The sequence below is a fragment of the Durio zibethinus genome, chromosome 27 (genome assembly GCF_047325235.1).
Source record: "Durio zibethinus cultivar Kanyao isolate XHJ-2024 chromosome 27, ASM4732523v1, whole genome shotgun sequence".
In the NCBI taxonomy this organism is placed as follows: Eukaryota; Viridiplantae; Streptophyta; class Magnoliopsida; order Malvales; family Malvaceae; genus Durio; species Durio zibethinus.
In genome coordinates this window covers 17,062,262-17,206,440 of record NC_143188.1, presented here as the reverse complement: position 1 = coordinate 17,206,440, position 144,179 = coordinate 17,062,262, and the positions used below count along the sequence as shown (strand labels likewise).

General features: G+C 29.2%; 13 protein-coding genes across 24 annotated transcripts; 7 read left to right on the top strand and 6 right to left on the bottom strand.

The window, feature by feature from the left end:
- The first annotated feature begins 1,003 nt into the window (after window positions 1–1,003).
- On the top strand, window positions 1,004–29,093 carry LOC111279940 (F-box protein PP2-B11-like). Of its 9 annotated transcripts, none has more exons than XM_089756274.1 (4): window positions 1,004–1,373; window positions 1,645–1,763; window positions 2,068–2,465; window positions 28,590–29,093. In XM_089756274.1, the coding sequence occupies exons 1-4, from the start codon at window positions 1,083–1,085 to the stop codon at window positions 28,652–28,654; spliced, it is 873 nt and encodes a 290-aa protein (XP_089612400.1). In that variant the 5' UTR covers window positions 1,004–1,082; the 3' UTR covers window positions 28,655–29,093. The 9 variants fall into 9 exon arrangements, with proteins under 9 accessions (XP_089612400.1, XP_089612398.1, XP_089612397.1 ...); XM_089756272.1 differs by lacking the exon at window positions 28,590–29,093 and adding an exon at window positions 28,004–28,131; XM_089756271.1 differs by lacking the exon at window positions 28,590–29,093 and adding an exon at window positions 27,995–28,131.
- Window positions 26,077–27,881, top strand: LOC111280175 (putative F-box protein PP2-B12). Its single transcript, XM_022867361.2, has 3 exons — window positions 26,077–26,425; window positions 26,693–26,811; window positions 27,112–27,881. The coding sequence occupies exons 1-3, from the start codon at window positions 26,135–26,137 to the stop codon at window positions 27,671–27,673; spliced, it is 972 nt and encodes a 323-aa protein (XP_022723096.2). The 5' UTR covers window positions 26,077–26,134; the 3' UTR covers window positions 27,674–27,881.
- Window positions 29,094–34,999: 5,906 nt separating the features above from the next.
- On the bottom strand, window positions 35,000–36,608 carry LOC111279552 (uncharacterized). The gene is made up of 4 exons (XM_089756390.1): window positions 36,062–36,608; window positions 35,675–36,016; window positions 35,095–35,600; window positions 35,000–35,005 (listed from the first exon to the last, which is right to left on the bottom strand). Exons 1-4 carry the CDS (start codon window positions 36,606–36,608, stop codon window positions 35,000–35,002), a joined length of 1,401 nt encoding a protein of 466 aa, XP_089612516.1.
- A 6,916-nt stretch (window positions 36,609–43,524) lies between these two features.
- Window positions 43,525–45,770, top strand: LOC111279934 (2-methylpropanoate--CoA ligase CCL4-like). The gene has a single exon (XM_022867005.2). It carries the CDS (start codon window positions 43,975–43,977, stop codon window positions 45,655–45,657), a length of 1,683 nt encoding a protein of 560 aa, XP_022722740.2. The 5' UTR covers window positions 43,525–43,974; the 3' UTR covers window positions 45,658–45,770.
- Window positions 45,771–51,070: 5,300 nt separating this feature from the next.
- LOC111279933 (S15/NS1, RNA-binding protein) lies at window positions 51,071–56,989 on the bottom strand. 2 transcript variants are annotated; one of them, XM_022867004.2, is made up of 5 exons: window positions 55,950–56,986; window positions 54,814–54,896; window positions 54,111–54,222; window positions 52,867–52,919; window positions 51,071–51,388 (listed from the first exon to the last, which is right to left on the bottom strand). In XM_022867004.2, the coding sequence occupies exons 1-5, from the start codon at window positions 56,899–56,901 to the stop codon at window positions 51,245–51,247; spliced, it is 1,344 nt and encodes a 447-aa protein (XP_022722739.2). In that variant the 5' UTR covers window positions 56,902–56,986; the 3' UTR covers window positions 51,071–51,244. The 2 variants fall into 2 exon arrangements, with proteins under 2 accessions (XP_022722739.2, XP_089612573.1); XM_089756447.1 differs by lacking the exon at window positions 51,071–51,388 and adding an exon at window positions 52,062–52,243 and having other exon boundaries at window positions 55,950–56,989.
- A 2,626-nt stretch (window positions 56,990–59,615) lies between these two features.
- LOC111280127 (putative F-box protein PP2-B12) lies at window positions 59,616–62,028 on the top strand. The gene is made up of 3 exons (XM_022867300.2): window positions 59,616–59,999; window positions 61,266–61,384; window positions 61,514–62,028. The coding sequence occupies exons 1-3, from the start codon at window positions 59,721–59,723 to the stop codon at window positions 61,914–61,916; spliced, it is 801 nt and encodes a 266-aa protein (XP_022723035.1). The 5' UTR covers window positions 59,616–59,720; the 3' UTR covers window positions 61,917–62,028.
- Window positions 62,029–66,254: 4,226 nt separating this feature from the next.
- LOC111280095 (RNA-binding protein) lies at window positions 66,255–69,028 on the top strand. Its single transcript, XM_022867259.2, has 5 exons — window positions 66,255–66,541; window positions 66,663–66,777; window positions 66,901–67,135; window positions 68,062–68,187; window positions 68,358–69,028. Exons 1-5 carry the CDS (start codon window positions 66,462–66,464, stop codon window positions 68,480–68,482), a joined length of 681 nt encoding a protein of 226 aa, XP_022722994.2. The 5' UTR covers window positions 66,255–66,461; the 3' UTR covers window positions 68,483–69,028.
- A 5,871-nt stretch (window positions 69,029–74,899) lies between these two features.
- Window positions 74,900–84,893, top strand: LOC111279931 (uncharacterized). Of its 2 annotated transcripts, XM_022867001.2 has the most exons (18): window positions 74,900–75,405; window positions 76,206–76,316; window positions 76,438–76,494; window positions 76,650–76,726; window positions 76,810–76,909; window positions 77,401–77,474; window positions 78,330–78,430; window positions 78,514–78,617; window positions 78,779–78,832; window positions 78,929–78,984; window positions 79,067–79,105; window positions 80,453–80,594; window positions 80,836–81,020; window positions 81,432–81,499; window positions 81,687–81,759; window positions 82,323–82,384; window positions 82,553–83,816; window positions 84,393–84,893. In XM_022867001.2, exons 1-18 carry the CDS (start codon window positions 75,325–75,327, stop codon window positions 84,652–84,654), a joined length of 2,910 nt encoding a protein of 969 aa, XP_022722736.2. In that variant the 5' UTR covers window positions 74,900–75,324; the 3' UTR covers window positions 84,655–84,893. The 2 variants fall into 2 exon arrangements, with proteins under 2 accessions (XP_022722736.2, XP_022722738.2); XM_022867003.2 differs by lacking the exon at window positions 79,067–79,105.
- Window positions 84,894–86,788: 1,895 nt separating this feature from the next.
- Window positions 86,789–96,943, top strand: LOC111279929 (glutathione reductase, chloroplastic-like). The gene is made up of 17 exons (XM_022867000.2): window positions 86,789–86,901; window positions 86,983–87,162; window positions 87,742–87,806; window positions 87,902–87,971; window positions 88,651–88,722; window positions 88,816–89,019; window positions 89,797–89,870; window positions 89,960–90,043; window positions 92,464–92,551; window positions 92,650–92,731; window positions 93,529–93,602; window positions 94,178–94,285; window positions 94,434–94,498; window positions 94,814–94,927; window positions 95,658–95,757; window positions 95,944–95,997; window positions 96,559–96,943. The coding sequence occupies exons 2-17, from the start codon at window positions 87,022–87,024 to the stop codon at window positions 96,652–96,654; spliced, it is 1,491 nt and encodes a 496-aa protein (XP_022722735.2). The 5' UTR covers window positions 86,789–86,901; window positions 86,983–87,021; the 3' UTR covers window positions 96,655–96,943.
- A 1,555-nt stretch (window positions 96,944–98,498) lies between these two features.
- PMP (putative type 1 membrane protein) lies at window positions 98,499–102,853 on the bottom strand. Of its 2 annotated transcripts, XM_022866998.2 has the most exons (11): window positions 102,730–102,853; window positions 102,544–102,627; window positions 101,982–102,077; window positions 101,807–101,882; window positions 101,615–101,710; window positions 101,421–101,494; window positions 101,210–101,317; window positions 100,936–101,073; window positions 100,258–100,363; window positions 99,753–99,961; window positions 98,499–99,030 (listed from the first exon to the last, which is right to left on the bottom strand). In XM_022866998.2, exons 1-11 carry the CDS (start codon window positions 102,781–102,783, stop codon window positions 98,962–98,964), a joined length of 1,110 nt encoding a protein of 369 aa, XP_022722733.1. In that variant the 5' UTR covers window positions 102,784–102,853; the 3' UTR covers window positions 98,499–98,961. The 2 variants fall into 2 exon arrangements, with proteins under 2 accessions (XP_022722733.1, XP_022722734.1); XM_022866999.2 differs by lacking the exon at window positions 100,936–101,073.
- A 1,289-nt stretch (window positions 102,854–104,142) lies between these two features.
- On the bottom strand, window positions 104,143–106,958 carry LOC111279551 (uncharacterized). Its single transcript, XM_089756553.1, has 3 exons — window positions 106,675–106,958; window positions 104,982–105,866; window positions 104,143–104,468 (listed from the first exon to the last, which is right to left on the bottom strand). Exons 1-3 carry the CDS (start codon window positions 106,739–106,741, stop codon window positions 104,437–104,439), a joined length of 984 nt encoding a protein of 327 aa, XP_089612679.1. The 5' UTR covers window positions 106,742–106,958; the 3' UTR covers window positions 104,143–104,436.
- Window positions 106,959–122,608: 15,650 nt separating this feature from the next.
- Window positions 122,609–124,290, bottom strand: LOC149511075 (uncharacterized). Its single transcript, XM_089756555.1, has one exon. It carries the CDS (start codon window positions 123,822–123,824, stop codon window positions 122,925–122,927), a length of 900 nt encoding a protein of 299 aa, XP_089612681.1. The 5' UTR covers window positions 123,825–124,290; the 3' UTR covers window positions 122,609–122,924.
- A 437-nt stretch (window positions 124,291–124,727) lies between these two features.
- Window positions 124,728–127,802, bottom strand: LOC111279550 (putative polygalacturonase At3g15720). Its single transcript, XM_089756389.1, has 9 exons — window positions 127,786–127,802; window positions 127,510–127,663; window positions 127,289–127,432; window positions 126,689–126,853; window positions 126,014–126,221; window positions 125,848–125,929; window positions 125,641–125,746; window positions 125,419–125,538; window positions 124,728–125,341 (listed from the first exon to the last, which is right to left on the bottom strand). Exons 1-9 carry the CDS (start codon window positions 127,800–127,802, stop codon window positions 125,111–125,113), a joined length of 1,227 nt encoding a protein of 408 aa, XP_089612515.1. The 3' UTR covers window positions 124,728–125,110.
- Window positions 127,803–144,179: the final 16,377 nt, after the last annotated feature.

Here is a 144,179-nt window from a genome sequence, read left to right as displayed (position 1 = left end):
TATAGTATTTAATAAATTAAAAATAATAATTAAAAATTATATATTTAAGATGATTTTAACAAAAAATTATTAATTGGATTCAAATTTAAGATCTAAAATGATTACATCTAAGTGAATTATCCTTAACAATTAAGTTAATTTCTTGTTAGTTTTTGCAAAATAATTTTTAAAGATATGATAAGAATTTTTTTAAATAAATTATTTGTGAAATTTTATGAAAATAATAGTTAGACGAAAAATTGAGAATAAACAAGAAAATAAGAAGAGAGAAAAATGATAGAAACATGAGGGAAGGGAAAATTTTGAAGAGGAATGGATTATTAAAAGAGGCTCATTGATTTTTCTAATTTGTTGAGCAAATTAGATAGGGTTTAAATGTTAAGTGGCTTTGTTTAATTGGATGAAAGAACTAATAGAGATAAGGTTAACAAGAAATTATAAGTTATAGAATATTCAAAGTAATTTACAAAATCATTATTTATATTTAGATGAGTTTCAAAAAAAAAAAAGAAAATGAGTATACATATTTCTTCCGTTTATTAATTAAATTTTTAAAAAATGCATTTATCAAATATTTAACAGAGAAAACAATTAAGTTAAAAGATAAAAAAAAAATCATCAAATAAAAATTTAATAATCACCCAAAATTTTATTATTTTATTATAATTAATTAAATTTTTAAATATTTATTTTTATCAATTAAATTTTTATTAAACAAAAAGTGATTAATCATTAATATTTATTTTTATTTAATTGAGGATTCCAATTGAAATAAAAATAAATGTTTAAGTTTAATTCATCTAAAATAAAAAAATTATAAGTTATTTAATTATAATAAAATATAAATAATTTAAATAATTATTAAATTCTAGTAGTCAACGAAACTTAACGGCAAAGGATTTAAGTGAAAATTTTGTGAACCAAACCTAGACACGTCGTCTCCAGCACACGACCGACCTGTAATAATAAAAAAAATAACAAAAAAATCTCCAGCAGACAACCGTCCTGTAATACTATAAAAAAATTAAGTGATTACGAGGAAGTGAAGAGAGAACCGGGGAAAACCCATTTTTCCTTATTTCATGTCTGATCCAAAATTTAGAAGAACAATGGATTTTACAGAGTTGTTGCCTGAAGAGTGCGTGTGTCTGATCATATCATTGACTTCGCCTCGAGACGCATGTCGATCGGCCCTGGTTTCTTCTGCCTTGAGACAAGTTGCAGACTCTGATGATGTGTGGGAGAGGTTTCTGCCTTGTGATTATCAGGAAATCATTTCAAGATACTCATCTACGTCATTGCTTTCACGGGCAAAGAAGGATCTTTATTTTCATCTCTCCTTTCATCCCATTCTGATTGAAAATGGTACCATGGTAAGTTCAAATTTGACCCTGTATCCACTTTCCAACTTTGTGCTACAAGAACATCTGTTTAAGGGATGTTTTAAATTTAATTTTTAGAATAATTTTAATTATGTATAGCATTTTTAAGGGATGTTTGATAATGGACCAGAAGGAATCATGGCTAAGTTGATCAATTTCTTCAAAGCTAAACATGCACAATTTGTACTATATGGTTTAAAGTATGTGTTGTTTTGCTCCATTTGGTGCATTTTTCTGAAAAATTAAGGTTGCGTGTAAATAGAGCTTTCAATTGGAGAAAGAGACTGGGAAAAGATGCTATATGCTAGGGGCAAGAGCACTGTCAATTATATGGGGAGAGACACCTCAGTATTGGACATGGACATCTCTCCCAGAATCTAGGTTTGTTCTCTTCTTCTTTTTGGTTTTTATTTGTTCAATGATATTCACATCTTAAGATCTTAATTGGCCATGACTCAATACTGCTGCTTAGGAAAAACAATGTCCTTTTTCTTATATTTGTGGCTGTCAGGGTTTGATCCCTGATTTAGTACTTTATCAACAGATTAAGCGACTGTGTTGGCTAGGAAAAACAATATCAATTGCCAAGAAAAAAACTATGCTTATCTGCGTAAATCTACAACTTACAGAATGACATTGTTGATGAGCTCAAGTTATTGTGGTTCTGTCTCCAACATATTGACAGGTTCTCTGAAGTTGCTGAGCTCAGAGTAGTGTGGTGGCTGGAAGTGAAGGGAAGGATTGAGACCCGAAATTTATCTCCCAGAACAAACTATGCAGCATACCTTGTGTTTAAGCTTAATAGGAGAAGCTATGGGTTTAGAGATAGCACTGTAGGTGTGCATGTGAATGTGGAAGGAACCACAACAGGGGAAGTGAGGAGTGTGTTTCTAGACTATCCACAAAATGTTCCCCAACAAGCTCAAGAAAGAAGAGATGGGTGGATGGAGATTGAAATGGGTGAGTTTTTGAATGAATATGGAGATGATGGGACAGTGGAGTTTTCCCTTCGGGAGATCAACTGTAATTACTCTAAGCGTGGCCTCATTATTGAAGGAATTGAGGTGAGGCCTAAAAATATTGGTAGGTAATATAATCTTCTCCTTTCTATTTGGTTCAACATTCCTTTGCAGGATTTAAATATTTAATGTTTTTTATTTGAGGAGAAAAAGTTATGGCATGCACATTCCAATAATGTTTAAATATTTTGCCCCGCAGGCAGATTGTGTTGAAAGTAATATATTTGTAAAGTTTAATATTGTGGAAACATTTTGCCCCTAAGGCAGATGTGCCAATTAACATATCGGTTATTGAGAATGGTTTGGTTGGTTTCAACCTTTTTAATAGAGTCGGTTAATTCGGTTATTAATTTTTCAGTTCGATCACCAAATCGACCGGCTGTAAAATCCATTACCTGTCTACTGCATGCCCAAGTGGTGATGCGGGCATAAAGATGGAATTTGTTAAGATATGATATGAGCCGGGAGTAAGTGAAATAGTAACGATCGTCTGCTTGCTGTGCGTAGATCCAAAATTTTGTTTTGGAACCTTGGCTTAGAAGAAACACAAGAAATTAACAAGTAGCATCTACAATTTCGGCAATAAGCATGTTCTTGTTGTCTGTTTTTGACCTTGTGTTTGGCCTTTGGATAGGAAAAATATGTTAGTTACCTAGTCACTGAACTTTGATCATAATTTCATCAACATCACTTTAATTTATCCCATTAAAATATTTTTTTTTGTATGTAAAAATTTAGGGTAAATAGGTTATTCAATCTCTTAAATCAGAGTAAAATGTATTGATAGCTTAAAACATGTGATTGTAGATATATTTATCTTATTCTTTGTTTTTCTTGTTTTTTTTATTAGGATAGTGTTCTATGAGCAACCATGAATTTTTTTCGATTTCATGTTTTCAACCGCTTAATGAAACACCTTGTTTGTACATGGCAAGGGATTACTCTTTCTCTTGTAGAAATCACCTCAGTAGACAAATTTTCAAGATAGAACAAATCTGAAAATGTTGTTTGTTCTTTATTTTCACTCAATTTTTGCAAAAGTAAGGATTTTCTTAGGTGTTTTTGATGTTTTAACGATTGAAATAGAGGGAAATTGATGGAGGAAAGGATTTCTAGGTTTGATTCTAGTGTTGGTAGAGGCGAAATAGAGTTTTAGAGGGGAGGAGCAATTGGGTTTCGGATTAGATCTAGACTAATCCAACTCTTTTTGTAAGAATCCAACACGAAGAAGGAAAAGAATAGATTGAAAGGAGTTTGAAAATGAAATTTGGTGATGAATGGGCGTCGGCGAGTGGCGGAAGACAACGAACAGAATGGTGGAGTACGAGGGACGGTAACTGTATGGTGGTGGCTAGGTTTTTTATTTTTATGAGAAGGTAGTGAGAAAGTAGAAACTAAAATAAAAAAATCAAAATGATTTTTTTTTTGTTTTTCCAAATGTTTTTTTTCCTTTTTCTTTAGGTTGTTTAAATTTAAGATAAAACTAGTTTAAAAGCAAAAAACATTAGATGAGATAAGCTAGCTTACTATCTCTTTTATTTTGTATATATACAAACTATTAATCATTAATGCATATAATTTTTTACTTTAAATTCTATTTTAGATCTTTTCTTGCTTGCAAAGATTTAGGACCATTTAGCAAACTGCTAGAAAATATCTTAAAGAAAATTATTTAAAGATGTATTTTATTTTTCTTGTTTTCAAAAAAAATATATTGTTTAACAATTTATTTATATATAAAAAAACATCATTCATAATTTAAATAAAATTATTTATTTATTTGTTTTTTTCATAATATTATAAATCAGTAAATTTTATTTTTATTTGTATATTAATTTCATCCATAAATATATATTTTTCATGAATATAAATATAATAAGATATATCTAATAAAATATAATATGCAGGGGATGGAATTTCAAAATTCATTTAATCTAGAATTTCATAAGGACATTATATTTTATATACGATATGATAATATAATATAAAATTAATATGAAAAAAATCGTATATAAATTTAATATAATTGTATTTCGTATTTTAATCATGTCAATATGATTAAAATATGACATTATTCATATTGTATTTATGTTAGACAATAATGATACATTTAAGATACAATATTATTTATAATTTTTAATTTATTTAAAAAATAAATTAATAATTATATTTATCATATTCTTTTAGTGTTTAAATAAATTAAAAATATTTAATTTTTGAATTTTTTAATTTAAATACTATTTAAATCATTTTTTTGTTTAAATAAATGATTAATTGTGTCTGATTATGTTATTTATATATAATCGTTTTAATTGTATTGTGTTATGTCACGCGATATTATTTAAATAATTAATCGTATTTAATCGTATTATTCATATATAATCATGTTAATTTTATTATATCGTATCATGTTAGTTGAATATTAATTAATTTTAACTATATTAATTATATTGTGTCACATATAATATTTCTGATAAACGTCTCATACCTTGCTTTTGACTTAAACAGCCAACGATTATGATCAAAATCCCCCTCTGGCTCCTTAACAACATGGACTTGTTATTTGCTGACTTCATTACTGAAATCCTTCTATGTACTTTAGCCCCCATTCCATGCTCATTCACACCACCTTCCTCTTCCCCTCCTCGACTTCTCATACGTTGCGAGTCTGAGGTGAACCGAGATGTCCCATATGTGCCTTGTTGCCCCTCAGATTTAGAGTCTGAAGAGGGCTCTGAGCCTGGTTGGTTATCAGGTGTTGGTGGCATAAGAACTGTGTAATTGATATAGTCATTTTGGTTTGATAGGTCACCAGAGATGTCTACGTTATCGTCCCTGGATAAGCTCATAACTCTACCGCTTGATGTCCTTCGGGCAAATTTTACTGCCTGAGGTGGTCGGGCAGCGTTGGATGAAGATTTTTTTGAGATTGATGTTGCCATTGTTGATATTGCTTTAGCTTGGTTGAACCGGTTAAACCATGCGTGCTCTATTTAACATGCAAAATCCACGTTTTTTTAATCATTTTCATGACAGAATCAAGATTGGGAATACTGAAAAATAATGTAATTGTTTGATTGTTTTGAAGAAAGGGGGAACAAATTCGGTTACCAAGTTGAATGGTTTACGATATAGTTTTTTTTTTTTTTTAGTAAATGATGTAATGATTTTTAGTGACTGGTGCGCCGATTTTTACACCTTCGCTTTAAGTTTAGCCTTTTAATTTGATTTTTTATTTAAATTCAATCCTTTTTATTAATAAATTTCATACGAATTTATATTCAATATATTATTAATATATAAATTTAATACATTATCAGTGAAATTAAATGATATTATTTAATTAACGAATAAATTTTTAAAAAAATATTATTTTTATATATTTATTTTAAAGAGCAATATTTATTTTTAATGAGGTGATTTTATCTTCACAGGTAATGTAAAATTTATACATTGATATTCTATTAAATATAAACTCATTCTTTATTTTTTGACAAGCTAACCGGCAAATAAAAACAAAAACAAAGAAGAAAAGAAAGAAAAAATTCGAAAAGATTGAAAAAAATTCGTAGTTTTTTAGGAAAAAAATGTAATTCCATTTTGTTTGACATTACAATTCGACTATTCCGAGTAAGCTTTTGCTTAAACTTTTAGATGGTGATCTTGTTTTTGCTTCTTTTTTTTTTTTTTTGTGGTTGCTTTCTTGTGTGTTATTCTCGTGGATGGTTTTGCAGTTGCTGATCATGATGTTAATGGTGATGACAAGAGTTTGCATCATCGTTCATTTTTCCTCAAGGACAATAAGGAGACTGGAGGTCTTTAATACTTAAACTTGGACAACTTGCCCTTCGTGCTTTACAAAATTGAAGAGGTGTTGGTGGGGGTTTAGGCGGCCTCGGTACTGCTGGAGGCGTGGGAGGTGGTGGTGGAGGCCTAGGAGGTGGAGCAGGAAGCTGATTAAAAAGTGATGGTATTCTTGGTGGAGCAAGAGGTAGTGGTGGAGGTGGAGCAGTTGGAGGGGGCTTGGTGGTAATAATGGTGGAAGTGGAAGTATTGTGGCTGCTGGTGGCGAAGAGGAGCATGAGGTGGTGGAAATGGTAAAGCTAGGGTTGCTGGAGGTGGAATAAGAGGAGGAAGACTTGATAAAAGTACTAATGGCTTTTATAATATAGCTAATTAAACTTTGTTATAGTTTTATCTTGCTTTAGTCTCTCTTCTACATTTTCAAATTGAAAACAAGTTGTAATAAGAAATATCAGTTCTTAACCTTCTGCTCTCAAATTTTAATCTCATCGGAAAATTTTTTTTTATTTACCTCAATTTAATTACATTTTTGGATTATATACATATTATTTATTTTAGAAATGAGATAATTTTTTATAAGATATTATGAAATTAAATTTTTTAATCTATTTTAAAAACATAATTTTTTATTTTAAAAACACAATCTCTGTTTTAAATATATTAAATTAAAAAATTTTAAGAATTTTATAGCTTTAACAAAGATAACGTTTTTAAAATTAAAAATACAGTTTTTTATTGAAAATGTATTACAAAAAAATTTTAAGATTAAAAAATTTATACACTCCTAACAAATAAAAAAAAATTTGGGAAAAAAACAATGTTTTATTGCCAAAAAAAAGTTATATTTTAATCTTTACTACGTTTTCTTATTTCAGAATATCAATTATAAAAATGTTCGATTGTTAATATTTATGATCATTATCTGACATTAATGTTAATGAATCCCTTTCATTTTGAAAATATAAAACTTGAAAGTAAAAAACTCAAAATCATTTGATATCTTACATTCAATAAACTATCTTTAGGAATGATTCATATTTTTTTTTTATATTTTTAGTTAAAAAAAAGGTGAATTTATATTCCATAACATAACATTCTTTTATCAATTTTTTTTAGTAATTTTCAACAACTACAAGTTTTACTATATAGTTTTATTAAAAGTATATTGGAAATTTATTTTTATATTTTTATTTACAAATTTTGTAATATATGAGAAGGTGTTTATTAAGAGGAAACCATTGTCATTTTATTTTTTTTTAAATAAATAAATTAAAAATATTTGAAATATTTAATTAAATTTATAAATAATTTATAATTAAAAATCCTATAAAAAATTAAATAAATAAGTTATTTTTTGTTTTTACTCATATATTATCAAAAATAATATAGTAAAATATTTTATTAAATAATTTTTAGCTAAACACTAAAATTTTATATTTTTTAAACTTAATAACCCTGAAAAATTACCTATTTCCCTTTAATATCAATTTTTTATATATTTTTAAATCTAAAAATCCGTACACCTAAAATTGGATATAAACCAACCATTTAAGATATTGCATTAAATGCAGGTTACGTTAATAAACCAGTCGAAGCACAAAGACAAAAAAAAATTACTTCGTCTTTAAGCTTTATTGGACAACTCCAAATTTCTATTGACCGACTCACTCCGTAAGTAACAATGGAAACAAAGTACTGAATAATAGAGTTTGAGTTGATATAATATGTAGACATTAAATTTATTCAAATTTTAATTAATAGTTTTTGGGCTTTAGAGTCACGACTCGATTTTAATTCAATTGAGTTTCAGGCTCGATTTCAATTTAATTGGATTTAAATTTTGATTTCGATTGAGCCTGAAGCTTATTTTGTTCTTTAGGTCTAACCTGCTTTTTATTTTATTTTTGTTAAATTAAACAAAATACACAAAAAATAAGAAAAATGAAAAGAAAAAAAAAACAAAAAAATATTAAAGAAAAAAACAAAGAAGAGGAAGCTGGTGCCTGGTATCGTGCACGGCACCACTGGCACCACCTGCCCATGCTAGGCCTTATGTCACCTGCTCAGGTACATGGCAAAGACTAGACAATACAAAAGAATAATGGGACAAAGAAGGGGCTGATGCTGTGGCACCCCCTTTTGCTAAGCCCTATGCCATTCACCCAGGCACAAGGCATGGCCGAAGCTTTATAAATAGAGCTCTGTGCCAGACTAAAAAAGGGAAGAAAGAGGAGACCCTGCAAAAAAGAGAGAGAGAGAGAGAGAAAAACATTCTGTGAAAAAAAACACAAAAAAAAATAACAAACTCAGTCATCAGGAATAGGAAACCCAGCGCTAAGAGCTCCTGCAAAAAAAGAAGCAAAGTCAATTAAAAGAAAAAGTCAGAATACAAAAAAAAAAAGAGTTCAGCCAAATGTTAGAAGGTAGATCTAGGGGATTTGGGACTTTTTTTTTGTTAAATGGGGTTGGATTTAGGTTTAGGAAGTCGATGGGAGTGCTTTGGGACTTTTTAAGATTTTTCGGTAGTCGACTACGGTGGCCGACGACCGACGATTGACCAACAAAGGTGATAGACAGTGACCGACCGATTGGCTAAATAGAGAAGGTCTGAGAAAGGGAGGAGTTAGAGAGAGAGGGAGAAGAGAAAAAATGAGATAAAGAAAAAAATTTTGGGTTTTATAGAAAGCTCATAGCCTAAAACAACGTCGTTTCATTAAAAGGCTAAAATGACGTCGTTTTGACTATAAGAGGATTCGTGCATCAGCCTAACCCAACTTAGAATCCGTGCACTTGACCCGTGACCTGCCTCTGTCCTAGACCCAGACCGGTCCAGTTGAACTGACTTGGACTAAACTAGACCGGCTCTAAACCACCGAACCACCTAGACCGAACCAGACTAACGTTGATCGGACTGTTGACTGGTCCAATTTAGGTAAAAAAAAATTTTTTTTGAATTTTTCTTATATTATATATATATTGTTTTTATAATATTTATGCATATTAAAATATTTAAATTTGTTAGAATAAATTTTTATGTAGTTAAAATTTTTATAATTTTGTTAATTTTAAGATAAACTTTGAAAATAATAATAATAATAATAATAATAAACTTATTAATAGTATAAAATTGAATAAAATGTAAGAAAAGGAAATTTTTATCCGATGATGAGATTCATAGGTACTTTGAGTAGTGATACCTATGAAATCTCTAGGTGAAAAGATTTTTTTAAATACTACAAGTGTATTAGAGTATTTATAAAAAAATTTCAATACAATAAACTTTTTTTTTTGTTATAAAATAAAAAAACTAATAAATTAAGAAAAAGTAATAAAAAATGAGAAAAAATATTTATCCGATGATGGGATTCTAAAAGTATTCCAAGTAGAGATGTTTTAAGAAATCTCTAAGTGAGAATATATTTTTTAAATATTACTAGTGTATTGAAATATTTATAGAAAATCTTCAATATAATAGAAATTCCTCTTTTTTTCAATTTTTAAAATGAAAATATTAATAAAAATTAATAAAATTTCTAAACAAAAAATAAAATGTGTACATTAACATATTATCACTTGCATTGCATGCATGGCATAATTTTTTTGTAAAAAATAAATTTGAGCCTCCGATAATGAGATTCTAAAGTATTTCGAGAAGCGATGCCTAAGAAATCTCTAACTGAGAAAAAGTTCTTCTAATGTTACCAACGTACTGAAATATCTTAAGAATTATTTCAATAAAAAGGTTCTAATTTATTTTTCTCGAATAAAATTTAAGCACTAAATTAATAATAAAAAAATGATTTCCAATAAATTAAAAAATCAATAAATTTTTTTAAAACACCGAAAATGAGACTATTTTTTTATCAAAATCAAAGGATAACGCGTAGTTAATTAGTACCATTTTTAAATAGGCGCTGTGGGGTGCTAATTCTTTCTTACACGTAATCGACTCTCAAATCCAGATTGTTTTGCAGACCCTAATTTTTTTTTAATAAATTTTATTAAAAGGATAGATTTTAATAGGTGGCCAATCGTACTTAGCCAAAAAAGATTGGTGGCAACACCATTTTTTTTGTTTTCATTTCCAAATTCGTGTGGCAGCTCCAAAACCGTTATGACAGCTAATGGTGACTTCGCTAGGGATGCCATTTGTTTTCCAGAGTCAGGCTAAAATTAACTACGTGTTATCCTTAAATTTTGATTTAAACAATCTTAGTCGATTTTTAGTTTTTAATTCTTTTTACTTTCAATTAAAAAAAAAGGCCAAACAAACCAAAAACAAACCAAAAAACGAAAATAAAAAATTTTCATACACATTTCTTTTATTGTTTTTTCGTATCTATTATTCTAAATAAATTAGGAAATATGTGCACACACAATGAACGATGCATCTCATTCATAAGCTCTATACCCGAGCTCTGTCCCTTATAGGAGAAAGTAAAGTATATATGCCATTGTGAGGTGATAACCTCTGCAATAGCAAGCAAAATAATTCTACTCAAATTGAACCCTTTCCATTTGTAACCTATGATGGGTGAGGATAGGGCTACCTTATTAGTCCAGTGTGGACAACAGTAAAGAATAATTTGAGAACCTTTAGATGCATGTTAACCTAAACCCAGCATGTGATAAGTCTAAAAAGCTAACATTAGGTAGAGCCTTGTCCATCCCTTTGTAGAAAATACCTAAGTCCAAAAGTTGTAGGTAATGCAAAACAAAACAAAACAAAACCAAAAACCTCAAAACACAAAAAAAATATTTTCTCTCAAACCACATTTTCACACTAACTCAATTTTGTTTTGTTTTCTTTTTCTTTTTTCATTAATCATATCATACAGTTCTGCATCAAGGTATTTACTCTAGGACATATTTCTCTCGAAAAGTCTTCATGGATCTCGTAGAACTACATATTTGCTCATCCTTAGTTAGTGTCCCATGTGAGCCATATAATGAAGTACATGTTTGGTCGAAAGAAGTCCAACAAAAGAATAAAGATTGCTTACCTACCGACTATGTGTCTACATTGCCCGACAAGGTGCACTTGGATCTTACACAGAATGATTTAGAAGACTTAACCATTATCTGAGGTCAGTTAAATGAAGAGAAAAAAAAAACTTTTTGCAAGAAGTATAGGTAGATCGTATCCCTTATTTCGACAATGATGGATAAACAGTTGATTATGACAGTTATACAGTTTCGAGATCCGTCCTATAGACGTTTCACTTTTAATCAAGAAGATTTGATGCCAACTATTGAAGAGTACTCAGTTTTACTTAGGATAGAACTATAATGTCCAAATAAAGTGTTTACCTGAAAGCTGGAATCAGGTTACCGTAAAAGGTTGGCTAAGCTTATGGGGGTTAAAGTAGAAACCATTAATTCTTTCGCGAAGCCTAAAGGTGAACATCTTGACATCCGTTGAGACTTTTTTTGAAACTTTATTCAAAGGCATTTCAATAATGATCAAGGCATGGCTGTGTTCGCTCTAACATTGTATGGCATGATAATTTTTTCGAAGACTTTGGGTTACATTAAGATAACTGTGGTAGATTTTTTTGAGCAAATTAAAACTGAAGTAATTAATCTCACGCCAGTAGTCTTAGCAGAAACCATCCAATCATTGAATTTCTGTCGATAAAGTGGAAAGGGACGGTTCATAGGATATGCATCGCTATTGTATGTATGGGTTAGAAGTCATTTTAAGTGTGGAAAGAGTGTTTTTTCAAAGCCGTATCTTCAAAATAAGGCACCAATTGAAAAGTTCTATAGAAGTCAATGGTCGACATTGAAGACCAATAAAAAGTGAGTTTTATTCTTACGAAGGCTTTCCGAGGATAAAATTGAATAGATGATGCATTGGACGCCTCGGGTGCCCTTGTTATATTATGAAGGAAACGAGTCGTGGATACCACTGTTAGGCTATAAGGTGTTATAAGTTATGTTCCGTTAATGGTACTTAGAAACAGTTTGTTCCTATCACTCATGCCCTAATCTAAGTAGAATTCATTTATGAGGAACCGAATCCATTAAGAACCTCAGAGCAGTTAATCCTAGCCTGAAAAAAAAATGAAGAATGAGGTTAGGGCCTTTCATCGATAAAGTTACCCTTGATTATTAAATTTGGAAAGCAAAGTGGCTTAGAAACATAATACTCCATCCTGATGATAGCTCATATCAATCGGTTAATTTTTTGAAAGAGGTACAATTATCAAAAGTTAAGCTTGTCAAGAAAGAATTAGAAACTGAAAAAAAAATAACAAGAAAAAATTTGAGACTTCATGAGAATGTAAGACAATTAAAATATAGAGCATATTAGAAAAAGTCATAAAACAAAGGGTTGTGGCCAATAGTGATTTGAAAGATCTATACCAGAAAAATAAAAGGTTACAAGTCTAATTCAAAACCAAGAAAGTCACCAAGTTTTACCTTAGTCGGTAAAGCGAAATGGATGAGCTCCAAGAGGAAATGAATCAATGGAAGGGCAAAGCTCAAGAAAAGTAAGAAGAGGCCACCAAAATTTTTCAAGAATACCAGAATTGGAAGGGGCTATACTTTACAGCTTTAGCAAGATTGGTGGAATGCCAAAAACAAAAGGAAAAATTGAAAGCCATACTTGCAAAAGAGAGAAGAAAGCACTTTGAAGTACTAAATGAAAAAAAATCACTTTGCAAAAGTGATCCAAGGGTTGGAGCTATAATTGCAAGACCATAAGCACCATATTTCGACAATAATAGATGAATGGCATAGAAGGGAAAAAGAATGGATCTTCGCATGTGATTCAAAAAAAGATACCCGTATGAGATGGAAAACAAAAAGTTTATGAAGGTAACAGTACATAGAGCACATAACCAGTCAAGTTTGCAAGGCAGTAAAAAAAGCATGAGAGATGATTGAAAAGGTAAAAACATTAAAAAGAAAAGTCAATCCTATAGGAGAATATGGACAACATCTAGTAGACTTTCTAGATGAAGTCAAGGATTATTATAAATAAGTTAAATGCTTTTATGGATATAATTCTAGGATGATAAATCTCATGTAACAAAATTGTATGAAATTAATGAAAATTTCTAGTGTTAAAATTTGTCTAAGAGCAAATATCTTTCACTTGCATTCATGCATCACGTACATCATTTTTATTTTTTTTCAAAAAAATAAAATTTTCAACACATGGCATTTTGATTTTTTTTTTTTAATTTTTGTTGTAATAAAAGTTCAAAAATAGCTCGCCTATCAAAAATTTTGACTCAACCTACTCGTCACTCATACAACACAAGAGCTCAAACAAGAATCATGAAATAAGTGTAGGCCAATCAATTTGAAAAGATTAAAAAAGCTCAAGAAAAACTAAAAGAGGATCTTAATAGGATAATGGATATGCTCAAGAATCTGGATAAAAGAAAAGCAGTGGAAGAAAATCCTAGCCTCCAAAAGCAATCACCAGACATAACGGATCTTATATACCCTCTAGGGTTTAAGCTGCGGCTAACCTAACCTTTTCAAGGAATTAGAATTCAAATTCCTACTCCTAGAGGATATTCCAATCCTTATCCAAAAATGACATCAACACCTACCCTCGGATAGGTCCAAAATTTTTTTAATCCTATTATGATGAAAAAACCACTTGAGTCAATCTTGGTTCCTGACTTGGATGATTCTAAAGAGAGAGAAAAACTAAGGATAAAGATACTTGAGAAAGTAAAAGATATTAGTACCCAAGAGAAGATGAAGTTATTGGAAGAAAGGTTTAGGGCCGTAGAGGGAATAAATTTTTATGGCTCCACAGATGCAATCGAGCTTTGTTTGGTCCTAGATGTGGTCATTCCGTCTAAATTTAAGGTCTTTGAATTTGAAAAATATAATGGTATGAAATGTCCAATTACTCATATCGTCATGTATTATCGTAAGATGACAGCGCATGCTCATGACGAGAAGTTGTTTATGTATGTATTTCAAGATAACCTTACGAGATCTACAGTCAGATGGTATGTTTAACTAGATAAGACTCGTATTCATTCCTGGTAAAAGCTTCAAGGCCATTCCTTACATAATATCAGCATGTCATGGATTTTGCTCCAAATCATCTATCTCTATAGAGTATGAAAAAAAAGTAACTGAGAGCTTTAAAGAATATGCACAGAGATAGAGAGATGTGGTTGCATAAGTCCAACCTTCTCTCATCGAGAAAGAGACAACTATCTTATTTGTGAACACTCTAAAAGTATCATACTACGAGAGATTGATAGGTAATACAATCAAGAACTTTACAGATATAGTGATATCAAATGAGATTATTGAAATTACCATAAAGAATGACAAACTTGATGTAAGAGAGACAAATGGTGCAAAGAAAGGTGCAGCACCGAAAAAGAAATCAAATGGAACTCAAGCGATGAATTACATGGGGCAACAGTTTAAAGGTTTCACTCCATACCCACTCCAGTGTACCAAACCCATTACCCTCTCATAAATAATATTACATTTGTTTCTCATCCATATAAGTCATACCAGCCATTACCACAACTAGCTTATCCACCTCAGTTTCAGCTATCCTTTCAAACACCCATCTATTCCTATAATCATCCTGCTGCAACTACAAGACCAGAATGAAGACTAGTCCAAATAATGGTTCAAGACCCCCAAGAAATACCTAGAAAAAATCTACTTTTGACCCCATTCCCATGACATACACAGATTGGTATCCTCAACTTATTGAGAAACATTTACTCGCTCTTGTTATTGTTGAACCCTTAAAACCTTCATTTTTCAAATGGTATGACCCCAATGCGTATTATGATTATCATTATGGAAACCCAGATAATTTCACTGAGAATTGTACTGCTTTGAAGCATAAAGTGCAAGAGTTAATCAATAAAAGGGTGTTAAATTTTGAAACTAGCCAATGAAGAACTTTAAATGTTAATAGGAACCCTCTATTGAACCACACTAAATCATCAATAAATGTTTTGATTGATGAGCAAGCAAGCTATGTGAAAAGAAGAATAAAAGAAGTCAAAACTCTAATGGCTAAGGTGTTTGAAATCTTAGTTAAAGCTGACATGTTAAGATCAATAGAGCATTAAAATTACTTTGAAAAGGTTAATTCTATTGAGAGATGATACTATCACAAAGGTGCTTTGGGGCACTCTATCGAAAGTTGTGACCAATTCTGTTAAGAGGTGCAGAAGTTGATAGATATGGGTCAGATAGAGTTTTATAAAGAAAAAAAAGAGTTGGTGAAAGCTAAAATGTCTACTATTGATTCAAAAAATAAGTTTGTACGTAAACCAGTAATAATTTATTATGATGAGAAATCAACACTGAGGCTAGAAGAGCCCATTTCTCGATCAGTAGTGACAATTAAAGTTCTTAGCCCTTTTTTATACTAGAATGATAAAGTAGTACTATAAAAGTATGATTATGATATTATAGTTAATTCAGATACTACAAACATAACGTGCATAAGAGGTATAACTCGAAATGAAAGGTGTTATACTCCAGAAGCTTTAGAGAAAGCTAAAAAAAAAAAGCAATGGTAAAAGAAGAAGAGAGAAATTAGAATAATCTTGTCACAGTCCCAGATAAAGAATGTCAAAAGTCGATCTCTGAAAGTGAAGCTTATGAAATTTTAAAGCTAATAAAATATAACGAGTATAGTGTGGTAGAACAGTTGAACAAGATACCAACTAAAATTTTGCTATTGTCATCATTGTTAAGCTCAAAGTCACACCGTAATACTGTATTGAAAGTGCTCAATCAAGCATATGTGTCTCATAATGTATCTATTAAGTACACAGAATAGCTTATTGATAATTTGATAATTTCATACTATATTTCTTTCAGTGATGAAGAGATTTCTCCTAAAAGTTGAGAAAGTACCAAAGCTCTCCACATTATTGTAAAATACAAAAGTCATATAATGGCTAATGTTTTGATTGATAATTGCTCATCCATCAATGTTATGCCTATGATTACTTTGGCAAAATTACCTGTGGATGAATCTTACATAAAATCTAGTCATATAATAGTTCAAGCCATTGATGAGACCCACAGAGTGGTGCTGAAAGATATAGAAATGTCTTTACAGATTGGTCTGTGTACTTTCAACGTAAAATTTCAAGTTATGGATATCTCTTTCACATATAGTTGCTTGTTGGATAAGCCATGGATTCATATGGCAGGTGCTGTTCCATCATCATTGCATCAAAAAGTTAAATTCATTATTGATGAAAAATTGACATATGTGGTAGGAGAAAAAATTTACTGATAACTCAACCAATAAATACTCTTTATGTGAAAGCAACAAATGAAGCCTTGAAGTGCTCTTATAGATCTTTCGAGATTGCTAACGTAACCTATATGGCTGAAAGATCTAAATTATATTCACCACACCTGTCTATGACTACTAAAATGGTCATTAAGCAACTCACTGAAATAAGATGGCAATCTAAAACTGACTAGAAAAGAACCTACAAGGAATCATAGAGCCACCAGCAGTATATGACAAGAAAAATAGATTCGGCTTAAGATATAAACCAACAAGAGGGGACAAAATATAGATGGTGAATAAAAAGAAAGATAAAAGAATGGTTAATCTTAAGGAATATGAGTTGAAGTCAGAGCCTATAGTCATTCCATACCTCTATGATTTTTTTCATTCGGGAAGATATATTTACTCAAATTTGCCTGGAACCTTAAGTGTAAGATTCGTGAAAGAGTTTTTCAAGCTGGCCATTCAAATGGTGAATGATGAAGAAAAGAAGAGGCTAGATAAAGAGCTATTCGTGCACCTTTATCCTTCAAGTTTTGAGCTAAATAACTAGAGAGTCAAAGAGCTGCCTATTGTCTTTAAAACTTCTAAAAAGTAATGTATTGTAGAACTTTAAATCCTTAATTGCTTGTCATGAGCATTAGGTGATCTTTTATGGTGTCTTTATGTTTGTCGTTTTAATAAAAGACTTAGAAGATGCAGCCGTATTTTTTCTATTATTTTCATTTTCATTTGGCTTTTTATTTTCTCTTTTCATCATTTTCTTGCCATTTCATTTTTGTGTGCCAATAGTCTATTCATCTTACCTTTTTTAGGGTCTCAAATAATTAACATAAAGATAATCATAACAATAATCTCGGATTTAATTTTAAAAACTTAATTCATGTTGACAAACTTGATAATGAAAAAGATTCAGATAATTACACATTACCTCCTGATTTCTTAAAATTAATAGAACAAGAAGATAAATCAATTGAACCCTATCAGAAAATTATCGAGTTAGTAAATTTGAGGGATAATGAAAATAGAAGAGAAGTCAAAGTTGAAACATCTTTTTTACCAGCTGAAAGGTAAAAGCTAGAAGAGCTGCTTCGAGAATATGTGAATGTGTTCCGTGGTCTTACCAGGATATGTTAGGACTCAACACTGATATTATAGAGCACAAATTGCCTTTGAAACTAGAATGTAAGTCAGTGTAGCAAAAGCTAAGGTACATGACACTAGAGATGCTGCTAAAAATTAAAGAAAAAGTGAAAAAGCAATTTGATATAAGATTTTTGAAGGTGACAAAATATCCTGAATGGGTAGCTAACATAGTGCCAGTTTTTAAAAAAGATGAAAAAGTGAGAATGTGTGTTGATTATCGAGATCTGAAAAGGGAGAGTCTTAAAGATATTTTTTTTTACCTCACATCGATACTCTAGTGGATAATATTGCTAGGCATTCGACCTTTTCCTTTATGGATGGCTTTTCAGGCTACAATTAGATCAAGATGGCCCAAGATGATATGAAAAAAACCACATTTGTGACCATATGAAAGGACGTTCTGTTACAAAGTCATGTCGTTTGGGTTAAAAAATGCTGGTGCTACTTATCAAAGAGCAATGGTGACTCTCTTTCATGACATGATGTATAAAGAGATAAAAATATATGTGGATGATATTATTGTAAAATCTCGTGAAAGAGAGGATCATGTAATCAATCTCAAAAAGCTGTTTGATAGGTTGAGAATATTTTAGCTAAAGTTGAATCTTGCTAAATGTACATTTAGTGCTAAATCAAAAAAAGTATTGAGCTTTGTGGTAGTAAAAGAAGAATCAAAGTTGATCCAAATAAGATACAAGCCATCCAAAACTTATCCCCTCCTTATACCCCGAAAGAGGTACGAGGCTTTATGAGAAGATTAAATTATATTACTTGTTTCATCTCTTAACTCACCTATAAATGCGATCTCATTTTTAAGTTTCTTAGAAAATATGATCCAGAAGAGTGGAATGATGAATGTTAAGAAGCTTTTGATAAAATCAAAAAATATTTATCAAATCTACCTGTGTTAGTGCCATCAGTTCTTGAAAAGCCCTTGATTTTGTACTTAACGGTACATAAAAATTTAATGGGATGTGTGTTGGGGCAAAGAGATAAAACTAACAAGAAAGAACAAGCAATTTACTATTTGAGCAATAAATTCACTAATTACGAGTCCAAGTATTCACCATTAAAGAAGATGTGTTGTGCATTAGCTTGGACAGCTCGAAGGCTTCGACAATACATGCTTTATCATACCACTTGGCTTATAGCAAAGTTGGATCCTATTAGTATATCTTCGAGAAGCCCTCATTGATGGAAAGAATAGCACGGTGGTAATTTATGCTTTTAGAATATGATATTATTTATGTGACTCAAAAGGCTATAAAAGGAAGTGTAATAGCTAAGTTTTTTTATTGATCGTGCTGTCGAAAATTATAAAACCAATGAACCTAGATTTTTCTGATGAAGATGTGATGGCCATTGAAAAAAATGAACCTATTGAAAAGTCTTGGAGAATGTATTTTGATTGAGCCATAAATGCTTTAGGCCATGGTATTGGGGCAATTTTAATATCTCTCGACAGGCATTATTATCCCATCACGGCCAGGTTGAATTTCAATTACATAAATAATGTGACTGAATACGAAGCCTGTGTTATGGGTTTGCAAGTAGCAATTGAAAAGAAAATCAAAGTGTTAGATGTGTTTGGAGATTCAGCTCTGGTTTTTTATAAGTTACAAGAAAAATAGGAGACAAGAGATTCTAATTTATAAGAAAATTCACCCTCGTTGCTTTAGGGAAGGAGACTTAGTGCTGAAAAGGATCCTTCCAAATCAACATGACAATCGAAAAAAATAGACACCAAATTGAAAGGGGTCATACATGGTGAAAAAGGCTTTTTCTGATGAGGCATTGATTTTGGTAGAAATGGACGAGAGTGATTTACCTACTCTGATAAATTCAGATGCCGTGAAAAAATATTTTGCTTGAAAAAAAATCAAAATATTGAAAAATAATGACTCATCTAAGTTGAAAACTTGAAAATATGGCTTAGATTTACTTACAATACAGAAGGTAAAAGTAGTTTGACAAACTCTGAAGAAGCAAGAAAAGTCATTTGATTTTGTTTTAGAAAAAAAATCTAAAAATATTTTGTTCATGATTATCTTGTGATCATTGCTTGGGCACCTTTGTTTCGACTCAAACACTTTTGTTGTCATGTACCTATTATCAGTCTAATGAAATATGATAGCTTTTCTTTGGAAATAATGCTTGTCCATTCTTTTACCTCATTTGATATCTTGATATCTTTGTTCACCTTACAAATGAATGAGAGAAATGTGTGATTGTATTTTTGCTTGTCTTGACTTAAAATGATGAAAAAACAAAGACGAAAGATCTTAGCATTACTTTTTTAAAAAAAATTGACAAAGGCAAATGAAAAAATATGAGAAAAGCATGACAAAAATTTAATGTTCTAGATTCTTGGAAAAGAAAATATTGTTGAGAAAGAATGCAGCAGTCATATGTTAAGAACAAATTGGTCATATGACGATTGCTAAGATTTAAAAAAAAAAAAAAGAGGTAAGAAGGTGAGAAATTTCAGGAATCTTTTTTCCACAATTGGAAATAAACAATGTTGATTGCATCACATGCATTGCATCTAAAGCACTTAATGCACGTATCCATGAACAGTTATAACAAGGACAAAGACTTTTCATTCCTTAATGAAAAAAACAAAATTTTGGTCTCCAGATGAGGATAATGATCAAAGACTCCAAAAAAAAAAGAAAAAGAGAGAAGTTTGCTTTTTCAAAAAATGGCATTTCATTTTCAAAATAGAATTCCTTTAAAGTTGTTAAGCTTCTGTTGAGATGAGCTTTTTTCAAAATGAAAACTTCTTAAAAGTCGTTGAGCCTCTACTGAGAGAAACTTTTTTAAGATAGAATTTTAAAGTTGTTGAACCTCTACTGAGAGGAGCTTTTTTCAAGATGAGAACTTTTTTAAAACTATTGAGCCTCTGCTTAGGGAAGCCTTTTTCAAGATAAGATTTTAAAGTTATTGAGCCTCTGCTGAGAAGAGCTTTTTCAAGATAAAATTTTAAAGTTGTTGAGCCTCTACTGGTTGTTGAGCCTTTACTGATAAGAGCTTTTTTTAAGATGAGAATTTTAAAATTGTTGAGCCTCTACTAAGAGGAATTTTTTCAAGATATAATTTTAAAGTTGTTAAGCCTCTGCTGATATGAGCATTTTTTAGATTTTAAAATTTTAAAAGTTGTCGAGCCTCAAGTGAGGGGAGGGGAGCATTTTCGATTTGATGAGAAAAGCTTTATGATTAGTTTAAGTTCAAAAAAAAAATCTTTTTGGATTTTGGACAAAATTGTTGTCTTTGTCTTTGCTCTATTCTTGACTCTCAGTAATGTGTAAAGAGGGGCAACTGTAGACACAAAATTTGTTCGAATTTTAATAGTTCTTGGGCTCTCGAGCCGAGACACGATTTCAATTCAATTGGGCTTCAGGCCCAATTTCAATTCAATTGGGCTTCAGGCCCAATTTCAATTCAACAGGGCCTAAAGTTTTATTTTAATTGGGCCCGAAGCCCATTTTGTTGTTTAGGCCCAACTTGCCTTTTATTTTATTTTTTTATTTTATTTTTGTTAAATTAAACAAAATACATAAAAAATGAAAAAAAAACAAACAAAAGAATACAAGAGAAGAAAAAATCAAAAGAGAGGGAGCTGGTGCCTGGTGTCATGCACGACACCATTGGCACCACTCGCCCATGCTAGGCCCTGTGCCACCTGCTCAGGTAAAGGGACAAGACTAGACAATACAAAAGAATAATGAGGTAGAGAGGGGGCTACCTCTGGTAAGCCCTGTGCCACTCATCCAAGCACAAGGCATTGCCGAAGCTCTATAAATAAAGCTCTGTGTTAGACCAAAAAGGGGAGAAAAAAAAAACCCCTGCTAAAAAAAATTCTACCAAACAAAAATAATAATAAAAAATACAGTCCCCTGGAATGGAGAACCCAGCGCCGAGAGCCCCCATGAAAAGAAAAAAATAAAATCAGTCTAAACAAAAAAGCAAGCAAGTTAGAATAACCAAAACAAAGGAAAAGGGTTTGGCCAAAAGTTAGAAGGCAGGTCTAAGGAATTTTAAACCCTTTTTAGAGAAAAGAAGATTGAATTTGTACTTAGGGGGTTGAGAGGAGTTTGTGGGTAAGTTTTGAGATTTTTAGGTGACTGGCGCAGTGGTCGACAACCTCTAACGGCGGTCAACGACCAATTAGGGAGAGAGGTAGAAAGAGTAGGGAGAGAGTTTTTTTTTTTTTTAGAGGAAGAAATAATCTGAAAAAAAAAATGTAAGCTTTTATAGAAATTACCAAAAGCCAAAATGACGCCGTTTCAATAAGCATCAAAACAACGTCATTTTGAAACTCAAGGATCTGCGCATTAACCCATGACCCAACCCCGGGGTCCGCACACCCGACCCGACGACCTATTTCCCCTTTAGCCTCTGATCGGTCCAGTTGAATCGACACAGACCGAACCGAATCAACCCCAAATCGCTGAATCGAAGCCAAACCGCTAAACCAACCAAACTAGATCGAACCGATTGGACCTACGTTGACGAAATCGTTGACAGGTCCAATTCAGGTAAAAAAAAATTTTGAATTTTTTTTATTTTTTTATATATAATATTTTTATAATATTTATGCATATTAAAATATTTATATTTGTTAGAATAAATTTTGTTAAAGTAAATAAAAACAAATGATAAAATATGTAGTTAAAATTTTTATAATTTCGTTAATTTTAAAAATAGACTTTAAAAAAATAATAAAATAATAAAAGTGAACTTTCCAATAATATAAATTAATAAAAAATGTAAGAAAAGAAAATTTTTTATTCAACGATGAGATTCGTAGGTACTTTAAGTAGTGATACTTACAAAATTTTTAGGTGAAAATTTTTTTTTAAATACTACCAGTGTATTGTAGTATTTATAAAAAGTTTTTAATACAATAAAAAAAAATTTTTTCTTGTTAAAAAATTAAAAAATAAAAATTAACTAATAAATTAAGAATAAGCGATCAAAAAATGAATGGAAAAAAGGAAATTTTATCCAATAACGGGATTCTAAAAATATTTCGAGTAGAGATACTTTAAGAAATACCTAAGTGAGAAGATTTTTTTAAAATATTATCAGTGTATTGAAATATTTATGAAAAATCTTCAATATAATAAAAATTTCCTTTTTCTCCAAAATTTTAAATAATAAAAATCAATAAATCAATAACATTTTAAAAAAAGGGATTAATAAGATGTGTGCATTAACTTAGTATCATGTGTATTGCATGTATGACATAGTTTTTATGAAAGATAAATTCGAACCTCTGAAGATGAGATTCTAAGGTATTTCGAGAAGCAAAACCTAAGAAATCTTTAGGTGAGAAAGAGTTCTTCTAATGTTACCAAAGTATTAGAATATTTTAAAAATTATTTCAATAAAAGGGTTTCAATTTATTTTTCTCGAATAAAATTTGAACAATAAATAATAAAAAGATAATATAATATAAATTTAAAAAAATTAATTTCCAATAAATGATAAAAATCAAAAAAATTATTTTTCAAACATCGAAAATGAGATTGTTTTTATCAAAATTAAAGGATAACACTTAGTTAAGTGGTACCATTTTTAAATAGGCGCTATGAGACTACTAATATTTCTTCACGCATAATCGACTTCTGGATCTAAACTGTTTCGCAGACTATAAAATTATTTTTTTAATAAATTTTAACTAATTTTAAAATCTTATTAAAATGATAAATTTTAATAGGTGGCCAATTGCACCTAGCCAAAAAAAATTGGTGACGACTCCTTTTTTCGTTCTTTTGTTTTCATTTCTAAATTCGTCGGGCAGCTCCAAAATCATTACGACACAATATCAAGTTTAAACTCAAATTTAATTTAAAATTTAAGATTTAAAACTTAATTCAAACTCGGTAAATTTTATATTTTTAGTTTGAATTCGACTCAAGATAAAAATTAAATTATTCGAGCTCATTTGATTAGGTTTAATTAATATGTAAAAATAAATTTTATTCTTATATTCAATAAAAGCTTGATTATTTATACTCGAGCTTTAGTTCAAGATATTTTATTAATTAAAATAATTAAAATATATTAAAATATAAAAATTCGATTAGGTTCATGAGTTACTTGATCTAAGTATAAGAATGTTTGAACTTGACTCGATTGATAAGTCGAGCTACTTGAGCTTAAGTTCAACTCAATAATAATTGAACCAAATTCGAATTTTATTCGAATTTTATTCGCATTTTATTCGAATTGAACCTGTATAACTTATTAATATTAGTATATGATTTACATTTCTAGTCTTAATACTGATAGATAAAAAGAAAAATAAAGGGAAAGATTGAGAACTTATCATTAATTGAAAAAAAAACTACAAAATTTACTTTTCACAAAACATTTTTTTAACAAAATTTCATGATAAATAAATTGTTTAGTTTTTAAATTAAAATAAAATATATCATATTCGATAAATTAAAAATAATGACTAAAAATCGTGTATTAAAGATAACTTTAACAAAAAAATCATTAATATGACTCAAATTTAAGATCCAAAACTTTTATGTCAAAGTGAACGATCTTTAACAATTGATTTAATCATGTTGGATTTTGCAAAACATTTTTTAAGGATATGATAGAAATTTTTTTAAAAAATTTGTTTGTGACATTTTACGAAAATAGTCGTTAGACGGGAAATTAAGAATAAACAGGGAATTAGGAAGACAGAAAAATGATAGAAACATAGGGGTAAGGAAAATTTTGAAGAGGAATGGATTATTAAAATAGGCACATTGATTTTTCTAATTTGCTGAGCAAATTAAATAGGGTTTAAATGTTAATTGGCTTTGTTTAATTGGATGAAAGTACCAATAGATATAAGGTTAACAATAAATTATAATTTATAGTATATTTAAAGTAATTTACAAAATCATTATTTATATTTAGATGAGTTTTAAAAAAAAATAAAAAGAAAATGAGTTTTGTGAATTATTAAGAGTATTATAGAGATTTAAAAATAAAAGAAATTACAGAATCTATTTTTAAATATGTGACACCTATCTCAGAAGCTATAAGATTTACAAAATTCTGCTAAAATTATAAATTTTATAAAAAAATTAAATTAAAAGAAATATTCAACTAACTTATATTCTTTTAAATAAAAGAAAAATGATTAGCCATTAAATTTTATTTTCATTTAATTGAGGATTCAAATTAAAAAAACATTTAAGATTTTATTCACATAAAATAAAAAATTTATAATTTAATTAATTATAATACAATATAAAAAATGAAATAATTATTGAATTCTAGTAGTCAACGAAACTTAACAATGAAGGACTTAAGTGAATATTTTGTCAACCAAACCTAGATAAGTCGTCTACAGCAGACGACCGATTTGTAATAATAAAAAAAAATTAAGTGATAAAAAATCATGTATTCATATGATTGTTCAGCTTCACAAATTAAAATAAAATATATCATATTTAATAAATTAAAAATTATATATTCAAGATGATTTTAACAAAAAAATTTTAATTGGATTCAAATTTAAAATAAAAAATTTTTACATCCAAGTGAATGATCCTTAACAATTAAGTTAATTTCTTGTTAGTTTTTACAAAATATTTTTTAAAGATATGATAAGAATTTTTTTAAATAAATTATTTGTGAAATTTTATGAAAATAATAGTTAGACGAAAAATTGAGAATAAACAAGGAAATAAAAAGAAAGAAAATTGATAGAAACATGAGGGAAGGGAAAATTTTGAAGAGGAATGGATTATTAAAAGAGGCTCATTGATTTTTCTAATTTGTTGAGCAAATTAGATAGGGTTTAAATGTTAAGTGGCTTTGTTTAATTGGATGAAAGTACTAATACAGATAAGGTTAACAAGAAATTATAAGTTATAGAATATTCAAAGTAATTTACAAAATCATTATTTATATTTAGATGAGTTAAAAAAAAAAAAGAAAATGAGTATACATATTTCTTCCGTTTATTAATTAAATTTTTAAAAAATGCATTTATCAAATATTTAACAGAAAAAACAATTATGTTAAAAGATAAAAAAAATCATCAAATAAAAATTTAATAATCACCCAAAATTTTATTATTTTATTATAATTAATTAAATGTTTAAATATTTATTTTTATCAATTAAATTTTTATTAAACAAAAAGTGATTAATCATTAATATTTATTTTTATTTAATTGAGAATTCCAATCGAAATAAAAATAATTATTTAAGTTTAATTCATCTAAAATAAAAAATTTATAAGTTATTTAATTATAATAAAATATAAATAATTTAAATAATTATTAAATTCTAGTAGTCAACGAAACTTAACGGCGAAGGATTTAAGTGAATATTTTGTGAACCAAACCTAGACACGTCGTCTCCAGCAGACGACCGACCTGTAATAATAAAAAAAATAACAAAAAAACCTCCAGCAGACGACCGACCTGTAATACTATAAAAGAAGTGATTACAAGATAGTGAAGAGAGAACAGGTGAAATCCCATTTTTCCTTATATAATGTCTGATCCAAAATTTAGAAGAACAATGGATTTTACAAAGTTGTTGCCCGAAGAGTGCATGTGTCTGATCATATCATTGACTTCGCCTCGAGACGCATGTCGATCGGCCCTGGTTTCTCCTGCCTTGAGATCAGTTGCAGACTCTGATGATGTGTGGGAGAGGTTTCTGCCTTGTGATTATCAGGAAATCATTTCAAGATACTCATCTACGTTATTGCTTTCATGGGCAAAGAAGCATATTTATTTTCATCTCTCCTTTCATCCCATTCTGATTGAAAATGGTACCATGGTAAGTTCAAATTTGACCCTGTATCCACTTTTCCAACTTTGTGCTACAAGAACATCTGTTTAGGGGATGTTTTAAATTTAATTTTTAGAATAATTTTAATCATATATAGCATTTTTAAGGGATGTTTGATAATGGACCAGAAGGAATCATGGCTAAGTTGATCAATTTCTTCAAAGCCTCAATTTGTACTATATGGTTTAAATATGTGTTGTTTTGCTCCATTTGGTCCATTTATCTGAAAAATTAAGGTTGCTGGTGTCTAAATAGAGCTTTCAATTGGAGAAAGAGACTGGGAAAAAATGCTATATGCTAGGGGCAAGAGCACTGTCAATTGTATGGGGAGATACACCTCAGTATTGGACATGGACATCTCTCCCAGAATCTAGGTTTGTTCTTGTCGTTTTTTTTTTTTTTTGTTCAATGATATTCTCATCTTAAGATCTTAATTGGCCATGACTCAATACTGCTGCTTGGGAAAAACAATGTCTTTTTTCTTATATTTGTGACTGTCAGGGTTTGATCCCTGATTTAGTACTTATCAACAGATTACGCGACTTTGTTGGCTAGGGAAAACAATATCAATTGCCAAGAAAAGAACTATGCTTATCTGCATAAATCTACAACTTATAGAATGACATTTTTTATGAGCTCAAGTTATTGTGGTTCTGTCTCCAACATATTGACAGGTTCTCTGAAGTTGCTGAGCTCAGGATAGTGTGGTGGCTGGATGTGAAGGGAAGGATTGAGACCATAAATTTATCTCCCGGAACAAACTATGCGGCATACCTTGTGTTTAAGCTTAATGGGAGTAGATATGGGTTTAGAGAGAGAACAGTAGGTTTGCATGTGAACGTGGGAGAAACCGCATCAGGGGAAGTGAGGAGTGTGTTTCTAGACCATCCACAGAATGATCCCCAACAAGCTCAAGAGAGAGGAGATGGGTGGATGGAGATTGAAACGGGTGAGTTTTTCAATGAATGTGGAGGAGATGGGTGGATGGAGATTGAAACGGGTGAGTTTTTCAATGAATGTGGAGATGATGGGTTTCTAGACCATCCACAGAATGATCCCCAACAAGCTCAAAAGAGAGGAGATGGGTGGATGGAGATTGAAATGGGTGAGTTTTTCAATGAATGTGGAGATGATGGGACAGTGGAGTTTTGCCTTCGGGAGATCGACTGTGATTACGATAAGCGTGGCCTCATTATTGAAGGAATTGAGGTGAGGCCTAAAAATATTGGAAGGTAATATCATCTTCTTCTTTCTATTTGGTTCAACATTCCTTTGCAGGATTTGAATATTTAATGTTTTGTATTTGAGAAGAAAAAGTTATGGCATGCACTTTCCAATAACTTTTAAATATTTTACCCCAAAGGCAGATTGTGTTGTAAGTACTATATTTGTAAAGTTTAATATTGTGTAAACATCCCCAAAGGCACATGAGCCAATTACCATATCGGTTATTGAGAATGGTTTGGTTGGTTTTGATTATTTTTTTTAATATGAGAATGGTTTGGTTGGTTTTGATTTTTTTTTTTTTTTTAATAAGGTCGGTTAATTTGGTTATAGATTTTTCAGATCGATCGACCAAATCGACCGGCTGTAAAAAATCCATTACCTGTCTACTACATGCCCAAGTGGTGATGCGGGAATAAAGATGGAATTTGTTAAGATATTATATGAGACGGGAGTAATTGAAATAGTAATGATCGTCTGCTTGCTGTGCGTAGATCCAAAATTTTGTTTTGGAACCTTGGCTTAGAAGAAACACAAGAAATTAACAAGTAGCATGTACAATATCAGCGATAAGTAATGATCTTGTTGTCTGTTTTTAACCTTGTGTTTGGCTTTTTGATAAGAAAAGTATGTTATTTACCTAGTCACTGAACTTTGATCATAGTTTCATCTGCATCACTCAACTTTAATTTATCCCATTAAAATCATTTTTTTTGTACTAAAATATTCATGATAAATAAGTTGCTCAATTTTCAAATTAGGATAAGATATGTTGAAACTAATAACTTAAAATAGATGGTTACAGATTTATCTTATTCTTTCGTTTCACTTGCTTTTTTTATTAGGATAGTGTTCTAAGAGCAACCATGAATTTTTCTTGGTTTCATGTTTCCAACCGCTTAATGAGCACCTTGTTTGTACATGGCAGGGGATTACTCTTTGTCTAGTAGAAATCACCTCAGTAGACAAATTTTCAAGATAAAACAAATCTGAAAATGTTGTTTGTTATTTATTTTCACTCAATTTTTGCAAATTTAAGGAATTTCTTAGGTGTTTTTTGATGTTTTAACGATTGAAACAGAGGGAAATTGATCGAGGAAAGGATTTCTAGGTTTGATTTTATTGTTGGTAGAGGTGAAATAGAGTTTTAGAGGGAAGGAGCAATTGGGTTTCGGATTAGATCTAGACTAATCTAACTCTTTTTATAAGAATCCAACATGAAGAAGGGAAAGAATAGATCGAAAGGAGTTTGAAAATGAAATTTGGTGATTAATTGGCGTCGGCAAGCGGCAGAAGACAACGAACAGAATGGTGGAGGACGATGGCCGGTGACCGTACGATGGCGGCTAGATTTTCTTCCAAGAGAGGGTAGTGAGAAAGTAGAAACTAAAATAAAAAAATCAAATTAATTTTTTTTTCTGTTTTTTCCAAATGTTTTTTTTTTTTTTGTTTAAATTTAAGATAAACTAATTTTAAACACATAGATACACAAAAATATATTCATATATCAAAAAATCTTATATAAATATAAATTTTTATAAATGATAATATAATTTATGAAGTTTAAGAATAATTCATAACTTATATAATCATTTTTATTTAAATTTATAGATTTTAATATAATAAAATTAATTAATTACATATTAAATATACGTATGTAATTATCATCAATTTTAAAGAAAACTGAAACTATAATTTATTGAATTCAAATAACTTTTAAACAAAAGATAATAATATTTTCGATTTCAAAAAATTAAAAATTTCGTCTTTAAAATCAATATTATATATAAGCTTTTTTCATGAGAGATGTTTTCATAAGTTGTTAAAGTAAAGATGCAACAATTGATACTCCATTATTTTTTGTTATCTTTGAAGTAAGTATTATTTTACTTGATGAGTCAATAGATTTTACAAATAGATGTGAAGAGATAGATAAAACAACAATTTATAATTTGATAATAGTTTGAGTTATAAACTAAATTATATAATTTTATAAAAAATATAATATTATAATAAGCTTATACATATCTCTTCCAATAATTTTTGACATTCAAGCTTAGGATCAAAAGTATAGACGTTATTTACTGTAAATTTAATATTACTTATTTCAAGATTATACTTGATTGCCCTCGTTTCGAACTCACAAATTTTATCCTTAAAATCTTTGAATATCTATTGGATTTTATAATCTTCATTTTTCTAAATCATAAGTATAAATATATTATTCAATTAATTTAAATACTAAATAATATTAAAACAACTTTTAACTCAAACTTTAACAGATATTTCATAAAGATTGTCAATATCTCTATTAATTAAATTTTTAATTTTTATATTGAACAGTACGAACATCACTCTTCTAGAATTATCATATGCCTTGATATTCAACTTATATCTATAAAAAATACAAAATTTTATAATTATGAATATAATATAATAATTTAAAATACTTTTATTATTATCATGAAATAATAATTTTTTAATGTATCAAATATAAAAAATATAAATACTAATTATTTTGGAGTTAGATTAGAAACATCAACATTATAGGAATAACATTGAAATTTTTCATCAACTTCAAATAACTTCTTGTTACACTTACATGATATATAATACAAATCAAAAGAGATGTCAACTTTCATGATAGTTGCTCTACTGATGAAAAATTTTTCCTATATATATCCAATTTTAAAATAATCAATAAAAATTATATACATGTAACATCAATCATTTTTAAAGTTATGTTGCTCCATAAGAAATAAAGTTATTCAAATACCTTGCACATTGGCTTTGTGATTATTGCTTTAATATCTGACAAAAGCTTTCTATTTCTAAATATTAAAACTTCATTTGAAGGTACTCTTTTATGCAATGTGCGATTAAGTTTTATACCGAAATCTTCCTCAGGCAAACTAAATATCAAAAAGAGTAAAATAAAATATTAATTTGTCATAAAAACATTAAATTAAAAAGAAATTGTATAAGTTATTATACCTTTGTAAAATTATTGAGACTTCAGAAATATCTAAATTGATGTAAATCTTTGTTTCACTAGTTGAAGATAAATTACAAATATCTACAAAATTGAAAAAAAGTTATAAATATTTATGGATTTAATAAAAAATATAAAATAATTTCAAAACAATTTTGAAAGTACCTTTGAATTTTTTTGATTGAATTAGAAGTAACAATCAACACTATGGAATGTTGCATTGTGTTGAAAACATTATCATTAATCTGATTAATAATGTCACCCCAAAGAGCTATCTCTAATGTTTGACCACTAATAAAATAATATTATTAATATCTTATTTAACTTAAAAGGATAAAGTAATATAAATAATTAATATATATGAACATAAGAAATTGATAATATAATGATATTGAAAATTAAAAAAACAAACCTTTCATCTTGAAGCTCTATTATTCTTTTCTTTTGCCTGGATTTATCAAAAGCTTGATCATTAACTGGAGTTATGCTTTTTAATCTTCTAACAGCATCTGAAAAAAAAATATATTATTTTTATTTACTTATATCAAATTATTATGGCCTTGTATAAGATGCATAAATGATTAAAATAAATATAAAAGATATCAAATAATAAATTTTAATTACCCAACAAATATTTTTTATCTCCAGGTTGTTTTGAAATGTCACTGAACTTAACAAACTCGAATTAGTGTTTCCCAATTGTATGATCTTCTTGAGTGATCTCTTCAACAACAGTCAAGACTGAAAAAACAAACATGAAATCTTCTCGCACAACCTTATATGTTTCCTGTATAAGAACGAACTTGTACATTTCTAATAGAATAAATAGATCCTTCCTTCAAAAGAGGTTTGAATTTGGAAACCAAATTTCTGAATACCATAGCATGCATGTGATCACCCTGCCATGAGTAAATTAAATAGAAAAAAAAAGCAGTAATAGTCTTTGAAACATATTGAGTCCAAAGCATGTTTGCCATTTTTTCAACTCTTTTTTCATTTGTGTTCTTCTGTAGCAAACATACAGAAGTATTCAAGGAGATGCAGAAGTATTTTGGGTTCTGAATTTGTATGGGATCTCATCAATACAGTGTCATACCCGTGCATCAATGAAAGAAAATATATCTTTAATATAGAAACAGTGGACTGGTTATTGTTGACCTTTATCCTACATAAAGTTTCTCTTTTTTTACCTCTTTCCTACTCAAGCTATAACAACAAACATTTAAATGTATGATACAGCAAACATGCAGAAGGTTTCTTGACCTCTTTCCTAGATTTACTTTATATCAGTGTTCGGTAACTGTCAAAACAGGTTCTCTTTCCATATGTGTGGACTTGTTAATCCACTCTAATGACTCAAGAACGAATATTACGTGAAGTCACAATAATCAAAGCACTCAAGGTTATTTAAAAAGTTATTTAAATTTTTTCTCAATTGAAACAGAAGAAAAAGGAAGGCAAGAAGAGCAACAAAACTTTATGTATAAGGTTGATTAGAATATCCTGCTGGTCTTAAATCTAATAGTTAAAAATTCAAGCAAAAGAAAGGCTGTTTAGTCACATGTCAGAAGCAAGTAACAGTGAGAAGGAATTGATGAAAGCATGCACAGATCCAGAGCAGTTGCTGCAATTATCAGCAAGGCGAAGATCATAGCTGTTGGTTTTAGTCAATTGAAACAGAAGCAAAAGAAAGGCAAGAAAGCCAAAAAAACTGTATATATAAGGTTGATTAGAATATCCTGCAGGCCTTAAATCTAATAGTTGAAAATTCAAGCAAAAGACAGCAAACAAAACTCAATATCCTATTGGTCCTAGAATAGAACTGTATACTATATAAAACTTTATATATGTTTTTCAATAGAAACATACTGAAAAATCATGTCAAGCAAGATTCTAAATATGGAATATAGATAAACATGTTAATATTAATTTAAAATAGAATAGAAAGAAAGAGTACAGAACTTTTTAATATTGATAATAGTCTTAAAGTTAGAGATAAAACCTGTTCATCTAAAATAACCATTCCTAAACCGATCAAGGTTCCAGTCTTGGAGTTGATAGCATCCCATATCCTTGTAATTCTAACCTTCAACCTCCATTGATCTCTGATTGGAGATATTTGTCTCAGGTAATGGTGTCCGTGCATCATTAATCTAGAATACGATTTTTTATAAAAAGAAGTTAGATATTTGAAGTTAGGTATACTATATTTTTTGTGTACCCTTGATGTTCTTTTTCAGATACTTGGACTAATATCTTCAAGCCTTAGCGAGAAGTAACCCTTGAGACAGCCACACACAATTGACCATGACTGAACACTGGTTTTGGTAGATAAACACCAACATGTTTAAAAGTCTGACCTTCACTTTTATTGATAGTCATTGCAAAGCACAATTTCAATGGGAATTGCCTACGCATCAGAGTAAAAGGCCATTTTGTGTCAGTAGGGGACATGATTATACGGTGGATAAAAACTCGTTTACCAATATTGCTTCCAGTCACAACTTCAGCTTCAATGATCCTTGTTCCCAACTTTGTAATTATCAATCTTGTGCCATTGCATAGGCCTTCACAATGGTTTATATTTCGCAACAGAATAACAGGAACACCCACTTTCAACTCTAACTCATGATTAGGAATTCCAGGAAATTTTAAGGTGTTAAAAAATTCAGTTGGAAATAGAATAGACTGTTCATCAACGGAGCCTGAATCAGGACATAATTTATCAAAACTCAAGTACTTTTTGGACTCTCCATGAAGTTTCGATAGAATGTAATCATTAACCTTATCAACATCTTCATTGGTGGGAAACAAAATGGCTCTATCTTTCAAATAAGTAGGATCATTGTAGTTTACCATAAAGTCTGGATATGTCCATGAAACAATCTGGCAAATTGCATCTCTGCTTGGCTGCATAAAAAGATCTTCTGGAATTTTTATCCAACTTGGCTCTGCATCACAATTAAATGTCTGGCAGGGTAATTTCCCATCTCCAAGGTCCAAAACCCATTTACTAAATTCGTGTATTTACTGAATAGCATTAGAATCCATTGTAGGGTCTCGAAGTCGCATGTTGATTGTGAGTTTGTAAACCTTACATTGATGCCATAAAGTTGAGTCACTAATCGAAGTAGCAACTATATCTTCCCTACCCCCTTGAGGAACAACCGGTAATATCTGTCTAAAATCACCACCTAATGCCACTGTTTTACCTCCAAATGGTTTGTTTGTGGAATTTGGCACATGGAAGCCTAAAATATCTTGCAAGCTACCATCAAGTGCTTCAAAAGCATTACGATGAGCCATAGGAGCTTCATCCCATATAATAAGACTCGATTTGCATACTAGTTCTGCCAACTGAGTCCCTTGGTTAATATCACAACATGAGCTTTCATGAAGCTTAAGCAGAAGCTTAAATCTAGAATGTGCAGTTCTACCCTCAGGCAACAAAAGCGCTGCAATTCCAGAAGATGCCACAGCTAATACAATTTTACCTTCAGAACGCAATCGAGCAATAACGGTTCCCCACAAAAAAGTCTTCCCTGTACCCCCACTACCATAAACAAAAAAGAACCTGCCATTATCAGAATAAACTGCTTCCAATATTGCAGTGTACACGACCTTTTGCTCTATATTGAGACCCGAATACAAATAAAGGTGTTCATTTTTGAGAGATTCTCGATCATATCTCAACTCATCCATAATCAATGTATTTCTACACATATTGATCAAGCTTATATCAGGAAAAGGAAGTGACTTGAACTCCCGCAGTGATCGACCATTCTTATTCATAATTTTTTGTATCTCATACAGGGCATGATTTTGCAATTGGTATGAAGATAAAAGAAGCTCTGAGTTACCAAGGGGGCACCTCTCTTAATATAAAATATCTTCTGACAAAATTTCCCAGTTTCTAATCCACAATGTGAAATGGTCTGTAACCTCACAAAATAGTATTAGTGTGACAAACAACTGTCTAAGTTGATGTCCAGAAGCCCACTGTGATGCTTCTTTTATAGCTTCATGCCATTCATCATCATTGTCTAGTAACCCCATTACAGCACTCGCTTCTTTGAAAGTTGGGTACAGAATCCCATCAATGTTTCTTATATCTTCAAAGCTTGTTGGTCCTCTAACAATGTTAAGTAGTAGTCGAAGATAATACCTTTCTCCTGAAGCGGGATGTGCATAGTAAATCCTTCTAATGCATCTATCATTTCCTCTTCTTTTCCATTATTTCAAATCTTTCTTCCATGTCTATTTCATCGGAAACTCCGCATATGTTAAATGCCTTGCATCTTGAAATAATTGGTTAGCTCGCATCCATTCAGTGAATATAGTTTTCTCTACACCTGCTCGATTAACGATATCAACCAATGAATCATTATCACCAAAAATAACATTATGCTCACCAAAAAGATGGAAAGAAAATCTTTCTCACCGCAGGATCACGATATTGGATATCAAATTTAAATATCCTCCAACATGCTTCTGATGCTGAAACATAGCGACAATCCAAATATCTTTTTATCTCATCAACTTCGGTCAATGATGGCACACCCGTTTCATTATTGGTTGATGCATTTTCCTCAATTGTGAACGTCGCTCTATCATGACCCTTGTTAATATACTTGAATAAATACTTGATTGAACGACCTTGGTTGCAATGCTCAACATTAATATGAGCATCATATTTAACTACCAAGTCAACATTGTGCGGCACTACCCATCTATTGTCTACCTCTACACCATTTTTCAAAGCAGTTTGCCTGTCATCTCTTGTCTTATATATAGGAAATCCATCTTCATTTACAATTGTTTGAGATCGAAAACTCTTGGGATAGTGCTTAGTACATTTGTCTTTGTCCATACATGGAGAATTCTTGTTGTAAGCACCGTATGGACCATGGACCATGTACTGGACGACTGCATTATATCCAGCATGTACTGCATTATATATGCTGTAGTATTAAATCAATTTAGATATTAAAAATGATAAAGTAAAATGTAAGATCTCATACCAGCAGTGTCATCTCCAAAGTGTTTTCCTTTACGTAAGTCATTTATCAATTCATCCAATTTGATTTTGAAAACCATAGCAGCAATATCTGGCCTATCCTCCATCTTTTGTCCAGGGATGAGATCCAAGAATTTTTTAATCTCTTTCCATTTAGGATTGCAAGTGAATGTCAAAAAGATGTCTGGCGTTCCAGTCCACCTGCAGATAGCCATGGCATCTTGGTAATATGGCACCATATATCTTGGACTACCAGTAAAGCTTGATGGTAGTATGAATCGTCGCCCAAGTGAGGCTGGTGTGGTGTCTCCTCTAACCACTGCACCCTTCAAACCATTATACAATTCTGCTCAAAGTTGTGGTTGATTTCCCATTACCCATCTTATCCTACCGTCTTCCATCAATGTGAATCCATCAACAGAAAATTGCTGAAATAGACGTCCACCACGAATCAAAGTTTCACCTTCTTCATGTCTTTGTTGTAATCCAAAAGCAAGAGTGTCTCGAAAAGTAACAAACTTTCGCTTCATGGAAATTGTTTCATCTGCATCAACATACTCAATATCTGTTCGATAAAAATCCTCTCCATAGGGAAACAATATTGGATATTGCATTGCCATAAAACTCGGATGTATTTCTTTTATCTTTCTTAAACCAACTCCATATTCTTCAACAACAATATCTCTATCTCCAGATGATTGGCTTCGATCACCAACAATAAGTGCTGCAACTTCAGAAGCAGATGGAAGATTATATTGTGTACTATCTCCTTTACGCTTTCCGAGTAACCTTATTTTTACTAGATGAAAATCAGTTTCCTTAAATCTATCTCTGGCCATTCGAAAAACTTTCACCAAAGGGTTGTGTTCATGCAACATATCAAGAAGTCCATTTACTCCCTCAATATCAAGGTCACTTTGAAAATTACTAGAAGACATGACACATGATCTGTTGGAGATCTCATTTTCCGTGTCATATATGTAAAGTTGAGCAAATTTAGGTGCTTGGCCTTCTCTAGGCAACAAAGATCCAATTTTATGGCGGTTTTGGCCATTGATACGATAGACATAAGGTCCATTTCCATTATTAACTTTATTGTCTACAATGCCTCCAGTTGAAGTGAAAACAAATATAGAGTTATATGCTTGAATATTCTCTCTAAATTTATTTGAATGTTGACTTCCATTGTAGTCCAACAATTCCTTTAATTATTATATTAGTTCAACAATTTCTATTAATCATTTCTATTAGTAAATGAAAATCTACTGAGTTGGGTTCGATCTTGAGAATGGTCACTTGTATTGATTATATTGCTTTGCAGGTAAGGATTATAATTTGGGTGAATGTTCTCTGTCAAGAGGATAGAATTGTTGCCTAAAATGTTTTTAGTATTTTATGTTGCTCAAGTATTTCTTAATTGATATTTAGAACAATTTTCTACACCCATGATAGAATATGATCTTGAAAATCTATTTTCAAGTGTACGTGACAAAATATGTTGTGAACATTGCTTTTGTGTTAAAATTTGCCCTTCTCCTTTGTCTATTTAACTTTGTGTCTATACTACATATATATACTTAATTTAGTATCAACAAACTACAAATAATTTATTAAATAAATCATATAAATCCAGCAAAAACTAATAATATTTATATATATATATAGATCAAATAAAATCAATTATAATTTTGCAAGAAAGGCAAAATGATAGTTAAGAAACAACAAAAAAATTTAAAAAAAAAAAAACAATTATCATAGTTCAAGAAATATAAATATAAATATAAAAAAAAATAACTTTTAAACAGTACAGATAAAAAAATAATGCAATGTGATCTCAAAGAACATTGTAAAAAAAAAAAGATACAAAGTGATAAAAGTAATCATTCAAATTAAAACTGTAAAAAAATTGTAACCATTCAAATTAAGTTTTCATTTTCATTACATGATAAAGTTAAAAAATAAAAACTAATCAAAGCACTCTTAATTTGAAATATAAATTATTAAAAAAATACTAAGTGAAATGGGTGCGTGGAGCTTTACCTAGATGCAAAGTCAATGAAATTGGAGAATAGCCTCTCGTGTACTTTATCATATCATGATACCCTATCTATAATAGATTTTTTTTTTTTTTGGTTGAACATAATTAATAGAAAAGCTTTATATAAGTTTTAATTGCAAATTTATTTAGGCATAACTTACATAAAAAATGTTTTGGTGTAAGTTATGCAAACCAATTATAATGAGTTCTTTTTGAAAAAAATATCAACTTGTTTATACTTTTGTTTTGGAAAGTCCATACTTCATGCTTCATAAGTCAAGATTTGAAACTTTAACCATATGAAAAAAATATTAACTATTAATGAGCTTTTTTTTTTATTATTATTATTATTATTCAAGGCATTTTTTATGAAAAATACTTTCAATAATCCCATTAAAATTTATAAGGTGATTAATGAAAACATTTTTTACCATAAACGCCTTCAATAATTCATTAAAAAAATTTTATTATTATTCAAGATGTTTTTAATAAAAAACACATTGAGTAATCACATCATAAAAATTTATGAGGAGATTATTGAAGGCGTTTTTTTGTAAAAAATGCCTTCAATAACCACATTAAAAAAAATTTTCGGATTATTCAAGGCATTTTTGACGAAAAACGCCTTGAATAATCATATCATAAAAATTTTTGAGAAGATTATTAAAAGCATTTTTGGCCAAAACGCCTTCAATAACCTCATTAAAAAAAAAAATTAGATTATTCAAGGTATTTTTTTAAAAATGCATTGAGTAATCACATCATAAAAAGTTATAAAATGATTATTGAATGTGTTTTAAGCCATAAATATATTCAAAAAACTCATTAAATTTTTTTTTTTAGGATTATCAAAGGTGTTTTTTGGTAAAAAAAGCCTTTAATAACCCCAATAAAAAATTTTTCATGATTATTCAAGATATTTTTATCTAAAAATACCTTGAATAATCACGTCATAAAAATTTATAAGGAAATCATTGAAGGTATTTTTTGTCAGAAATGCCTTCAATAACCCAATTAAAAAAAAATTTGGATTATTCAAGACGTGTTTGTCCAAAAATGCCTTAAGTAATCGCATCATAAAAAGTTATGAGAGGATTATTGAAGTCATTTTTTGCCATAAATGCCTTTAATAACCCCATTAAAATTTTTGTTAAAGATTATTCAAAGTGTTTTTGTCAAAAAATGCCTTGAGTAATCGTGTCATAAAAATTTATGAATCAATTATTAAAGGTGTTTTTAGTGAAAAATGACTTGAATAATCATGTCATAAAAATTTTTTAAGGGATTATTGAAAGCATTTTTTTTTCAGAAATGCTGTCAATAACCCCATTAAAAAAATTTCAGGATTATTCAAAATATTTTTAGCCAAAAACACCTTGAGTAATAACCACATTAAAAAAAATTTTGAGATTATTCAAGGTATTTTTGTCCTAAAAAGCCTTGAGTAATCACGTCATAAAATTTTATGAAAGAATTATTGAAGGTATTTTTTGTCAGAAACGCCTTCATTAACCTTATTAAAAATTTTTTGAGGGATTATTCTCCAAAAATGCTTTTAATAATTTCCTTCATTTTCATACATGCTTTTTAAAATGGTAATGGCTATTTCAAATGTTTTTATTTAAGTCAAATTTGAAAATAACGCTACTTCTCCCCCTCGGAATCTTAGAATACCACAGGGAGAAGTAAGTTTTTTATTCTAAGACTTTGGGTACTGTTGAAAATATGTCAAATTTTTTCGGATTCAAATGGCCATGAACCAAACATTGAAATCAAATATCCAATAGTAAGATTCTGAGAGAAAATGTGTGGATTCTCGTTAACCAAACACCTCATAAAAAACTAACATGTCCATAAGATCATAAATACCAATTAGAAGATATGGAAAAATATTAACCATTAATGAGCTTTCTTCTTAAATTTTAATTTTTTGTATTAATGATCAAATTAATCATAATTCACTCATAGAATGCAAGAATATTAGATCTTCAAAACAAATAAATATAATTAATTTAATTAAAATAAATTATTTTTAAATTAAAAATGTATTAAATTAAATCAAATGCATTAATCAATGAACTTATGGTTTTAACATAGACTATCCACATGTCAAAAAAGTAGATTATTCACATAAGATTTTTTTTCATTTTTGTCAAAAGCTTTGATTTTTATATATTTATATGAAGTTTATTTTAAATTCAAAAAAACATTAGATGAGATAAGCTAGCTTAATATCTCTTTTATTTTTTATATATACAAACTATTAATCATTAATGCATATAATTTTTTTACTTTTAATTCTACTTTAGATCGTCTCTTGCTTGCAAAGATTTAGGACCATTTTGTAAAATGTTAGAAAACATCTTAGATAAAACTATTTAAAGATGTATTTTATTTTTCTTGTTTTGAAAAAAAAATATTGTTTAACAATTTATTTATATAAAAAATCAGTTATAATTTTAAATAAAATTATTTATTTAATTTTTTTTGTTTTATAATATTTATAAATCAATAAATTTATTATTTTGTAAATTTATTTTTATTTGTATATTACTTTCATCTATAAATATATATTTTTCATGAATATAAATATAATAAGATATATCTAATAAAATATAAGGTCAAGTATAATATTATTTGGTCTCTTAAAATCTAATGTCAGATCTGTCGATGCAAAGAATGACTTCAAAATTTATTTAATCTACAATTTCACAAGGTCTTGATCTGACAGTTTTATACACGATATGATAATATAACATAAAATTAACATGAAAAAAATTATATATAAATTTAGTATAATCATATTTCATATTTTAATCATGTTGATATGATTAAAATGTGATATTATTTATGTTGAGTTTATGTTAAACAGTAATTATATGTTTAAGATACGATATTATTTATAAATTTTAATTTATTTAAAAAAAAATTAATAATCATATTTATCATATCATTTTGGTGTTTAAATAAATTATAAATTTTAAAAATTTTTTAAAATATTAATTTAAATGATATTTTTTGTTTAAATAAATAGATTGATTGTGTCTAATCGTGTTATTTATATATAATCATGTTAATCGTGTCGTATCGTGTTATGTTATTTGGGTAATTAATTATATCTAATTGTATTATTTATCTATAATTATATTAATTGTATTGTATCATATCGTGTTAGTTAAATATTAATTAATTTTAATTATATTAATTATCTCGTGTCATATATAATATTTATGATTTACATATTATATTTATATTTAAAGTATTCATATATTTATACCATTTTATATTAAAATTATTTATATTATATCTAAAATTTTATTTAATATAAAATATAATAGGATGACATAAATTATAATACGACGACACAAATTATTGACTAATAGCAAACCAAGACAATAACTTATTGCAATTGCATATCTTGAATCATATCCCTTTCCTTTTTTTTTTTTTTTTAATAACTATCAATTGCAAGACTCGTCATCATACTATGGCAAACAAAAGGCAACCAACTTTGCGGGTCGCCATGATTTTGTCTAGACAAAGTCCTGATCCTATCTTGAGTCGTATCTTTGAATGCCTCCATTAGACCCTACAACCCAGCAATTTAAGGAATCTATTATTTTTTTCGTGAATTTATAATTGAAGGAAAAATTACAACTATAAATCATTACTTGCATCTTATGCAAAAAATCAATGAATTAGATCAATTAAATAAATTAAATTTTAATTTTAATTTTAATTTAATTAATTTATATAATTATTTTTTAAAAATAATATTTAATAATTTTAAATTTTAATACTTATAATATTTTTATTTCTTATATCACGACTTTTATATAAAAAATCAAACAAATAAATTAACTAATTAATAAACTAACTTATAATTTGATAATTTGAATATAAAATTAAATCAAACTTAGGTATGACAGAACTTAAACCTAACTAATGTCTTTGTAAAACTTAAATTATTAGCAAAATCAAGCTTCAACACCCCATGTTTATAACAATCACAGCTACGTATTAGTCCTTTCCATGAAAAAGGCATCTACATGTATGATACGTACTATGCTTTTCTGCAATTGTTAGGATGTAAATGTTTGTATTTTGTTTTCGGAGTATGATAGGACTAGTCAGAATTGGCCCCATACGCCACCAAAGTTAATATATTGCGAGGCTGACTTAGGCATGATTGGGATTCAATCGTGTCCATCGTTTGCTGAGATGAAGCCTCCTTTTGATGTAAACGTGTCGCAGATTTTTGTTTTTTTTGTTTGGGTAACACAGTTACGGCACGACTGTGCTGGCATGGCACCGGTAAAAGCCTAATTGTCTACTAGTGAGAAAGAGATGTGGTGAGCCATCGCATCTTTTTTTTACTCTTTTGTCCTCTTAATATTCTTTTATTACCATTTTATCAAAAAAGTTGATAATTTAATTATACATATTTAAAAAATCATTTGATATATTATTATCATTTTTATTAATTTTTAATTATTTATTAAAATTTTATTATTTGAAATAAATATAATTTGAATATTTTTAAATTATTTTCATAAATGTCAAATAATTAAAATTTTTTATTATATATAAATTTTAATCTAATATATTTAATAATCATTTATATATAAATTTTAATCTAATATTTTTAATAATTATTTTTTTCATCACAATTTATCTCATCCTCATCGTTATATTTGCATCTAAATGCATATTTTTATCATTGATTTTAATCTCACCATTACAATAACAAATTTTATAGTTATAATAATTATTTTTTTTTTTTTTTTAATTTTATCAAAATCAATCTCACCATTTATAAAAATGAACCCTTAGTCATTGGAGGGTCAAGCCTCTTTAGCCATTGGTCTTATTTTCTAATTTGGAGACACGTTAAAAATGAACTACTATGTATCTTGTGTATTCCTTTTTATTTTTTGGCATTTATTTTATTATCATTTTTTAAAAGTAAAATTTTAATTTAACAATCAAGTATTAGGTTACGATTAAAAGTGATGGCTGGTGAAGAAAATTCATCATATGAAATCCTAAAATTTGATGATAAAGACATCGCTTTTTGAATAATACAAATCGAGAAATATTGATATGATAAAAAGTTATATCTATCTCTTTTGAGTACAAAACTGAAAGAATATCAAACAACAATTGAAATTTTCTTGATCGATAAATGTTAAAAGTCATTCGGCTAACACTACTAAAAAACTTGGCTTACAGAGTGACAAAGAAGAAATCAATTGCGGGTCTGATGAAGGTACTATCTAATATGTATGAAAAACCATCTATGAATAACAAAATTTTTCTCATAAAGAAAGAAATTGCTTAGGTTGAAGTGGAAAAAGAGGCTCTAATGACAACGCATCTTAATGAGTTTAACATGATTGTCAATCAAATTGTCTTCTATTGAAATTGATTTTAACGAGGTTTAACCCTAATTCTTTTGTGGATCTTGGAAGGGCATGAAAGTAGTGACTCGTAATTCTATGGGCAATGCGAAGCTAAATTTCAATGAAACCAAGAATTGAATTTTTGTTGAGGAAGTTCGTAAAATTTATTCGCGAAACATCGATGTCGAGTTTTACTTTAAATCTTGTAAAAATTTTAATCGAAACAATGATAAATCAAAGTCGAGAAACGAAAGAAACAAATCTAAATTTAGGTGAAAACTATAAAATTTTTGTCTAAATCCAGACTGGAACTAGATTAACACGTGAACAAATCTATCCATTCACGATAATACTAAAGCCTAAAACTTTAAATTTTTACAAATTCCTTATTAGGATAGCTAAATTTGGCAATGGTCCTATGTCTAAATTTTTATGATGTGAATTAACGGCTGCTTCCAGTGACCCTATTCATCTATTCTCTCTCTTTCCAATTTTTCTTTTCTTCTAAATTTGTAATAATAAGTCAAATGATAATCATAAGTTCTTACTTACCATTTTTTTTCAACTATTTTTATCCAAAATATTATTTTTTTTAATAATGATCTTAATTTAATGAGCCAAATCTTAATTTTTTTTTTCTTTTGGGCATTGACTCCTCTAAGTCTTCTCTTCAAATCAATATCTAATGGAAGGGGGAGACGCCCAGCATTCACTTGCATTTGTTTCTTCCTTTATATTTTACTTTTAAATGAATAATTCACTTTCATTTTTTTCTATTTCTACTTTATAAATCTGGTCGTTACAAAGTATCATTGAAAAGATAAACCAAAATCTTAACCAACAACGTTTCAAGGAGAGGCAAAAATGGAAGGGCTTAAGCCAAGGCCCGCAAGTTCTTCCCCTCTCACCCCGTTAGGCTTCTTAGAAAGAGCAGCCACCGTGTACGGTGATTGCACTTCCATCATATACAATAACACTTCCTACACGTGGTCACAAACTCACCGGCGATGTCTCCAGCTAGCTTCTTCTCTCTCATCCATCGGCATAAAAGTGGGCCATGTCGTCTCCGTTTTAGCCCCCAACATCCCGGCCATGTACGAGCTTCATTTTGCTGTTCCCATGTCTGGTGCTGTTCTCAACAGCATCAACTCCCGTCTTGACGCCCGTACTGTCTCCATACTCCTACACCACTGCGAATCAAAGCTCCTCTTTGTTGATTGCCTTTCTCAGTCTCTAGCCTTGGAAGCCATCTCTTTGTTTCCTCCTAACGAAAACCCCCCACTTCTTGTCCTAATCAAAGATGATTATGATGATGCTGAGAGTTCCAATTTGTCATCATCCACCGTTGATTCTCGCTTCTGTTGCACATACGAGAGCCTGATGGAGAAAGGTGATCCTGATTTCAAGTGGGTTAGGCCTCAAAGTGAGTGGAATCCGATTGTTTTGAACTATACATCAGGTACGACCTCATCTCCTAAGGGAGTAGTTCATAGCCACAGGGGAATTTTCATGATCACACTTGACTCTTTAATCGATTGGGAAGTTCCAAAACAACCTGTCTACTTGTGGACACTCCCAATGTTTCATGCTAATGGGTGGAGTTTCACTTGGGGCATGGCCGCTGTTGGTGGAACCAATGTTTGTGTACGAAAATTCGACGCCCCTACCATCTATGGTTTGATCAAGAAACATGGTGTCAGTCACATGTGTGGAGCGCCTGTCGTGCTTAACATGTTATCAAATTCTCCTGACATTAAACCACTCCAAAGTCCTGTTCAAATCCTCACAGCTGGAGCTCCACCGCCGGCCCCTGTGCTTTTCAGGACCGAGTCACTCGGTTTCATAGTGAGTCACGGCTATGGATTAACCGAAACAGGAGGGCTGGTTGTGTCTTGTGCTTGGAAAAGGGAATGGAACAAGTTGCCAGCGACAGAGAGAGCGAGGCTGAAAGCAAGACAAGGAGTGAGATCTCTGGGTATGACAGAAGCCGACATAGTGGATCCTGAGTCAGGACTCGTTGTAAAACGAGACGGATCAACTCTGGGGGAGATAGTTTTGAGAGGTGCCTGTATCATGTTGGGGTATCTAAAAGACCCAAATGGAACAAACAAATGCATGAAAGAAAATGGTTGGTTTTACACTGGAGATGTTGGGGTGATGCATCCTGATGGATATATGGAAATCAAAGATCGTTCAAAGGATGTTATAATCAGCGGTGGAGAGAATCTAAGCAGTGTTGAAGTCGAGTCAATATTGTATTCTCACCCAGCAATCAATGAAGCAGCGGTCGTGGCCAGGCCAGATGATTATTGGGGAGAGACTCCCTGTGCTTTTGTGAGTTTGAAAGCTGAGTTAACTCAGAAACCAAGTGAGATGGAGATAATAGAGTATTGCAGAGCTAAGATGCCACACTACATGGTTCCCAAAACGGTGGTGTTTAAGGAAGAATTGCCCAAGACTTCCACTGGGAAGATTCAGAAGTTTGTACTGAGAGATATTGCAACGGGTCTGGGTTCATCATCTTCCTCACGGGTGAGTAGAATGTGAGCTGGGTTGAATCGAGTTATGTTGTCATTGTCGTTTTGCATTAGTCTCGATCAGCAAGTTAACCATTGGATTGTCGTTTTATGAAATACTAGTGCTTTTACATTTCGAAGAAAGTGGCGCACTGAACAAAAAAGTCATGGGAAGAGGAGGATTATCTTAGCTTATCTTCTGGAAAGAGCAGAAATGTTTTAGGATTACTTGATAGACGGTGAGGCTTATTATTTATTAAAAATTTATTAATATTAAAAAAATAGTGATATTTTAATAATTATATTTAATATAAAAATATTATATTAATACTAAACACTTAAAACAAAATCATTTATTACTATTTATTTTATTATTTTAAAATATTTAAAATTGTATTCTTATTATTCTTAAAATATTTAAATAATAATATTTTATTGTTTTAGTAATTATTATATTATTAAAATATTCATATTACTAACATAATAATAATTAAAATATTATTATATTAAATAATATTATATATGAAAATACTATTATTATATTAATTTTAAAATAATAAAAATATTATTTTACTATATTAATATTATTTTTTTTATTATTTATTATTAAAATTACAATATAATACTATTTATTATTGACTGTTGAAAATATTTATATTTAATAATATAGAAACTACACAATACAAATATTTAAAATTAAAATATTAGAATAATTTTAAAATTAATATTTAATATTTTCAAATGTTTTATTAAAATTAAATAAATATATTTTTATTAATACAATAATATTTTTAGTTAGATCAAATTAATCTAAGCTTAAACAATTATGTTCAAAGTTCAACTTAAGTAAAATTATAAAAATATTTAAAATTAAAATAATATAATACTTTTAATATTAATTTTTAAAGATTTTAATTAAAATTAATTAAAATATTATTATCAATATAATAATTTTGTAATTAAGATCAAATTAAGCATAAACTTAAAAAATTATGATCAAAATTCGACTTAAATAAAATTATACTCCTTACCCAATAATAAAATTTTTTCAAAAATTATCTTTTGTTTTCAAAAAAAAATTATTTTTAAAAAATCTTATTTTTCATTAGCCAATAAATTTTCTTACCAAACAAACATAAAAAAAAAAAAAATCTAAAATTATTTTCGTTTAAACTTTACCACTCCAACACTAAAAAAGAGGAAAATGGTCTCTTTCAGGCGTTTTATTATTGTATGATTTTATTCCCATAACAGATAAGGTCTGCCCCTTTCCTATTCTATTATCCATCCCCTTAGCGTTATCCGCATCCACTTTCTGACAACAACTACCAAACTATCACGCAACACGTGGTACGGTGTCGGATTGGGTCCACACCAGACATTCACGCATTAATTTTATTCATAGCACGCATTTGGTGCGAGAAGCGAAAGTCTTTTTTAACGCTTTTGATTTCAAAATTTTATATCAATAAATATATAATACATAAAAAATATATATATTTGTGCCGCGCTGACGATGAATGATAAAAATCCTACAAATAAAAAAAATTTTAGTCAATACAATGATTGTGATATATTATTTCAACGTTCAAATCAAAAATTATATAAAAAATAAAAAATAAAATAAAAGTTAGAAATTATCAGTTTTAATTAGTTTAAAAATACTTAAAAACGGTTATTTATAATTGTATAACGTAAATTTTATTCGTCTCGAATTCGATTTAATTTAAAATTTTTTTTATTTTTATATATTGAATTTGATTTGATTAAATATTATATAATTTATATTTGATTCAATTCGATTAAAATTAATAAAATATTATTTTTTAAAATATAAAATATTTTTTAAAATATAAATATATAATTAAAAAATTAAAAAATATTTTTTTATATAATATCAGATCGAATCGAATTTATCTAAAACTCAATTTAATTCAACTCAAAATTTGATTTAAAAATATATATATATCTTATAAGATCAAATTGAATCAAAATTCATCGATTATAATTTAGACTGCAAACCTTAGATTTTACACCTAATTTAGCCAAAGGCCGGCATAAGTGATTAGAGTTGATCTCATAAACAAACTGACAATTAATTATCCACTTAAATAACAATAATTCAACACCTATATGTGTTAATAAATAAGTTATTGAGATGATCGAATTAATATAAATCACGAGATTTTATGTTGATTTGATACATCAATTTAGTTAAAATAATTAAAATATTCTTACTTTTCTAAACCTTAAAGTAACGCTAACAATATAAATATATAAATAATAAAATATATGTATATACCTATAAATGTAACATGGTCAATTCAAAGGTTTGTCAGTAATAACATTAGAAATAAAATTTGTGTTAATATAAATAAGAAAAAAATATGTTTTACTATATTAAAAAAATATTGAAAAAACTTCGTGCAATATTTTATTGGTAACGAAATTGACAATCAACCAAAGGGCTAAGCAGCATCTCCTTGATGCTAGAGATGTTGGTGGCGAATTAAGAAATTTCAATCGACATAAGATTTGATTGTCCGTCTTTTGTCTTAATTTTTATTTTTATTTAAATTTTAAAATAGATAAATTTTTTAATTTTTTAAATTAAAATAAGATATATCGTATTTGATAATTTAAAATAAATAATTATAAATAATATATTCGATATATCTCTAACAAACGATCATCGATAATATTCAAACTTAAAATTATTCTACGAAAAAAAAAAATTTTTACTAATTTGATCAACCATTTGTTGGTAACCTTTTGTCTTAATTACTCGTTGTATGATTATATATATATTTATAAACGAAATTAAAAATTAATAAATATATTTTTATTATATAAATTTTTTATTTTTTTAATATATCCAAAGATGTATATGTTACCTTTCTAATTTTGATAGTGAAATTTAAACTCTAAGGATAGTGGATGCAAAAATAATCTTCAAAATTTAAATAAAAATTTTAAGTTTGATTTTATAGTCTTTTTAGTGGGGTCATATTTCAATTTTCTTTATACAAAAATGATATTATATATATTATATTATGAAAAAAAATATGTTAAATCTTAAAGTTTTTCATTATGATTGGTGTGAAGGATAAAAAATAAAAAGAGTGAAAAACGAAACGGGTAAAATTATAAATAAATTTATTAAATTAAGTTGAAGAAATATTTTTTCTCACATTTTAGATTTGTAGAGAAAAAATTGTACAAATTCACTAATTTTTCTTCATTCATCCCATTTTCCTTTTATTAAATGAAAAAAAATAAAAAATAATTTTCTTTTTCACACTCCTTCCTTCCAATCAAATACTGTAAAATTTTATCACAAAACAAACAAAATTTGTATATAAAAATTTGTTTTGGTTCTCTCTTGAACAAACTACATTGTTTAGCAATCCATTATATTTTTATTAAAAAATTAAAGCTCTGAAAGTTTATGTGTGGATAATGTAGATGGTTTCAAGGAGTGATTATAAATAAAATTTTATTATTTGTGAATTCATGTCACATTTCGGATTAAATACATAAGATATTGATATTTTAATCAAAATTAAAATTTGAATTAAAATTTAGAACCGAAAACCTTCAATCTCGATTTCTCTCTTCATATAAAGAATTAGAAAATAATCTTTATATGGATTTAATTCTCTTTGAAAGAGAAACAAAATTCCTTAATCAATTTCGAAAAATAAAGATTAAAATTTAAGATTTATTGACAACTTAATTTTACCCTAAATAAGCAATTCATCCAAAAATAAATTAATTAACTTGATTTTAGAGCCCTAATGTCACATAATCTGAATCTAATACCACATGTAATGTCTAACCCAAGATTATTGTGTCAAAATTAGAACATCATAATTAATTAATGAGACTTGGCATAAGTATTTGGGTAGTTACGATGAATTCATAAAAGTAAAATGATCATTGAAGTGGTTAGGCATTCCTCGTTGCTCTTCTCTTATCAGCGATACTCAATAGATAGTTATTGTAACTTGTAGAAATGAAAAGGAGAGCTTACCCTAATTAATTAAACAACTCTAGAAACCTCTTCATCAAAAGCTTATTGAGTCGAAGGCATATACAACCGTTAAATCACACTAATTCAGTAAAATGTGTCAAACACATATTTAAATGATCATATTAAATTATTTGAACTCTCATGTTTATCTCGTATTATGATTAAATTTATCATTCAATTTTATTATTGGGTTTATATTTAATACACTATTAATTTATAAATTTTATATATTATCAATAAATCAAATAATATCAACTCATTAATAAATTATTTTAAAGATTGATATTCACTCATTAATAAAATGACATAATGCGATTCATTAACAGTATATAAAATTTATACATTAATAATACATCAAATATAAATTTTTATTAAATTATTAAAAATTATCATTTAATAATAACCCATTAAAAAAATTCTAATAATAAACCCATTAATCACTTTGGACAACACTAGTTTTGAAAAAAATAAGATCGATTGAATCAAAATTGATGGACTGTTTGATCAAAAGATATGTATTAAACTGTTTATCAATGGAACCAATCAATGTCCAATTGAACCGAAAATGGATGACTGCTACAGGTTATAACTTAATCAAGAGAGCTTATTCCTCTCATCACATTCCACTTGATTTAATTTTGAATTAATCGAAGTTTAAAATAACTACTAAACACCGAGAGATTTCAGACAAAAAAAAATAATATTTTTTTTATAAATAATAAGAATTAATTTTTATAAATTATAAGTAAAATAGAAATTACAATTATAATTAAATATTATATAATTGAATAATCAAACAAACAAACTAATCAATGTTAACTAGAAAATTTTAATATAAAATTAAATCAAACCCATACATAATAAAATTTAAATTTAAGATCTCAAGATTCTAAATAGACTATTCTTAATGAAGAGAATGGAACTGAAAACACATCCAAAAAATTTCCAATATATCCATAATATTATTTTGTTTTTCTATCTGAGAAAAAGACTGCAGTAACTGTAGTAGTAGGTTAACAAAATTCAACTGCAAGAGTAATAGGCTTATTGAAATAGGATTTATTAATGGAAACACATGAACATTTTTCTCCAACAGTTACCCTAAATATTTTTGTTAATTCAAAATTAGACCAGGTAATTTGATACATGATACGAGATTCGATACAAAAATAATACAAATAAAAAACACGAATATAACATGACTTAAAATTTTAAAAAAATCATAAATAAATTTAATAAAATCAAAAAATTATATTTTATGTTTTCGTATCAACACGAACTGTAACATTTGATTTTCATATAAAATACGATACGAATACAATATTTTACACGATCCAGTGACATGAACTGCCAGGATTATTCAAAACTCAAACAACCCTACAATCATTTCCTATAGGGACTCAAAACTGAATGATGGAAAATAAAAAAGTTCAATTAAAATTTTCCGTTTTCCTCTATCTCCCTGAATTGATACAAAATGTTATCGATCAACCTCATTATAAAAATTTCATGAAAGAGCTTACACTGAAGTACTCTCTTTGGTTCTGAAAGATTTCTACAATAGTTCATTTGCTAATTAGTCAGTCTAGTTCTTGTAATCCGGATTATCCCTGAGACCAAGCTTTGAGAGAACAAGACAATAGGAATCCCAGTCAGTTCTTCGGAGATACTTCAACAACTTCTTCCTCCTCTGCACCATTGCTAGAAGACCTTTCCTTGAGTGCTTATCCTAATCAGTAATGATTAAAAATAAAATATATCAAATGCATTTTATTAATAAATAAATTTCCATTAAAAAAGAGCACCACTCATGTTACCAACCAGGATATACTTCACTGCTTCTAATGACAACGAAATGCCATTTAGACCATGTCGGGTATACAAGATTTTGATAAGATAAGATATGATGATATTATGAACAAGATTAAATTAAATAATGTTATCTTATTTTGTGTTAGATATATGCAACGATTAGGATGAGATAATTTATTTTTTTGTCAAAATTATCCTTCTTCTAAGTTTATACAATTTAAATTATTGATGTAATTTTCAAGGGTATAATTGCACATACAAGTTTAATCCCATAAATTAAAAATAATCCAGTCCACTTAGAGAGGATTAAATAATCCTATGCCAAAGGGACATTAATTCTCCTTGTAATCCTTATCTCTCGTTTTAGATATAAATCAAACATGAAATAGGATGATTATCATCCTATCTTATTAATAATCCTATGCATCAAATATAACCTTAGTATTACAAACCCAGATCACATACAGTCATATCCTAAATGACAGAACTGGCAAAATGGAGTGAACTCCAGTTCCATCAAAGCTGCTGCTCCTACAACAAACAATTGCAGTTTTTTGCCATGCTGATCTAGCTCCGGGTATAAATATGATTGCTACAGCCAGTTAAAACCTTAAGACATTCAATTACATCAGCTCTTTTGTTCCCTCCACACCAAATCTTATTATAGTGACATCTCATATTACACTGTTGATCGGCTACTTTGACATTAACAAAAGTTCTGAGGTAATTAAGACAAATTTCCTGCTTTAACAATGATCCAAGATTTGATGGCCTATGGTTAATGAAAGAAAAAGCAAAACAAATAAAGAGCTAGTGAATAAAGATCATTGCACAGTGTCAGATCTCTAACATTTTAAACCACGTATCTGGTATCCTCCAAACACATGAACGCAAAAAAATTGACAAAGCATTGGACAATTTATTATTTCAAGAATATGGTAATATTTATGGAAAACATTGATAGAAATGTATTTGTGTTTCTCTTTTTTCTTCGTTTAGCAGGAAAAGAAAGGTACACTAAAAGTAATGGAAGGACACAAGGGATATTGATAAAGGATAATCAGAAAAATGCTTTTACAGGATAAACCCATCAATAGCAAAGGATAGAAGTAGGGCTCTTTGGAGAAAGAGATATCAAAGTTATTTAGATCAATGTAAACACATCTATTACGTATCCCTAAGAGATCAAGGTTCTTTCCCTTTTTTTTTAACATAAGCTACAAGGCTGTACATGCTGATCACTCAACATTTGCATGAGAATAGCCACTATCACTTCCAAAAGCCATCTTGTAATCCATTCTTATTTCAACCAAGAAGGTGAAGTAAAATAGGAAATGACATAATATTGCATTAAAAGCAACTAAAATATAATGAGAATCTCAGTTTTAATGTTACCTTTTTATGCAGAACCGATGACAGATGTTTGATCTTGGTAGTGAGTTGTGCCACTGCAGAAAACCACCAAAAGGCATCAATGGCCCGAGAATAAAAAGATCATTAATGATGAAAAACAGTACATGTGATCAAAAAACTTCCAGACTACAGCAATAATATCAAAATCTTTAAGTAATCGTCAACTCTGAGAAAAATTTCATACTTTCATCCTTCTATGATCCAATTGGTGAAATACGAGATAGAATAGCAAACTAATCTAACTAATCTAACAGTCAAATCTCTATTACTTATGAGTTTAGTACCAAAAATAAGAAAACAAGTAACATACAAGTATTACCAAGGATCTGTAAACATGCGACTTAAGACTAAACTTGAATCGTATAATGCTTAGCAACTCCTCTAAGCATCATAGTCTTAATCAAAGGCTGGTAAATATTTAAGAGAAATACAAAAGGCTTTCAGCTGGATGGATATTTACTTTTCCCATGTGACTTTCTCACAATCAGAACTCCAAGCATGCACTGGATAGCCTTTACCAGTCCATTATTTTCAAGGCTGTTAAGGCTCCAAAGGATCAAAACAGGGACTTCATTTTTTAAAAAAATAAAAATAAAAATAAAAATTCCCCTAACTAATACGCATTTCTTATCTCCCAAATTTTAGAAAGACCTCAAAAGTTAATCTTACAGCTATGTATCTGACAAAATGCTACTTTGATCCCTTTAATCAGATATAAAAATACTTAATTATCATAATTTTGCATTCTTTATCTATACAAAAATCAATTATCCAATAAATAAATGTTAATTAAACATGTAAAAAACCATAATAGCACAAAAAGCTTTTTCTAGAGAGAATACAAAATGGTACTTACTCACCAAACATAAACATTTAAAAAGTTCTCTATCTTCTCAGCAATCACAGTCTGCACTACCATTCCAAAAAGAACACCCTTTTGGAATGTTGGATTCAGCATACCAGATGATAACATCTTTTTGCATAGTATATCCATGCTAAGTTTATTTTCAATTTTATCTTCTTACCCATTATTTAATAGTACAAAGCGACGATTTGATTTACAATAAACGAAAGCTTTTCTAATTTAACATTTGCAAAAAGGTAATTAGAGCATGGAAGGCTTTTATACCGTTCAACTAAAAAATCTGAGGAAAATTCAAATAAAGTAGCTACAAGCATGCATGTGAAAAATTAAGGTTATAGTCTACGGCACAATAACACTTCACCTTGAACACGTGCAGATCCACAATCTGACTCTGACGTCTTAAATTCATCTCTAACTTTTGCAAGCTCAATTTTTAGTTTTTCAGCAGAAGACATGTTATCTGGATGGAAATACTGCAAAAGCATTGTAAGAGTATTAGGTTTAAATATTGATGATTTTAGTAAATAAAACTACCAAAATAATTCAATCATAGTAACCTAGGGATAGGTTGCTTGATTAACACAAGGATACCAGCACCGACCTTTAGGTCAACAAATTTTGTCCAAAACAGTCTTACTAGAGGTCAGTCACTTCAATCATCTAAAAGATTAAAAAAATAAAAGATAGAAAGTACAAGAAGAAATTAAGCACCTTAAACTTTTTCAAGAGTATCCACTGAAAAATTTTTGTATAAAAAACAAAGCAAGCATCAAATAATAATGAATTTCTTTTCATATTTCCAATTCTATTAACAAGAAAATGTGCACCGGAAGAAAGAATATGAAATAGGATGTATGGGAAAGCCAGCTCCTGATTAATATAAGAATATGTGAAGTATGAGTTATGCACAGGAAGAAAGAATATGAAATAGGATGAATACGAAAGCTCCTGATTAACATAAGAATATGTGCAGTAGGAGTTAGTATGACGGTTAACCACACAGACTCAACTTCAACTATCAATTAGTAAAGGACACAAGAAGAAAAGGGGAAAAATAAACTTGCCTTTTCAACTAAATACTCCTTTGGAGGCTGCAACATAAAATTTGGAGTTCTACCCAAGTGGTCCAATATATCAATTCTCTGGACTGAAACAAGAAGAGATCAATATATTATATGATATTAGACATGTCAACTTTCAGTGCTTAGAGGATGTCACACATGATCCCTCAGTACAAGCAACATTCAATCAAATAAAATCTCAGATTCCACAGCCCACAAAAAAGAAAATCTTTAGACAACTAGATAACATTTACAGTAATTTTTCCTTCAGAAAGAAACCAGTAAACTTAAGACAATGGACACTTGAACCGATCTCCCTACTTAGATTTCTGACCCAAAAAACTAACCGAGAGTAGAATAGTTCAACTGATTGAGTCATATAAAAGATTTGATTTACCATGATGGATTTTAGTTTTGAACCCCCAAAGAAATACAAGAATTTGAAAGAAATTCGAAATACTGTTCTCAAAGTTTTTAGCTGCAAGCAGTGTGTTATATATCAGCTACAATGAAACTGTTGCCGCAGCCATCTGGTTTTAAAAAACAAACAATAAACTTTAGGTGAAACACCAAAAATCAACAACAAAACCCTTCCTATAGATTGACTAGTAAAAGCAGAAAGGTTTTAGTTTGAGCCTTTATCCTTGAAAAAAAAAAAAAAGAAAGAAAACAGAAAAGCTATATTTTCTATCAACCTCAATAGATTGTTCATAGCTAAAAATCAACAACAAAACCCTTCCTATAGATTGACTAGTAAAAGCAGAAAGGTTTTAGTTTGAGTCTTTATCCTCGAAAAAAAAAAAACAGAAAAGCTATATTTTCTATCAACCTCAATAAATTGTTCATAGCTAAAATCACCAAGAATCTTCTTTGAGTCCTCCGCACTCAGAACTTTGATTCAAGAAGAGGCCTTTACCACTTATGCTCTTTTTTTAATTCCCATTTCATAACAAATCACAGACTTCCAGTTTATTACATTCATTCACATCATTGAGAATCAAACTTAGTGATTTCCCCTTTTCATCTATTGACATTGAATGCAAAATTTAAGATTTTCTACCATCAATCCTATGAAACAACGCAAAATACGTTATGCTAACTGATGTAAGACATAAGAAATTCATAAGTAGAAATCTTACGGGACGTTTTTTTCTGTTTCTCGTCCTCAGACATCTTTAGCTTAGACAAGCTCTCCCTCAAATCCTTAAACAAAACCCCACCAATCCGCGACTCAGTCTCCTTCTCCTCCATCTCCCTCAACTTCATCAACCTTTCATTCAACTCCCGCAAGGAAAACCACCCTTCCCCTCCCTTTGCCTTTGGCCGCAACTCCTTCAACTTCAGCCCCAACTCTGTATAACCATACATCTTAACAAAATCTGTCTTCATCGCAGCCTGTCTTCCCTTGGTCATCTCCTTCATCTCCCTCCCAAAAACTGAGGTTGGCAGCTCGCTCGACGACCCTCCAATCACCGGGCGGACCACATTGTCATCCGAAGGCTTCGACTTTAAACTATCCTTAAATTCAGACAAAGACAAAAACGACCCCGGTTTTCTTTCCACATTATTCGCCTCAGAATTCGATCTCATTTGCCGTAGACTATTCCTTATAGCATCAAACGACAATTTCCCACCAGGACTGGAACTGTCAGGGCTTTCATTGGACACCCCCTGTTTTGCTAAGACGTTCCGTTTGTATAACTCTTGGAATGAAATACGGGACTGTGATTGTGAAGGTGTTGGAGAGGACTCAGTGGGAGGCGGCACGGCGGATCGTCGGCGGAACTCGGAGAGATTCTTGCGGATTTCCTGTAACGAAGCGCTCATGGACATGGGTTTGGAAGATGGAGTTGAAGGATAAGTGGGGTTTCTGGGTCTCTCTTGCTTTTGTTGTTGTTGTTGTTGTTTAAGGCTGGCTTTGACATCGCTGAAGTAAGAAGAGACTGAAGGGGGATTATTGCTGGAGTAGTTGTCGTTGGCGGTGGCTTTTTCGTTGTTTGGGTCATTTGAGGAAGTGGAGAAACGGTGGAGGAGAGAAGGGTTGGTGAGGGATCTGCGTTGGGATCTGGCCAGATGGAGAGCCATAGACATGTAGGGATTGGAAGAGAGCTGTTGTTAGGGTTTTAGGGAGAGGTGGAGCGAGTGAAAGGAACCGGCTCTCTTTTAAATGATATATTATAAATTTTAAAATTATAATTTATTATTTAGAGACGGTTCTTGGGTTTGATTTGCATTGAATTGAAGCAGGTCCTTTTTTTTTTTTAATACAAATATATTGACAAAAAAAATTAACAAATTATTTTTGTAAATATTAAGAAAACAGATTCTTCGTTCGTTTTATGGTTCTCTTTTTTTTTATATATATAGTTTTTTATTTTTTTAATATTAAAAAAAGGTAATTATTCTTTAATTTAACAAAAAAAAATAGATGAAAAGTTTCTACCATAAAAAGTTAATTAGTGTATTAAAAAATATTTGAGAAATTACAAAGTCAAAATTTAATAAATTTTTAAAAAATAATTATCATAAATAAATTTAATAATTTATATTATCGTATCGTATAAATATTATATTAATATCTTATTTTACATAAAAATTATATATTATAATTTATATAAATATGAAGATATAAAATAAATTTTTTTAATTTTATTAAATTTATTTATATTTTTAAAAATTTAAATTATATTATTTTAATATTTTTATTTATATATTTATATATTTTATATTTTAAATTAACAAATCTAATCGAAAATTATACTCAAGCAACGACAGTTATATTTGCAATACTACATTTTAAGAAATAAGGTCATTGAATTAAGACATAAAAAACAAAATGGTCAAAAAAAAAAAAAAACAAAGGTAAAATTAAAAACACCAAACTGGTAATGAAGTGAGAAATTCAAAACCCAAAAGATGAAACCACATATTACCATCATATTACGGAAGAGTGTATTTCTTATGTACTTTCTTTTACATCCCCAACCGATGTTTGCAGATCAAAATTTGTCTCTCCTGTCTTCAGATCAACGTCTGATTCAGATAGTATTTGGGGCGAAATTCTGCCGTTCGATTGTTATGATATCGCTTTCAATTCATCATCATCGTCCAATCAGTTGATTGCTTAGGAAAAAGGTCAAAAAAAAAAAAGAGTTGAGATTTTAAGATGCTTTCCGATGTTCAAATCAGTAACTATATGCGAGAAAAAAGGAAAATAAAGGGAAACTGGAGAGTTGCAGAGAATGAGAATGAAGGTTCTAGGTTTTCGGATCTTTTTTCCAATTTTTACATGTTGCTCGTTAGAGATGAAACAAAATTAAGAAATCAAAAAATCTATTCAAAAATCATAAATATTCTATTCATTTCGGATCAATTTTTTTTATTCTATTCGAATTAAATTTAAATATTAAATATGTATATTAAATTTGAATTACATTTTAAATTAAAAAATAAAAAATAAAAAAATTTTAACTTAATTATATATATTTTTAAATATATATATTTTAAATTTTTATAAAATGATAATAATAATTTTATATTAAAGTATTAAATATATTAAAATTTTATATTAAAATAGTATTTAAAAATTTTAAAAATTAAAAATCAATAAATTAAACTAATAAAATTATGTTTGATTCAAATAAAATAAATATTTAATTTAAATTTAGATCAAATTTTTAATTTTCATAATATTATATAATATTTAAAAAAATAAACCGAATCTAATTTAAACTAAATTGTTATCACTCTTATTGCTCACCAAATGTAATTCATATATCATATGGAGTCGATTATGTATAATGCTTGGAATAGGTGGTAGTTTGATCTTCCTATTACGATATCTCATGAGCTTAATTTATTATGTTAAATATTCAATTGACGAATCTAATTTAAATATAAAATTATAAAAAAAATTAATATTTAATATAATTAAGATAATATTATTTTAATAAATCTAATTGCACGTAAGTGGAGACAAAATTTACCATGCAACAAACTTGAAATGGATAATAAGCAACAACAACAAATAAGAAAAATAAAAAATATCTGAATTATGGTATTATGTTAAGTTCTAAATAAAAATGTTAGCACGAATATAAATTAATAAGAGAAAAATTAAGAAGATAATAATACAAAGAAATATGGGATTCGACCATGGCGACTTACATGCACAAGAGAAATACTTAAAATAATTAATATTATCACTTATATAAAAGAGTATACAAACCCCTATTTATATTGGTGGTATAAATAATATATAAAAATTAATAATGAGAGAAATATAAAATATTAGAATTAATTATAATTCATTATATATTTTTTTAAAATATTTATATTTGATGTATTATAAATATATAAATTTTATAAATTGTTAGTGAATAAAATGATATCACACATTAATAACGTGAATCAAATGATATTATTTTATTAATGAGTAAATTTTTAAAAAAAATATTAAATTTTACATTTATTCATTAATATGATAATATGATCTAATTTTTTGATAATTTATAAAATTTATATATTGATAATACATCAAATATAAATCTTTATTTTAAATCAACAATTAATTATAATTACTTTCTTATTATTAAATAATCTCATAATTATCTTAAAAAAAATTTTAAGAAATTCAATGCTTTTCAATATGCTATTCAAGTCAACATATTAAAAAATATTAAAGTCAAGATTCAATAATTTTTTTTCGAAAAACGATCTTCATAAATCATAGTCGTTGAATAAAGTAACGTACTTACATACTTGCAATACAAAAAGCTTCGAGTACTTTTTAAGAAATAAAGCCATTGAGTCAAGACATTAAAAATGAAACGGTCAAAAGGAAAGAAAATTTTAATGTAAAAACTAGAAACACCAAACTGGAAATGAAGTGAGAAATCGAAGGCCAAACAATGAAACCGGATATTACCAACAAATTACCAGAAGAGTGTATTTCTTACATACTTTCTTTTACATCCCCAATCGATGTTTGTAGATCAAAGCTTGTCTCTCCTGTCTTCAGATCAGCCGCTGATTCGGATACCATTTGGGGCAAATTTCTGCCGCCTGATTGTTATGATATCATTTCCAATTCATCATCATCTTCCAACCAGTTGGTTGCTTCCATGTCCAAGACCCAGCTGTATTTCCATCTTTGCAATAACCCTGTTGTTATTGACAACGGTACCATGGTAAACGTATATATATTTTTTAATTTTTATGTTAATTTTTGTCTTTAATTTGGTCAGTTTTGTAATAAAATGGGCTTCCTAAGATTTGGGTATTTTTTATTTAGATGAAAATAAAGTGGAATTAATCTATTGATTGGGTATTTATTTAGCATGGTAATTGAGTTGTTTGGCTTTGGAGAATTTAGCTTTAGAGTTGTTCCTGTGTCGATGGATTAGATGGTTATAATTATTTGATAAAACCCCAATTGTTTAGGCTGACACACTTTTGACCATTTTGAAACCGGGGAATTTCCTGGAAAATGTATAAGTCAATGGTTTGGAAGTCAAGCTTTGTCAAATGATTTCGTGTGGTGAGTAGTAGCAAAACTTTTTAGGCAGTCCATATGAAAGTTTGGATGATTGAAAATGTTGAATCAATCAGGAAGGGGAGCTATGAGAAATGACAATGTTTCATGGTCCTAGAGAGGAGCCATGAATCTAATATTCACTGTGAACTAGAGTTAGTCTTGGGATATAAATGCTCATACCACCTTTACCTTATGTCTTTTGTGGGACAAAACCGTGGAGCTTAGTAGGGTCAAAGCAGATGATGCCTCACAAGTTGCTGTGGATCGTGACAAGAAGCCTGCTAAGACTAATGACATATAGTTAATTTAGATAGTTAGATTGATGCCTCAATTTATTTGTACTAATATCCACCTTGTGATTTGTTGGCATAGCAGAAAATCTAGTTTTCTGCCCACCATAATTTGTGAAAAAGTTCTGAGGTCCCCCCTGGTGGGCAGTTCACCCTAATATTTGTGCGAGTTTGTCCATGGTTTATATTTTACAAATTCTGTAATGTTTGTCCTTTCTTTTTGGGGTTCGATATGTTACAATTTCTACATTAATCATAAGTTCTTGGGAAATTGTATTATGTGCATTTCTAGAATTGATCAATTGCATATGATGCCTAGATCCTATTTTTGAGTGACTTTGCCATCCAATAATGAGAGATTTATGTCGTGGAATCCTAATTTTGGAACTACTGTGACTTTGTTACTTATGCTATAAAATCTGGTATACAACATAGCTTTTCTCCTTTTCAATATATTATTATTCTGGGATTCTGGTTGGATTTTAATGGCTAAAATGTAAAGGAGACTAACTTCTTGAGTTGTGGACCCAAACCAGTAGAATTGTATGTTATACCCGGTTTAATGCTTTCCTATTTGACGCATATGTTAAGAACATTAGTATGTTTACCACCTTGATTTTTCTATACAGAGCTTTGGTCTGGATAAAGCGACTGGGAAAAAATGTTACATGTTGGCGGCTCGAAGGCTTTCAATTGCTTGGTCAAACACGCCTAACTACTGGAGATGGAGACATCTGCCTGAGTCTAGGTGTGTCTGCTCTTGAATCCTCTTCTTATTTGCTTGAAAAGTTAATAATTATGTTGCTATATTGTACTGTCTTAGGGATCAAAATTTCATTTCTATAAATAATTCATATATGACTGACTGCATTTTTAGGTTCTCTGAAGTGGCTGAGCTCAGACAGGTGTGGTGGCTGGATGTGAAGGGAACAATAGAGACTAAAATTTTGTCTCCTAAGACAACTTATGTAGCTTACCTTGTATATAAATTTGCAACACCTAGATATGGATTTGAGAAAAAACCTGTAGACCTGCATGTTGAGTTAGAACAAAGTGATGCCGGGCGAACTTTTCGTGTATTCCTAGATCCTTCAGAAAATATTCCTCAATTTTCTCGTGAGAGAGGAGATGGGTGGATGGAGGTTAAGTTGGGTGAGTTCTTCAATGAACACGGTGATGATGGGAAAGCTATTTGTAGTTTGCGGGAGGTTGATAACTATATCCCTAAGAAGGGCCTCATTGTTGAAGGAATTGATATTAGGCCTAAAGATATCAGATAGAAAAGAGTTTCATAGTATGCCGTGATAAACATTATTGTTTGTGACATATATACAACATTTTTAGTGGGAACATTTGCTAGTGTGGTATACTATAGTTGTAGAAGTGACGTCCAATCGGCCTTTCCTGTTCAAGTACTGCTAATTTGGATTGTGAAATCTTTTCTTGATTATAGGTGAGAAACCAAACCTTTCAATTTGTTTACTTAGATATGCCGTCTTAGCAAACCAGTAGAAACAAAGAAGTAGATCTGCTAGAGTGCAAAGCCTGTTACTTTTTGCTATATTCAACTACTACATGATAGGATAGATGGTTAAAATTTTTATGTTTAGCTGTGTCGTGCTGAATGTTGATCTCTCAAGTCTTAGACTCTTAGTACTGATCTTTTCAATGAAAGACTAGTGTGGTCCTTAAGTCTGTTATCAAATCACATGCATCTGTGCCATGTATGTCACTTTAGGCCTAATCCACCAGCAACCATTCTCACTTTTGTTCATAGAAGAAATCTGCCAGCTCTATTTCCATCTGTCCACTCAATTCTTATCTTGAGATAATTACAACCTATTCAATAATTGAAAGCATTTTTTTATATGAGATTAGGCTTAAAGATGGCGGATGGTCAGAATTTCTTCGTATTTTATGATAACTCGATCATTTTTAGTATTTTATGCTTCTCTTAACGACAGTTGCAGCAGTAGTGCCTTGATCAATCCTTTGCTGTTTTTTAAAGTAAACTGAGATCCTCAAATCAAGTATTGAGTATTTGAGTCAAATAACAAATCTTCCATTTTATCTTATGTTTGATAGAAAAGCCACTTTGCTGCTACCTTTCTTGTCAATTATGTTGCTCTGAATTCTGAATGTTGGGTATGACTCAATGCAAATCTTCTACATAAGAGACTGTTGGAGTCTTCAGCCTTTAATCTGATAGTGATAATATCAATTTTACATGCATCCCTGCTATTAGACCTGACGACTCATTTATTCGTATTGTGTAAAATATTAAAATTCATGTATTCGTATCATATTTTACACGAAAATTATGTCATAATTCGTGTCAACACGAAAACATATAATACATTTTTTCAGATTTGTTAAACCCATATATAATGATTGCTAAAATTTTAAATTGTGTCACTTTTGTATCCATTTTTCATATTGTATTCATGATATGTGACCATGTCATGTTTTAGATTGTTAGGTCGATTTGCTATTTGCTCACTTATAAGCCAAAATCTCATTTCTCTAAGGTTATCATCAACGTCTCACATTGTACATCGTAATACTTTTGTGATCATACTGTTTGTAACAATTTGATTTGCATCCAATTCCCCGTCTTGAGTTAGGGATTTGGTGATATATGCGTGTGCGCGCATGCACGTGTTGTTTTGATGATTCAGGTATGTTCCATATTGATGGCATATGGCATTGAATTTACCATCATGAATTTCTTGTTGACGCTAATCTCAAATGCATGTGTTTTTTGTGATATAAACCATATATTTTTATTTGGGGCTGCAGATTAAGTAATCTATTTACTATTGAATTTCTGTTCACAAAATTGTTAATAAAAAGAATAGAATAAATTGAATTTTTAATGTTTTCTTGATGTCTTAACCTTTTGAATGTTGAGAAAAAATTAAGGACTCACATGAAAGAAATTGTAAATTTAAGGACTGAAAAAGAATCCAAATAAAATGTTCGGGACTGTGGAATAAATTACCCGGATAAATTCTTGCCCGTTCCCTTGGTTCCCAAACAAAACAAGTTTTGAAAAGTGAATACTTCAAAAAAAAAAAAATTGGCGCCGGAGCACGGTAAAAAGCCATCAAAATCTAAAAAATCGAAGGAAAAAAAAACACTTTTGTCCTCGAAAAAGTGAAGAAAAATAAAATAAAATAAAAAGAATTCAAAGCAAGCACCGGCAAGGGCTTCCGGGCAGCACTCTATTGCTTCATCATTCCTCTCTTAATTCGTAAGCAAACCCAACCCAATTCCTTTTACCCTATTTTCTCTCTCTCTCTCTCTCTCTCTCGAATTTTTTTGGATTTTTCGCTGATTTTTTTTCTTTATTCTTTTTTGTGTAAAAATGTGAATGCAATTAGTTCTAAGGAAGTAAAAGAAGGATTCCGTAACAAAGATTCAAAGAAGCTTACATCATTATCAGATTTTCTAAACCGAAAGCTATTGGATTTGCATCCAATGCCCATCTTATGATGGGTATTTGGTGATATGTGTGTGCGTGCACGCGTCGTTTATACGATTTAAGTTAGTCTCATTTGATTGCACATGACATTCAGTTTATTATTGTGAATTTTTGTTGGTGCTAATTATATAATTTTATGATACGATAATATGATATAAAAGTATTATATATATGTTTTAAAAAAATGTATTTTATATTTATTTATATCAACATAAATTTTGATATAACATATTTTGTGTCATATATATGTTGATTTATTTAAATATGTAACATAATACGAATAATATATTTAATTTAATATTATTATACGAGTACATGTTTAATATATTTTTTATATTTATTTTAATTTAATATAAATATTATTTTAATTTTTAATTATGATATTTAATTAACTATTTAATATCATATAAATTTTATTTTAAATATTTAATTATGATACTCATTTAATAATTATTATAAAATTATTTTATATTTTAATAATATAAATATTAATATTAATCCTATACATTATTATCTTATTACTTAATCTTTAATAATTTATCATTTTGAATTTAATCTACTAAAAATTAATATAGTTATATAATATAAATTAAAATATATATTAAATACATATTAAATGAGTATTAAAATTTTTTTATTTTTTAATCTGTAAATACTTTTTTATATTATTAATATGTTAAATTTATTAAATTGTAAATTATGGATAGTTTATAGTTATTTATTATTTTAGTCATATTTTTGTATATATTTATGTTAATCATATCTATTTGTATATATTCATATTAATCGTGTTTATTCACGTATATCTGTATTATTTGTGTTTATTCGTATCGCGTTTAAATGAATTTATGATTTGTATTAATTATATTATGTTGCATATAATACATATATTAAACATATTGTATTTGTATTTATTATTTAAACACGTTTTATAACTCGTATCGTGTTCATGTTTTAATAATTCATATTATTACACATATAAAAAAATATATCAAAACATTAATTGCCATGTCTAATGCAAATTTTGAATGCATGTCTTTTATGAGATATAAAACATGTGGTACTATTTTAGACTATAGATTAAGTAATCAATTTGCTATTGAATTTCTATTCACAAAGATGTTAATAAAAAGAATAGAATAAATTAAATTTATAATGATTTTGTTTAGATACGATAATTCATATATTTGAGTCATATAAAATATTAAAATTTATGTATTTATGTCATATTTTATATAAAAAATTACATATCAAATTTGTGTTGACATAAAAATAAAAATATTTTTTTTATTTCATTAAACTAGCATATAATTATTATTAAAATTTTAAAACATCTCATATTTGTATTTTTTTATATTATTTTTTACTGTATCATCATGTTGTATTTAAAATTATAATGTCTATTATTGTTGATATGTTAACCTTTTTAATATTGAAAAAAAAAAAAAGATTTTGATCAGAGTAGAATATTTTTGTACCATAAAATTAAAGTTGAGCTTAACATTTAGCTTAGCTGTCAATTATTTGGTAAAATTTCAGTTAAGGTGTCATTGGTCATTGTTGTTTGAAGCTTACATTAGCATTGTGATTGGGTTCCAAAACGTAATTTTGGATCCAAACGTACTGCTAAATATATTATAGTTTGTATTAAAATATTTTTAAATATTTAAAAAATGAGTCAACCGTAAAAGCATATAAGGAAGAGATGCAGTTGCAGTTTAGATTTATGATTTGGGGTAAAATGATCAAATATTTATTCAATTATTTATTATTGACAAAGCTAACCTCAATTAATAAATATTTTTTTGTATATTTTCAGATTAAATTTCAGAACAATTTATATTAATTATTTCAAAAGTATTTCAAATTTATTTTATTATATCTTAATATTAATTTCCTTGAATAATATTAAAACAATCTATTTTTTACTTTTCAACATCATTTTTTTTAGATATTTTAATATTTCATAATAATTTTTTGTAACACTTTTCAAACAATTTTCTTTTAATTCGAACATTTTTTAACCACAACAGTAATATTAAATTAGACTCTGCAGATTTGTATTCCCCAAATTCCAAAAGGTTCAATTAAGGACTCACATGAAATAAATTGGAAGTTTAAGGACTAAAAACAATCAAATAAATTGTTTGGGGATTGTGGAATAAATTACCCGGATAAATTCTTGCCAGTTACCCTTTGTTTAAAAACAAAACAAGTTTTGAAAAGTGAAAACTTCAAAAAAAAATTGGCGCCGAAGCACAGAAAAAAATTTCATCAAAATCTTAAAAATCGAAGCCAAAAAAAAAAAAGCCTTTGTCTTCGAAGAACTGAATAAAAAAAAATGAATTCAAAGCAAACTCCAACAAGGGCTTTCGGGCAGTACTCTATTGCTTCGTCATTCCTCTCTCGTTCTTCCAATTCGTAAGCAAACCGAACCCAATTCCTCTTACCCTCTTTTCTCTCTCTCTATCCTTTTTTTTTGGATTTTTGGCTGATTTTTTCTTCTTTTTTTTTTTTGTTAAAATTTGTGAATGAAATTTAGTTCTAAGGAAATAAAAGAAGATTTGCGTAACGAAGATTCGAAGAAGCTTACGTCTTTATCAGATTATCTAAACCGAAAGCTACCCAGAAGTTCTGGTATTCCCAAAATTGTACAGGTAATATTTTTTTCTTTTTTTTTTCTTTATTTTTAGTCTCTGTTTTGTTGCAGATAAAATGGATTTTTTTAAAAATTTTGCAGCTTCCTTTGTTAAAATTTGTAATAACCCAAATCTTGATAGGAGAAACCAAGGCCATTTTCATTGCTTTTGCGTCCAAATGAAGGGGAATCCATTGATAAGCAGAAGGAGAGAAAGAAAGAAGAGGAAAAAGAGAAAAATGAACTTCTTGATAAAGTTGTTTTTGAGCAGTTCAAGCAAGATAGCACTGAGAAAGTAGATTCTATAATGAGTTTAGGTGGTGTTGGTGAAGAAGAAAAGGAAGAAAATTCAAGAAAAAGACAGAATCCATTTCGAGGTATTAAATGTTGCTTTTTTTTTTTCTAGGCCTGCTTTATCCTTGGAATATGCTTTTTAATGTCTTGGTTCTAGATGACTGAAATGTTAAATATATATGTATGGTCAAGCAATTTGTCTTCATATGTCAATTTCATGTATGAGAAATAATTGAATGAAACGGTTACTCCACGTTGGTATATGTTATTTCCTTTCAAATCATTATATATTATTGAAAAAAATCAACCATTTAATTATCACATGATGTATGATAAATAGTTAGATTTTTTACAATAATGTGATCAAGTAGGATTTGAATGAAAGGAATGTGGAGCAACGGTTTCATAGTCCTTTTTCTGTCAGGTATATTGTCTGAGAAGGACAGACAAAGCTTGTAAGTGAACAATGAACATGAAAGAATCTGGAAGTAGAAGCTAGAAGAAACAGAAAGGATGGATTAATTAGCTCAAGATGTCAATTATTAGTCAGTGTGTTACATATTTGATCATTTTCTTGCTCAAATATGGTATAATGAGTTTGCACCCTTTTTAGATCTTTGTTAGATATGGCAATTTCAAATATAACACAATGACATAATATGAAAACGATATGAATAAAAAAAAAGAAAATAAATTATTGAAATTTTAGCGAAAATCATAAATATATTTAACAAAACAAAAAATATATATTTCATATTTTCGTATGGACACAAATTGTGACATGTAACTTTCGTGTAAAACATAACACAAATGCATAAATTTTTAGTATATTATATGATATGAATGCACGAATTGTCGGGTTGAATCTCTGTTCTGGTTTGGTTGTAACATCTCTTACAGCTAAATATGAATGTTGATGAATTTGACTTCAAATCTATATTCTTCAGTTTTGTGGGATGTTTTACATTAGAGGTTATAGAATTTGGCTTGAAATTGTGTGGATTAGCAGATTTAGATGAAGAACGCAGAACACGAAAGCCTTTTCTAGTTCTGGCAGATGATCCACAAAACCTGAAGAAAAGAAGAAGGGATTGTTCTATAAGCAACAAGAAACCAAAACCCCTTTATAATCACTGTAAGCATGATATCATTTCTTAAATTTTCTTCTAGAATTAATCATATGATATATTATCTGGTGAAGTCCTATGAATCCTTTGTTCTCTTTGGTTTTCCTTCTTTTCTTTTCAAGTTCTTGATTGTTTGTGAAGATGTTAAGATTTTTTATCCTTTGTTCTCTGCTGACAGATGCAAATGGCTGTGGCTGGTGGGACTGTGACATGGAAGGTGTTGACAGTGAGGAAGTAGGCTTTGGTGAAGTATGGGAAGGGGTGGGTTCTACAACATTTGGAGGAATAGTAGACTGGCATTGATCTGATTCTGATCAGTGTTTCAGTATGTTTAAAACTGAAGCAATGCCAAATGCCAAGAGATGGTTATCAAGTTCTTTGTTTTAGGTAATGATGAACAGAATCTCAGTCTATCCTCTGCTTTGTATCAATACACTATGATTCCATATCTTATCATTTCAACAAAGTAAAACATAGAGTAAAATGTGAAGAATGAAAAGAGAAGAAACCATGGAAAATTGATATTTTGTTGGCTGAATCATACATGAGATGAGACTTAGCTTCTTAACAGTAAAAACTACCATTTACAGTTCTCTACCACATTGGATTCAATGATTGGGTGTAGCATTCTGCTAGAACAAATTTGTATAACCTGTCCATATTAGCAGGATCTTAATATCTGATACCAGGCAGGCTATTTTTAGTTCAGATGTGGTGGTGGAAGGTTTTAAAATATTTGGTTTCAACTTGTGAAATCTTCTTTTTCTCTCATGTGTACTGAGAAGCAAATGTAGTTAAGTTGTACATAATATGACCTAATTGTCTACCAACGATGGGTTAAGCTGATGTAATTCCTTAAGTTTCATCAATGCAAAGTTCAAGGTTTCAAGGTCCAATACAATCAAGGTGTTTTATCTGCTCTTACAAAGCCATATTTCGACCATGAGTTGAGCAAAAATTAAAAAAAATAAAAATAAAATGGGGTGACAAAGGCTAGGACTCTCAATCTCAATATAATTTAGAAGTAAGAGTGTGATCGAGTCAATATAAGAAAATGTTTGAATTTAATATGAAATTTATTATTGAAAATTTAATTTATAAAAATTGAGTATTTGAATTTGTTTCATTTTCTTCGTTTAATAAAAATGAGTTTGATTTTTATGTTTAATTTTAAATTTAATTATGTATTTGAATTGATATATAAAAATAAAATAATAATTTAAAAACTTTATTAGATTTATAAATTATTTGAATATTAAGATGATTCAATTTGATTTATTGAATAAATTAAATTATTCCAGTTAAAGCTTAATTCAATAATAATTATGAATGATAAATAATTAAATCAAGATAAATTTTTATTTATTTCGAATCTAATTTTATATTTATAATATTTAAATTCGATTTAATGATTTTTTTTTTAATATTCAAAATTAATTCGATTTGATATTATATAAAATCGTATTTGATTTAATTTAAAATTAATATTTTTAATATAAATTTTTTTAATATAAATATAAAATTAAAATAAATAAAAATATAAAATCAAATAAATAATTAAAAAAATATATAATCTGATCAAAATAAATTTTTTTAAAATCGGACTAAAATCTGATTTAAAAAAAAAATTAAAAGATCATCAGATCGGATGAAATGGAAAAGAGATTAACCTATCATCCCTAATAACGACGGAATGAACTGAATGATCTGCAAGTATTGACAAAACATTTACATTCTTGCTGAGAAGCTACGAGAGCTACGCGCTGGCCAACTGCGCCGCCACCCCGTGACCACCGTAGGCTTCCTATTTTATTCTGACAAGTAAAAAAAAATCAAACCACTACGCCACAATTTTCTTCACTAGCCTAGCATTGGTAGACGTTTATTTTCCTCTCCTTTCTTAGTGGACCTTAGAAAATTATTCGACAGACTTCTAGAATTCCTTACCTTTCCTTTCTAACTTTTGTATTTTCTTTTCTTCCCCATGGACAAGGTCAAGCATGTTAGGCGATAGCAATATGTCAACAAGTTTGTTGAATACATGTTCATTCGTTCGAATAGTTAAAGAATTTGATTCTTTTTTTAAATAAAATTTTGATTTTAAATTTTGTAAATAATAAAATAAACACTTAAAAATTTTATTTTTTTATAAAATTAGATATAATTTGACTTTAAATTCATTAAAATTTAAAAATAATTAAAATTTTAGATAAAAAAATACATATTCAATTACCCAAAATTATAAATATATTTTTTTTTAATTTTTGGTGTATTTGTCTGTATAATATTTGAATATTAGCCTTCATTTTAAAATTCTTGAGGACAAATTGGCTCAACCCTTTTTATTTGGCATTTAATCATGTCAAAAATAACCAATTTAAATGGATAGTCTTCCCCCCATGATTTGTAAGAACTAAAATTATAATAAAATATTTTTTGGTTGAGATAGATTTAAAGATTTATGTATTTGTGTCTTATAAAATTATAAAATTTTTATATTTATAATATGTTTTGTAAGGAAATTATATATTACAATTCATGTCATATAAAAATATAAAATATATTTTTTAAATTTTATTAAATTAAAAAATAATTATTATGAAAATTTTAAATTATAAAATTTTTTTTATTATATTTATATTGTATTATTGAATTGTATTTTAAATTATTAAATTTAAATTAAAAAAAATTAAAAATATCAAGAGAATCGAATTCCAATTCCCATGTCTTAACACATGGAAATTTAGAATTGTGACCAAGAGTCATCTATATGTCATAGTCAATTGTAATTTGATTCTTTTAGAATTATATATATATATATATAAAAGATGGATTCTTTTATTCAGAATTTTTACTAAAAAATTTGTACTCCACATTCTTCCCATTTTCGTTGATGCCAACAATTGTTCTCGTTGAGTGGAGTCCCATCGATCCATTGAAAAAGTTTCTTTGCCTTACTCTCTTTGATGGAAAGACCAAACTATTCTTAGCTTTCTAGAAAATAATCTTTGGATTTTTTAAAAGAATTTTCTTCCCTTTCCAATTTTTATTATTCTTTTTATTTATTTAAAGAAATACTCTTTATACCAACCAAAGATGAATTTAAATGCAAATGATCTTGAATTTGAAGTATATTGGTGGCTTTTGTTGACATTTCCAATCTTGAATAGATGATTTCCATGAGACTTCCACTTCCCCCGTATCTTGTCTTGGATTAATTTTAATTTTGTAATTTTTTATATATAGTGGAATTATAGCTTGTGGAAAAAATAATATTATGACAACAGAAAATGTAAAAGGAAAAGTCTTAAGTAGGTTTGATAATTTGAAACACGATACGATATAAAAATAATATTAATAAAAGATATAAAAATAATACGATTTAAAATTAAAAAAAAATCATAAATATATTTAATAAAATAAAAAAATTTATATTTTATATTTTCGTATCAACAAAAATTATAATATATAATTTTTATATAAAATACGATATGAATATAATATTTCACACGATATGATAATACGAATTATCAAATTTAATCTTAAAACAAAGAGCTTTAAAGAATAACTACAATAATCAATAATTTAAGACAATTATTGTCCCTAATCTATTTGTTCATGTGACGAAAAACAGTGGCAGAAAAATCATGATCTGTAAGGCAAATTTATTCCATGCAAGCGAGTGACAGCCATTGGCAAAAGGATATCCTTATAATTATTCCTATTCATTTTCTTTGTTACAAAGAAAAATCAAAATTCTCAAAAAAAAAAAAAAAACATTTCATTCATTTGCAAAAATTAAAAAGAATAGAGCTTACATGTTTTGAATATTAAAAAAATATAGTTAAAATAATAAAAAAATTTAACTTTTATTACTTTATTTAGATAAGTTTTATATTTTTATTATACAAAAATAAAATTTTAAATTTTAATTTGTATTCGAATAAATTTTTAATTTGTAATTTGTCTATAAATAAAATTTTAATATAAATCGATTTTTCGTTTGAAATAAAAAATTATTTAATATAAATTAAAATATAAAAATTTATTTAGATATAATAAAAATATAAAAATTTATTTAAAAATATAATTCAAAGACTTTTCAGTATTTTAACAAAAAATAATATATATTTTTTAATTTTTTAAAAACAATAAATTATTTTTGTTAGAATACTAAAAATAATTATTTATTATTAAATTATAATATGATTAGATAAAATAAAAATAAGATGGTGAGGCCATACTTTCACTTACTGGCATATGATTAATATCCAAGAATATTTGGTGAGTCATATTGGGAGGAAATGAAAAGGAAATTATTGGTTTTTATGTGATATAGTAATATGATATAGAAAAAAATAAAAAATAAAAAATTATATTGTTTAAAATTTTAATAAAAAAATATACTGATTTAATAAAAATTAAAATTATTTTTGTATTTAATATTTACATACAAATTATAATTTTATATTTAATATAAAATAAATATGATATATACGTACGAATTATTAAATTTACTCAAAATCATTCAAATCCAAAATTGATTGAATTAAAACTCATAAAAACTCAAATTTAATATTAAAATTAAAATTATTAATTTTATTTTAACTTGAACTTAGATCTAATTTCAACTTAATATAATTTTACCTGATTACCACATCAATTAATAATGACTCAAAAATAAAATAATTCGAATTTGATGTAACTGAAACTAAGACTCCAAGTGAGTCCAAAGACGGTTTAAATTAAGTTTCAAAGGTTTGTTTGTTATGCAGTGCTTACAAAATTGTCGTTGGAAGTGAGTCTGTTTCTGGTCCCACGCCATCTTTCTCTTGACGTTTCTCGTTTGATCGGCGTCCCGTTGAAGAGCCCAAGTGGAATGGCTGGCACTGTTGCAGTGGGACATATTGACGGAGATGTGGATTTTATCCCATTTTTTAGTACGAGATAGTTTGAATTTACATTATTAATTAAATTTAAATATTAATTTTAATAAAATTAAGAATGATAATTTAACTTTTATTTGATGGATTTTGATGTGATTTGATTTTTTAGTATCAAATTTTTTTAAATCAAATTTTATATCAAGTTAGGTCGAATGGTTAAAAAATAAAATCAGATTAGATCGAAATCAGATTTTAGATAAATTTATCTCGATTTAATTTGATACATATAAAAATTTTTTTAATTATATATTTTATTTAATTTTATATTTATATTAAAAATAATATTTTATTAATTTTGAATTGAATCGAATCGAATATAATTTTATATAATTTTAGATCAAATCGAATTCATGTATATAAAAAAAAAATCAGATCAAATTTAGATATTATAGGTATAAAGTTGAATTGGATTCGATACGAGCAAAAACCAAACTTATTCTATCTTGATTAAGGATAACAACGGGTTGGGTCAAGGTAAGTTTTTGTTCCCCTTGAATCAGACCCGATTTATAACTACAAAATTCGAATTTGATCCGAACCTGACATTGAATAAATCGTATCGAACTGACTCTGAAATTAATAAAATATTATTTTTTAAAATATAAAATATTATTTTTTAAATATAAATATATAAAAATATATAAATTAAAAATTAAAAAATAATTTTTTATATAATATCGGGTCGGATTGAGTTTTAAACAAACTCGACCTAACCCGACTTCGATTTTTCTTTAATAATATCCGACCCAAAATTCGATTTTAAAAAACAAAAAAATTGATCATATGGGATCGGATCGGGTCGAAACTCGTCGGTTCCAAGTTTGGCTACCAACCATAATCCTGATTCGATGTGATCCCTAAATAAGATTAATTCAACATAATATTTTTTGTAAAATTTTTTTAATTGAAATTATGGTAATTATTATTATTATTATTTTTAATTTTATTAAAACTAATATTATCATCTATGCAAATAAATTTTTAAATGATAAATTAATAAAATTTAATTTGAATTAAATCGATTAAAAAAGAAATTAAAATTAAAATTAAAATTTTATAATAATATATATAATAAAAAACCCAAATCAAATGCAAACGCCATCTAACATTATTACTATTATTTTTCTTTAATTTATTACTAAAATAAGAACAAGTCAATCCAAGTGTATCTAGTTATTTCTATGATAGAAAGGTTGGAAGTGAAAAACCAAAATATCTACCGACTGCATTTGATCCGACAACCGCATCCATTTTCTAATTTTCTCGCTGCGTCATGATGCACTCCCCATTCCCGAATCCGCACCGCCAACAAAAATAAATAAATAACCCAAAATTAAATTAATTCATTAAAAAATTTTCTGTCCTTATTTTATTTAAAAAAGTTAAATAAAAATTTATAATTAAATTATATAATTTTTCAGAATTTGATATATAATGTATTAAATATTAATCAATAAAAATAAATCATGTAATTATTTTATTAATTAGTTTTTATTATTTTAATATATTATTAATGGCGTTAATATTTGTGTAAAATGACATGATAAAATAAAAATTGAAGTATCGAATTTTTTTTTATAAATATTAGATAATAAAAAATGGTATAATTTAAAGGTTAAATTACGTATTAATCCAAAACAAAAACACAAAGCGACCGCGGTCCCACCCACCGAATCAGCAGTCTACGCAACACTTTTTATTTTCTTTTCACTAAAAAAAAGAAAGAAAATAAAAAATAAATCAATATAAAAAAGTGAAGGCTTCGGGAGTTAACGTGACATTGGCACCCACCTGGCAATCGTGGAGGGGCGAGCAGCCATCTCAGAACACTCTGACGAGGCTCCAAACGGCTGTTCCACCACGCGACAGGCCCACGGCTCCAGCTATCAACGCTTCATTCTCTCCTTGTTTTTCTCTTATCATTTTCTTTGCATCCAATAAAAAACGCCACGGTTGCTTTAGGCTGCTCGCTTTTTCTTCATGAAAATCTTAAGTCCCCGACCCGCGATTCTCTGATTTAGCGTTTCGTTTTCTTTTCCAGTTCTTTTTATAAGATCTTCCGAGAACAGAGGCGGTTCCTTACAAGTTTGCTCTTTTTTTTTGAACTTTTTTGGTGATCGCATGAGTTTGGGAGATTTATAGCTAAGAAGAAAGAAAAAGAAAAGAAAAAGGAAAACGATTTAATTTTGATTAGTCGAAATGGTTACCGGAAACATATTTCATTGTAGAAAGAGTTCATGGCCGCCTGAGGAATATATCAGCCGTAATACTTTACAGTTGGTAAGCTTTTGATATTCACGGAAAGATAACTTTGTTGATCTTGGACTTGATTTGATTCTATTTGGTTCCTGAAAGAATATGTAAAAGCCGAGGAAAAACATAGTTGTAGTGTAAAAGTTAGAGGATCAAGGCTGTTTTTCCACGGATTTAGTTTTATCCTTGAAGTAATAAGATTCGAAATCTATTTATAGAAAAATTGAAAGTTTTTCTTTTTTTTTTGGTGCCTGTTATTTAATTTAATCATAGTGATTTGGTAGATAGGATACAAGACGTGCTTTAGGAAACATTTAGCTAATATGTTTACTTAAGTATTAGAAAATTTGGCTTTTTCTTTGTATTAGCCATTAATGAAAGCTTGATTGCAAGCTTGCGACTCATCAGAATTCAGAAAAAGTTCAGGAGGATTTGAAGGTTGACTGGCCTGATATTATTCATGTCTTAGATATGATTAGTTGATTTTCTCAGCCGGTGTCTGGTCAAAATCCTGTAATTTTTGAAAAGCAATAGAAAAAAAAAGTGTTGAACTTGATACCTATGTCATAACAGTTTTAAGTTAGGGTTAGTTCTTCCTGATATTATTTCATATTTGATAGTCCTAAATCGAGCAATTATCCCATCTGTATTGCATATTACCGAGTAAGAGGAATAAGAGTGACATTTTGGTTTAAGTTTCGGTCTTAAACGGCACATTGGTTCTATCTGACAACTATTTTATTTGACATGATAGTTGTAGATTTTGTTTCATATTAACGTTAAGCTTTCTTCTATACTGATTTTGTTGGTTTGGTACTCCTCTATAGTTTGATTTTGATAGTGCTGCCCCACCAAAACAAGCTTGGAGAAGGAAATTAAACAGCCATGCTAATATTCTTAAAGAATTCAGTATTACATTTAAGGAAGCAATAAAGATGGTAAGTGATAAGAACCCAGTTTGACTAATTCAAGATACTGAAATTATCTACTTATAGCAAGAGTGCATGATATCTTATCCTGGTTACCTCTTCTAATTGATCTTGGAATTTGAAATCTTAGGTGCGATTAGGTATACGTCTGTGGTCCTATATCAGGGAAGAGGCTGCTCATGGAAGGGTAATTGTCTTGTTTAATTTAGTTTGCTATCATTTGATTTTTTTTTTCTATTTTTTATTTTTTGGAAATAGATTATTATTTTCCTTGATGGCACGACAGCATGTTGAAGATGTTTTCTGAGTATTTTTTTGATGTTGTTGCATGATTATGTGCAGAAAGCACCTATTGACCCCTTCACCCGAGAAAGTTGTAAGCCATCTGCATCTCAAGGAGTTCCACTGGGAGGAATGGGGTATTTAATGTGGCTTAGATACTTGGTTCAGCTCTTAACGCTGGAATATTTTATGTATCTGATGGTGGCAAATCATGTTGCAGGAGTGGCAGTATATCCAGGGGTTTCAGAGGCGAGTTCAGGCAATGGCAAATTGTTCCTGGAACTTGTGCCTCTTCACCTGTAATGGCTAATCAATTTTCTGTAAAGCTCTGCTCTTCAACTTATTTACTTGCTCATGATCTAATCTTAGTATTAGGTTTTAATTGATTTATTTCAAGAGAATGATCTAAAACCAAAAGTATGTATACAAAATAAGACTGGTCAACATATGGTTTTAGGACTGTCTTTGGGGCACATGATATATGTTTTGAACTTGAATTTGTGTTTCCATAGGACGAATTGACAAATTTTCATTAAAAGAGTTTTCAAGGCAATATTTGAATTTTATATGATGGTTTTTTTTTTTCTTTTTAAATCTAGCATCAACCAGTATGGTTGCTGTGCACCATTGAATTATTCAATATTATCTTATTAGTAGATTATGGCTGTAGTTTTTCCAACTTATTTGCTGAAACAAATAAAGAGACTTCCCCCCCAAGATGAGGGATAAAACAGAACACATTAGATGTTAGGAAATGTTAAACCAGAATTTTCTTTTTAATGATGGTTTGATTTATTTTCTGATACTGTAGATATTTATATCTCGTGATGGTGGGAATAAGAAGTATTCTTCAGTTTTGGCTCCAGGACAGCATGAAGGATTAGGGTAAGAATAAAACCCGGAAGCAATAAACAATCATTCTAAAAGAAATTTGATGTTTGTTTATTATGTTCTTTAGCGTGCTAAAATAAAAAGATATTTACAAGCTTTTCTTCGACTCGTTAATATATGAGGTTAACCTCAAGTGTTATGCAACAACTGTAACTATGAATTTGACATCAAACTTTTGACAGTTGCATCACATATATCTGTGGCTTGCCAAGTTAACAAGATGTTGTGCATGTAGGTCTTCCATTTAGCCGTTAATATCCAAATGAGAAGCCAGAGCTGCAGGTTTTGATAATTATGAAATTTGAGTACCAAGGAAAATTCTATTAAAAACTTGGCAGAGTAAATAAAATCTGGTTTGATTTCTGTGTCATAGTTCTTGCATTTTGTTTATAACATTAAAACTTACATCATTTGGTCAATTGTTGACTGCAAAATTGCTTTTGGCTTGCTACTTATTTATTTACATATTTATATATCAGGCCTAGTACTTTGATCTCTGAATATTCTATTCCTTTCTAAAATTATTTGGTGAGGAAGTGCTAACTGCTACAGAGGTGACAACAATTTTTTTGTTGAGTTGGGACTGAGTGCACAGTGATACACTTTTTGGGGAAAATGGGGAAAGAAGGGGGTGGGGTGGTTGAATTCATTGTTGAATAGGGTGTGTCCTTCATGCAGGTGTATTTTGTGTATCGAAAGTGTCTTCTTTTCTGTGAAATGTTAGAAAGCGCCTGGATTTGAAGAAGAAAGATTGATCTGTCTTTCATTATCTTTTTGAAGTTTGGTATGAAATTTATTATTGGAGTTAGTGAAGATTGTAAACCTAATGTCAGTTGCATGCTTTCACAGGAAAGCTAATGATGAGGGTATTTCATCATGGGATTGGAATCTGAGTGGCCAGCATTCTACATACCATGCTTTGTTTCCTAGAGCATGGACAATATATGATGGTATTATTCAGACTTTCTTTGTTATATAAATCTGTTCATTTTTCCTTGAATCATGTTTTGAAAGAGTCTCTTTACTTTTTCAGGTGAACCAGATCCTGACCTAAAAGTGTCCTGTCGACAGATATCACCATTCATACCACATAATTATAGGGATAGCAGTCTTCCGGCAGCTGTTTTTGTGTACACAGTATGTTTACTAAGCATCTAACATCAGAACTTACTGACTTGTAACAACCCTTTTTGGTCTTATGTGCTGATTTAGAATTGACATGTAATTGATTATTTCCAACACTATTTTATGGTCACTTTGTTTTATTTCTTACAAGGCTGTTACTTGTTCTATTGCAGTTGGTGAATACTGGAAAAGAAAGGGCAAAAGTCAGTGTACTCTTCACTTGGGCAGTAAGTTAATTTACTATGTCCAAACTTGTTTAATTTTACTCAATCAATAATAAGACAGGTGCTGGGATGTTCAGTAATTATTTTTTGTTTCTGCAGAATTCAATTGGTGGAATTTCACACATATCAGGAGATCATGTGAACGAACCATTCATGTGAGTATCTTTTGTGTACTTCTTTCTATTTAAACTATGCACTTTGGAAAATGTCTTAACTTTCTTTTCTTTTATTTGATAGAGGCAAAGATGGAGTTTCTGGTGTACTTCTTCATCACAAGCAAGTCATCAAACCTTAGTAGCTATATATGATGGTTGCTTTGCAGATTTCTCATAGTCATTTCACTGTTATAAGAGGTGAAAGCGAACATAACGTAATAATCACCTTGCTGGCTTCATCCAAGCCTTAACGCCTTTAATAACACACAAACTGACAAATAAAGGGAAAAAATAAATGGAAAAAGAGGAAAAGACAACGTCAGACTCTTAAATAAACCTCTAAATTATACTTGTAGCTATTATTTGAAGTTAAAAGAAAGTTGATGATAATTGATATTGGGAAGAAACGAAAATCTTAAAGATAAAAAGACAATTTCCTTATATAATCATCTATTAAAAATACAAATTAAATCTGGGCCATGCATTTTTTTGGTTATGTGAACATACTTGTGTTGCTAGCAAAGGTTGTTACAATATCAGGAGGCTATAACATTTTCTCCAAAATGAAAAGTACTAAGAACCGACTCAATCCACTTTGTCCTGTGGCTCACCTGCACAAACCCTCAGTTTGCAGATGGTATTGAGTTTGAGATACAATATTAAGAAAAATTATTTTTCTTTTCTGTTAAAAATTGGGGACACAATTGCATTTCTAGGAAATGGTGATGGGAAGTCATGAGGGGCGTGCGTGATTGTTGCATTTCTAAAGTGTTGGTGAGAAATCACTAGTATGCCTGATTTTTCCAGATGTGAAAAGGCGCAAAAAATTTAATTTACCATGCCTCATGACACACCTGTTTTGCATATAGGTTTTAAGGCCTTTTAGATGCCTGAAAGAAGTATGGAGTCTTTTCTATAACAACCAAAATTTCAAAGCATTGGTACCATATATTTAGCTTGTCTTTATTTTATAGGACAACTAGATTATTTCTTAAGAATTTTTGTGAATGTTCTTAATTAGGACAACTAGATTATTTCTTAAGAATTTTGTTCTTAAGAATTTTGTGAATGTGCTTAATGTATCTTCTGAAACGTTTTGTTTGCCTTCTCACAACAGCACTCCCTGAGAGCTTGAATTTCAGAGGACCTTAGAATATTAAAAAAATTATTTTAGCTTGCTTTAGCCTTTATTGTTATGTTTTTCCTCTCTTTCGTGTTCTTTTCTTTAAATTTATCTTCTTTTTTCTGAATTAGCATTGAAATTTTCCTCCAGTCCGTCAGTTTCCTGGACATTTTCTTCAGTGTTGGCATTGATATTATTTATTCTCTTTGCTCCCATAAATTGTCTTCCTGCTATCCTGTTTGTGTTTTGCTTTGATGCATAATTTATGTGCATAAAATATTTTTATATATTGCTAACATAATGACTAGTTTTCAAACGTTTCTAAGAATTGTGGCCATTTCACAGGACTGCTAAGGGGAAACCTCCTGTTACTTTTGCTGTAGCTGCATCTGAAACCCAGAATGTCAATGTAACAGTTCTACCCTGTTTTGGTCTTACTGAAGGAACTTTTGTAACAGCAAGGAAGATGTGGGGTAAAATGATGCAGGTAATGATTTCGTGTAAAAGGCTGTTTGACTTCCTTTTTATTACATCATTCTTCCTACCTTCAATTTTAGTTACGGAACTCATTGACCTTGGATGCTTATCTTCAATTTCAAAAGCATAAATCTTGCTTGATGAATTCCAAATAGTGCCACAGCATTCTTTCAAAGTTTGGCATCAATTATGGCTATGCTACACATTTGCCTGACCCATTGAGAGTTAAATTGTTGTTTTTCTATCTGAAGGATGGACAATTTGATCATGAAAATTTCAATTGTGGACCAAGCATGCCTTCAACTCCTGGAGAGACACTTTGTGCTGCTGTTTCTGCCTCTGCCTGGGTGGAACCCCATGGAAAGTGCACCATTGCATTTGCTCTTGCTTGGTCTTGTCCAAAAATAAAATTTTTAAAAGGGAGCTCATACCATAGGTATATTTACAATGCTCCTTTTCCCTTCTCCTTCAAGCATTTAGTTTGCTGTGTTTACTACAGACCTTGGATTGGATGTTTGTGGTATTGTCTCTTTAATGTTGCTAAGCCCACAAGAATTCCAAACTTTACTGTGTGGGAAACACCAGTTATTAGTCTCTACCATGGAAGCTGTCCTTATTAATTTTTCCTTTTGTGGCCAGATTGCTGAAACTGTAATCTCTTTTTCTGGTGGTTTACATATTTTGTCCTAGGAAAGATAGCTAATATGTTGCAGATCTAGTGGTCATCCGATGTTTTTAAATCTAGCAATGTTGGTTGTGGTTTTCTTTACATGTACTCAGTGGCATCTTTAAGTGACAGTGGTCACATTTTGGTCGTCATCTCTTAGGCTTTTTCCTTTTCTTACAGGAGATACACAAAATTCTATGGCACATCTGAAAGAGCAGCTCTGAACTTGGTTCATGATGCACTGACAAGTATGGATCTGGTTTGAATATCTTTGCATTTCTTGCAGTATTTTCTTTTTCAAGTCATTGTTTATATGGAATCATGCTTTCCAATATGGTTTTGCCTTTTGTTTTAGAACTTCTTCATTTAAGTGGTCCTAAATTTCTATTAACTTTATATTGGTTCCTAAGACCTATGCATTTTTATTGGTCATAGATTACAAGCGGTGGGAAGAAGAGATTGAGAAATGGCAAAGTCCCATCCTCAATGATGAAAGGCTGCCAGAATGGTAACATCCAATGCCACCTTTTATTTTTCTGATTGACCTTATCTTTCATTTCGTTCTACATCCCCCCCCCCCCCCCCCTTTTATTTTTAATTTATTGTTTTGATGTCTGTAGAGGATAGTCTTAGCATGTAGCAAAACCTTCCCCTTGCTTATATAGAAACTGGTATGTAAGGTTAAGGAGAAGGGTGCATGTAACGTATGTAATACTTTTTCTAAATTGCTTATATAATTCCTCAATGCCTTGCTGATTCTAAAATAGAGACATGAAAATGTATGTATAAGAACATTTTTCTCTTTCCTTCTTCACTAGAAACTAGAAAGAAAGTGAGTGAGGAAAGCAGGGGGAGGTGGGACATTGAAGACCATGAATGTTTGACTCTTTGTAGGGGCGAACTGTGCTTTAGGCAATTTGTTTAATACCTTCCAAGCAGCACGACCATTGTGCTGCAGACATCTGTCTCAGAGAGCACAGCATTATTGTAGTGTATTTTTGGTCTGATATTGTCATTTGATATTTCTTCATATGTCATGGTAATTATCTAATCTTCATCTTGTATGTTCAGGTATAAATTCACATTGTTTAATGAGCTCTACTTTTTGGTCGCTGGTGGAACAGTTTGGATAGGTTCTCATACTAAGTGCCCTTTCTTTTGCATCTCTTGGTTTAGCTTAAATTAATATCTGTATCTTGTTGTACAGTCTGCATCATTAACTTATAGTATCTTGTATATCAGCAACAACTCATAACATCTTGGTCCGTAAAGCTGGATTGACTTATTTAATCATTTTGCAGATTCTTCATTGCCATCTTCAAATGTGAAAAGTGATCAAGATCCACCAATTAAAGTAGAAAGCGTAGATGTAAAAGTAACCGAAGCTGAACTGAACTGCAGGCATAGTACTGTGTTTGAACATACTAGTACCAGTGGTTGTAATGGTTCTACTGGTGTTGGGTTAAAACGGAATGGTGATTCTACTATTCCTCAGAATAAAGGAAGCAGCAATCACTTCCCACATCACTTGAAATTGAGGGATCAACTAGATGGCAATGATGATGTTGGTAGGTTTCTGTACTTGGAAGGAGTCGAATATATGATGTGGTGCACTTATGATGTACACTTCTATGCATCTTTTGCCCTCCTTGATCTTTTTCCCAAAATTGAACTCAATATTCAACGTGACTTTGCTAAAGCTGTTTTATCCGAGGATGGAAGGAAAGTAAAGTTTCTAGCAGAGGGTAATTTCGGAATTCGCAAGGTTAGAGGAGCTGTTCCTCATGATCTAGGGACTCATGATCCTTGGAATGAAATGAATGCATATAACATACATGATACAAGCAAATGGAAGGATCTGAATCCCAAGTTTGTACTTCAAGTTTACAGAGATTTTGCTGCCACAGGGGATATGGCATTTGGTGTTGATGTTTGGCCTGCTGTACGCACTGCAATGGAATACATGGAACAATTTGATAGAGACGATGACGGCCTCATTGAAAATGATGGATTTCCAGATCAAACATATGATACTTGGACTGTTCATGGTGTAAGTGCTTACTGTGGTTGTTTATGGCTTGCCGCACTCCAAGCTGCTGCTGCAATGGCCCAGCAGCTAGGTGATAAGTTCTTTGCTGAAACATGCAAAAGCAAATTTTTTAGTGCAAAATTAGCATTTGAAGAGAAACTGTGGAATGGTTCTTATTTCAACTATGACAGTGGGTCAAGTAGTAACAGTAAGTCGATACAAGCTGACCAACTGGCAGGGCAATGGTACACAGCTTCTTCAGGCTTGGCTCCACTTTTTGATGAGTTCAAAACAAGAAGTGCTCTTCGGAAAATATATGATTTCAATGTGATGAAAGTTGAAGGAGGAACGATGGGTGCTGTAAATGGGATGCATCCCAATGGTAAGGTGGATGATACTTGCATGCAGTCACGTGAAATTTGGACAGGCGTTACCTATTCTGTGGCGGCTAATATGATTCTTGCTGGAATGGAAGAAGAGGCATTCACTACAGCTGAAGGTATTTTTGTTGCAGGCTGGTCAGAAGAGGGCTTTGGGTAAGTGTTGAATATGATTTTTAATTTATCTTTTTTTTTTTCCCACACAATGTTTTAGATGCAAAAAATGGTAATATTTATGCAAAAGAATGCTGAAAATCAATTTCCTTGACCATTAGTGTGTTTCAAAGTTCAACGATACATCTTGTGTCATGCGGGGAACAATGCTGAAGTTTTTGTTGGAAAAACTTTTTAATGATAAAAAAATGTACTTTTCAAGTGACCAATACTTGACGGATAGCTGAACCAGGATATCTGAATCCCTGATGATAGGAAAAGTTTTAAGATTCACTGTTGATCAGGGTTGAACAATGATTAGAATGATATTCTATCAAAAGAATGTTGATATTGCATGTGTTAAAAAATCTTTTACCCTTGTGGAAGTTAAATCTGGTTTCAGTAATCCTAGTGAAACCGATACCTGGAGTCCTAAACTGTCTCGAAATATGAGGAGCTACATGAGGATCTACGTACCTTCACTGAGAATTGTCTCATTATAATGGATTTGAAGTCATCTTCCTTTGTTTTTTGTCCTTTGGGAATAACTATTTATATCCTATTTTCTTTTGTAAACAGGTACTGGTTCCAGACTCCAGAAGCATGGACAATTGATGGGCATTTCCGATCTCTTTTATATATGAGGCCTCTTGCAATATGGGGTATGCAATGGGCACTGTCTATACCTAAAGCAATTCTTGAGGCTCCTAAAATAAATATGATGGATCGAATCCTAATTTCTCCAGCAACATTTTCGTTGTCTCTCACCGAAACACGGGTTAGAAAAATTGCAAAGAAATCAAAGTGCTTTGGAAATTCTGCCTTGCAATGTACATGCTGATCATCAGATTCATGTATGTAAAGAAAAATGTTTTGGTCATCATATTCACATATGTAAAGAAACTGTTTTAAGTTATTTGCTTCCTTGAACCCTTTTCAGTAGAATTTGAAGCTGGGGCAGGCTTAGTGGAAGCTCTTTCTGTCTGCAAAAATGTGGCTATCATACGAATATAGAGTCATTCTGATTACTAGGACTTTCTAGCAGATTTTCTTATTAAGAAAATGCCATTTTTCCATTGATTTGGGCTTGCATTTGGATGTTATTCGACCCTCGGTGAGGGTTAGGGTGCAATCAAATCATATAAAAAAAAGTTTAAGCTTAAATTCGACTTAAAATTTGTTACTTGAAATTTGATTCGAATTTAATGAAATTTTAATTTTTAATTTCGATTGAAAAAAAAAATAAATTATTTGAGTTTATTCAATTAAACTCATTTAATAAAAATGAGTTTGATTATATATTCGAATTTTAGTTCAAGCTTAAATTGTTATATATGATATATATAAAAATAAAATAGTATTTTTAATTAAAAGAACAAAAATTTAATTAAATTTTAAACTATTTAAGTCCGAAATTAAAATGTTTTAATTTAACTTATTTAATAAATTAAATTATTCAAGTTGATTCAATAATAATTAAATTAAATTTAAATTTGATCTAAATCACCTTTTGCAATTTACCAGTCAGCGCTGCAAAACTCAAAAGGATGTTCTTTTATTTTTTTTCGGCCACAACATCGAAAGGATGTTCAGTGCCGGTGTTCTGGTGCCATTGAGCCAACACAAGCGCTAAAATGAATTTTGATAGAAAAATGGGTTAAGTACATCTTCAATTCGTGTTCAAACTCGTTGACTGAATAAATTTACGTGGTAAACTTGTCCATCGGAGACAGTTTTAAGTGTTTTGTAAGTAACTCATTTGCCAAATTCATTGAAGAATCTAAAAATAACATTGCTTAACAAATCTTATTTACATTTTATCTAAATTAATGACATTTACTATATATAAACGAAAAAATTCCAAAAAAAAATACATTATTATTTTTTAAACTACCAAAATTTAAATTTTAATCATTAAAATTAAAAAATTAACACTCTCATGAAATATTTATTGTTAGATCGATTCAACACAAAATAAAATTATGTCCTATCTTTGGTTTATGAGACTTTTTTATTCAGATTTAAAATTAAAAAAATAAATATAAGATAAATGAATAAATAAATTATTTTATTATATTCTTCACATTTTCTCTTTCCGAAGTTAACAAAGATTGTTGTTTATATAAAATTTCCAAGAGAAACGCAAAGTGTTGATGCTAAGGTTTAACAAACTGATTAGCGTAAGGATAGCTTTGCTCCACAAATTTTTATAAAGGGAAGAGGCTAATTTTGAACGGCTGCTGCCAATAGATTTCTTAATCAAGAAGTCAATTCTTCTATCATAAAAGGAAAACAAAAGGCAAAGGATTGATTCTCTTTGTTCTGAATTATTCAGTGCCAAATTTCAATACGCAATTCTCTTTAGAAGTTTTCCTGAGTAATATTAAATTAATACTAACATTCAAGCAGTTGATATTAGTGTGATTTTGGTTAATTATTTTCTTTTATAATAAAAAGGGAAAATCAATTATCGATTAATTTTAAATTAAATTAATCAAATTATATTATTTTATTTTCATTTATAAAATCAAATATTTTAATTTAAAAAATTAATTAATTAAAATTAATTTGATTAATTTTTTAATTAATCAAATAATAAAATATATTAAATTAAATTTTTAATTTTTATATTTAAAATAAATTAAATAAATTTTTAATAAAATATTTAAATATCAAAATGTTATGTTAAAAAATTTAATAATTTTAAATAAAATAAATAATTTTATATATAGAATTTATAATATTTCAATTAAAATTTTAATTAATTTTATTAATTCAATAAAAATAAATTTTTTTATAAAATCACCTTTAACAATTAACCAAAATGAATTGAATAATCGAGTAATTAATTAAATAAAATTAATTTGATCGACTAATTTAATTAAAACCGTATTTTGATCATGCTGACGGTAGCAATGACACTCCCAATGTGAAAAGGCCGACTATTTTTTTCTTCAAACTCAAACCCCAAACCCAAACCCAAATTCTTTGTTTTTCTTTCATTTCTTTTTCTCTCTTTTCCTTTCATAAAAAGTCAAAGGCAGGATCATTGCTTTGTCTTCCCCAATCTCTACCTTCACTTGCTCAGGTATTACGTTGTGATATTTCTTGGAAGCCAAACAGAGGCTGATGCTTATTGATTTTTGTGTTGTTTTATTGGTGGATTCAGTGTTTCAGTTTTTCAAAATTTAATTTCAAGCGAGCAATCATGGCGAGGAAGATGTTAGTTGATGGAGAATTGAACCAAACGAATCAAGAGCAGGCTCATTATGATTTCGACTTGTTTGTTATCGGTGCCGGAAGCGGTGGCGTTCGCGCTGCCAGGTTCTCCGCTAACTATGGAGCTAAGGTACTCCGATTTCCATGCTCTTTTAATTTAAGCAAATCCAATTAATTTGAAAAAAATAGCTCTTGGTTAAATTCTTAGCTGGAGAAATCTTATTTTTATTGTACTTTGGTTAATTTGTTGTTTTTTTTTTTTTTTGGTTATTTTGATATCTATTTTTGTTCATTCCTTTGATTTTGATCACTAAACTATTTGTGCATTTTCTGTTTCTGGTGTGATGGATTGTTAGTCATAAATCAATGGATAGCCTTGGTCCTATTGAAAATACTAGTGTAAACGAAGACCAGGGTAGAAATGATACGGATAAAAACATTCATGGTTGTAGTGACAGCTCTAGTTATTACAGCCAGGTTGATCATTTAGTTGGCGTCAAAGACATTCGGAATTTCATTTCTGATGACACCTTTTTCATTAGGGATAGTAATCCAGATAGTTATTCCATATATTTTGATAGTGGAAATAAAATTTTTGAGATTTGTTCAACTGTATTTTCTTGAAGTTCTCAAAATATTCATTTTTGTAGCTTAAAAATTCAGCTTTTATATATCTATCTGTTAATTAAATCAAATTTTACGTTTGAAGGTTGGGATTTGTGAGCTCCCATTTCATCCAATCAGCTCAGAAGTCATTGGAGGCGTTGGTGGGACGTAAGTTATCACTTTTATAACTTAAAAATGATTTTGCCACGTTTCTTTATGCTGCTATGTTTGCTTATAATGCTGTCTCACGTTTTGATTCATAGGTGTGTTATTCGTGGTTGTGTTCCCAAAAAGATTTTGGTCTATGGAGCCGCATTTGGAGGTGAAATTGAGGTGAGACTGTGATCCCTATCAGAATCATATTCTATGCCAAATCTATAACTGAATCATAATTTTATGGAAATTTTTGTTATATGAGAGATTTCTTTATGACTACTATCTTTGCACATCAAGAGATATGCTTATTAATTGTACAAGATTCAAGAATGTAAGGATCTTTCTATAGAAACAGTCTATTCAATAATCTGTTTAGTAACTTCTTATATGATGGTTGGAGCACATTAAGCTTTTTGGCTGCTGTCCCTCCAAAGTCATCAGAATTCTCTTGTACCTTCGAATTTCGCTCTATTTTGAATGCAAACTAGATTTCTTTCAGGCTATGACCTCTCCAATAGGGCATAATATCCATTGTTGCATGAGCCTCACGAGAATTCCATTCTCCGTCCTGTTATTGCTCTATTTTTCTTTTTGTTTAAAATAAATAAAGACATGAGTAACAGAGTAGCAAGCAGTTTTCATGATAAAGTGTTGTATTAATCACGAAAATGCTGCTACACTGTCTTTAATATTTTGCATTTAGTGTTTAGTTAATCTCCCCCCCCCCCCCCCCCTCTTTCCTGTTAGATTCTTTTTTAAACATGTGTTCTGTTGTATTTTGGCGTGAAATTATCTGAGGTTTCTAGTTAGCCAATTAGTTTCAGGGTTTGCTAAATGTATGGTTTTCCCTTTCTAGGATGCCCGAAATTATGGATGGGAGGTGAATGAGAAACTTGATTTCAATTGGAAGAAGCTTCTACATAAAAAGGTACTTTGTAGTATCTTTCTATTCCAAATTTTTATATATTTTGTCTTCTTTTTTATTTGTTATTTATTTTCTTTTTACCTTTTGATCTTGTAGACTGATGAAATACTCAGATTAAATGGAATTTACAAGCGGTTATTGTCAAATGCTGGTGTTAAATTGTTTGAAGGGGAGGGAAAGGTTGTAGGTCTGAATGAAGTTGAGGTGACACAACTAGATGGCACTAAATTGTCCTATTCAGCAAAGCATATACTGATTGCAACTGGAAGCAGGGCACAGCGTCCTCCCATTCCTGGGCAGGTATATACACTGATTTCCTTCTAGAATGGTCAAAAGCTGATTCAACACGATGAATTGGGTACTCTATAATACTTTGTAGCTATATTTTGACGAAATTAGCATCTCATTTTTTGCACCAAGTATTTGTATAAGCAAACCTTTTATAACTGTCATACATGTGATTCATGATTGAAAATTTATTTTAATTGCTTTTAACTTTTAAGCTATAACTTTACCTGGACCCCAATTACATTTGGTGTTACTTTGATAGCAATATATGCCATAGAAGCAATATTCAAACATATGGAGTGGACAGTGGTAGGTTGACAGATATTATGATTTAGAATACTGGAGCGTGCATGTGGACCTAATTATCGAGGATCTTTTTTTTTTTAATCAAAACCACCAATTTTATTTATGTAGATTGCAGCCAGGCTGTAGTCGCAAGCCTGCAGGTTTGCTTCATTATACGTATTGTGAGATGTTCTTTTTAAGTGAAAATAAACATTTTTTTTTCAGAGTTATTTATGAACTTTAGTTTCTTGTTTTCACAATCTTTCTATAGTTAAAGGGAATCATATTGTACATAATTTTCCTACAAATTATGGGCTAACCTTTTAGTTTCTCTAGTGGATGCTTCATGCTCTTAATTGTTCAGTCTTGTTACTAGTGCCAGAAATATGACCAAACTTGTTTTGTGGACAAATTGCACTCTAGATTTGATATGTTTTTAGTAAGATATCACTGTTAACATTCTCATTTCTTGTTTCTTAATTCTCCCTCTTTTTGATGGTTTAGGAGTTGGGCGTAACTTCTGATGAAGCATTGAGTTTGGATGACTTACCTAAGCATGCTGTTGTACTTGGAGGAGGGTATGACAAATCTCCTGATTCGCTTGTTTGTTATCTTCATCTGCTTAGTTTGCTAATGCCTTTAGATGATATGTACTCTTGTTGTCCAGGTACATTGCTGTTGAGTTTGCATCAATATGGCGAGGGTTGGGTGCTACCATAGATCTCTTTTTCAGAAAGGAACTTCCTTTGAGGTTATTATTCAGTCTAATTTTATTCATTACTGCCAGATGTCGTAACGGTTTTGGGGACCACTAGATGAATTTGAATAACAAAAGATGGAGTTGCCACCAATATTTTTTAGTTAGGTGTGATTGGCCACCTATTGAAACTTACCTTCTTAATAAAATTTTAAAACTAATTAAAATTTATTAAAAAGATAAATTTTGAGTATGGTCCCCATGTCATTGCCTTATACCATCAAGCCAAAGGAGGCCAAGGATATGGTTGTCACGTCATGGCCTTATGCACCTATATGTTGTCTTGCAACAATCTTAGACTAATGATCACACATTATGCAAGAAAGAAATAAATTAAAAAAAAATGGAAAATGATAGATTCAAGTAGTATGGGACCCAATGAAGGATGCATTGACATAATGGTGACCACATGCAGAAGAAGGACCAAAAAAATGGAAAGATTGAAGCTTTGAGGCTTCTGCAAGAGGCATCACGTGAACAACAAGCTAGAAAAGATGAAAATTTAAATTTTAAACTTTTCTCTTAAAGCTTGTAAGGAAGACATAATATGCATCACATACATGGAAACAACTAGGATGCTTGAGTAAAAAGGTTACCTTTCCTATGTTCATCCTTCATAGGTAGCAACTTTTACTTTTTATGGTTTATGGTTACTCTCAAAAACTCTTTCTTTTGTTTTTTTCTTTTTTTTTTTTGTCTTTGGTTTTTTCGACACCCCTCTAATTGTTTAAGGCTTGCTATTCAAAACTCTTTTTTGGCTTTCTAAAACTTCTTTTTTTTTTTTTCAAGCTTTTGCTCCCTTTTTTTCTTGCTAGCTTCCAGCCCTTTTTTTTTTTGTTTGCTACCTCTAGATTTTCTCTTATCCTTTCTCTTGCTCTTTCTTTTTTTTTTTTTTTAGCTTTTCCCCTTCCTCCCTTTTTTTTCTTGCTCCACTAGAAGCCTCCCTTTTTTTTCTGGAGAGTTCCTTTTTTCGGCAGACCTTTCTTTGTGAAAAAAAAATTGACTTTGCTTGTTGGTGAATATAGGCCCTTGGATCAAGCAGCATCCAAGGGCCAAAGTTTCTTCCTTTCTTTTCTTCCAAGGAACAAGCTTAAACCATTAGATCAAAATTCAAAGAAAATCCAATGGTTCACATTATTCACTGTAAAAGTTGGATTTTTAGCTTCTAAACCTATGAAAAGTATCATTTTACACATAGTACAAAGTTTTTGATATTTAGGCCATCTTCTTATAAATCAATGTTTCCTTGCTCGTTTTTTGGATTTTAAAACACCAAAAATTATGAAATATTGTAAAATTTAGATTTGGAAAGTTTCGTGAAAATCCATGCCCAAAAAGTCAAATTATGAAAATACTCTTATAAGGGTATTTTGGTAATTTAATACTTTTTGAGGTACTGCTGTGATTTTAAATGTATCAAAAATCATAAAATATTATGAAATTAAGATTTGAAAAGTTTCACAAAATTCCGAGCTCGAAAAGATCAAATTACGAAAATATCTCTATAAGGGTATTTTGATAATTTCATACTTTTCAGGATACTGCTGTGATTTCAAATGCACCAAAAATTATGAAATATTATGAAATTAAGATCTGAAAAATTTCACTAAATTTCGAGCTCGGGAAGGTCAAATTATGAAAATATCCCTTTAAGTATATTGGTAATTTTGCACTTCCTGGGGTGCAATAAAAATTTTATTGTTTTAAAAATCCCCAAATTTAATTTTAAACCACATGATTTCAATTCGGTTTTGAATTTTGAGAATTGACATCGCTTCTATTCATTTTGACTAAGTTTTGTGCAATTTGATTAGAGTTGATTTTAAGATTTACTTGTTTCATTTATTTTTTATTTTTCATACATCCATGTGAAAAGGTATCATCCATATAAATCCCATGTGAAAGAATTTGACATTAACCATATGGGTCTCATTTTTCTTTGTTTATTAGGCCCAAAATTTCGATGCATTTTATGGGCCCTTTAAGGGGCCATTTTACGGGCTTCAAATGGGCCTGGGTTAACCATGCTAAAATGTACTAGACAAAATTCGGTGTCTACACCAGATTTTTCTAGTATTTCATAAGAATTCCCATATCTGATCTAAGCTAATTTTATAATGTTTGTTATAATTCCTATGGCGACGCTAATTGTTTTAGATGTGTTCTCATGAAGTGTTAAGAAATTTTTTGCTTCAAGACTTAATGTGTACTTCTGATGTTTGTGCTGGTGTTTCATTTGGAAATTTACATTATCCCAATCTATTATTGGTATTTGGTAATTTTTTAAAAAGATTTAATGATGTTCATAAGAAGATTACCTGGCTGTTATCAAAAGGATGAGATAGGCTTTACTTCTAAAACAGAGGAATGTAACCAGGATTGGGATTGACTAAATTTATGCATCTATGTTGCAGAGGGTTTGATGATGAAATGAGGACAGTGGTTGCAAGAAATCTGGAAGGAAGAGGAATTAATTTGCACCCACAGACAAATTTGAAAGAGGTACTCAATTGCCAATTTTATTCTGTTTGCATTTCTTTTGTTTTCCATCAATATTTGTTACTTTCTACTAATTTATGTTCTAATATCTTTGAATTCAGTTAATTAAAACAGATAATGGCATAAAAGTTATTACAGATCATGGTGATGAGTTGATAGCAGATGTTGTTCTCTTTGCCACAGGTAATTGCAATCCTTTTCGAGATTCCAAGCATAATCTTTTTCCCACATCCATATCCTTGCTATTCAGTTTATTCTATTTTATTTCTCTCTCCATATTTTGTGGAATTCCATTTTGATGTCTGAAAGGCTTGCTTTTTCTTTTTCTTGGATGAATGGGAATAGCAGTTGCACTGGTTAGTGGTTTGACATCCATGGGTACATTCTAATGCCATTGCTGCTTACCATCATTTACAGACTGAAAGTCTTCCTGCTTGCTTTATTTATTCAGTTTGTCACAAAATTGCCATTTAGCTCTCTCTCTCTCCCTTTCTCTCATATGTACGTATTCTCAATGATGAATGCTTATTTTGTGGTCATTCAACTGTTCCTTGATCTGGATGTTGAAACTTACATGCAATAGCAATATTTTATTATCCATTAGATGCTACAAAATATAGAACTCGGCATGCTTGTTTTAATTATTACTCTTTGTTGGATTTGAAAAGTTACCATTGATACCTTGAACCTTACTCTACTGCTCTACTTCTTTTAGAATTTAGTGAATTTTGAATGACTTGCTACTAATTGGTGCAATTTTGTATAAGTGCTTAGTCATGCTCTTGTAAGCCTTGGTTAATATTATTTAATGTTTTCTGATATCTGAAAATCTTCTGCATTCAAACTTTGATATATTTTTACAAACTTGGTGTACTGATGGCCTGATATATCATGGAGAACATTCTCCTTTTTTTACAGTTATTTTAATTTTGTCATCAGTTTGTGAGCGTGTGGTGATGTTTTTCTTTTGTTTGTTACAGGTAGGGCACCAAACTCAAAGAGGTTGAATTTGGAAGCTGTAGGTGTTGAACTTGATAAAACAGGAGCTGTGAAGGTTACTTTTTCTGTTGTCTTTTATTCTTGTTTCTTATCATCAAACATTACTAAATTATTTTCTGGTAATAAGTTGGCATCTTCTCTCTGGATTGCCTATGGATAATGTCAATTTGCATGGCTATGATTTCATTATGATTGATCTTACTAACAGCATGTGTTCTGATGTTCTGTTACTTTTCTAGTTTCCTGTTTCTTTTGGGCAAATGATTTTGACTGTTGCCAGATAGGATGTGCAATCTTATTTCTTGTAAATGTTTAAGAAGGCAAGCCAGTGGAAAGAACCATGTCTATTTTTGGGGATTATATTATGTAAAGCTAAAACGGCCTTCTTTAAGTGACGTTGTCTGTGGTGTATTTCCTTTGTTTGTGCACTTCGTTTAGGCCATATCTTTGATCTATATGAAGATGACTTTAGTATTCCAATTTTTATTTTGAAGGGTTTGTTAGATATTTAGTTGACTTAATTATTTTAATTGCTTTGTGTGTGGTCTCCCACATTGTCTGAAAACAAAAGTTGCATAACCTAGATGAGTTTTTATTTCAGCACTGAGGTCTACCATCTTCATCTTTCAGGTGGATGAGTACTCACGTACTAATATTCCCAGTATATGGGCTGTTGGTGATGTTACAAATCGAATGAACCTGACTCCAGTGGCCTTAATGGAGGGAACTTGCTTTGCTGTAAGTGTTTTGTCCAAAGCCCTTTTATTTTTCGTGTACCAAACGTGGCTTTTTCTTTCTGCTTCACCTGTCTCATATGGCAGCATATTAAACTTAATGTTTTATCTTTCCCTTTTCTTTTCTCTTTGTTTTCAAAAAATGCTTGCAGAAAACCGTTTTTGGTGGGGAATCTAGCAAACCGGACTATAACAGTGTACCTTGTGCTGTGTTTAGGTAATGATTTCTCTCTTACAACATGCCTCTGGTGGTGGGTGGTGTGTGTATGTAATAATTTAAATTAAAATATGATGCAGTCATGAAAAATAATGTTTAAATCTCTTTCTTCTGGGAACTATGGGGTTTAGAATTCTTGTAGTTATTAGGTTTTTTATCCATTCTTAGAGGATTGTACAATTTTTTTTTTTTTGTTTTTATCTTGGACATAGGTACATATTTTATCTTTGGATCTGCCTAGTATCTAATTCATTGTTATACATTCCTCTTTCTTTTTAGTAAATTAATTGCTATGCTCATTCACTTTTTTTGCAGCATACCACCACTTTCCGTTGTTGGTCTCAGTGAAGAGCAGGCAATTAAGCAAGCAAATGGTGATGTTCTGGTTTTCACATCAACCTTCAATCCAATGAAGAATACTATATCTGGGTATGATGATGATTTGGGATTATTACAGAAAAATAAAATAAAATCATGCAGCTGTCTTTGTCCCTGTCCCTTCCTTTTTCTGAAAGAGACCATCAATTGAGTCATATCACATGTCTTTATTTCCATCTTTCACTTTTGGGGCTAGGTTATGTGGACTCTGGATTTGGTTTTGGACTTAGAGACATCACGTTTTTCTGCAAGTTTTTTTTTTTTTTTTTTTTTTTGTTATTTCAAGGATCAAAGCTACATACCCACAAAAATTTAAGCTGTCCAACATGGATAGTTTAGGGTAAATTGAAGAGCCTGTGCAATGTGGTTGTGGTAAGCGATTTTGCATTCTATGTAGATAGTTATTGTTGTGGTTTCATGATATCAATGTAGCCTGTTAGGGTTTAGGGCATGAAGATGATGACTGGAAGGGTTAATATTTTCACAAGACCTAAACATTTTTTTTTTTTTGGTTCTGTTATTGATTTGGGATGTGCTTGGTTGGGGTTTTTCAGTTTACTTCTTCAGTAAGTGGCCTCATTGACAGCTAATATGCTTTTCAAAATCCTCTATTTTTATCTAATATAATGTCAATAAAGCATGTAATATGTTCCAATATTCTAGATGTCAATATTTCCACTACCTTGTTCATTCGACCAGCAACCACATGCACAATTCTTTTATATCCCGCTAATATTTTTCTTTCTTTGCAATTCATAAATTTCTCATGTTCTGCTTCTAGACGGCAAGAAAAGACAGTAATGAAGTTAGTTGTTGATGCGGAGACTGATAAAGTACTTGGGGCATCTATGTGTGGGCCAGATGCACCTGAAATTATGCAGGTACTTTATTTGTTGGTTCTTTTGATGTACATACCTATCTCCATGTGTCAGTGTAAAACTATAATGCATGTTGTAGGCCTGATGGCCTTATGCATCGTTTTGTCTTGCAATAAGCTGCTTTTAGGAATAGAGTGAACTACACTGTAGTCATAACTCTGATGTTCTAATTTTCGTTTTCCATTTTAGGGCATTGCCGTTGCTTTAAAGTGTGGAGCAACTAAGGCACAATTCGACAGCACGGTAAGTTGAACTTGTCACTAGATGACTCTTCTCCAATACTATTCTTTGTCAAATTGATTTAACGTTGAGCTGAATTTGGTATTCTTAACCAAATTTTGTTGTGGCATATAAACTGATTGAGGAGGGAGGCTTGTTAAAGGTGTTTCTTTAGCTCCAGTTATTTCCATTTTATCTAGTGGCAATAATTTACAAATGCTTGAACCCATATACCGTCAACTATGTGTTTGTACGAGCAAAGCTTTGACATCCTTCTCATTATCATTATTATTTTGCCGAACGGATGTTTGGAGGTGGATAGGCATATATGGTTATAGCTATTTGGGTTGTAGGAGACTAATAGTATAAAATCAAAGTGATAACATAATTATAGGCTTCTTTTAAACTGTTTCTTTCTGAGTAGTTTGTATATTCACGGAGGAGATGGCTTTAGATTTTTCTTTCTTCAAGCATTATCTGCCCTTGGCTTTCCACTCGTCCCTTTTTTAGAATTCCTTCGACTCTTTGTTGTAATATGTCAGCATATCATCTTACCGTGCAAGTCTTTTGAACTCTTTCCTACAGGTTGGCATACATCCTTCTGCTGCGGAGGAGTTTGTGACCATGCGGTCTGTTTCACGGCGTATTACTGCTGGTGGAAAACCAAAGACAAATCTGTAGCAGACATATATGAAGGAAATTTCAAACCTGATAATGTGCAGATAGAAGCAACATTCTCATGGTCAGATATTTCACAGGAAAAAGGTATAGAGGATTTCTAAGGGTTATATTTTGGTTTAACTTTATTCCCAATAAAAGGCTATTCCATCTTTTAACAGTATTTTTTGTCATAGTAATTCAAATTGTGGCGCTTGCAGTGTATTTTTACATTAAGTGGTCAGTTTACCGCATTACTGAATTTGGATTGGTATCTTTGATTTCTGGAGTAATGCAAAATTATTTTCGATAAGCCCCCTTTTTAGTATCTGCTGGTGTCCTTCTCATAGGCCTTCTCTTTGCTTATATGCAGTAGCTGCCATTTTAACTTGAATTTGTTACGAGGTGCTTTTTTTTCGTACTTGAAGTTTGTCAGGATTTGAATCCTATAATCACTAGAATTAATAGTTCAACACTCTAGCAGCAATCCACGTGGCACGCAGCTGTTGCATTTTAAGGTGCATTTTTGCTAAACTAGTTGGTAGACTATTAGACAGAACACTGTAGGAAATTGGTGTTAGGAAACTATAATTACCAAGTTTGAAGTGGCTTTTAGCCCCTTCTTTATAGTCTGTCTTAAATGTGAAGTGCAACACGAGACAGCCATTGCTTTCAGTATTTTTGAGTTTGGATCTTGCTTTCCATAAAGATGGATTAACCAACTTGGAAGACCAAATGGATTGTAACTCATAACTATTTGGGAGCATATAGCAGTGCAATTGGAAGAGCTCCCCACTGCATTGCCCCCAAATTTATTAGGGGTCAATTAGACATGATAATTTAAAATACGATAACATGATTTAAAACACGAAAGCATATGAATTAGATTGCCATGTAATATTGCTAGTTTTTTTCCATGCAATATTAGTTTGTTTAATGAATGTTACAATACCTAAAACGCTGCCTTTGCTTGGCATACATCACAAATTGTATACCTAAGGCCGTCACAGTATGGATAGTTGGCCGCCCCGTCCATCCATTCCTAAAAGGCATCACAAAAACTACTCAAATCATCAATATGGCTAGATACGACTTTTTTTTGGGGGGGGGGGGGGGGGGGAGAGGATTTGGATTTAGATCTCTTAATTATATCATATAAAGAACAAGCAAAATCGTTCAACATTTGGTTCACCTGTTCCATCACATTCTACAGTAAAGAAATGTCGAGTAAGAGTAGTTAATTCCGGAAGGAAAACTGTGAAAAGTAGGGCACTGAAAGCTATAATATGCAATCAAAAGCAGTTGTCAACTTTGAAAATGGTCATGTTTGAGCTATGTTGCACAATTGCAGTATATTCATTATAAAAGAAAGAACAGCATGGCTCCTACTTGTGGTATCTTTGTTTTTACTTGTTCATCGGAGTAGACATTCTTTCTCGTTTAGCCACCGTTGCTCTTCTCGGAGCCACCGGGTTTATTTGGTGTCGAAATTTGAGGAATTAGGTGAAGAAGAAGAAGAGTTGCAGAGAAAAAGAGTTTGGAAGGAAAGGACTGGCAATGGGTGATGATTTTCGGCTCAATTTTGCAGCTAAAATAAAGCAGTAATAGACGCTAAAGAGACTTGGCAAATTAACATCATTGAAATTTCATTGCCATTCATATGATTTGTGTAGTACGCTACAGCACCTGCAATTTTTTCATCTAGGAAAATTCATTGTTTTACATTCCCAACCCAATCAAAATAACAATATACAAGGAATTTTCAGCTAGGAAATTTCATTGTTTTTGCTTCTTTTATTATTTTCACAGATCCAACCTGCAGAAAGTCCTTCAAAATTTGTCAAAGAAATTGGATTTGAACAAAAAGATTTGTTCACAATGCTCATTTTCTACACCAATGTTCCATGATTGATGAGAAATTTTCATTATTCGGAGTTTCAAAATACATATCAGTTTATGAAGTGACATAAACAAACATTGACAACTGAATACACAAGGCAAAATCTACTTAAAATCATATGGATAAAGACAAGCTACCCTTGAACACCATATAGATACAATCATAAAGCTCAATCTTCCTCTCTCAATTGCACTCTCTTGGCCAAATGGTACCTGAAAATAGCCTAATTTCTACTTGATGAAGCTACTAATGCCTAAGAAAATAGAGCATTTGGTTCGCCGGATTAACCTATACAATGTCATTGAATAACCAAGGAATGAAACAGCTTCATAGATAATAAGATATCCCTGAATTTCCCACTAATAAAAGATAAATCATACAGGGCCGCTTCCAAGAGTTCAAATATTCATTATTTTTTGCATTATTTCAGCTTAGTCTAGCTTGACATTAGAATATAAAAGTGTGTCCCTTGTCAGTGGCATATTGAGAAGGAAGTAAACCTGCAGTAAGAAAAATAAAACACAAACCAAGAATGGATATCAAATGCCACAGTTCTCGACAAGAAATATCTTTGATTAACAGTCTTACAGGAACAACCAATAAATGAAGAGCATGAGAACTCCTAAATCAGTCAAAGTATAGATAATGTAGATCTATATGGACAATTAAGACATAGACCAAAATCTTTGCCACTTGCAATCTAGAGAGAGAATTTTTTAATCCTTTCCCAAAGGGTCCTGTAATTTTCTCTTGGATCCTACTAACTTATTGGCAGTACAATGTCCCAAATTCTTGTTTGAAATCAATCATCGGGCTGCAAGCAGTATGAAAACCAGAATTTGTCTAATCTATACATATCCTAGACAAAGGAAAAACACGGTCTACATTTTGTAATTTTGACTTGAGAATGGAAAGTTTCTGCTTGGCTGTAAGATGGAATAATTGCATTGTTTTCCAAATCTTGGAAGAAAGAAAAAGACAGTTGACACCTCTGACTAAGTCTACATCAGGTCAAAACTTTGTATGAGTTTTTTGATTATTGGAAAAACTGGGATAAAAGAACTTTCAGCTTTTGTCAAAAGGCTTAGGATTGTTTGGTTTTGTGCTATGGGATTCTAGAAAATTCATGGAACTTCAATGTTACATCAGATATTAAAAAAGCACTCTTGGAACTAAGTAAACACTGGCATCTAACTTAATTAATCGTTAAAACAGATCTTACCCCCAAGAGAGTTGCAATGAGAAGAACAACTCCAGTTACCCAAGCAAGGGTCCTTCTAACCAAAACTTGTGCAGCAAGGGTGGTATTAGGTGAGCTTTTTGTTTCTGCCAACCAACGTGGAGATGGCCGAGAGGTAATCACCACATTCATCGATGTTTTTGGTTCTGGCTGAGGTACCCCCTTGAAGACAATGACTCCAACAATTTGACCTGCCCAATCATCAATTAGATTTGTTAAATAAATTGGCAGCTAGGGAATGACGAAAGGGTGAAATAGAAAGACAAATCCTGTCAATATCTCAAGAGATGGAAAGCATTCACTACAAATTTTGAGAATCCTATCACCAGCATAAATGTATACACAATTTCACATAAATTAGCATGTATGCATGCATGTATGTATGTATGTATACAGAGAACATGTAAAAGGTGGACACAAACTAGAATAACAACATATTTCTCAATCTTAATTGATTAGTAATATGGAGTATTCAACTGTTACCAACCTTCATATGCAGTCTGCAGTGAATCAAATATCTTGGAAAGTGTGGCAAGAAGAAGCCTCATTCCTTGCTTATCAAAACTGACAGTGTAGTCGTGCTCCTGCAAAGCCTGAAAGTTTTTTTTTGTTTTTGGAAACATTAAAAGGATTCGCAAGGGGCTACGTGATGAGGAAGCAAACATAAACAAAAGGCAGTCCAGACATTACAATAGCATGAAAATACATAACTACAAAGAAAGATAGAAACATAATTTAACCATTTTCTACTCTTGAGGTCAATAATTAGAGTAGTGTTAATCAATATTGAACAACAAGTAACATTCATGCTTGAACATACAAAGACACATCTTCCTAACACATTCATTTAATACGGAAGAGACATTTTACAAGGCCAAACAAGCATGGCAGGTAAGAATGCCATTTGTCAGTGGGGAACAATGTCGCAATGTCTTAGAAGGGTAGCTACATTTCAGTTTTAACAAAAAGAACTGCAATGCAAACAAACCCTTTCCTTCCTCATTAATGGATTAACAAGGAATTTTAATCATGGACAGTGGGATGAAAAAGATTAAAGAAACCTTGCACTTAAACATGATGGTTTCCAAATATAATTTCAGACAAGACATCAATCTATAAAAACAAAGTACTAATAGTAGCCAAATCAAGTCTATATGTTTAGTACCTTAATTCCATCAAAATAACCCATTATTAACTCTGCAGGTCTATGCAAAGTCTGTGACAAATCTTCATGAATCTCTATTGCTTTCCTTATATTGTGAGACAGAGCAAGCAGTTTCAATGCAAATTCCCTGTGGACTTTCTGCAAACAATCGAAACCTAAAGCTATCAATGAGGCAAATGAAAATTCAAGACCAAATACTACTGCTACTACCAGACCAGTGTCAGTCAAAAGAAATTCATAAAACAGCAGATAAAAATTTGCTCCTGAATAAGACCTTTGACATATGAAGATTCACATTGTCACCATTTGCCAAGGGAATTGTCAACACTCCATGCAGAGTTTCTGTAGCATCATTGACATATGATCCACCCAACCAAGATCCCTAAACATAGATATAAAGTATAAACCACTGTCACATGTGTGACCAAATCAAATGGAAGACAAACAACACAGATATTAACTAAAGCCTAGAATAATAAACTAACAAAGTCGTTGATCTCTTCTTCAGTGTAATCCCCGAGAGGCTCGTCCAAAGAAATAACAGATACTTCCTCTTCATCTGCAAGAAAATTCATATAACAAACAAATCCTAATGAATAAATACATTGAGGAAAAATCTAGAAAACAATGAGTTATAACTAAATCCACTAGTTTTACAACTAGACAAAAGGTCAAGTACCTGGAAGCTGAATGTCCGCTTCATTTAAACCAAGATCAACACTACTCTTCAAGGCTTTGCTGAAGAGAGCATTCTTGGGGTCAACAACAAGAGGATCTGAAGACAGAAGAAAATTTATTTAAACAAAATGTAGAGAAGGTAGTGGGGAAGAAGAAAACAAAGAAAATGAACTTTGACATAAAGTGAACGTACCATCAATTCCACTGACTTCAAGCATAAAAACAGCACGAGGTCTATCAAATGGATTAGGAATGAGAACCTCATTTAGCTGCAAAAAAGAATGAATATCTTTCAACAAAAGCTTCTATTAAAAAAAGAAATAGGAAACTAAAAGATTATTGCTCAGGACTGATAACTAGCGAGTGACCTTAGATGAACCAGCAGCTGAAAGCGTAATGGGTGGTGCAAAACCAAGCAAAACTGATACGGCCGCACCAACTTCAGGTAACAACATTGACTCTGACTGTTAATATGGAAAAAAAAAAAAAAAAAGAAAAAGAAAAAGGAATTGGAACTGAGGAAGTTGGTACAAAATGAGATTAAAAACTAGATACATGAACAAGACATGATATTTCAATCTCAATTCGCGTCATAAAAAAAAAAAAAAAGTTACGCGAAAAATGCTTCCCCTACCATCCAATTTCCATCTAAGAAGACATTAAAAGCACTTTTATCATATAAAAAATACAATAAAATGATAGTAATATCAGTTATCAGTACGATCTTTAACATTAACAACAACAACAACAACAATAACAATAATAATAAGTCGTTATACATAGTAAAACATTTACATACAACTGAATCACTGAATTTAAACCATCAACAATCTTTTGATACTTAAAATCATCATAAATTATAAATCGATTGAAACCTAATTAGAAATTAATGAATTGAATTAGAGGATAAATACATAAATAAATAAAAACCTGAGAGACATCGTCGGAGGATTGAGTGCGAAGAAATTGATGAGTTGAACTATCGATGAAGAAAACGGATCCGGTAGATTCAGCCTACGGAAACAAAATCAGCAACAATCGAATCAATTAAAACAATTTATTAGTGTCACATCTAATTATATCGAATAAATTAATACAGAGAGAAAGAGAGCAAACCCTAGAACATGAGAAGAGGAGTGAGGAAATTAGGAGAAGATATAATATCTTCATTGCAAAAGATTGAATGATTGAGAGAAAAGAGAAGAGTCCGATCTGTGTGGTGGCTTAGCGATCACGAGTCAGGGGAGGAAGGAAGAGGTCGAGCTTCAAGCCATTTTCAGTTTTGATCTTCCGAACCGACGTCGTTTAATTTCTCAGGTTAAGCGGCGTCGTTTTAGTGAGGAAATGATTAAGTTGGGCTTTTGTTGGGCCTTGATTGTAAAAATATGTACATATGTGCTACAATATTAAAAATAATCAATGAATTTTTTTTTTTTTAGTAAGCTTTTATATTTAAGTTTTTCCAAATTAGCTCTTCTCATTTGACTTTATCCAAATTGAAAAAAGAAATTCAAATTTTACTTAAAGTTTTAGCTTATTTTAATAAATTGACTTTTAAAGATGAATTATTCATATTTATCATTTTTTTCTTTGAAGCGAATGTAATGTAATGAAAAATTGTACATAATAATAATTATAAAAAGGAAATTATACATAATAAAAATCTTCAAGGAGATATCTAAAAGGAAAAGAGTATTGGGATTTACAAAATTAGAAAAGAACTTTACCCTAATCTCAATGAACCTTCATATTTACCCAAAAAATAACAAACGAAAAGTCTTAATAGAAGTTTAAATCCAAGTGAAAAATTTACAAAAATGCAGTTCATGAAAAGTAGATAATAAATTTCAATTATAACATTTTAATTTCATATTATAAAAAACTCTAATTAAGGATAGTAACAAGTCAGGTCAACTAGATTTTTCTCATTTCGAATCTAATCCAACTCTATATCTATAATACTCGAACTCAATCTTATTCGATTTTTTTTTTAACTTTTTATACCCAAACTTGATATTATATAAAATCGTATTCAATCTGATTTAGAATTAATAAAATATTATTTTTTAATGTAAATTAAAATTAAATAAATAAAATATATATAAATATAAAATTAAATAAATAGTTAAAAAATAATTATATATATATAAAGTCGAGTTGAAGTAGATTTGTCTAAAACCAGATTTTGATTTTAATCTACAATTACTCGATCCGACTTGAACTCAATTTAAAAAAAAAAAAACTGATTTTAAAAGGTTAAATTGAATCGAAATCTATTTGATATAAGTTAAATTATTATCTTTAGTTATAATCAACTTATAAAATATTATTTATTTTGATATGAAATTTTTGTAATTTTATTAAAAAAAATATCTTTAAAATATAAATATAAATTTATACATATGTACAATGGATCCTCAGAATATCTCGTGTGAAACTATGGCCTTACACCATCAAAACAAGGCACTTAAATAAAAACATTGTCATCTCCCATTTTATTGATCTGTCATGTATATTTCAAGACTTCGCAATGCAATGTACAAATCTCATGAAGGGAGAGGTGGATCCCATTTAAGAAAATTTCCAAAGGCAAGAACTATATATAAACCCCACAAAAGAAAAAAAAAACCCTAAATCCAAATGGGATCACCTAAGAAAGTCTATACCATGTAACTTTTATACTTACAAAATTTATGTTTGGGTCATGGTAAAATGAAGGAAAATCTACGTTCTTTATTGGAAAAAAAAGGAAAAAAAAATTCCAAAAAAAAAAAAAAGAGATCAGTCTTCTAGCTGCCGAGAGGAGAGACATATCTTCACCAATCAATGGTACACAAAGTGGCAACCATTATAGCCTGATGGTTCAACAAAATGAATTAACACAAATTAGCAAAAGGGTTAATGTTACGGATAGCTATTAAATTATAGTGAAATATTTAATAAAATATTTAAATTTAAATTTTTTTAATGTAATATGTAAATTACGAATCTATTAATTAATATGATATTTTAAAAATTATTTATTCATTACGTATTATTATAACTAATCATTTAAAAATAAATATTATATTATATTAATACATTTATAATTTAAAAATATCATTAAAGATTTTTAAAATTTAAATATAATATTTAATATTTTATTATAATTGAATGATACGTATTTGTAATATTAACCCTCTCAATAAAATGCTTTATATTCAAAACCAATTGGCTAGGTAATTATTATTACCTTAAATAAAACAACAGAACATTATAGGGTCAAATTCCAAGTTGATTTAACAAAAGAAAGCAAGGTTAAGAGGAGTGGGATAGTTTTTTATTGCAGGTTTCGTACTTTAAAAGGAAAATTCAATTGGGAAACTCACTTGGGTCAACTGTGACGAGTATGGCTGTGCCTCCAAACTCACATGTGCCGCCAGCAACCTTGGTTTTTTGCCAGTAACTATTAAAAGCAAAAGAAGCATGTGCAAACAAGGTGTCAGGGTGAAAGCATGAGCCACTGGGCAGAATTGAATCGCAATCTGCTCCAGACCCACATGCATAGTTCATAGCTTCTTGAATAATTGGGTCAGGCACTGATGGCTTAGCCACGCACCATAAGGCTGTGCTTGGAGCCACATAGGGAGGTGGTGGAACCGTGGGGGGAGGGTACACAATTGGTGGTAGAAACACTGGTGGTATTGGATTAAACCCAAAGGGAGGTGGAACATAGAATGGTGGGCTCACGACAACGGCTGGTGGGATGGGCTCATAAAAAGGTGGGCTTAACAAGGGCCCTGATGGGCTTGGAATATAAATTGTTGGTGTTGGTATTGCTCGTGGTGGTCCTGGAACACCACCAGGTGGGCTTGGAACAATTTGTGGTGGATTCGGGCTGACCGGGAATACGGATGGGCTTGGAACAGTTCCACCTGAGCTTGGTGGTGGGCTTTGGCCTGGAAGAACAGGAGGGACGTTGTAAAAGGGTGATGGTGGGGAGGGTATGGTTCCAATGGGAGTTGGAATGATTGTAGCAGGGGTTGCAGGGGGGTTAACACAATAAGGAGGAGAATTTACAGGGGGGAGAGACTCAAATGGTGGCAAAGAAAATGGTGAGCTCACACCATAAGGTTGAGTATTAGATGTATCAGTAGGTTGTTCAATCACTAAACTCATAAGCTTACTCATTAGTTGCAATTTCTTTGTGTGCTTTATGACTGAACTCCTTGCATGTTTTGGATCTTTGACTAGTCCCATAGATTTTCTTGCATCTGCCCAAAAGCAAAAAACAAAGAGATTTACAGTTAATCATCCCAATGTAATGATTTCTGCCCTCTAGTTCATTTCAACTAAGGTTAATTCCCTCACAGTTCTGTAATGCATTAATTCTAGCATCTTGTTATTCATGGTCTCTTTAATTAAATCTTGTTGATTGAAAAAGATGCAAATTACATAAAGTTGGAACCCTGAGTTTAACTCATTATTTCATGCAGTTACTGGTATTTAATAGGTTTAAGATTCAAATTTCAGTATATGCAATTTCTATCCCTATCCCTAAGCTGCGATCGCTTTGGTACTAAAAAATTTACATGAAGTTGAGATTTGATAAGCTATATTGATTTGAAGCAGAAACTTAGTGGCAAAGCAAACTTAGTATATTCCTTTTGACTTGTCGTCAGACTCAAGAACTAAAAGTTGATGGCATATCAGCAAACACAATGGATTAAATAAATAAAAGTTGATAGTAACAAAAATCTTCATGTTGAAGGCATCACACATTTCCATGCCATGGTTCATGGAGTAGATTTACACCATGGAATCAAGTTTACATTGAAAACATGGAAATTTTGATGTGTAAACGATTATAGCAAAAGATGATTCTAAAAAATTTGGGTGTAAATCTACTGGATCTAAAAAGGAGAAAAACTACAGAAAAAAAAAAAAACCAGAGATTTTCAGAATCTGCACATCTGATCATTTATCCAGTTAAACAGTGCAGAATTGGTTGAAAAAACCCAGAATTTGAGCTGAATTTCACTTAAATGGCATTGATCAATAATGTAGCAGAAAACAGCTTACCGCAATGTATGAACAGAGTGGCTGCCATTGTTGCATAAAGAAGCAGCATGAAAATCCTGTTTTCCATGACTCAGTTTCAGCAATGCCAGACAAAACACTCCAGGGCGAACCTCTTTTAACTTGCTAAAACTTCAAATTCCGAACCACTCAAAGACTACTGAGATGGCAGAAGAGTGATGTAGAGACATATATAAAGGCAGGGTCCTGATGGAGAGAACTAGCGAAATGGTGCAAGCAAGGCAAGGAAGGGGGACAAGTGGCTTGGTTGGCCATTAAAGATTTGATTCTTGAGCAGCTCACTTTGCTTTAAGTTAGTTTTTTTTATGCTTGAAATCACCATAATTTAAACTCTAGTAACCGAAACTAAGAATCTAAGACTCTATTAACAGATTACGCGACTGTTGGTTTGGTGTAAGTAAATCACTTTTGCTAAGAAATGTAAATATGAAGAATACTAAAAAGGGATTAAAAGATGTAACAGAAGGTGTATTTTAAAGGAAGTTGTTCACTGTCCCCTGATCAATACCTCTTTGATCTCACTTTAAAATTATTTTCTTTTGCTGTTGTTGTTCATGCAAATTTGGCATATATGCTTGCTTCACATTGGGAAAAATCAAAGCAAGGTTTTTGGTTGCCCTTTTGTCTTGCTTTCTTTCTACTCAAAGCTCTCACTTTCTCTCTCTTTCCCCCAGTCTTTATCCTTTAAATGAATCGTCTTTGTTGGAGTATTTATGCAGGAGGGGGAAAGACTTGAGAGTCATTAAACTAAAGCTGAGATATTGCTTTGGAAGTAGGTGTTTAAGCGACCTGCAAAGCATTTTTTTTTTTTTTTTGGAATTTGGGACATACCATGTTGGGCCCTACACATATAAAGTCTCTTCTCTTCCACTAATTGGAATATTGGAGAGAATTACATATCCAAAGCAGTTTTACAATTTGTACGATCATAAATGTGTCCTTAAATAGCATTTTAGGATCCATGTCGCATACTCATGGAACTATCGTCAGCCAACAAAGGTGATTATTTACTGTCCAATATGGACTTGGGATATACCTAGTATGTGTTCAACGTTGGCATGTTATCATGGTCATTCGAAGTTATAAATTCCGCATCGATTTTGCATAAGGTTGAGAAAATAATTAAAAAAATTAAAAATTAAATTGAAATTTTGATTAAAAAATTTTTTATTTGGTTTAAATTAAATTCAAATATTAAATTTATATAATAAATTTAAATCAAATTTTGAATCGAAAAGTAAAAAATTAAATTGAATTGAATTATATATTTTTATTTGTTTTTATATTTTTTAAAATTTTTATAAAATAAAAACAATAATTTTTTATCAAAATCTATTTAAATATACTAAAATTTTATATTAAAATAATATATAAAAAATTTTAAATTTCAAAAATTGATAAACTAAACTGAACCAAAATAGTAAAATTCGAATAAGTTTAAATTTGAATTAAAATTTTAAAATTCATAATATTATGTAATACCTAAAAAATCAAATCGAATTTAATCCGATTTGAACAATTATTACCCCTAATTCTGTATTCAAATTTAATTTGAAATATAAATTTTCATACTATTTTTAATTTATGATGTGTTTTATGTAAAATAAAATTATGAGACTCAATGAAATAAAGTAGATAACATCTTGCAAGTTAATTTAAATTGTAATATCTAATATCAAAACCAATTTTGAGAGTATTAATGATGTGTCATCGAAGATAATGAAGTCTCAATAGAATGAGGATGATGCCATAATCTTAAAAAAAAAAATTATGAATTCAATTAATTATTACTTTTTTATGAAACAAAGTCATAAAATCTAATAAATTGAGATGAAAAATGCTTTGGAAATTGAGGTAGACCATTACCACGTACTTTTAATAATTTTTTTTGCATAAACAACATTTTATGCTAATGAGTTTTTAATTATTATTAATTTTATTTTATAAAGGGATATTGTGACTCTAATGTAAGATGTTTATCCAAATTTTATTTCATCCTTGGGATTTTCTGCTTGTCTAAATTTTATTGATTCTCGTCTAAATTTTTTTTTTTTAATTTTTGGTTCAAGGAAGACATAACTTATATAAAAAGAAAAAAAAAAATTGATTCGAAACCAAAACTTCTATATCTTTATAAATCCTTCTTAGCCGGTGAAGGACATTTCTGTTTGGGTTTTGAGCATCTATAAAATCTTATCAACCATACAAAACTAATAAATTTTGGGTCCCTAAAAAAGGAATTAAATTAAACTACAAGGGTAAATTCGGAGTCTAACAAAATAGTTGATAAACATACCACATTTAACTTTGAATTAAGCGACAGCGCAAAAAGAGGTTGTCTTCGGGCCAGGCTTGTTAGACAAGTTCAAGTGTTAAGGCAGACCACAAACCATTCTTAGCTCTCGCACAATAGGCCCATGACCCAGAGTATAAAATTTCTTCAACCAGCCAATCCGTTGAAACAAATTTGAATTGCTTTGTGCAGGCTGGTTTAGTGGTTGATTTTTCGACTTGAATAAATATGGAATTGGATGGAGGATAATTAAAATAATAATTAATATAAAATTAATTATTATAATGATAAGATAAAATTAACAATGTATAAATATTTGGATGTATAAATTAATAATGGTGAGATAAATTGTGATGAGAAAAAAAAATTATTGAGATTAGATTAAAATTAATAAGTAATAAAATTTTAAATTATTTAACATTTATAAAATTATTATTTTTATGATAAATAATAATTTTGTTAATAGATAATTAAAAATTAATAAAAATAATTTATTATATAATAATAAATTTTATTTATCATATTTCAAAATTTTAAATAAAAAATAAAAATGAAATAAAAAGAGAAAAATTAAATTATGAAAACGTTTTTGTCTTTCTAACATAAAATTAAGGGGAAAATGGAATAAAACAAAAAGAGTGAGGTTCACTCTCTCACTAAACAAAAACAACCAGCGGAGAAATGGAGATTCAAGCCTCCAACTGTGCTGCGGCTGCGACATCCTAATGGATGTCTAATACCGTTTTGGCACAAATTTCTCTAACAATCGCGCCTCCACAAGAGGTTTAATAGAATCCAAAAGCAGCTTTAAGTTAATTGATAGCACAAACTAAGTTATAAGGGTTGACACTTTGAAAATCTTGGTTTACTCTCCAAGACTAGCCCGGTTTTTATGTTTATTATTAAAATATTAAAAATTATTTTTTATTTTATTATTATATTATATTATATAATAAAAATATATTAACTTATTAATTAATAATATATTCGAATCAATCCTTGACTTGAGCCTAAGTCATGCCAATCCCACGAGCTTGATGGGTAATTTGACTCTTGAACACTTACTTCTTTTTCATGCAAATTATATTAAGATATTTTTAATTTGTAAGAAATTGAAAATTCAATCTTAAATCTTAATCTCTTAGTGTGACCTAAGTAAGGTCCCAATTAAAATATGTGGGTTGTTTTGAAACTTGAATGAATTAATTAACGTTATCATAAATAAGTCTACTATTGATAGATTTTTATCAATAAAATTTTTTTATCAATAATTACGATAAATTACTAATGAAAATACAAATAATGACATAATAATGATAAAATAAAAACACTATAAACGTAATTAATATTTTTTAATGAGAAAAATGTTCTAAATGACATAAGGCAAGAGTCATCCTTACTAAAAATGAAAAGAACAAGCACTAACAAAGTTGATAAACTTTCATTGAAAGACAGAAAAAAAGTAAAAAGATACATTTGTTAGGAATATATCAACTTTATTCATCATTAATTTAGCATGCACTGTGCCCTTTTCCAATTAACATCTCATTATACAGTAATTAGTTAGTATTAATGTCAACACTTTTTCTAAAAGTTTTCCATTATCTTTTCTTTTGATTTTTCGGCCATAATTTGTCTCATGTTATGTATAAACCAACTAAAATGAAAAGAAAGAGAAAAGAAAAGCATCATAAAATTCATTATTCTTTAATTATATGACTAATTAAGCTGAAAAATTGGTGATCATCACAACAAAGAAATTGAATGGATAGATTTAAAAGTGTGAACATTTTAAACTTATTTTTGTCAAGTTCTCAATAAAATTATTGAACAAAAACTATAATTATAAAATACTATACTACCATTCTAAATTAATCTTCCATTTATCTTATATGGAAAAGATTGTCCTACCCACATTACGTTAAATTTCAATGGGTATAAATTTAAGGTGTAATTCAATTGATTTATATAACTATTCTTAAAAGATGACATTCAGTAGATCTAAAGTTTAACTTTTAGCATCTGCAATCCCTTTATTTATTATCAAGTTACGGATTTCTTTGTACAAAAAAAAAAAAAATCAATGTGTTTTTTAAATTTTTGAGTATTTTTATGAATTTTTTTTAGTTTTTGTGTATTGAAAATTTTTTGGGATAATGTATGAATTTACTATTTTACTTATGTGAATTGTCTAAATTTACCATTAAACTTTTGGTGATGCAATTATATCACTACACTTTTAATTTTAGAATAAAGAAAATGCCATAATGAAAGAAAAAATGAGAAAAAAATTCAGATTATATAGCATTATGTTTTAATAAAAAATGTCAAAAAAAGAAATAAAATAAAAAGAAAATTTTATATTTTAATTTTATGATTTTTTTCCTATAATGTCATTCTCAAAATTATTTTTAATTGTAAAACAGTTTTTAATAGAATATTTTACTGAATATTCTTTAATTGCTTTAAAATTATAAGTATGATAATAAAATTGCTTCAAAATTAAAAAGTACGATGTAAAATTGAACCAATTGAAAAATTAATAGTAAATTCATACCATTCATATAAGAACATAAATAAATTTGTACTTTATTTTTATTGTTTTATCTCAACTTCGGGTCCTAATAGAAAATTTTTAACTTTACCTTGTTATATTTAAAGGATTATTATTCTATACACCAATGGTCGAATTTAATTAATAAACTTCACAAACGAGTTAATTAAAAAAAATTGATACGTTTTAATTTAATAATTTAATTATTCATTTTCGTAAATATATCTAATAGCACACTTTTCAATTTTCTAAGGCTACTTGCTAAGTCTAAATTTTCTATTATCAGAATATAAAAACAGCAGAATTTCCCTTGAAAAATCATATATATATATATATATGTCATAATAATAATAATGGGGTAAACGCAGAATACAAAATCTGAATTAGGGATGTTGTTAATAGATTTGATAATTTAAAATATGATATAATGATATGAATAAAAAATACGAAAATGATATATATGATTAAAATATATGAAGATAACAATTTAAAATAATTTAAAATTTTAACAAAAATCGTATATGAATTTAATAAAATAAAAAAAAATTTATATCGATACGAATTATAATACGTAATTTTTTATATAATACATTATAAATATATAAATTATCAATATTTTATATCATTATCAATACATAAATTATTATATTTAATTAAAAAAAAAAGGCATAAATCAGCGGTGCCAACAAATCCAAAAAGAATAGATATAAAAGCTTGGCTTAATAATTACAATCACTTGTAGTTAGATGTCACATTTCATCAATGTGACAAGATATCATCTCCATCAAAAGACATTCTAACTTTTTTTTTTCTCTCTCTTTCTGTCTTTGCTTTCATGCATTGGTTAATTATTAATCATGTCGTCTTGGTATCTATGTTGATATTCATTGAAAGTGGTTTCAAACTTCGAAATCTGAATCATACACTGCATTAATATTTGAGGCATATATATTAATTATTTATGTACATTGATCAGCTGGCAAGTTGATAATTTTTTTTTTATTTTCATTTTATAATGAAGATGAAGAATTCGAACACAATTATGTGCTTTGTTTTTAGAAGGTTAAATTCTAATTAATTATTAATTCACTTTCTTAATTACATTAATGGGCACATCTATATTTCTTGTTAACTTAAGTTGAAGAAAAAAACATGGCTTTGGTTTTGATTAGTTTAATTATAATCATTATGTATCTATTAGTCAACTTACTATCTAAAAGTAAATGGGATTAAGGAAAGGAAAAGGAAGAAGAAAATAAAGTATTAAATTTTAATTAATTAAGATGTTCATGGGTAAAGGTGTTTATGGATTGGATCGAGTTCATATTTGGTGTTAATAACTTATATGTTTAGTTAGGTCTAATTTGACCTGATATTTCAGATTTCAAAAAATTTTCAAATCCAACCAAAATTAAAAAAAATAAACCCCAAACCCATTTACTAAACTTAATTTATATAATAAAAAATTTAAAAAATATATTTTTTGAATAATATATAAAAATAAAAATTTACATATATATATTTATATAATTATAATATTTTAATTATATAATTTATTCAGGCTAGGTTAAGCCAGGTTCAAACTTTAATTCTTTTATACAAGATTTGGCCTAAAATTTAAATAATCCTAAATATTATACCGGAATCCATCGGATAGATTTTAATTTTTTGTTGAAACCCTTTTAAAACTTAAGCAGACCTCTAAATTTAAATGGATAACTTGACCCTGAAATAAGTTTATTCATAAATATGCATGACAGCTTTCTTATTATCATTTTAATAAATTTTCTTTAGATAATAAATTTATCACTAACATGAACTTTATGGATAAAAATAATAAACCTATCACAAGAGGGACAGTAAGAAGAAGGTCTACTTTGATATCTTATATTAAGATGGATATTTAAACTCTAAAACCTCATCGAATGGGAACGGAAAGAAGACAAGGTTGGCTACATCAACATCAAACTCAACAGGGCAACATTCATGGCGACTAAATTTGATGACTTCTAACATGTGAAAGCTTTACGTGAAAAACAAATGGTTTCTCCATGCAAATGACTTAATACAAAAAATACAGACTAAATTTCAAAAATATCTATGTATATATAAATGGCAAGTAAGGTAGCTTAGCCCACCAATAAAAAGGCCAGACATGCGCTCTTCTGACGAAATTAACAACAGATATGAATGTCCTCACTAATTAAATTCCAGCCACTGATGTTTTAACCAATTAAATTGTTAATTCTTCTCTTAGCTCTCTTCAAATTTAGTTATCAGTTTTGGTTGTTGACAACATGTAAATACAAAACGCAGCCGTGTAGTACACGTTAGTAAAGTGCTTTCATTGATCATAATTTAATTAATTACATTTTTGGTATTTGAATTTTAAAAAAAATGTATAAATTGAAACTTTAAAAAATAAAATATACAATTTACATCCTGAACTTTCAAATTGTGTATTATATTAACCCAAACTTTAATATCATTAACCATACCAACCTATATATGCGGCGTTTGAGAAATATTATTAAATTATGTGTTTATTTTTTGTACTTTTAATTTTTTTCAATATAAATTAAAAAAATATATTTTTTATTTGAACCGTAAAAATTGTTTAGGATTGGTCAATTATTTTTTGTCATGTGACATTCACATGAAAGTTTTTACAAAATATTTAATACTTTTATTTAACAAATAACATACATAGGACAAAATTATATTGATTAGATATCACATAATTATAATCTTTATGTATCTATTTGTCAACTTACTATCTAAAAGTAAATGGGATTAAGGAAAAGAAAAGTAAGAAGAAAATAAAGTATTAAATTTTAATTAATTAAAATGCTTGTGGGTAGAAGTATTCATGGATTGAGCCCGGTTAAGTCCATATTTGATATTAATAACTTATATATTTATCTAGAGTTAGTTCAGTTTGATATTTCAAATTTCAAAATTTTTCTAAATCTTACTCAAATTAAAAAAATAAATTTCAAACTCATCCGTTAAATTTAATTTATATAATAAAAATTAAAAAAATCTTTTTGAAAATAAAATATAAAAAATAAAATTTACATATATATATACTTATATAATTATAATATTTTAATTATATATAGTTTATTTAGACCGAAACAGACCAGACTTGAGTTTTAATTTTTTTTTATATAAATTTAGTTAGAAATTTAAATGAGCATAAAAATTATATCTAAACCCATTTAATGAATTTTAATTTTTCATTCAAACTTTCTTAAAATTTAGGTAGATTTTCAGGTTTGGATGAATAATACAACTCTTGAGCAAGTCGATACATGAAGGCTTTCTTGTTATTATTTTAATAATTTCTTTAAATAATAAATTTATCATGTACCATGAACTTTGCGTATAAAAATAATAAACCTATCACAAGAGGGACAATAGGAAGAGGATATACTTTGATATCATATATTAAGATGGATATTTAAACTCTAAAACCTCATCAAATGGGAACGGAAAGAAGACAAGGTTGGCTACATCAACGTCAAACTCAACAGGGCGACATTCATGGCGACTAAATTTGATGACTTCTAACATGTGAAAGCTTTACGTGAAAAACAAATGGTTTCGCCATGCAAATTAATTAATACAAAAAATACAGACTAAATTTAAAATATATATATATTTTTATATATAAATAGCAAGGAAGGTAGCTTAGCCCACCAACAAAAAAGCGAGACATGGGCTCTTTTAACGAAATTAGCAACAGACATGAATGTCCTCACTAATTAAAGTCCAGACATTGATGTTTTAACCAATTAAATTGTTAATTCTTCTCTTGGCACTCTTTAAATTTAATTATCAGTTTTGGTTGTTGACAACATGCAAATACAAAACGCAGCCGTGTAGTGTATGTTAGTAAAGTGCTTTCATTGATCATAATTTAATTAATTACAATTTTGGAATTTGGATTTTAAAAAAATTATATAAATTGATACTTAAAGAAATAAAATATACAATTTACATCATGAACTTTTAAATTATGTATCATATTGATCTAAATTCTAATTTTGTTAATCATATCAATTTAAATATGCAACGTTTGAGAAATATTATTAAGTTATGTATTCACCAAATGTACTTTCAACTTTTTTTCAATATAAATTAAAAATACATATTTTTTACTTGATCCGTAAAAATTGTTTAAGATCAGTTAATTATTTTTTTTCATGTAACATCTACATGAAAGTTTTTACAAAATATTTAACACTTTTATTTAACTAATAACATATATATAACAAAATTATATAGGTTAGATACCACATAGGCGTATTAAGTTAATAATATTAAAATTTAAATTAAAATGATACTTCATTTGAAAATTTATGATGCAAATTATATATTTTATTTCTTTAAGTATCAATTTATTCATTTTTCCAAAGTTCATGTACTAAAAGTATAATTAACTCTTGAAAATATATAGATGGAGTGATTCTTATTATATTTATGTATTCGATAATGACTCCAACTTAGCTCATGAGATTTATATTAGCATCACTTTAATATAATGAGAGAAATTTTTGGAATTACAACCAATTATAATTGGTTCTAAAAATATTTTTCAAATAAATGATTGATTGATTTTCTATTATCAAAATTTTCTCATAATTCTCTTAAAAAAATTCAAGAAAACTCAAAACTTTCCAAATCCTATCCAAGTCTTCAACCCTAATTAAAGCAGATTATACTTATAGTCTAGAAACCAAGTAAACCCTAGCTAATAATGATTTGTTTGGGTCATAAAGGAAAAGAGAAATTAAAGAGGAAAAGAAGAAAAGAAAAAAGCGCAGCTTTTCTTGGTCTGCATGTTGGTTGGTATAGTGTCTCTCTGGAATGAAATGAACCCTAGTCATCATTACTCTATCAATGCAACAATTCCACATTATTCCAGCTATCTAAACTGTAAATTTCTATAATTATGGAATTAATGCTCTTCAAGGAAAAAGAAAAGGCCGATTCTTTCCTTCACATATCTCAAACACTTTTGCAAATTTTAAGTGTATTGATATAATTTCTGATAAGCTGATTGGAAGAGTCACTGAAGGTTGAAAAGGAGAGTATGTGTAACTTGTCATAGTAAAGAAAGTCAGGGGGCGCCATTCTACTGTCTGAGCTACTTCCTACTTTTCCTTACTCCTCGTATATCATATTAACTAATTACGTCTTGGAGTATTATTTCTGACGCTTTTTTATTTTTATTTTTTGTGACAAATTACATGTACTTTCCTCATCAACTTTCAACAACCAAACAAAATTACTTTAAACAAAAACTTACATTACTCAAATGTATGTAAAACCATATATATATTAAATTGAAACATGATCCAATCCACCTAATTCAATATTAATATCAATATCAATATCATACATAATACCAAATCTAATAAAACTTATCGACAACACGCGTAAGAATAACTTTGTCACCTTTGTTTTTTTTCTTCCTTTCATATTAGTGACTTAAGGCTGTTTTGTCGTTTGAAATCAAATTAAACAACGAAATATGCTTTCATATATTTCTGACGTTGATGGGAGGATTATATTAATATATAATCATATTGTCGGTTGATGAATTCTATATCTTGACTACTTTATCTATAGTTGAAAGCAACATTAGATTAAAGAAGAAAATTTCTTTAACCCCATGTTGGTTGCTTGATACTGGTTAATAATTGATCTTAAATGTGATGGAGTTAATTAATTTAAAACTAACGTTAATATTTAAATTTGATTGTATATATGTATTTTTTTTTCATAAAATATCGAAGGATTAAGATATCATGCACCAATTACTAATAAGGTTATAACAATTTTAAAACTAATAATTCATATATCTGTATTATATTTATTGGTGTCAAATATCTATCAAATACAAAAATTATCGTCTCATAATTCATATCAATACATTAAACATAAGACACATTTTTTTTCAAATTTATATATTTTTATTGAAACTTTAACTCTTTTAATTTTTATATTATTTTCATATTGTATAATTATTTATATTATGGATTATTAGATCTAAAAAATATTATATTATAGAACATATATATTTTTTTCCTGCATTTTCTCGCAAACTTGGTAATGGATTAGCATAGGAATGATGGAAAAGATTTCTACTATTAGTTTTGATTCTTTAGAAATAGAATTTTAAAAAGTGATTCCCAAATATGAGATAGCTTTTCTAGTACTAAAATTATATGGCTATGATAAAATGAGGAAAGAGGCAAAGCTCTCATTCAAGTTCAAACTTAGAATACAAGATTTTTCTTTCATAACTTTCTCATGGAAATTGAATAAGGTAATGGATGGCTAGAAAGAAAAGCAAAAAGCAAAAATGTTGGAATATATTTACCAATATGACCTTAACGTATAACATGCATAATATTGCTGAGCCGCGGGCTATAAAGGAAGTGGGGGACCCTTTGTATCAGATCATGGAGACAAGCCCTGGATTTTCACAAGCTCAGAAAAGCGGCAAGCAATTGAGGATATGATGCTTTGCTTTCTCTGTTTTCTTAAATAAAAAAAAAAAAAAAAATTTGGGATAAAAAGGCAACAAGACACAATACCAACTAAGAGCAGCATGCAGGTTCACCAAGTCAAAGAAGGGATTTCTTGCAGAAGCAGCCAAGAAAGAAAAAGCCACTATCTTTCATATCCGCTCATTCTAATTTCTATCTAGCTAAGCTACCTACACCTTGCTTTATCTTTTCCAGGATTGCTTTTTTCCTACTTGACCATATTTGAACATTGTTTTCTCCTCTTGTTTTTTTTTTTCTTTGGCCACATGGCCATAAAGAATTTAATTTGTTTAATCAAAATAAAGCTTACTTTTGGATATACTACTATACTCTTGGGTTATTATAAACACCATATACTAGTTAATTTTTATTTTTTATGATATGTTTCATTTAGTATAATAGCTAGGTTAATTTCATAAATAGATTTATTCTTTACCATTACATAAGTGTATGGGTTATATAATTCATCTTAAGTATTATACACATTTAGATTTCATGTAAAAATTAATCTAACTTAGATGTATACTATTTCACGTAGCATGCATACATATGATGTATTTTACATTAGTTTTATAATTAGAATATTTAATAATGTATTTTACATTTAAAAGTGAAATCCTTTTACCAACTAGATTAATCCTTGTGAGCAGTCACAAGTTTGATTTATAATTTGTTTTTGATAGAAATTGATTATTATTCCTCTTCATGTAGATTTATTTATTTTTCTTAGATTTATACATAATTAGTAATAATAATTTTGCCCAAAGTGATTGAAATCCGAGATTGGATTTTTTTTTTCTTTTTTGCAGAGTTTTTCAAATTAATGTGCCAATACCTTTTTTGTTCATAAAAATATATTAAAAAAGAAAGGGAATTGAGAAAGTGAACAAGAGTGTGAAAATGAATGTATTCTTAACCAAATGGCAAATCATTTTATGAGAGTTGGGCATTAAGGGTATTTCACAAACAGGACATAACTTTAAACATCATTATATAAGTTCCTGGAATGCATCAAAACTTTATCTTTCAACTTTCACATACTCCACCATTAATTTCACCGTTACTTCTTGTTTTGTTGCTGTAGAAAACCAGAGTTGGTGGTGCGATTGGTTCATGGATATTGATGCCTTCTGGATTACTGGGGGGTGGTTTTTGATTTGTCATAACAATTTCATGGCAACAACAACAAACAAATCAATCTGTGAAACGCCAACAAAGTCACAATATGCCCTCCTGCTATTCCTTGTTCTTCTCCTGATTTCTCCTCTCCTTGCTCGTCCAGCTTATTTCTCCAAGGTTCCCATTTATTCCTCTTACAGGCAACTTTTCTCACCTTCTTCCCCATCAGCTCAACACTCCACAGCAAATTTGCACCCATTTCCCACCTCTTCAACACCAGCTACTATCCCCAGCAGTGCTGCCGCAGGTCGACAGTTCAAAGCAGCTGCTCACGAGGTGCCTAGTGGCCCAAATCCGGAGTCCAACAAGTAAGCAAAAGCATCATCAAATTTTCACCACTATTACAGGCTTCCATTGTTATCATTCTGAAATCTGTCTTCCTTTTTTTTATGCTGCAAGATTGATGTGTATAAAGACTATATGGCAAGTGGTAGTAGCAGTAGATTTTTCTCCATTTTCACTTTGCATGGATTTGTCACACTGTTACATGCATGGAAATATTGATACCTGTTTTATGATATATTTATATATGTAAGACATTTTTCTGAAAACATATACAAAAATATATCATAGTGTTATTTGGTTTAATGTAATAGGTTTTTTTTTTGGCATACTTTATTTTCTTTTAAATTGTTGAGATCAATTAAATTCAAATTAATTACTTTACTTAATTCTTGTAATTAATCGTCTATAATAAAGTTTTCATAGAAATTAGGGCATGTTTTAAGCATTTCCTGAGAATAAAAGAAGATAAATATAATAGAATAAAATAAAATAATTATTATGATAATTAAAAATTTGTCCGATTAGCATAGGAACCTTCTTGGATGAATCTGAATATGGATTTTCCAAATGCAAATCCATCCAGCAGTTGGGTTTTCAAAGCAAGGCTGTGATGAGAGAGATAGGCAAACAAAGCAAAGTAAGTCTGGTCTGAAGCAGACTGGAGTTGAATGGTGACAGATCTGTCTTCTTTTGATCCCTTCTGCTTTTTTAAGCTTTGAGAAAAAAATATTCGATTTAAAATGGGACAATGATTTTTTTTTCTCCTCATTTGTCTTGTCAATACACATTGCCCCAGAAATCTGAACCTGAAACGTTGTGAGAATGATTTGGTTTTGCGTTTTTCCAATTCCAAGCAAGCATCTGCGCCTTCTGTCAAACAATATGTATTATTTAAAATTGGTCGGAAATTAAATTTTAATGTATATTTTTAATTATTTTTATTTGGTATTAAATAGATTTTATAATTTTAAACATAATATATGTTGATATAATAAAAAAAATAAAAGTAATACAATTTAAAATTTAAACAAAAATTATATATAAATTTGATAAAAATAAAAAATATATATTTTATTTTTAACTTGTTAATATGAATTTAATAAAATAATTTTTATATCTTTTATTTGTTAGACACAATAAATATGATATAAATATATAAATTATCATATTTAATATTAAAGATTATCGAATTAAATCTAACTAGCTAAAAATGTACGCCATTAATTTTTCTTTAATGTTAGTGTGAATTTTAAATAAAATTTTAATAAATCTCATTTAATTTTAAATTATAATTAATTAATTATAATATATTAATTATAAGAAAGTGTTCTAAAAAAATATATAGGTAACAAAAATACAAATGTTAGTAATTTTTTTAATAAATTTTTTAAAGATGTAAAAGATTGCACATACCACAACTTTGATCTTAGCATATATGAATCCTTTGACTTTTTAACCATTTTTTTTGGATTATTGTTACCTTAAATGAGACCGAGTAATTAAACAATATTTAATTAAATTAATTTCTAGAGATTAAGGTTTGGAAGATTTGAATCTAATTTTTTGAGTAAAGAAAAACAAGGATCAACCTTGCTTTTAAACCAAAGTGTTGGGTTGTAAACAATAATTACTAATTGAATGTATATCAATGAAATCAAAGAAAAATCCCATCCTAATTTGTGGTCAAATTAATCTTCTTCTAACACAATAATCTTAAAAGTTCAAATTCTAGTTTAAGAATTTGTGATGGTAAACTTTTATAAATAAATCACGAAAAACTCGAGTCTATGATAATTTATATATATATATATATATATATATATGTGTGTGTCGTATTTATTTTGTATGAAATATATATAAAATATAAGAATTATCATATCAAATTCACATTGACATATTAAATATGAAATATATTTTTTTGTTTTTAACAAATTGAAATGTATAATATTTAACAAAATTTTAAACTATATTATTTTTATATAATATTATCATGCTGTATTTAAAAATTATTAAATCTGCTTGAAGTTAAAGCTTTAAAACCAACCCTAACATTTTGGTTGGGGTGGGCCGATGGGCCACTTGGCAGTAATAATGTGCAGTCCTCTCGTTTACTCTCTTCCGCTTTTTCATCCATGTATAAAACATTCAACTTTAAAGCATTAAAAATGCAACAGTTAAATATGACACAAGAGACCTAACAGTAGTAAATGGTCTCAGCTAGCTAGGTTCATACACTAAATGCAATGGCCGTAACCTAGTAAAGGCCATTTATTTTGAGGTACAATTTGTCGGTAGGGTTAGTAATTCTTATATGTAAAAAAAAAAATCAACAGATTGCTTGATTTGCTTCCTTGGTGAACATTTTTATACTTAAAAATGATTGTTTTGTTTCATTAATACCTTGTTTTAAGCTTGTATTTTCGATTTACAGAGTGACATTTTTGACATGGAAGCTGAACCACATTGTAACTGTTAGAAAAAAAAATTCGAATTTAATTTGGAAATTGAGTGAGATGATGCATTTGATGACTGATACTTTGGTTGTTTGATATAGTTGGAAAAGAAATTCAACTTTCCTCTCTCTGTGAACCAAAATTTCACTCTAGAAAAACCAGAAAAACTAAGTACAATTTAATTAATATTAACCAATTAATACTTATGACTACTGAGTGAGATGATGCATTTAATTTTCTGCATCATGCATGCAGGGCCAGGGACATCTATTCACACATCACATGCCATGCCCCTTCTTTATCTTTATCTTCAACATTGCATTTCCACTGGGTTGGTGGCATTTGATTATTTAGTTTATTTTTGGATGCAACTGTACTTTCAATAAGGTGCAATTAAATTTAAATATCAATTTTAATGAAATTCATTAAATATAAATTTTTTATTCAATTCTTTTTAATTACAATTACAATAATTTATTATCATTTTTAATTTCACTGGAATTGATTTCATTTTGAATAATTTTCATATTTTCAATTAATTATCCTCCAAATTATGATTAACATGTAATGATTAGTAAGCAATGTTTAGATATAAAGATACACTGATGATTAATAAAGTTTATTTGAAGATAATAGAGACTACAATCTTACAAAGTGCTTTTCATGTGCATGCATGCATGCATGCATGAAGAAATAAGATAACAGGCTTAAGAAACATAAACCCTAGTAAATATAAGACAGAGTAAGGAGTTTCATTGAGGCAAATAAGCAGAGAAATTAATACCTGATTAACTATTTGATTAAACAAAACCAAAGAAAAAAGACTATGAACAAACAACTATGGATATTTGTAGTGAAAAGATTAGGCCTTTTAGTACTTGGGTTTTGTTCATGCAATGGGGTTAATATTAGTGTCTATCACCACCACCAGCACCAAAGCCAGCACCCCCACCAGCACCAAAGCCACCACCTCCACCAAATCCTCCTCCTCCTCCTCCACCACCCCCAAGTCCTCCACCTACTCCTCCACCTTTGCCAAATCCACCACCGGCTCCAAAGCCTCCCCCGACTCCTCCACCAACTCCACCACCACCCCCAAATCCTCCTCCACCCCCAGCAGCACCACCAAGGCCTCCACCACCTCCTGCACCGCCTCCAAAACCACCTCCTGCACCACCTCCAAGGCCTCCACCAAGCCCTCCTCCTCCTCCCGTTCCACCTCCAAGACCACCTCCAGCACCAATGCCGCCACCTCCACCAAGCCCACCTCCTGCACCACCACCTAGTCCACCTCCTGCGCCTCCACCAAGCCTGTGGCCACCACCACCTAATCCACCTCCTGCTCCACCACCAAGTCCTCCACCACCACCTAATCCACCACCTAAGCCACCTCCTCCACCACCACCTAATCCACCTCCTGCTCCACCTCCTACTCCACCACCTACGCCACCTCCTGCACCTCCACCAAGTCCACCACCACCACCTAAGCCTCCACCACCCCCAAAACCACCACCACCACCTAAGCCTCCACCACCCCCAAAACCACCACCCCCACCAGTACCTCCTCCTCCACCTATACCACCTCCCACACCTCCACCACCACCAAAACCACCACCAATGCCATGCCCAAAACCATTCCTATATATTCCATGTCCTAGACCTCCTCCTTTGGCCTTGAACAAAAATGGACGATGAAGCAAACGTTTTCCTTCATCAACTCCACTAACCTCTTGATCAGCCACCACAAAACCATCCACAAGAAGAATTCCCAAGAAAGCAATAAAAAAAGAACGAACCAAAACACCCATTGCTAGCCAAAACCTTAAGCAAAACTTAGCTCACTCGATGCAGTACTGCAATAAGTGAGTAAGGTTTATATAGCAATAAAAAAGAGTTGGTCATTTGCTGCAAACAAAGATAAAAACAACCCAACTGTCACGCGTGGATGAGTAAATGAGGCTCAGCTGTCATTGGACAAGCAATTTATTCGTCCAACTGTCCCTCCTGAATCAATCACGAATGCGGTCACCATTGCATTGGATTTGGGTTTTGACTTTGTGAAGGAGATAGCTCTCGCTTTCTTCTCTTCTAGCTCATTGTTTTCTTTTCTTTTTTTTTTCCCCCTTATCCTAGATTGACTCAACTTGTTTAAACTTTGGGTACTTTCAAGAAAGGAAGTTGAAATTCCAGAGAGGTTTCAAAGTTCAAACACCAGCGTGATTCCATTAATGGGGGGGTTTTATGCCATTAATGAAGCCACAGCCAAAGTGTCTAAGAATGTGTCTCCTCCAGCAATGTTAGTTGGTTTGGGGAGACTTATATGAGCTGATCATAGGGTTCGTTGCAATTTGTGAATACGCTTGATGTTAAATCAATTTGATGTGACTTTATTTGGTGCAAATGATAAAAATAATAAATAAAAAGTTCATATAAGTTTGAATGGACTTATCATGTTGCATGTTGGTTTATTTATAAATGGTTTTTAAACATGTTAATTACATTTTTTGTTTGAACTTTGGTAAAAATATATAAATTTGTATATGAAAAAATTGTATAATTTTACTTTATCAATTTTCAAATAATGTATCATATCATGTTAATTCAAAATTTAGTACTTTTGTTAATTTGTTAATATAATATCCAATTACTCTATGCATGTCAATTGTCAAATAAAAATTTCATGTGAATGTCACATGGCTTCCAGAAATTGAATCATTTTGAGCAAGATTTTTATCATACCAATATATGTTTTCTTAATCAGTGTTGAAAAATTTGTTGATAGCAAAAAATATGAAAAATACTTACATATAAGTTTCAAACAACTAAAATTTTTTAATGATTTATCAAACAACATTGCAAAAAAGAAAAAAGCAGTAAAAATACTCACTAATTAATTACATTTTGTAAATAAAGTGATATAAATTTATTCAATTAGATGCAAGGGATTATAGAAAAGAATATATACTAGAATTTAATAATTTATTAACAAGAAACAAAATTTGAAGTAATTTAATTATTGACCTTAAAGATACCTAGTCAGACAATGAAATAGATGCTAGGGGAGCACATGAATATTGTCCATTGTCCAAGATCGTCAGAATAGGCATGACACTTCTGGTTGAATTGAAGTAGCGGTTCCTCGAGTATTGTTGCAGAAGCCATAGACATTCTGACCAGGAACAGCTGAGGTTATGTTAATATTGTGCATTACTATGTTGCTGCAACCCACAACATCGTCGCAGCTCAGATCAATAGCACGGTCACTGGCTGAAGTTCCATGAATATCAGAGTAGGTAACATGGCTTACTTCAATGACTGCAGCTTTCTGCAATATCAATATGTAAAAGAGATCAATGGACTTCAACTGAATTTAAATGGATAAGAGGAAATGCAATTCATTACCAATATTTCTTTAGAATTTTTGCTCTTGTCTTGATAGAATTGGTCAATAATAATGGGGTTTCTGACATTGTCAAAGCCAATGTGCTCGAAAGAGATATTCGTGGCAAAACCTGATGCATCCTACACATTTTATTCATAAAGTGTCATCAAATGAGCTAAACTGAATTCTGATAATAAAAGTTTATGGATTAGTCTCTTTTCTGCATTTGATATTTTAATCACCTGAAATGTCTTGATTCTTACTCCATTTTGAGTATGTTTTAAGTTGCAGTTTTTTACATGCACATCTTGAACTGTATCATAAGCTCCATCTCCAAGGCTCCCAATACTGCAAATGGAGACAGCTGTTAGAGTAAGCAAGTCAAACTACTCGAACTCGAATTGATTACCGTTGCAAGAATGAGAGAAAAGATGGCAATGAACAAACACCTGATACCGTGGCCTGGTCCACAGTCAACACCAGTGATGTTGATAAAAGATGAGCCACCATTGATAGCAACACAGTCATCACCTGGTGGAACAAAAATGCAAAAAAAAAAAAATTCAGAAACTATTGAATGTTGGATCAAAAAGTTTTGGACTAAAGATTTCATACCAGTTCCAATGCGAGAATCTTGAATATAAACATTGCTAGAAGCAGAAATGTCTATTCCATCAGTGTTTGGGCTGTCCTCAGGTGCAATAATATTGAGATTAGAGATGCTGACATCTTGACAAGCATTTATTGATATATGGGACCTCGGACTGTTGAGATGGGTGAGTCCTTCTAATCGAAGACCATTGCAATTGTGAAAATGTAGAGCCTATATAAATCACAGATAGACACAGAAAGTTTGGCCATGATATTTCCACAGGCTCCCAATTTGTTTAATTTAAACAAAATTATATAGTATCAAGCGACAAATCCAAGATTTTTTTTCGGAACATTCACTTATAATATATATATATATATATATATATAATTGTCAAGTTTATTAATTTTATGTATGAAAAAGGTGTCGAGAGAAAAAATTTGAAAGTATCCCAACAATTTTTTTTTTTCAAATTTTATTGTTTTCAATCCCAATTATGCCATTTGAATCCACCCTGATAGTAATCTCTATCATGTTTTACATAAATCACCATGAAGTTTTTCTGAAATTAATAAAAGAAAAACTTACTCGAGGTCGATGCTGGCAGCTCCAAAAAGTCCCCTGAAAATGAAAACATATGATTTCGATTATTAGATTAAAATTTTTTTTCCTAGAAAAAAAATTAAACAATGGCTTACAAAAATTGTCTTTTTCTTGCAAGATTGCCACCAAAAGGAACCCTGGCCGTCAATCTTGCCATCTCCATCAAGGATGAGATTGTGAATCCCTGAGAATTGAATCCAAGTATCCAATGCATCACCTGCCCAGGAAGTGCTTTGGGGTGCAATGAGGGTCCCTTGAAGCTGTAGCAAACAAAACAACTACAGATTCTAGAAATAATGTAGGGGTTTTTAATTAAAAAGATTTTAACCAAGAGAGAGGGTTTAAGGAAGAAATGAAAACTCAACAATTTATGGTAAAATACATAACATGTATAAATAAAAAAAATCATTCAATTCATTTAAAGACTAGTTTTGTACACGTATTTTTTAAGGTGTAGTAAAAAATAAAAAAAATAATTAAGAAATAAACATAAAATAGCTTTTTAATCTCGATTGTAGAATTAAAAAATTACACCGTAAAATTAAAGTTCCAAATATCTTTCTATTGACAAAACCAGTCCCATAAAATTAACTCTCCTTTTTCTCAATTCTTAGTGAAATGTATACGTGAAAAAAATTAAAGAGTTATCAGCATTAAAAAAAAAAAAAAAACTATGTTGCCCGAAGAAGTTTAACCTGAAAATGAATGGTGTTGGCCATGCATGGACCCTGAAAAGCAACTGGTCCAAGCAGGAATGTTTTCCCTGGAGGTACTTTAAGTGTTGCAACTTCTTGATTTGTACTTGCCCCACAAACATCTTTCCAAGCTTTGTTGAATGCCTAAATTTCCAATTTAACCAGAGACAGTTAAAACACAGCCAAAAAAAAAAAAAAGGGAAAGAGAAAAGGATTTTTACTTGAGAATCATCTGTTTGGCCATTTCCAGCTGCACCATAATCCATAACATCAAAAGCTGTTGTTGTTGTTCCTTCACCAAGGATTTCGTTTCCAAAAGCACTACTATAATCAATATTTTCAAGAGAATAAGCTGTCGTCGACCAATGCATCAACCTGATACATGAACAGGATGAAGCAAGCAAAAGAAACACAACAAATGCAAGAACAAACTGCATAATTTGACTAAGTTACTGTAAAATAAAAGGAAATGAAAATTGGAACGGATGTATATAAACAGCAAAGATGACACCATTAACGCTAATTAAAGAGCAATATAAGGTAAATAATCCCTTTGAATATGTTAATTATTCCCATATAATAATATTATTCTGATCATTTCCTGTAAGAAAGATTTGAATAAGTTTGCCACATATATTGCTATATATTAAATAATATAAATTGAGGTAAATCTTCAATTTTGACCATAAATATTTAAGCTAACAGAAAAATGCATGTGAAAGTAGGGATGAGAATTCAAAACGTATATCAAACATATTGAATGAATTGCAATATTTCAAGTATGATTTGATTTTGATGAAATGATTTCATTCCTGTATTTGTAAGTATATAACTGAAGCATTGTTTCTGGTTCAACATGCATGGGTTGGATTTTTATTTATATAATTTTTGTTTCTTCATGCTACTAGAATTTTCTTTGATTATTAAATGTATATCTATCGTGTGACTTGCGACACATCTTAACTCTAAAATGAAATAATCTCCCTACTTTAATTTTTATTAAAAAAAATAAAACCAAAAAATTTGAAAAGTTGTAGAGAAGTGAAAGCAAAAGAGAGTAAGAGAACATAAGATGGGTTTGAAAGGTAAAAAAATATGATACCTTATGTTTTAACTAGAATGAAATCCGAGCGTTATCATAGAGATTTAATGTCAAATGTATAATGATAGTATAATTTTGACTTTAACATCTACATTTAAGATAAATTCAATTTAACACCATAACTATATAGCTATTACTGATTAATGCTAAAAAGAAAGTAACTATACAGTGTGAGACGACTATTACAGATATGAACTATAATCCATCTTCAGCAAACAACTCCATTGTTACATGATAATGCTCAAGATAGCTTCTAGAGCATAAATGGAGGCTAAAAAGTTCATAAAACTCATTGAATTATGACCAATATCTTGCTGTCATAGTCATGACCAATTTTATAGATCAATGAATAGTATTTTATAAGTATTTTTTTTTCTTTTGTAAAATATAATCAGTCTCATAGTATTATAATTCATTAATAAAAAAAAAAAAGTATTATAACCAATAATAAATAATCAAATAAAAAATCCAATCAAAAGAAAATTTTTACCTTTTATTCGTTATTGATATTATCACACCGACACTATGAGAAAAGAAAAATGAAAACTAAATTCAATGAAGAAGAAAAAATATATAGAATGAGAACTAAAAATATATTTTATGCCAAGAATATGAATATTTGTATCAAAATAAAATACAATGACGATGGTGTTACCACTTTTTTTTTTTTTTTGAAGCAATGATGATTGTATTATTAAATACAAATTTCAATGACATTTTTTTGTATATATTAAATTCAATTTTTGGAGGGAGAGCTCATACATAAGTAGAAGTTCGGTTAAGTTTAAAATGGATTATTTCGAATCGGATCATCATGGATCGTATCAATTTGGGTTTTAATCGTTTAAGTTAATCATTTAAGTTTTGCATAAGGATCATTTTAGGTTTAACAAGTAAGTTATTTAATTTTAATTCGTTAACTTCTAAAATCAAATAGATATAATTAAATTATATAAAAATTAAAATGTTTGTTAATATGAAATTATACTGTGTTAAATATAAAATTAACTTTATTTATGATAAAAAAATTTATTAATGATTTTTTATTATATAATATCTAATATTTGTTTTTAATATTTTCTTAATTTAATTTAAATTAATTAAAGTAAATATTTTAAGTTAATTGGATTTGAATTAATTTGAATTCATGTTATTTCGGATTTGTATCAATTTAAATTTAAATCAATTTGAATTCATGTTGAATAAATTCAGATTATTAATTTTTTTAATCAAATCAATCAATCAATAAAATTCAAATTCAAGGAGACTAAACAAATATTTCGAATTCAGATCATTTCTCTTTTTTATTTAATGATTAGTATATTCGAGCTTCTCTTTCTTATCAGACAAAAAATGTCAAAAAGGTGGCCAAAATACGAGTGTACTTTGTGTCTATTTCTTTGATATCTCTCTCTCTGCTCATTTTGCGTTCAATATTGCATACTCCATCGTTTCTTCCTCAAAAACGAAGCATAATAAAACCAAAAAAAAAAAAAAAAGCTATTTCCAAATTAATTGTTTTACTTGGCTGCTTTCTCCTTTAGCTAACAACAAGGTCTGTCCTGCTTTTGTATTTAATAGCAAAACAACTGTAAACATAGACCAATAACAAACAAGAAAAACAAAACATCAAAAGGGACTAATTTCCACAGCAATAATCCAATTACAAAGCATATTAGGCTCCATTTTCTTCGACATTAATTAAGTATAAGATTGTGCCCAATTCTTCATTTCCATCACTATTTGACCTAAAGTTGAATAATTAAGGCCTAATGCCGTTTAGCATTGCCGTTGCGCTTTAAAAAATTTTGGGTTAGAAAAAGCTCGTTTAAAGAGTATAATAAAAAAAATATGGTTAAAAATTTTAAGTATTTAATATTATTGTGAGTAATTGAAATGTCTAAATATATATATATATATATATATATATAATATATAAAATATAGGAATAATAAAGTCATTTTTCATTTCAAACACAATTTTTCACAGCAAAAAACTTTTTCGAGAGCATTTTTGTTTGAGGTGGAAAATCAAGTTTTTAAACTAAAAGGCTAATTTCTTTTGTGGTTTAGCATTACATGTAATTCAAAAACAATTTTCAAAAGCAAAAGCTACTATTAATAGTAATGCTAAACGAAGCCTAAAACACAAACTTTTTTACTAGTAAGTAAGTAGAAATTAACTCAATGAATTTCACATTTTTTATGACCAATGAAATATAAAATGAAAATTTCTTCTTTTTCATATGTATAAGAAAATTTTCATTAAAAATTCACATAATTTCATTTTCATGTTAATGTTTAACATATATTTCATCAAATTATGTGCATAATAACTCCAAAGTTTCATAAACTACAAAGGACATAAGTTATTGTTTTGAGGAAAATAAAGAAGTTGGAACTCTATTTGCCATCGACAAGTTATTTCACATTTTCAATAATGTTGCACACTTTCCCCACTTTGGCCAAAAAGAGATTTCAATTAAGAATAAAGAATTAATGGTTCTTTTGTTTTAATCCATGGGAATTAAGACTTGATTATTATTAGTTATTTTATTTTATTGTTAGATTGAGATTCTTGAGGCAAATGAATGCTTGTTTAATTGGAGTTTTATTATATGCAAATTGGGATTTGTGAAAGGTTCAAATCAAAGGAAAAACTTGGCTTGTTCACATGCGAGAGTGTGGTTTGTTGTTTATTGCTTTAATAATTAATAAATAAATAAATAAAAGAATCCACTTATGTTAATGTAAGTATTACATATTTTTTAATCGTTGGATTAAAATAACTAAATATAAGTGTTATAAATTTAATTTTGATTTAAAAATAAAAACATTATATAATATTTATATTAGTGCAAGTGAATCCCTACAAAATAAATAAATAAATATATATAAGGGATGCGTCTTATATAAATTAATTAAATTCGATTTCATTAATCTATGATAGTTGTAATGATATAATTTCTAAGGGAATGAATATGTAGATCAAATTGTATGTTCATATGGGGGTTATGTGTTGCATTGCTCTAAACAAACAACATTTTTTCCTCTTAAAGCCCATCTTATTTGATATGACTAAACAACATATTAGTGTTCCATTTTTTTAATAGATAATAAATAAAAGAGAATGGATTTCATCTAAAAAATTATATTGAAAGAAAAATAATTGATACAGTAGGATCAAAATACTAGAATCAAAATAGCCAACAACATCAATCTATTAAAATAGAAAAATTCATGCATTAAAAAATATTAATAACAATGAGAAATTACCATGAAGATAAGAGGATGCTCTTCTGTACTTGTTTAACAATTGATCTGAATAAAGAAAATCACATAACAATGGACAAACACTTACAAAACATAAATAAAAACTACAGTAGCCACCAAAACAATATGACTGTTACTTTAATTTTTTACATTTTATAAAATTTTATTTTCTTTTTTCTTTTTAATTTTTATTCCAATGAAATAGCATATGGGTAATTTTTTTTAAAAAATCAAATTTAAAAAAAATTATATATATGTATATATATTAATTACCGGAATATTTTTAAATAAAATTTTTAAAATATCATGTAAAACACAAGTAAAAAAACCCAATTATATGCTATTAATCAATAATTCATTAAATGTAAATATTTAATTTAATTTTTTTTTATTCTTTTTCCATCCTTACATAGTATGGGTTACTATAGACAAAATTAAGGTAATAGCTATGCACCAAAAAGAAATTAGATTAATGGTTTAGAAATATTAGTTAACGAAATGGACATTAAAAAAAAAAAGTTCAACACAGTTGCATCACTAAACGACACAGTATTTGTATTGGCCAAAAGAAATAGAATAGCCTATTTGCGGCAGAGTCGCCGATTTTTAAAGAAAAAACTCGGCTAGAAACATTGGATTCTCCTTCCTGGCCGATTATTTGGCCCTAATAATAGCCGAACGCTCCGCGTGCCGTGCACGCTCCACTGAATATTTTTTTTGCCATTTAACTTAATTTAATAAGTTGATTGAGTATTCCAAACCGGGTTCAACATTGGGAATTTCCTTTTTTTTTTTTTTTTCCTTTTTACATGTTTTACTACTCAATTTGTTTTTAAAGTATTTATCATAATTCTAATTCAAATAATAATTTTTTTTTTCAAATTTAAGAATAAAAGAGCACAATTACAAGTCATTGAACTAAGAAAAAATCAAAAGGAGACTAATGTTGCTTAGAATTGAAAAAAAAATCGAAATTTGATTTTAATTGTAGTATTTATTTTGGGTTTTATTATATACTATTCAATTTTAGTTAGAAAAATAAAAATATATATTCAATGTAGTTTGATTTTCAATTCTTAAAATAAAAAAATAAAACTAGGTGAAATGAATTATATTTTTTTATTACTTTTATATTTTTCATAAATAAGAAACGTATTTTAATAAATTAATTAAAAATAAAATCCAACAAATAAAACCTTTATCTTTAAATTTTAAAAATAAAAAATCCCACAATAATTTAGAGGTTAAATTTTAAAATGCCAAAGCCATAGAATGTAAATAAGTTATAATTATAAGGTAAGCATGAGAAAACAAAAATAATTTTTAATTCAAAAAAATTGTAATTTAATAGCAATGAAAGAGAATGTAAATACTAAAATTTAAAAAAAACTGCATTATCTAACTTAATTAATCTTAAAAAAAATATTTCTTTTGAAGTGAATGATAAATAACTCTTTCTTTTTTTTTTTAATGAAATCTAATTTTTTTATTTTTTTGACTGTTCATGGAATGAAGCCGTACGACTGAGTGACTGAGATGTGAAACCTTAAACCAGTTTTACGCGTGAATTGTCGGATGTGTTATCAACGCGTCATAAAAGGGCGTGTAGCGTGCAACAACCAAAGTCCTCATTGTCATAATTTTGAGGCTTTAATTTCTGAAATTTTTCAACAATGAAGAAAAAAAAGGAATAAAAGTTGAAAGTAGCGCGTGCGAAAGAGACTTTTGGAGTTTGCGTGGGGACAGAATCCCGTGAAAGCGAGGGAAGCACCATTATTGGACGATTGAATTTTTAATTTTTATTAACACTTTTTGGATTTATAAATATAACCAATACATGAAGTATTTAAATTTGAATAATGACATATATTACAATTATATAGTATAAACTCTTAAAGACAAATAATATAAATAAAAACATAAATATGTATAATAGCTTTTACTTTCATAATATAAAATGATAAATAAAAATATAAATGATGCATTAGTACTCATAATCTATTTGAATTTGATTCGAATAAAATTTAAATTTTACTTGATTATTATCGAGTCAAATTTGAGTAGTTTAACTCATAGATCGAATTTGATTCTAGTATTTTTATACTCGACTCGAGTCACTCATTAATTTAATCAAATTTTTATATTTAAATATATTTTTATTATTTTAATTAATAAAATATTTCAAATTCAAGCTTAAGTTCAAGTATAAAAAATTAAAATTTTATCAAATATAAAAATTAAATTTATTTTTACATATTAATTAAGTCTAATCGAGTGAGTTCAAGTACGTTGATTTCTATTTCGAGTCAAGCTCGAATTAAAAAAATAAAACTTAATCAAGTTTGAACCGAATTTCGAGTCTTAAATTTCGAATTGAACTCGAGCTTGAGCTTAATATTACATCAGTTCGAACTTGATCGATTACACCTCTAATAATAAATTTTAATATTATATAAATAAATTTCAATATAAAAACTACATAATTATTTTTCGACAACATGGTGGCCATATCACTTGTTTTGTCTCTTTAAAAATTTTAATCTATCCTTAAATTTTTTATTTTTATATTTATCAAATTGAAAAAGATATTTCTTATTAAAGATTAGTATACAACAAAAAATCTAATTTCAAAAATGTAGCGCCTGATAAATACTGTGACAATATCACGTTAACGTGTCATTAGTTTTTAAAAGTTGGATTATTAAAATTTTCAATTTAAAAAATATTGGTCCTCAAATTGTAACTTTTGATAGTAGAATGGTCAAAATAAAAAATGCATAAAATTTAAAATGGTTAAAAGTGTAATTGTCCTTTAATTTAATGTATCAAGTAAACTTACAATTTGATGATACATAAAGATACTAAAATAACACTATTTAAAATTAAAAGAGTATGAGTTTGATAAAACTAAAAAAAAAAAAAAATGTTTGTGTTTAGTGTATGAATACGAATTATTATATGATAATTTTATATTTTATACATATTTAATATGATAATTTGATCGAGTTGATTAATTGCAATTAAGTTTATATTTTTTATATTATTTTCATTTTATATCCAAAATTTTTTTGATGAAATATTATCTAAAGATTTAAAACCTCATTTTAAGAATATAATAATTTTTTTTTACTATTATACATTGACTTATAGTAGTATTATTTAGTAAATTTTTATGCAATAAATGAATAATAAAAATGACAATTTAATCTTTCCACCCCAATGACTGTTGAATAATAAATGAATAATATCATATAAAAAATCTTTAAGAACATAAAAGAATTAAGCTCTAGTCCATAGCTATGACTTTTAGAACCTAAAACCTAAAAGATTCTTTGTGATTGTTAAAAAGAAGATTAGGGTTTTATAATTGGTGATTAGTGGGATGTAGGTCCTAAACATCACTGTCAATTGCATGGCTTCAACATGCGCGTGATTTCTCTTACTTTCCAACTTCACTTTTGGCGGGAAAATTATATTTATTTATTTTTTTCCTTGGACTTCTTGTATGATCTCAAATGTTAGGGATAAATTTCGGCATAAGTCATTCCATTTATATCAAAATCTCGTTTGAATTAATTGAATTTAATTTGTCCCATTTAAGTTACTAAAATTTTTTTCTTTTAACAATTTGACTAATAGAAGAAATATAGCGATCAATATGTTATTTTTTAAAATTTAAGAGCAAAAATAATATTTAACTTAAATTTTAGGGATTATGAAAATAATTTACCCAAATGGGATTTGGGTATAAATTGAGTGACTTATGAAGAATTATACTCCCAAATGTTAATACTAAATTAAACTCATTTTCCATTTCATCCATAAATTTTAGTATGTAGTAAACATTAAAAATTAACAACAAGTGACAAAATCTAATTGAACTTAAAATTATCTAAATTGATGTTAAATCAAATCCAATCTAATTCAAATTAATTGAAAAAAATATAGAAAACTTAAATATAAATGAAAAATTCAAATCCAAAACAATCTCAATAGAAATGTGATCCAAACTTAAAGCAATCTAAATTTAAAGTAATCTAAATCAGCATTAGTTTCCAATCCAAGATTAATTAAATTTGAAATACATAAAATATGAATTTTTTATCTAAAAAAATGGATTATAATTAATTTAAACTCGAAACAAATCAAACCCAAATCAACTTGTATTCAAAATAATTCAATTTGAAATGACCCGAACCTTTGACACCCTAAACAATCTAAAGTCTAAATATTTTGAATCCAATAGAACTTTGAACCCAAAAATAAACCAACCTAAATCAATACAAATATGCTTGATTGACACCTCCAAAATTAAATGTTTAATAGCAAGACGTGATCGTACTTATCAACAATGAAAAATGAAATTCATTATTGTAAGCATCAAACTTATGGTTAGTTCCCATTTAAATCATGATGTTTTAATTATTGTACCTATTTTTCTTTATATGATTTAATTAAACCTATTAAATCACCAAATTTTTACACAATAACCGTATGCAAATATTCTTGGTAGCCCTTATTATAGATTACATGTATTTATTTATCAGTACTGTAATGATAGCATAGTTTTTAGAAATTCATTTTACTACTTGCTAGCATTTTAATTTGTCGTGCAACTAGGATAACGTGACTAATGATATATTACATTAATATTTAGTACTTATATCTATATATAAAATATCCAACAAAGATTAATTAGAATTTTGGTATACATGTGATATATATTGAGTTATACAATGAAATATAATCCTTTCTCGTCTCGTAAAATTTCATTTCGTCCGTATTAAATTTGAACTCTGAACTTTTAAAATGAAATTTTAAACTTTAAAAGTTGAGATTTATATATATCATTCATAGCATAAATTAGATTTATTCGTGTGTAAGATAAAGTTAATTTAATAACCCAATTAAATTCTATATACATTCCAAGTGAAAATTGAACCTAATTAAATTGTGATGAAATTAACTTTGTTGGGTTGTTGTTGTGGATGTTACCGTTATGATCACGTCAACATTTATACACACCATCAATAAATTGACGTTTAATTACGGTGATCACATTTAGGTAAGTGAGTCAATTAATCCTCCAGCAATTAAAATGCACATTAATTTGTAGTTATAATTACCAATAGATAGTCAAGATAGCTCATTCATTTTCTACTAAAAATTCATTCATTTCTGCTAAAAATTCAAACCGTCTAGCACCAGTACCGTAATCAACGCTCTTTTTCTTGTGCCAACACGACTCCTTCATAATTGATTTAGTTTTTCTTCGTCAACATCCAATGATGCTTTCTTCAACTTTGTATTAATGGAGCTCAAGAAGATCAGTTATCCATGTCGTGGTCATGGCTTATATTCGGAGAATCTGGATGAAACCGTTTCTCAGCTTGAAATTCGATGTGGGAAACGTTGTTGAAGAGCTAGTCAGCTAGCTCAACAATGTTGGTCTTTCTTTGGCAGCAGAAAGAGGGCTTTGAGACCAGGAACTGTTTCTTGAGTATTGACTACTATAAATCTATTATAAAGAGACGAGTTTGGGTGAAAATTAATTCTATGTGTTCGAAGAACTTGGTTTTAAAGAAAGACTGTTGAAAATAGTGATTTAAATTTCATAAGAGATTTTGTTGAGATTTTTTTAAGATTGGGTAGATATTACTTAACAAAAAAAAAGAATTGCATGAGAAAAGTTTTAAGAGAATGGAATTTTGCAAGGTAAGTTAATATGTTTATAAATAAGCAGGTTGTTATAGGGTTAGGTATAAAAAAAATATATAAGCGAATTATAAGGTTTTATGAGCTAAACACTTTATAGAATTATAAGAGATTGAAATGTCTATATCACTGTATATGTCTAAATGATTGATGTATGAATACTATATAAGAATAGAGGAGAATAAGGAGATCCATAAGTATGACGATTGTTATGCTTGTGAGTAGATTAAAAATTGGAGAATGAGAGAGTTTATATGGGTATGTTTGTGAATGTGGAATTGGGATTGTTAGAGATCAATTTAGGATTGATAATGTATGATTGTAATTCTCTATTACTGGTGAATTTTTTTCTTATTCATGAAAGTGGTCAAGTTAAGTGTTGAACCATATTAAAATTGTTTTTCATTTTGGAAATTTAAGTTACTATTGCACCTTTCTTTTTTCATTTTATCCTAACTTTCCCTTTTTTCCTTTTTTTTATGCCCTTAAAATTACAGTGCATAGATGAATAAGTACTTGCACTTGTGGGCATTGGTTTAGCATTTTCATTATTATTTAATTTGTAGATACCCATTTTGTCTAGTCTCAGTTAATCTAAATATTATTATTATTATTATTATTATTATTATTATTATTATTATTATTATTATTGTTATTTTGTTTGGTTCCTTTTATTCTTTACCAAAATTCTTCGTGCATTAAATGTACATTTACCATCACCCATTTCAGGTTCAAATATTTGACCACTAACTGTCAGCTACCAATAGCTCTAACATCTGCCTAATTTGGCCGTATGAAATCTGCTGACCAAAAGTAATCGGTCAAATTTTTAAAATTTTCACAAAATCCCAAAAAATTCGAGATTAGAGTCCTAGCAAAACTTTATAAAGAGAACTTAGAGCATCTCACGACTGTCATAATATATCGGTCTGAAGATTCGATCGTTAGATTGAAAAATTTAAGATCGTGAAACACAGAAAGTCATCATCAATCTTATTTTTAGTGTGATTAGTCACCTAAAAATTTTATCTTTTAATAAAATTGGTAAAATGGGTTTAAAGCTTATTACAAAGATAATTTTGGTCTACAAAAATAAATTTGGTTCAAAAGTCAGTTACGTGTAGGGAAGGATTAGCAACCCCATAATGCTCACAAAATTGGTACCAATTAATTATGCTTTATTTGTAATCCAAGATAAAAATATTTTTTTACATGAAATTTAATTATAATTCTCTTTGTTTTTAAAACATGAAATTAGTTTTAGAAAAAATCTTCATTTAGGAATATTATGAAAATTTTCAAATTAAAGAAATACCTTCAAAGTCCCTAACATAAAAGCAGGATTTGAAGATAGTCTTCCATCTACGATTTATCATAACATTTCCTCAAAAAAAATAAAATAATACTATTTGTAAATGATGATCATTTATGACTCTCCAACAACTAAGCATAGTACTAATAATTATATTTCATATAATGTTATTTCAATTTTTTTGTTCAAAACTAAAAATTTTTATGAAAAATTTTTATACAATAAAAAAACAAAAATTAATATAATTAATATTAAGCATCAACAAACATCTATATAAATTATGAATGTACACATTATTCTAAAAAATAAGTTATTTGCAGATGATGATAAAATATGAATTTAAGAATCAAATTTTCAAATAGAAAGAGATCACCTGGACTTTTCAACATTTAGGTAGAGTTCGGGTATGACTTTTTATATTTAAAATACCGTCATATTATTTTTATTATTTTTTATTCGTTATTTTAGCAAAACGAATTTATTTTGAGTTGCTAAAATATATGAAAATTCTTAATGAAATAAAATTTCTTAAATATCCCAACATCTAGGCAGCATTCGATAACAAATTACTTCATAAAAAGTTTTCATGCAAATTCTTAAAAAATTAAAACAAGTATAGGGTTTTAGGTAGGATTGGGTTTAAATTTTAAGAATTTATAAACCTCTCTAAAAATCATCAAACTCTAGGCAGACTTTTAGAGCAAGCTCATCTTTATAATTTTTCTAAAAAATAAGTTTTTATATTCTTACATATTTCGTATATATTTTTTTTCTTTAAAATCATTATTATTATGCACAAATTTAAAGTGCATAATAAATAAAATATACCATATAAATTAAAGTATGAAAGATCAAATTAAAATGAGCATAGAAATCCAAATAATAAGAAAATTAACAATGCATAAAATTAAACTTACAATTAAATTTAAACAATATAAAAAAAATTATATTGGTATAATTAAAATTAAACACACACAGAAATAAACTTTATTAGGAACAAACTTTAAGCCTTATATTTTAAAAAGCACCTCTGGTCTTAAGCACCCTCGATTTTCAGGTTTAAGGCAATAAGGAGACAAGCTTGAAAGCCACAATTGCACATGACACTTGCTTGTTTCTTTCTAACTTGGTGCTTTCAAAATTTCTTTTTTCACTTCTTTGGTTTGTGTAAGCCTTTTTAAACTTTTCAAAAATTGTCGAGTCTCTACTTAAAAAAACCTTTCAAAATTTTGAGCTTCTGTTTAAAAAAGCCTTTCAAATTTTCAAAAAAAAAAAGTCTTTGTGCTTAGTGTTTCATCTTCCATATGTGTTTGCCCGAACAAAATGGTTATCTTTTGTTTTTACCTTATTCCTAATTCTCAAAAATAGGTAATGAAAGGTAGTTGTTGATACCCATTTTGTTCGGTCTTAGTTAATCTAAATATTATTATTATTATTATTATTATCATTATTATTATTATTATTATTATCTTTATTTTTTGTTTGGTTATTTTCTTCTTTGCCAGAATTCTTCATGCATTAAATGCACATGCACCACTGCCCATTTTAGGTCCAAAAATTCAGCCATTGACTATTGACCATCGACAGCTCTGATATCTGCCTAATTTGATAGCATGAAATTTGGTAACCAAAAGTTATCAATTGAATCTTTAAAATTTTCACAAAATCCCAAAAAAAGGAGGATTAGAGTCCCAAAAAAACTCTATAAAGAGAACCCAAAATATTCCACGATAGAGAGGTGGAACCCATAGAAATGGGAAAACCTAGCAAAAAAGACAGCAAATAAAAGTGTTTTTACAAAACGAAAAACCTAGAAAACAAAAGGGTTTCTGAAAAAAAAAAAAAAAAACTTTCTATCAAAAACTAGAGAAGGTAAAAAACCTCGAAACCGACGGGTTTCGACCCGACCCAACCTTTTAGGGTTAATTTTTTTTTTTTGAAAATCGGGTATCAGGTCGAGTGGTATGAAGAAAAAATCGGGGTTGGGTTTTAGGCAAACCTGACCTTACCTGACCCGATATATATATAAAAATAATTTTTTTAATTATTTATTTAATTTTATAATTATTTGTATATATTTTTATATATATTTAATTTTATATTTATATTAAAAATAATATTTTAGTAATTTCGTGTCGAGTCGGGTTGGTTATGATTTTATACAATGTAGGGTCAGGTTCGGGTATAAAAATAATAAAAAAAATATCGGATCGGGTCGGGTCGAGTTTGAGTTTTACATGTTTAAAGTCGGTCAGTTTCGAGGCGAGCAAAAATCCGACTCGACCCGTTGCCATCCCTATAAAAAACTTAAGAATACCAAAACAAAAAAAATAAACACACAAACATAAAAAAACAAAGGCCACAACCCTCGGTAGTAGAGATCTCAGTGTCAAGTTGTTTAGCCAAAACTTTGGTCATCGAACTACACTGTTCGAGGTCGTTTCTAGCAAAACGAAGGCTGGATTTATGATTAGGGAGGCAAAAGGAATGAATTGATATTTTTTGGGATTTTTTATGTCACTGATGACAGTGGTCGATGACCAGCGATGGCAATCGGCACGGCGTTAACTGATCAGCTTTTAGGATTTTTGGTTTTTTGGCAAGGTATCGCCTTTTAGAAAGATAAGCTTTCTTTTTAAAGAGAAAGAGTGTAAATAAAAAATAAAATAAAATAATTTAGGCCTTTTATAGTGCTACAAAAAAAAAAGTAAAACGACGCTATTTAGAAAAAGAAGATCTGCGTGAACTTGCAACCTGAACCCGAAGTCCCCACAACCTAACTTGTAACCCGCTTTAGCTTCAGCCCTTGATCGATCTAGTTAAACTAGTTGACTAAGCTGTTTGAATCGCCCCATTTGCTAAGGTTAAGCAGGGTCATTTTAAGTACTTTCGTCATAATTTTTTATTTTTCATTTTTTTTCAATTTTTTGTTTAATTTTTATTATTTAATTTTTAATTTTTATTATTTTATTTTTGTATAAACTTTGGATAGAAAAATAAAATAAAAGGTAGAAAGTATAAAATATTTTTATTAAAATTAATTTAAAATAATTGCTAAAAAATAAACTTAGGAAAATTTGAAATTTTAATTTTCTCTTAAATAATAAAATGAAACAATGAAAATTAAAATGTTAATGAACAAAGAATAAAGAAAAATATAAAAATAATAAAATAATAATAAAGTCACGAGTGGTGATTTTATTAAAAATATTCACACAAAGAAATTTTTTAAAATATTCTAAAAGCGTTAGAAATATTTTTAAATTTTTCAAGCATAAAAATAATAATAAAAAATATAAAAAAATTATTAATAAAAATGAAATCATAAGCGGCGATTTTTAATATAAAGAAAATTTTTAAAATATTTCAAAAGTGTTGAAAATATTTTAAAATTTTTCATAATAATAATAATGATAATAATAATAATAATAACAATAATAATAATAATAATATTTACTTCAAATAAATATCAAGAATTAAATAAATACAAAAAAATAACAATAATAATAATATCATATATGGTGATTCTTAAAAAAGTATTTTTTTTTTAAATTTTACCAAAAATGTTAATAAAATTATTTGAAAATCTTTTTAATAAAAAAATAAAAAATATATAAAATATTTAAATTGTTAAAGTAAGTAAAATTTTACAAGAACAAAAGTCACGAGTGGTGATTTTATCAAAATTTCTTAGGTAAATAATTTTCTCTGAATATTTTAAAAGTGTTGAAAATATTTTGAAAATTTAACCAATAAATTTTTTTATACCTTAATATTAAAATAAACAACAAATAAATATTACAAAGTACATTAAAATTTTTGTCAATTAAAAGGGAATCTGGTGATTTTCCTCCAAATTTTTAAAATTATACCATAAGCATCGATATAAGGAAATTATAATCTACTTTCAAAATATTAAAATAAATTCGATGACAGAGACATTTCAAGGAAATATATGATTTTTTTGAATACTTTTAAGTTGAGAAAATTTCTTAAGTTATATCAAAAGTGTCAAAAATAACTTTGAAAATTTTTAATAAAAATTAAAAAAAATGATATGGTAATAAGTAAATGACTATTTGATCAAGACTAACTTAGGGTCACATAAGATTAATTGATAATGTCTTCATACAAGCGTTTGTAGAGGTGCTATAACTTTTTTTCACACGTAACTGTACTTTCAAACCTAATCTCAAAGTCGTAAACTAAAAGATAGGATTGGTGGCCAATTGCACCTCAACAAAAAATATTAGTGGCGACTTATTGACTTTTCACATATAACGATCAAGTCCCTTGGACGAAAAATCATTATGACATAATTCTTTGTTATTTTATTTTTCTTTTTTTCTAATTTAAAGTTTTTAAAATTAATTTGTTATAATTATTTAAAATTAATTTATATAATTATTTGATATAAAAGAATTGTATTAATTATCAATTATTTGTTAATTTTATAAATACAAAATATATTATATAATTCATTATATACCAATTTTAATCCAATACCTTTAATAATCATTTTCTTTTTTCATTACATTTTATTTCACTACTATTGTGTTTGCATCCAAATAGAAATTTTATCATTAATTTTAATCTTATCTCTACTATACATAATTTCATTGCTACCACAACTAATTTTGCCAACACCGCTGTTTTTAATTTCACAAAAATTAATCTTACCACATGTCATAACGTCTAGATCCGTAGACCTATCGTTAGTTATTCTCTTAAGGAGTCACCACCAATATTTTTTATATTTAGGTGTGTTTGACCACCTAAGAAATCTATCCTCTAAAGGGGCTCTCAAGCTTGATGAAGGGTCCCTAAAAGAATATGTTCGGGTCTACAAACCAGAACAGGGTTCAGGAGTTTGATTACATATGAAAAAGGTTATAGCACCCCCACATGCCCATCAAAAGATAGCACTAGCTTAATTTCGTGTTATCCATTAAGCCTTAAAAATTTTATCAAGTATTTAATTATTGGAAATTATCCTTAATTAACTTCAATATTTTTGGAAAAAAATTAAGAAAATTCTCACACCTCAAGAGTATACAAAAAAACTACTATTTCACTTGCAGAAGCTCCATCGTCGGATTATTTAACATTTCTAGAAAAGAAAAGGACAATAACAAAAAGGAATGATGTTTCAACTTTTGATCTAAATCTTTTTTTTTTTGTTTTATGAAAAACTCATGCTTTTATACAAGGAAAATTGATATCATCGAAAGATAGTATCAGCTCAATTTTGTATTATTCATTAAGCCTTAAAAACTTTACCAAGTATTTAATTATTGAAAATTATTCTTAATTGACTCCAATACTTTTGACAGAAAATTAAAAAAATTCCATCACCTCAAGAGTATACAAGAAACTACTGTTTTATTTGCAGAAGCTCCATCATCGAATTATTTAACATTTTAAATTTTTAAAGAAAAGAAAAAGGACAAAAAGAAAAAGAAGAGATGTTTCGACTTTTTATATAAATCT

What these genes read in the sequence shown, in the direction of transcription:
- LOC111280127 (XM_022867300.2), top strand. Translation starts at nt 59,721, where the DNA reads ATGAAACCGGATATTACCAACAAATTACCAGAAGAGTGTATTTCTTAC. An exon ending in TTATTGACAACGGTACCATG is followed by an intron (nt 60,000 to 61,265) that starts GTAAACGTATAT and finishes TTTTCTATACAG; the next exon opens with AGCTTTGGTCTGGATAAAGC. An exon ending in AGACATCTGCCTGAGTCTAG is followed by an intron (nt 61,385 to 61,513) that starts GTGTGTCTGCTC and finishes CTGCATTTTTAG; the next exon opens with GTTCTCTGAAGTGGCTGAGC.
- LOC111279552 (XM_089756390.1), bottom strand. Translation starts at nt 36,608, where the DNA reads ATGTCTTCTAGTAATTTTCAAAGTGACCTTGATATTGAGGGAGTAAAT. An exon ending in ATTCACATTGATGGAAGACG is followed by an intron (nt 36,017 to 36,061) that starts GTAGGATAAGAT and finishes AACTTTGAGCAG; the next exon opens with AATTGTATAATGGTTTGAAG. An exon ending in CTTTGGAGATGACACTGCTG is followed by an intron (nt 35,601 to 35,674) that starts GTATGAGATCTT and finishes TATATAATGCAG; the next exon opens with TACATGCTGGATATAATGCA.
- LOC111279940 (XM_089756270.1), top strand. Translation starts at nt 1,083, where the DNA reads ATGTCTGATCCAAAATTTAGAAGAACAATGGATTTTACAGAGTTGTTG. An exon ending in TGATTGAAAATGGTACCATG is followed by an intron (nt 1,374 to 1,644) that starts GTAAGTTCAAAT and finishes GCGTGTAAATAG; the next exon opens with AGCTTTCAATTGGAGAAAGA. An exon ending in ACATCTCTCCCAGAATCTAG is followed by an intron (nt 1,764 to 2,067) that starts GTTTGTTCTCTT and finishes ACATATTGACAG; the next exon opens with GTTCTCTGAAGTTGCTGAGC.
- LOC111279550 (XM_089756389.1), bottom strand. An exon ending in GCAAGAAAAAGACAATTTTT is followed by an intron (nt 126,222 to 126,688) that starts GTAAGCCATTGT and finishes TGATTTATATAG; the next exon opens with GCTCTACATTTTCACAATTG. An exon ending in GGACCAGGCCACGGTATCAG is followed by an intron (nt 125,747 to 125,847) that starts GTGTTTGTTCAT and finishes CTCCATTTGCAG; the next exon opens with TATTGGGAGCCTTGGAGATG.
- LOC111279933 (XM_022867004.2), bottom strand. Translation starts at nt 56,901, where the DNA reads ATGTCTATGGCTCTCCATCTGGCCAGATCCCAACGCAGATCCCTCACC. An exon ending in TGGATCTGCACGTGTTCAAG is followed by an intron (nt 52,920 to 54,110) that starts GTGAAGTGTTAT and finishes GGTTTTCTGCAG; the next exon opens with TGGCACAACTCACTACCAAG. An exon ending in CATCGGTTCTGCATAAAAAG is followed by an intron (nt 51,389 to 52,866) that starts GTAACATTAAAA and finishes ATTACTGATTAG; the next exon opens with GATAAGCACTCAAGGAAAGG.
- LOC149511075 (XM_089756555.1), bottom strand. Translation starts at nt 123,824, where the DNA reads ATGGGTGTTTTGGTTCGTTCTTTTTTTATTGCTTTCTTGGGAATTCTT.
- LOC111279929 (XM_022867000.2), top strand. Translation starts at nt 87,022, where the DNA reads ATGGCGAGGAAGATGTTAGTTGATGGAGAATTGAACCAAACGAATCAA. An exon ending in CATTTGGAGGTGAAATTGAG is followed by an intron (nt 87,972 to 88,650) that starts GTGAGACTGTGA and finishes TTCCCTTTCTAG; the next exon opens with GATGCCCGAAATTATGGATG. An exon ending in TGGAGGGAACTTGCTTTGCT is followed by an intron (nt 94,286 to 94,433) that starts GTAAGTGTTTTG and finishes AAATGCTTGCAG; the next exon opens with AAAACCGTTTTTGGTGGGGA.
- LOC111280175 (XM_022867361.2), top strand. Translation starts at nt 26,135, where the DNA reads ATGTCTGATCCAAAATTTAGAAGAACAATGGATTTTACAAAGTTGTTG. An exon ending in TGATTGAAAATGGTACCATG is followed by an intron (nt 26,426 to 26,692) that starts GTAAGTTCAAAT and finishes GTGTCTAAATAG; the next exon opens with AGCTTTCAATTGGAGAAAGA. An exon ending in ACATCTCTCCCAGAATCTAG is followed by an intron (nt 26,812 to 27,111) that starts GTTTGTTCTTGT and finishes ACATATTGACAG; the next exon opens with GTTCTCTGAAGTTGCTGAGC.
- LOC111279934 (XM_022867005.2), top strand. Translation starts at nt 43,975, where the DNA reads ATGGAAGGGCTTAAGCCAAGGCCCGCAAGTTCTTCCCCTCTCACCCCG.
- LOC111280095 (XM_022867259.2), top strand. Translation starts at nt 66,462, where the DNA reads ATGAATTCAAAGCAAACTCCAACAAGGGCTTTCGGGCAGTACTCTATT. An exon ending in CTCTCTCGTTCTTCCAATTC is followed by an intron (nt 66,542 to 66,662) that starts GTAAGCAAACCG and finishes AATGAAATTTAG; the next exon opens with TTCTAAGGAAATAAAAGAAG. An exon ending in AAGACAGAATCCATTTCGAG is followed by an intron (nt 67,136 to 68,061) that starts GTATTAAATGTT and finishes GTGGATTAGCAG; the next exon opens with ATTTAGATGAAGAACGCAGA.
- LOC111279551 (XM_089756553.1), bottom strand. Translation starts at nt 106,741, where the DNA reads ATGGAAAACAGGATTTTCATGCTGCTTCTTTATGCAACAATGGCAGCC. An exon ending in CACTCTGTTCATACATTGCG is followed by an intron (nt 105,867 to 106,674) that starts GTAAGCTGTTTT and finishes GCTTTTGGGCAG; the next exon opens with ATGCAAGAAAATCTATGGGA. An exon ending in ACTCGTCACAGTTGACCCAA is followed by an intron (nt 104,469 to 104,981) that starts GTGAGTTTCCCA and finishes TTGAACCATCAG; the next exon opens with GCTATAATGGTTGCCACTTT.
- PMP (XM_022866998.2), bottom strand. Translation starts at nt 102,783, where the DNA reads ATGAAGATATTATATCTTCTCCTAATTTCCTCACTCCTCTTCTCATGT. An exon ending in CAGCTGCTGGTTCATCTAAG is followed by an intron (nt 101,883 to 101,981) that starts GTCACTCGCTAG and finishes TCTTTTTTGCAG; the next exon opens with CTAAATGAGGTTCTCATTCC. An exon ending in TGAAGTCAGTGGAATTGATG is followed by an intron (nt 101,711 to 101,806) that starts GTACGTTCACTT and finishes TTCTGTCTTCAG; the next exon opens with ATCCTCTTGTTGTTGACCCC.
- LOC111279931 (XM_022867001.2), top strand. Translation starts at nt 75,325, where the DNA reads ATGGTTACCGGAAACATATTTCATTGTAGAAAGAGTTCATGGCCGCCT. An exon ending in CATGTGAACGAACCATTCAT is followed by an intron (nt 78,985 to 79,066) that starts GTGAGTATCTTT and finishes TTTATTTGATAG; the next exon opens with AGGCAAAGATGGAGTTTCTG. An exon ending in GATGAAAGGCTGCCAGAATG is followed by an intron (nt 81,760 to 82,322) that starts GTAACATCCAAT and finishes TTGTATGTTCAG; the next exon opens with GTATAAATTCACATTGTTTA.